Source organism: Mytilus galloprovincialis, chromosome 3, assembly GCF_965363235.1.
Source record: "Mytilus galloprovincialis chromosome 3, xbMytGall1.hap1.1, whole genome shotgun sequence".
NCBI classification, from domain to species: Eukaryota; Metazoa; Mollusca; class Bivalvia; order Mytilida; family Mytilidae; genus Mytilus; species Mytilus galloprovincialis.
In genome coordinates this window covers 69,988,751-70,093,248 of record NC_134840.1, presented here as the reverse complement: position 1 = coordinate 70,093,248, position 104,498 = coordinate 69,988,751, and the positions used below count along the sequence as shown (strand labels likewise).

At 31.7% G+C, this 104,498-nt stretch overlaps 5 protein-coding genes across 7 annotated transcripts; 1 reads left to right on the top strand and 4 right to left on the bottom strand.

Annotated features, from left to right (window-relative positions):
- Positions 1 to 13,733: 13,733 nt before the first annotated feature.
- Positions 13,734 to 20,156, bottom strand: LOC143068786 (uncharacterized). The gene is made up of 4 exons (XM_076243085.1): positions 19,179 to 20,156; positions 18,707 to 18,782; positions 16,951 to 17,033; positions 13,734 to 14,319 (listed from the first exon to the last, which is right to left on the bottom strand). The coding sequence occupies exons 1-2, from the start codon at positions 20,038 to 20,040 to the stop codon at positions 18,739 to 18,741; spliced, it is 906 nt and encodes a 301-aa protein (XP_076099200.1). The 5' UTR covers positions 20,041 to 20,156; the 3' UTR covers positions 13,734 to 14,319; positions 16,951 to 17,033; positions 18,707 to 18,738.
- A 4,541-nt stretch (positions 20,157 to 24,697) lies between these two features.
- On the bottom strand, positions 24,698 to 38,257 carry LOC143066546 (uncharacterized). Its single transcript, XM_076239441.1, has 12 exons — positions 38,140 to 38,257; positions 36,620 to 36,749; positions 35,977 to 36,167; positions 34,954 to 35,047; positions 33,602 to 33,824; positions 31,960 to 32,141; positions 31,346 to 31,498; positions 30,734 to 30,882; positions 28,783 to 28,925; positions 27,694 to 27,791; positions 26,964 to 27,144; positions 24,698 to 25,315 (listed from the first exon to the last, which is right to left on the bottom strand). Exons 1-12 carry the CDS (start codon positions 38,253 to 38,255, stop codon positions 25,230 to 25,232), a joined length of 1,746 nt encoding a protein of 581 aa, XP_076095556.1. The 5' UTR covers positions 38,256 to 38,257; the 3' UTR covers positions 24,698 to 25,229.
- A 771-nt stretch (positions 38,258 to 39,028) lies between these two features.
- LOC143066781 (uncharacterized) lies at positions 39,029 to 42,521 on the bottom strand. Its single transcript, XM_076239592.1, has 4 exons — positions 42,483 to 42,521; positions 41,231 to 41,413; positions 40,633 to 40,776; positions 39,029 to 39,235 (listed from the first exon to the last, which is right to left on the bottom strand). The coding sequence occupies exons 2-4, from the start codon at positions 41,390 to 41,392 to the stop codon at positions 39,029 to 39,031; spliced, it is 513 nt and encodes a 170-aa protein (XP_076095707.1). The 5' UTR covers positions 41,393 to 41,413; positions 42,483 to 42,521.
- Positions 42,522 to 60,984: 18,463 nt separating this feature from the next.
- On the bottom strand, positions 60,985 to 77,804 carry LOC143068785 (ESF1 homolog). The gene is made up of 15 exons (XM_076243084.1): positions 77,749 to 77,804; positions 74,110 to 74,485; positions 73,307 to 73,387; positions 72,615 to 72,710; positions 71,756 to 71,928; positions 70,899 to 71,025; positions 70,096 to 70,255; positions 69,557 to 69,668; positions 68,662 to 68,818; positions 67,920 to 68,081; positions 67,077 to 67,240; positions 66,182 to 66,299; positions 65,470 to 65,531; positions 64,656 to 64,814; positions 60,985 to 61,285 (listed from the first exon to the last, which is right to left on the bottom strand). The coding sequence occupies exons 2-15, from the start codon at positions 74,471 to 74,473 to the stop codon at positions 60,995 to 60,997; spliced, it is 2,226 nt and encodes a 741-aa protein (XP_076099199.1). The 5' UTR covers positions 74,474 to 74,485; positions 77,749 to 77,804; the 3' UTR covers positions 60,985 to 60,994.
- Positions 77,805 to 77,861: 57 nt separating this feature from the next.
- LOC143068783 (GRIP and coiled-coil domain-containing protein 1-like) lies at positions 77,862 to 99,066 on the top strand. 3 transcript variants are annotated; one of them, XM_076243082.1, is made up of 11 exons: positions 77,862 to 77,881; positions 84,262 to 84,378; positions 84,962 to 85,101; positions 87,181 to 87,213; positions 89,163 to 89,303; positions 90,497 to 90,586; positions 91,306 to 91,434; positions 92,236 to 92,430; positions 93,644 to 94,013; positions 95,537 to 95,679; positions 96,291 to 99,066. In XM_076243082.1, exons 2-11 carry the CDS (start codon positions 84,294 to 84,296, stop codon positions 97,101 to 97,103), a joined length of 2,139 nt encoding a protein of 712 aa, XP_076099197.1. In that variant the 5' UTR covers positions 77,862 to 77,881; positions 84,262 to 84,293; the 3' UTR covers positions 97,104 to 99,066. The 3 variants fall into 3 exon arrangements, with proteins under 3 accessions (XP_076099197.1, XP_076099196.1, XP_076099198.1); XM_076243081.1 differs by lacking the exon at positions 77,862 to 77,881 and adding an exon at positions 77,964 to 78,064; XM_076243083.1 differs by lacking the exons at positions 77,862 to 77,881; positions 87,181 to 87,213 and adding an exon at positions 77,964 to 78,064.
- Positions 99,067 to 104,498: the final 5,432 nt, after the last annotated feature.

The following is a 104,498-nucleotide window of genomic DNA, read 5'->3' as shown; positions in this document are numbered from 1 at the left end:
TGAATGACTTAACATGAAAAGGGGGATCCTTGTTCAATTATCAATCAAAAGATTGTAATTGTGTGATTCCTTTTTGTTCTTACGCCTGATGAATACTACGTACTCAACTCATAGTATGTCGATTGCTTCGTACTTCTTTCGGTGTATATGCAACAGTGCAAATTGGAATTCGTGAGGATACACGATCCTCATACGAAGTCCAATACGTACTAGTAAAACTTAAAAATTCAAAAAATAAATTACTTAATAAAGTCCAGTTAATATTTATCAGTGAAACTTAGTATATCCAATTTTTTACTTACTGAGGGAATCATGGATTGGATTGGACAAGGTTCACTTATGACACAATATGGCCTAAAATATCAACTTTATCATAAAACCCCAAAAAGGTCACAATTTGATTCGTAAATGGGTCTATTTCAAAACACCTAATGCTAAATAAACCAGTTCTTTTCATAAAAGTACATAATATTCTCCCAAGTAGGCCCAGTTTGGGACATTTTGTCAAAATATGGTAAATTTGTTCAATTTTTAGATCTAAAAGCTTTAGGAAAACATTGGCCGCCACCTACGATCCAAAATGTTTTGAAGCCAAAAAAATCGAATTTTGATATAGAATTCATAAAGACTTTTTGGATCGTGGATGGAGGCCAAGGTTAATTATTCCAAAAACAATTAAAATTGTGAAAAAATTTGACCAAAATTGACCAAAAATACAAATAATGTATATTTCAAGGGTCATAGCTTCATAAATTTTAAAGGAAGGTGCCAATAAAATATATTTTTATATTGATAGTATTGTCACAAGTATTTCTATGCAAAATTTGTAATTAATTGGCCCGATTTTAAAAACGTCAAAAATTTAGGGCCAATTTTAACCCTTCGTGAACCTTCTCCATAAAAGGATATATAAAATATTTCTTAAAGCTATAGTTATTATGATTATCAGTAAATTATATTGAGTTTCTTTATTATTATTACTGATATGATAAGTTGGAAAAACAAAATGAATTAAATAGTAATAAAATATAAATATCAATCCATTATAACGTACAAAATCTAGTAAAAAACAAAAACATGTTTTGATTAATTTAGGTATTATTGAGAAGCTAAGATTCCGCAGAGTATTTATTTTTGAAAATTAGCTGAAGCACTTCAACTCGTATTTTACAAGGATGGTCGGACCACAGAAGCTTTTTTGAATTGAACCCAATTTTCATGTTTTTTTCGATTTTTTACAGATGATTTATTTTGAAAACAGAGGGGAGGCATTATTTTGGTTTTAACTGTTAAAAACAATATGTCCATCAAGCAGTTATACGGGTGGAGATGAAGAAAAATACCTTTAAAATTTGGCTACAAATAATGTCTTTTTGAAGTCTCCTAAAATCCATTCAGTTTGACAATGTAAATGATGTCTTTAACACTTTAACTTTAGGTTGTATCTAAATGTTAATTTCAAAAACAAATTAAAACAAACTGAAACTGACTTAAACTCTCAAAATTTTTCTGTGATTACTGTTATTTGACCATCAATAAATAATTTCTCATAAAAGAAACTAGTGCTTTAATCACGGTTAACATGATATTTTCAACCTCATATCCAAAATGAAGGGTCCAGAGAGAAAAGAGAAGCTAGCAAGTGATGAGAGAAAATAAAGCGGGGCGGTTCTGAGATTAAAAACGTGTCAAAAGTAGAGGGTGCTGGCAAGTACGTTATATTTGTCTATACAATGACATGTGAAAGCTTTTGATTTTAATAACATTATTTTGTAAGTTACTGTTTTATTGTTGTTGAACCGAAACATTCCTTTATGCAGGATAAACAAAAAGAAAGCAAACAAACAAATTTCGACCCAATTTGATCAAAACCCGATATCGATATAGTTCATGTCAGATTGAACGCACGTAAAAGTTGGATGCTGCCTGCGTAAATCATGAGTCATATCAAATCTCTGCTCGAAAGTACAACTGATATAAACTGTTATCAATATGACATAATTTTACATGATACATTGCATCTTCTATCTTATCAATAACTCATATTATTAAACAATAAATCAACACATATCATAAAATGGGACTTTTTTTAAAATGGCATTAGGTTTGGTTATGTATGAAGATTATTTGTACCAAGTTTAAGAAAAATGTCAACAATTAATTCTTTTTTAATTTGATAAATATACCGCAAAAAAATATGGTATTGTTTTCCTAAAATCGTGAAATTTGTTGAAAATTAACTATTTCCAAAGAATTGTTCTACATATTAAGAGCATATTTATGTAAAGGAAATTTTCATAAAAAAATCTTGTGTTAATCTATTGAAATAAAAAAAAGTTTGGTGTGTCGATCTATCCAAAAGATACAATAATTGTAAAATTAAAAAACCGAAATTTTTAGTAAATGTCTAAAATTTCGATCCCTTTTATCTCTTAAAGGACCACATGCATGTATATTTTTTATAACATATTTGAATTGCTTAGGTAAAAAATAGCATGTGTGCAAATTGTCGTAAAAAAAATCATTGTGGGATCGAAATTGCATGATGCCCTTAACCATGTTAACGTAGTGTGTAGTTAAAGCTATTTTTAAAAATAAATATGCATAACAAAAAAAATGTTATTGTTCGTCTTTAAATTCAGTAGTTCACGTCGCCGCAAGACACGTACGTACAACCTGTAAAAAGATTTTAAATGAAATAACACAACAAAATGCTTTTAAAATCAATGATTCTTAAAAGGGGGAATATTTGCAGGCAAACATTGCATAAAAGTCCAAACTGACATGCATTTAATGTAAACTGATGCTTAAATAGCACATTAGTTTTATGGATATTTGACGGCGATAAATGATATGAACTTAAATTTTGTGGGAGCATTCATACAAATTGTAGTATAGTCATGATATCAAAGTTCAAGCATTTTTCAACTTGACATATTTTTTTACTTTTTTCGTTTTTCAATTACCAGTACATTTCACCAGTATCGTGTTTGTGTGAAGTCCACATTCGGAAGTACATCATCTGATTATTATATCTCAGTATGATATTGTACAGAGCAGTATCCTTGATCATAATTTAATAAAATAATAATTTGCTGTAAATTAATCTATATTTAAATAGTACATTTCCGTAGGTTTGGCAGATCGAAAACGGTCCACAGTTCAAGTGACATAATTTACTATCAGTTGAGTTGTTGTTTCATTAGACATTATAGTACTTTAATATTTACCCTATCTTCTTAATTTTATAATTAAAACTTGATCACTACCAACAAATATTTATTATGTTTCCTTCAAACAAACTCACACTGTGTGCTAGTATTGTGTTTTAGTGGCGGATATAGGGGGTGTAAAGGACATACGAACACCCTCCCCCCTTTTTTGGTCACCAATATTAATTTTATCATTTTGTTCACGATTTATATGATTTTTAAGCGGTTTATATACTGGTCAACAAAAGAAACGATACACTAGTTTGAACTCAAATTTATCATAAGATATAATAAATTGGAAAAACTTCAATTATCAAATGAAAAACATTCATTTGCAAAGCGAAGGTTGTATATGATCAAGGAGGTTATCAAATATAACCTCCTTGATATGATTAAAAGAATTTGACCAAATTGGAAAGTTAATAAATATCGTGTTATTGCACACAGGGGTCAAATTTATTTGCGGAAAAAGATGAAAAAGTCAGCACTGAATTTCCCAGGTGAGAATTACGTCAAATGTCTGTGAAGGCATTCAAAATTTTAAGCAGACCATGTTAAGATTTTCAGTTTTGAGTCCATTCCCCTCCCCCAAAAATAGACTTGTAATTAACTTAAACCAAATGTTTTGAACAGAAAATAACACTCTGTAAATAATAGACTGATTGGGAATCGGGTCATTATTTACCTTGGTACAGTGTATTCAATATCATTACATATGGAAAATACAAATGCCTTCTATCGTTTCTTTTGTTGACTAGTATGTTATCCGCAGTGGCGGTTTCAGAAATTTTCATAAGTGGGGGGGCCCACTGACTGCCTAAGAGGGGGCCCGATCCGGTCAAGCTACAGCGATTCCCTATATAATCAACCAAGTTTTTCAACGAAAAGGGGTGCCCGGGTACTCTGACCTCCCCCCCCCCTTTAATCCGTCTCCGGTCCGTTTTATGAAATTACGCCCAATCAATATTTCCGTTTCAATCTGTAACCATTTAAATTAATCTACTTAAAAAGCAACAACAAACATTTTAAAACTAACATGGAGTTAGAACCCCCCCCCCCCCCCCCCTTGTTTGACGATTAATGCTTTTATTCTTAGGGGACATATGGTATGGAACCCTCCACCCTTAAAAAAAAGGCAGGATCCGCCCCTGATAACACGTGAAACTTCTACATGTAACACAAATACCTCCCGTTTATCCAACAAAATAATATCAGTATAAATATATCAAGTAAACCTGGATTTAAAACTAGAGGCTCCAAGGGCTTTCTCCCTGTATTACAGCGTTAAACTGTGATACCGATATAAAGCAACAAAAGATGTTTTTGCTGAACAAACTTTTTGTCTATCCACAAGTTTTTTCATGATAGTAAGTGAAAATGGAATTCGATAGTGATTTAGGGACAACAGTTCCTACGAGCCAGTCGATCTACGAGTATGTTAATTTAAATAACCTTCTGGTGCTAATTTTTTTTTGTTAATTGTTTTAACATTTCAGTCAGACGTCAATTCCGCCTATAGCTTTGGAACAATTACATGAAGGAAATACATTGGTTGGGAAATCATCATTTAAGGGTAACTCCTATAAGACAATAACAATCAAAACCAAGGAGTAAATCAAGACTCAACCAGATGCTCCGCAGGGCGCAGCTTTATACGACCGCAGAGGTTGAACCCTGAACGGTTGGGGCAAGTATGGACACAACAATCAAGCTGGATTCAGCTCTAAATTTGGATTGTGATTAAATAGTTGACACAGCATAGGTTTCTGACACAGAATGAATGTGGTCTAATGAACTTAAAATACTTTTTTTTCCTTTGAGCAATTCACTATGCTGTTGAATATTAATCCTCTCAAAAAAATGTTTGAAGAAATTTTCTTTTTATTTATGAAATCTGAAATGAGAAAAATTTAACCCCCCCCCCATTTTTTTTTCACATCCCCCTTTCCCTTTTTCCAAAACTGATCTCAATTCAAATTTCTAATGGAGTTTGCAACAATAACTACTCATTTAAATACATCATAAAATATTAAAATATAACAAAAGGTGCTTGTTATCACTGAATGGTAAAGATTGTTTTAATTTATCAGTTGGTAGTAAAAGTGAATATACAGATTGTATATTGTATAAAACAATGATTTAAGTTGATTCAACTACTATTCTGGACAAAGAAAGATAACTCCAATCAATTGAAAATTTCTTGCTATTGCACAATATTGTGCAATTAGATATTTCTTGCTATTGCGCAATACTGTGCAATTGAAAATATTTGCTATTGCACAATACTGTGCAATTGAAGATTTCTTGCTATTGCACAATACTGTGCAATTGAAAATTTCTTGCTATTGCATAATACTGTGTAATTGAAGATTTCTTGCTATTGCTGAATACTGTGCAATTGAAATTTCTTGCTATTGCACAATACTTAATATAATAATTTTGGATCCTGATTTGAACCAACTTGAAAACTGGGCCCATAATCAAAAATCTAAGTACATGTTTAGAATTCAAATTTCTAATGGAGTTTGCAACAATAACTACTCATTTAAATACATCATAAAATATTAAAATGTAACAAAAGGTGCTTGTTATCACTGAATGGTAAAGATTGTTTTAATTTATCAGTTGGTAGTAAAAGTGAATATACAGATTGTATATTGTATAAAACAATGATTTAAGTTGATTCAACTACTATTCTGGACAAAGAAAGATAACTCCAATCAATTGAAAATTTCTTGCTATTGCACAATATTGTGCAATTAGATATTTCTTGCTATTGCGCAATACTGTGCAATTGAAAATATTTGCTATTGCACAATACTGTGCAATTGAAGATTTCTTGCTATTGCACAATACTGTGCAATTGAAAATTTCTTGCTATTGCATAATACTGTGTAATTGAAGATTTCTTGCTATTGCTGAATACTGTGCAATTGAAATTTCTTGCTATTGCACAATACTTAATATAATAATTTTGGATCCTGATTTGAACCAACTTGAAAACTGGGCCCATAATCAAAAATCTAAGTACATGTTTAGATTCAGCATATCAAAAAATCTCAAGAATTCAATTTTTGTTAAAATCAAACTTAGTTTAATTTTGGACCCTTTGGACTTTAATGTAGACCAATTTGAAAACGGGACTAAAAATTAAGAATCTACATACACAGTAAGATTTGGCATATCAAAGAACCCCAATTATTCAATTTTTGATGAAATCAAACAAAGTTTAATTTGGACCCGATTTGAACCAACTTGAAAACTGGGCCAATAATCAAAAATCTAAGTACATTTTTAGATTCAGCATATCAAAGAACCCCAAGGATTCAATTTTTGTCAAAATCAAACTAAGTTTAATTTTGGACCCTTTGGACCTTAATGTAGACCAATTTGAAAACGGGACCAAAAATTAAGAATCTACATACACAGTTAGATTCGGCATATCAAAGAACCCCAATTATTCAATTTTTGATGAAATCAAACTAAGTTCAATTTTGGACCCTTTGGGCCCCTTATTCCTAAACTGTTGGGACCAAAACTCCCAAAATCAAACCCAACCTTCCTTTAGTAGTCATAAACCTTGTGTTTAAATTTCATAGATTTCTATTTACTTAAACTAAAGTTATGGTGCGAAAGCCAAGAATAATGCTTACTTGGGCCCCTTTTTGGCCCCTAATTCCCAAACTGTTAGAACCAAAACTCCCAAAATTGCGGAATACTGTGCAATTGAAAATTTCTTGCTATTGCACAATACTTAATATAATAATTTTGGACCCCGATTTGGACCAACTTGAATACTGGGCCCATAATCAAAAATCTAAGTACATGTTTAGATTCAGCATATTAAAGAACCCCAAGAATTCAATTTTTGTTAAAATCAAGATAAGTTTAATTTTGGACCCTTTGGACCTTAATGTAGATCAATTTGAAAACAGAACCAAAAATTAAGAATCTGAATACACGGTTAGATTTGGCATATCAAAGAACCCCAATTATTGATTTTTGAAGAAATCAAACAAAGTTTAATTTTGGACCCTTTGGGCCCCTTATTCCTAAACTGTTGGGACCAAAACTTCCAAAATCAATCCCAACCTTCCTTTTATGGTCATAAACCTTGTGTTTAAATTTCATAGATTTCTATTTACTTATACTAAAGTTATGGTGCGAAAACCAAGAAAAATGCTTATTTGGGCCCCTTTTTGGCCCCTAATTCCTAAACTGTTTGGACCTCAACTCCGAAAATCAATCCCAACCTTCCTTTTGTGGTCATAAACCTTGTGTTAAAATTTCATAGATTTCTATTCACTTTTACTAAAGTTAGAGTGCGAAAACTAAAAGTATTCGGACGACGACGACGACGACGCAGACGACGACGTGATCGCAATATACGACGAAAAATTAAAATTTTTGCGGTCGTATAAAAAACCAAAGGACATTTACTTCAACAGTTATAAATAATAAATAAGAAACAACACGAACTCCACTAAAAACCGGGAGTGAAATCAGGTGCTCCGGAAGGGTGAGCATTTCCTGCACCGTATATAATTTTGCTGATCATTTTAGCTTAATTTTTTTTTTTTTAAACCCGAACGAAATAATTACTCCCGTAAAGAGGTAACTATTAAAAGATTTAGACTATTTTAACCTTTAAGGAGATATATGTTGGGGTGATCTATATCTACTATAGTATCTGTAAAAACTAAAAACGGTAAGAAATGGGCAACTTTAAAAGGCGGAAGCGGATTTAGAGGAGGGCCAGCCTCCTCCCACACTCTTTTTGGTAAAAATTTGGTTGATTATATAGGGAATCACTGAAGCATGAACAGAGCGGTTCTTCTGTTTGGCAGTCAGTGGGCCCCCACTTATGAACAATTTTGGATCCGTCATTGAAAGGAGTGGAATGGCAATTTCAAGGATGTTCGACTAATTTTATTTTGCTGATAAGCCTGTCGATACTCCCCTAAAGATGACTGGCATGGGTTAACTTTAATTTCTCAATGATATCGAAATCATTATCACAATAAAATGGATCGCCCTTATGCAAACCTCAATTTCCTTGCTCCGTCTTTGGTTATACTTTTTGGAATTACCAGCATTTCTACGTAAATATTAGGTATCGAATTTAAAAATATTTTAAAATTAACCCTCATTTTTTAGTGGTAGCCTTAATTTCCTACAATTCCTCCTGGTCGAACCCACTATTACAGGACCTAGCTATCGTAATTATTGCTAATTTGTCGTCGTCCTGAACATGCATCAACTTTTTCTCAGTGGACGTCAAATCAAAAATGTTCAACTCGATCATCACTGAAGAGACAGTTGTCAAAACATGCACCTAGTATCGGAATTGATAATGAACCACTAGGGAATGAAACATACGCACGTTATTGATAAACTTATGCTGCAGTATATCTTGATGGTTTCTGGGATTATTTCAAATGCAGACGCACATATCTATCTGGGAGAGTACGTCCTCTATTAGGACCCTTAAGTGCATTAAGGTGAATTTGAAATTACACAACGCAAGAAAATGTCTGGAAGATGACTGTAATACATGATATTACCTCAATATCATCAATGATCTATGTGACTGCAGTTACTGTCAAATGACCTTTTTTAGACGGACACGTTCACTATCTTATCATTCAATACACCAAGTAAATTTCAGTTGTTGCTTATGGTATTTATACAAACTTGTTTTACATTGTCTTATCGGGGCCTTTTATAGCCGACTATGGGCTTTGCTCATTGTTGAAGGCCGTACGGTGACCTATAGTTGTTAATGTCTGTATCATTTTGGTCTTTTGTGGATAGTTGTCTCATTGGCAATCATACCACATCTTCTTTTTTATATTGAACATTAAAACATGACAATGACCAATGAACCATTAAGTCAATTTCAGGTGAACCCTGTCAGACGGTAATATACAATGTACAACAAACAACCTTCCTTTTACAAAATATGTTTAATCTCATTGCATTAAACAACCAGATGCTCCACAGGGCGCAGCTTTATACGACCGCAGAGGTCGAACTGTGAACAGTTGGGGCAAGTAATAGTTGACACAACATAGGTTTCTGACACAGAATGAATGTGATGTAAGAACTTTAAACTTAAAAATTTTAAAGTGAACATTTACCTATTATGGTCCAATACCCAAAATCTAAATACATGGTTAGATCCAGCATATCATAGAACCCCTAGAATTCAATTTTTGATGAAATCAAATAATGTTCAATTTTAGACCCTTAAGACCTCAATGTAGACCAATTTGATAACCGGGCCCAAATATTAACAAGAGCTGTCAAAATGACAGTAAACCGGATTCTTTAACATTTATTTGTGTTCTGGCATTTATCAATATTACAAGGACCAAAACTAATAGGAAATTTTTAAAGGTTTGGTTGAACGGTTCATGAATAAATGCACGGACACGACATTTTTTAAACTTTCCAGAACCGTAACTCCTGAACGGTAAAAGTCAAAATCGTCATTATTGAACTTGACCTCCATTTTGTTGTCAATAACAACATATTAAAATTTTAAAAGGTTTGGTTGACTGGTTCATGAGTAAATGCACGGACACGACATTTTTTAAACTTTCAAGAACCATAACTCCTGAACGGTAAAAGTAAAAATCGTCATTGTTGAACTTGACCTCCGTTATGTTGTCAGTAACAACATATTAAAATTTTAAAAGGTTTGGTTGAATGGTTCATGAGTAAATGCACGGACACAACATTTTTAAACTTTCAAGAACCGTAACTCCTGAACGGTAAAAGTCAAAATCGTCATTATTGAACTTGACCTCCATTTTGTTGTCAGTAACAACATATTAAAATTTTAAAAGGTTTGGTTGAACGCTTCATGAGTAAATGCACGGACAACATTTGGTTGCCGCCCGCCCGCCGTACATCCCCAAATTAATAACCGACATTTTTGACACAAAAATCCGGTTAAAAATCTAAATACATGGTAAGATTCAGCATATTGAAGAACCCCATATATTCATTTTTTGTTGAAATCAAACAAATTTTAATTTTTGACCCTTTGGACCTTAATGTAGACCAATTTGAAAACGGGACAATACTGTGCAATTGAATATTTCTTGCTATTGCGCAAAACTGTGCAATTGAAAATTTCTTGCTATAGTGCAATTAGATATTTCTTGCTATTGTGCAATACTGTGCAATTGAAGATTTCTTGCTATTGCACAACACTGTGCAATTGAAGATTTCTTGCTATTGCGGAATACTGTGCAATTGAAAATTTCTTGCTATTGCACAATACTTAATATAATAATTTTGGACCCCGATTTGGACCAACTTGAATACTGGGCCCATAATCAAAAATCTAAGTACATGTTTAGATTCAGCATATCAAAGAACCCCAAGAATTCAATTTTTGTTAAAATCAAGCTAAGTTTAATTTTGGACCCTTTGGACCTTAATGTAGATCAATTTGAAAACAGAACCAAAAATTAAGAATCTGAATACACGGTTAGATTTGGCATATCAAAGAACCCCAATTATTGATTTTTGAAGAAATCAAACAAAGTTTAATTTTGGACCCTTTGGGCCCCTTATTCCTAAACTGTTGGGACCAAAACTTCCAAAATCAATCCCAACCTTCCTTTTATGGTCATAAACCTTGTGTTTAAATTTCATAGATTTCTATTTACTTATACTAAAGTTATGGTGCGAAAACCAAGAAAAATGCTTATTTGGGCCCCTTTTTGGCCCCTAATTCCTAAACTGTTTGGACCTCAACTCCCAAAATCAATCCCAACCTTCCTTTTGTGGTCATAAACCTTGTATTTAAAATTCATTGATTTCTATTAACTTATACTAAAGTTATTGTGCGAAAACCAAGAATAATGCTTATTTGGGCCCTTTTTTGGCCCCTAATTCCTTAACTGTAGAAACCAAAACTCCCAAAATCAATCCTAACCTTCCTTTAGTGGTCATAAACCTTGTGTCAAAATTTCATAGATTTCTATTTACTTAAACTAAAGTTATAGTGCGAAAACCAAGAAAATGCTTATTTGGGCCCTTTTTGGCCCCTAATTCCTAAAATGTTGGGACCAAAACTTCCAAAATCAATCACAACCTTCCTTTTGTGGTAATAAACCTTGTGTTAAAATTTCATAGATTTCTATTCACATTTACTAAAGTTAGAGAGCGAAAACTACAAGTATTCGGAGGACGACGACGACGACGATGATGACGCAGACGACGACGCCAACATCATACCAATATACGACCAAAAAATTTTCAATTTTTGCAGACCTGTTTTTGGCCCCTAATTCCTAAACTGTTGGGACTAAAACTCCAAAATCAATCCCAACCTTCCTTTTGTGGTCATTGACCTTTTTTTAAATTTTGTAGATTTCTGTTTACTTATACTGTAGTTATTGTGCGAAAACCAAGAAAAATGCTTATTTGGGCCCTTTTTGGCCCCTAATTCCTAACATATTGGGACCAAAACACCCTAAATCAATCCCAACCTTCCTTTTATGGTCATAAACCTTGTGTTTAAATTTCATAGATTTCTATTTACTTTTACTGAAGATAGAGTGCGAAAACCAAATGTCTTCGGAAGAAGACGACACCAACGTGATACCAATATACGACCAAAAAATTCTCAATTTTTGCGGTCGTATAAAAAGATCAGACAACATAGAACTAAAGATTAACCATGAAAATTTGATCAGGGCAAGGATAAACCAGTCTGACAGACATATATCAGTGTGGCGGATCCATAATTTTTTATAAGGGGGTCGCCCTGACTCCCATAAGAGTGGTCCACAACAGTCATGCTTCATTGATTCCCTATATAATCAACAAACATTTTTTCACAAAAAGGCCAAGGCACCCCAGGATGTGCATGTAGACTTTCCAACAGTGATATTCATAGTTTGTTCTATGTTGTGCGGTTACAAAACTTTCCAGATTAGCGTAGGTTTAGGTGTCTAACAGGGTTTACCCCGCCAAATTATGTTAATACATGTCCTAAGTTAAGAGCTTGAAATTCAGAGGTTGATGTTTGTTGCTGTATATCATATTTTTTTTATTAACTTGCACATAAATTAAGCCGTTAGTTTTTCTTGTTTGAATTGTTTTAAATTTGTCATTTTGGGCCTTTTGTAGCTTGCTATGCTGTATGGGTTTCGTTCATTTTTGAAGGCTGTACAGTGAAATAAAGATATTAACTAAGATGTCAATTGGTCTTTGGTAGAAAATTGTCTCATTGGACAGATAATAGCCAATGCAGTAGGTAGATCACAACATTCTAAATATTTCTGCTCCGTCAGATTTTATTAACTTTCTAACGCAGTTTTTAAGATAATAGACAAATCTTGCATTTTATCCCTACTTTTTCTATTAGCTCTGCAATGATGGTTTGCAGATGCGGTCACTCAGCCAGGGGTACTACTTGTACAAGGTCTTTTTATTTACTTGAAGAAGCAAATAATAATATACATGTACATACCGGTATATAAGTAAATTTGTTATATACATATTTACTTTATAAAATTTGAATAATCTGCCCTCAATTTTCTAAAAAAAATTGATAGTACAAGTTTAATTTGTTGATAAGGTTTTGGGAAGTAAAAACATGCCTTAAACAATTTCTTTCTGGTAAGCTCATAATTATTTATTATAGTTCAACCTTTCATCTCGATTTTTTTGTCCTTAAATTACACTTGAATGATTAGTAAATACACCTGCAAAGGACAGTTAATTAAAAATTCTATTAAAGCAAACAAGTCCTGAGAAATTCAAGAAAAGATTGTATGACTTTTTTTTACTTGTATTTAAGTTAAAAAAACAATCTGGTTGTCTAAGGGACATAACTAAGCCATTAAAATTATTTATCTATACAAGTAAATAAAATGCACTTTTAAAAGTATATTACAAATACTTATATATGTACATGTATATTAATATTTACTTCAAGTAAATAAAAAGAACTTGTACAAGTAGTACCCCTGACTGAGTGACCATATCTGCAAACCATCATTGCACACGTGTTGAAGACCGTACTTTGAAGTAAAATGGTCTACTTTTATAAATTGTGACTTGAAAGGAGAGTTGTCTCATTGGCACTTATACCTCATCATTTATGGCTAAAATAGTTCCCTTGACGGTCACTAGATTTTTTTTAACTAGATTCCTCAATAATGATTGATAACGGAAACAAAAAATTCAGCATTTTTTCCATTTGTAAAGGGGCATAACTCTAGAACTGTTAAAGTGACACCCCCAAAATTAAAACTTGGGTTGTATTTGGTGTCAAAAAGCATTGTGTATAAGTTTCACATTTGGTTGAGGGAAACTAAAGTTAGAGAATGAAAAATGAATTCAGCAATTTTTCAATTTGTAAAGGGCCATAACTCTAGAAGAGACACCACCAAAATTCAAACTTGATCTGTAAAAACAGAAACCAACATTGGTATTTACGTAGAGACGAACAAGGGTAAAACACCCAAAAGACAGGACTATAATACAATTTAGTCATTTGTCATTCACACAGCTTTTTAATGATTTGATTCAAAATTTTGTTTGTGTGCTGTTTCTTAAAATTCATTTGTTCTGTTTTTTTTCCACTTGCAAATCCTATACTTAAATATAAACACTCAATCCCATATTAATTCACAATAAGTTTTCAATCTTATTATCTACAAAGGTAGAACATTTACTCTATTGTTTTTGTGTTAAATATATTTTCAAATGAACTTCAAATTTCAAATACATTCTGTTAAACAGCTAGTTTCTTTCTCCAGACAGTAGTTCTGAAGGCCTCTGTCACTGTTTGACCTCCAGGCGGGTGTTATGGAGGTCTCTGCCACTGTTTGACCTCCAAGCGGGTGTTATGGAGGTCTCTGCCACTGTTTGACCTCCAGGCAGGTGTTATGGAGGTCTCTGCCACTGTTTGACCTCCAGGCGGGTGTTATGGAGGTCTCTGCCACTGTTTGACCCCCAGGCAGGTGTTATGGAGGTCTCTGCCACTGTTTGACCTCCAGGCAGGTGTTATGGAGGTCTCTGCCACTGTTAATACTCCAGGAAGATGGCAAGATTAATGCTTTTGCCACTACTCCCCAAACTATGAAAAAAATACAAACTAACAACTATTAAAAGTTCAAATTCAGATAGACTTCCTATTGTAATGTTCACAAAAAAATCATATATACATTTAGATGCTCAACAATAACTGAATAAGTCTCTTTTGGGCTTCAATTTATTTCTTTAATTACAATTCATGAGAAAAATTTACCATACATTGAAAAAACAACATGAAAATAAATACATGTAATGGTAAAGTTACATTTCAGACCAATTACAATTGTACAATTGGTGTCCTTCACAATACATTATGTCATAAAATACTAAAAATTACAGGATTATTTCACTATTTGATAAATTGTTTCATTCTATATTGAAAACTGTAAATGCAGAAATTATTGCAATATTTTTATTATTGCGAAAAAATGTGAAATGGTTATACAATGTAATCACAATAACTTAAACTCGCATTAGAAATTTTTCATATGAGTTGAACAGGATTTTTCTCAATATTGCAAAAATCAATATTGCATGAAAGTCTAACATGATCATGATGATCAAAATTGCAATAAGAAATGCACGCAATATTTTCTGAATTTACAGTAATATCTGTCCACACCAATTTCATCTACTGCTACAGTGTTTCACCTAGAACTTTTTTGAAGGACATGGCCTGTTCTTTAAATTTAAAGCATTATACCGGTAGTACAATTGCTTTAACATACAAGATAATTAATTTTTAAAAGATGTGTTCAAAATATTAATGCATGTTTCATCAACTAGGCATTGCTCCTTTAAATGGGAAACACTGTTGCATAAAATAATCATGATACAATCTCATTTTCACTATTAAAATAATAAATTTTTAATATTAAGAAAAATTTTAAGCCTAGGCCCTTTACTGTTTATCAAAAAAATCATTAAATCCTAAATTCTATCTATAAACATGTCTCACTTTTTGGCAAATATTCTGAAAAGGACAAACAAGGCCTTTGAGTACCTAAGAAATTTTCATCTTGGCATTCGTAAGGCTTCATCCAGTGGTGGATCCAGGGGGAGGGTTCCAGGAATTAAAAACCCCATTTTTTTGGGGGGGGGGGGGGGACAATCAATGCATTTTTGAATGGGGACATATGGTTGGAACACCCCACTTTATCCTTGGTTTGAAACTCCCCTTTTGTAAATGGCAGGGTCTGCCGCTGTCATTCAACATAAGGTATAATTTTTAATATTTATCTGCATTATATTTATATAACTAAACAGTTAATTACAAACGTTTTTGTTAAATAGATTTTTCGTATCATGTTCTCTTACAAGTAGAATGTCTAGTCATTTGTTTGCAATTTAGTTTCATTCAAAAATATAATACTGACCAAAAGCTATAATAAAGCTGTTCCAATGGTCATGATCATATTAAACATTCTCATTCAAAAATATCTAAAAAGAAAATTTATTCACTGGCCCTTTAAACCGCTATTAGAAATTTGAATTGAAAGAATTGCTATTACATGTACATGTAGACTGTATCTATACTATTAAACGAGAAGACCTCATATTGTGTGTCGCTTCTCTTCTTTCCACAATAAATTAATCAATACGCCTCTGTGTCCTATAGGTACAGTGCATAGTCGCATTTGTCATCCATTCATATGATTATTCAGATTGAGTTATTTTAGGAGAAAAATGAGAAAAAAGGCATCCGGATATTGTTCCGTCATTGGACGAAATTTTAAGTCAGATTAGACTTCCGGTTTGTGTTTTTCTGTATACTTTGAACATACATATACTACGAATAGAGTGTATTTTCAGAATTTTATCTGCTCTCATTTTCAAGTTTACTATCCACGGCGGTCACAGAGTTTATTAAATAGAGAGGGTCTGTAAACTATATCAATTATCACCATGGATCGATTAGTAACTTGACATAGAATTGAAAGTAAATACATGTATGCTTTATTAATATAGTAATGAATGCTCATAATATACAGATAAGCGCCAAAATTATTCATGTGAACTTTTGATACCTTTTCTGAAATTCTCCAGTCGTTAAATCTTTTACAAAATTCATTGATTACATATAAAGAAGATGTGGTATGATTGCCATGTTGAGACAACTCTCCAGAAGAGACCAAAATGACCCAGAAATTAACAACTATAGGTCACCGTACGGCCTTCAACAAAGAACAAAGCCCATACCGCATAGTCAGCTATTAAAGGCCCAGATATGACAATGTATAACAATGCAAGCGAGAAAACTAGCGGCCTTATTTATGTACAAAAAATGAACGAAAAACAAATATGTAACACATAAACAAACGACAACCACTGAATTACAGGTTCCTTACTTAAATGTTGTATGTTCATATTGAAGTTGATAGAAAACCAAAAATTAAGATCTTTGGAAATAAAGGTATCTTATGATACTTTTGCTGAAATTCTCCAGTCATTCTGTATTTTACAAAACAACACTTTACATACTTTAAACTACGCTCTGAATGCCCGCGATTTCGCGGGTGTTTTCTAGTAAACATAAATTTTAAATCAAGGTTTTAACAGTAAATCAGTGAATATCCCAACATTTTAATGATCGATGAAAACTACCCCCAGTATACACACTATGGACATATACATAAATGTATATGAAGAATTGTCACTATATACTGAAACCTACCATTTGTATCAATCTTATATATAATGTAATCGCTTCTCTATTTGAGATATCGCTTCTCAAATCACCTGAGTTATGGTCATCAACTGAAATAAAAACAAGAAAAATCATATTAATTTTCAGTCTAAAAATTTGTAAATATTCTGATTGCAGGATTTTTATATTTGGCATTTTATGCCTTTTCATTTTGCCCCTAACATAACATGGGCTTGCACATTGCACATTATTACTGAGAGAATAAAGTGATTATTTCTTTGTTTTTAAATGCTGTCTGTATTTAAGGTTTGGCAGTGCCATATTTTTATGTATAATCATTGTAAATATCAGATATGATGTATAAAGTTCAAACTTAGAACTTCCAACGTACTTCAGAATTATGTGTTTTCATTTTGGTCATATTTCAATCTTTATTTCATCATGTTTTGAAAATTTTCCACCTGAGATTTTTTATAGCCGACTATGCGGTATGGGCTTTGCTCATTGTTGAAGGCCGTACAGTGACCTTTAGTTGTTTTAAAATGTCTGTGTCATTTTAGTATCTTGTGGACAGTTGTCTCATTGGCAATCATACCACATCTTCTTTTTTATATAGACTCTAGATACTGCAACATTCTTTCATGGTAGTTGTACAACTGACTTTCATTGATCTGGTCTTATCTTGGTCTGGTTAATGTTGTTATTTTCTATTGTTGGAATGCTTTTATTTTAATGTTTATGTCAAATTTTTCTTGCAGTTTGAAGAAGGTTTTTTTTATCAATGCCAGTTCTGACTGAAATTTTTTTTTGGAAGGAGAGTTAAATTGTACAATGTGCAACCCCTTTTATTTGCTTCTCAGCACTGTCGGAAGTGTCCTTTCTCAAATCATGCAATTAATTTTTTTACTTTCCTTATTCATATATGTAAAAAAACATTTGAAATTATAAGCATGATAAGAGTAAACGATTAAAACTGTGAGGTCATTACAAAAATATATCCTGCAATCAGAGTTCATAATTATAATCTATTATAAAGGGCTATGCTGAGCACAGCAAAATATAACTTCTGTCACCCCCATTCGTGGACTTAGGAATAGTTTGTTAGGGTATAAGACATGTAAGAAAAGTAACTAGCTAGTATGTAGATATAGGAAGATATGGTATGAGTGCCAATGAGACAACTTGTAAAATATTTTTCCAAATAAAAGTATTTTAAAACCTATATCTACATGTACCTAACCTCTTTTTTCTGAAAGGAGGCAAGAAACAGAAAGATAATATAAATATATAATATTCTCATAATATTTTTTTTTATAGACTTTGCTACAATGTGTACAGGGAGTTTAAGTTAAACAGTTGAAACCACTATTCCTAGATTATCTCTGACATGTATATCTGTTATTTTATACAGGTCAGCATAGGAATATTTAAGGGACAATAGTCGATACATCAGAAAAAAAAGATATCTACAATATCTACAACGCTGGATGGCATTTTGTATCAAGTTCAAATTAGTTTTTGGTAAGAAAGGAGAACAGAAACCCAGACACCATTTTTTTTCAGATTAGATGTCAAAAAGAAAAAAAATTGTTTACAGAAGGATTAGACACACTTGAATATCAGTCAATAAAATTTTCAATTGCAAAATGGTCTTCCCAATTATGATATACCAGTAAACAATATCTATTATGTCTATACATTGTAAATAGTATATATACCCTGTTTTTAAAAAATAAAAGCATAAAATCTAAAAACACTGAAAATAAAATTAAATGACACAGACCATTTGATTAATACTCCACCGTTTTGAGAAATTCATTTCTTTCTTTTCCGAACTTTTTCTCTCAGTACATGTGAAGCTGTAAATGCAAAACAAATTGTTTAACTTAAATTCTTAAAGGTGCAACATGTACAATGTATGTCATCTATCAAAGACATGTACATGTACATGTATGTACAACAAAATATACATGTTACATTTCTTATCTACATAAAATGGACTGATCCATATCATTCAAAAATCAATATGTTAACTTATTTACATGTAAATGTTCATTTTCACAAGAGAAATTACATACACTGCCAACATTAAAGTACATTTTATGTTAATATAACATAATTTGTGCATAAAGATCGTAATAATATTCCAGCACTGAAGTCAAAAAAGTAATGAAATAAAAAACAGAAACAGAAACTGAAACAGACCAAATTGCTGCATTAATTGGGATCAGTTATTCTACCATAAGTGTGATCACCTGACACATTTGCTGCTTTCTTTGTGTTTGTAGCCATTTTTGAACAGGTCGCACAGAACTCTAATGACACTGCATCTCCCGCAACATGAAGGCAAATTCCATTCATCAGATTTTCAGAGTTGATAATTGTCTTATTTTCCTGATTTTCAGTGTTTTCTTTTGATGTTTTTTCCTGCGTTTCAGAATTGCCAACACTATTACTACAACTTATATTTCTTGTTGATCTTCGTACAACTTTCTTCACAGTAGGAGATTCTACGTTTTCCTGATTTTCACGGGACCCATCAAAAACTGAACTTTTACGTTTTCTTAGATTTGTATTGTCATTTTCATCCTTGCTTACATTTGTGGGACAATTATTGTTAACATTAAATGAGGAATAAAACCGAACACCAGGGGTGGAACAAACTGATCCAATTAGTTTTGAAAGAGTGCTCTGATTAGCAATTACACCTTTGAGATATTCAACCTCAGCCACTAAATCTGACATTTCTGATTCCATTGTTCCCATCTTTGACATCAAGTTAGAATTTTGGACATGCAATTTTTCAACACTTGCTTCCAAATTTGTGACATATTCCTTCTTCTTTTGTCGATTTTCTCGTGCAAGAATTGCATTTTTTGACATACATGTAGTTTCTGATTTTAAGTATTGTACAGAATGTTTCGTTGTGTTCGGTTCTGAGTGGTGTAATGAGCCTGTCAAATGTGTAATTAATTGTTCGTCTGATGTACTTTCACGTGTTCCGTCGTTCACAAGGGTGAAATCGCCTAAAATGCCGTCAAATAAATCATCACTTGAGCAAGATTTGGAATCAGTTGTGATATTGTCATTGATACCAAAAGAATCTATATATGACATGATTGAGGCAAACCAGGGAGCTTAACAATTTACTGCAGTTAAGGTTAATTTAAAACCCTTTGTTTCTTTCCCGTGTCTGCATGAAAATGGCGTACCTCGTGGATGTGCTCGATTCACTGATTTGTATAAACTGGAATATGTTCTGGACGCACCAGCATCAAGAGTTTTTAAAAGAGCCATAAATTAATGGCATTTATAGATTGGAAATAGTTCTCCTCAATAGGCTCAACTATCCAAATTGCTTTATTAAATTTTTTCATCTAAACTGTAACCTTAATAAAAACCGTGGTGTTTAATCAACATTTTTTTACACATTTAGGAAAACATGTACAGAATACTTCAAAAATAGCAAACAAACACAACTTTTATTATAACTATCACTAATGACCAGCTGCGAACGTCTTGGTAGGGCGCACAGTGTAAAAAAAACTCTTTAGTTTTCAACTTTACGTTCGACGTTTGTCCAATACTTGATAATTTGACTAAACTTCATTAAAGATTAGCGGTCCTCAAGGAATAGCATGTTGACACTTACATGTAATTCACTTGTTTCAGATACTTGTATGATTTTGTATTTCATGTATATATATATATATATCTAGTGAATATTATGAATTTATTTTTCTCTTGTTCTACAGACAATTTATAGTTAGCATGAATATTGCATCAACATATGTTAAAAATTGTAAGCTTTGTAATATTTGTACTGTTTGTTCTGAATAAAGGCCTCAAGGTAGATCAGCGAAAGCTTATTGAGTCACCCTCTTTAAATAAAGTCATTACTTATACTTACTTACTTACTTATATGATATTAAATACATTGTAAAAACTTGGGTTCAATTTGGTTTTAAGATATAAATTAATCAAATCGTTTGTAAAACATATTCATTTTTTATAATAATTGTTTTTTTCATATGATACATGTTTGGTTATTTAAAATATAACCAGAACATGTTACGTAATCATTTTTACTCGTGTATAGAATTTTAATATATTTATTTTGAATAGTTTCTCAATCTTTTACTGAAAGTCAAAGGGTTTCCCAGCCCAGGATAAAATGGGATTGGGGTCCAACTATATGTTCCTATTCAAATGCATAGGTCGTTAACATGAGGGTCCAATCTCCGGAACCCCCCTTTTAGGTCAGCCACACTGTGGTTACTATTATCACAGATGTAGAATATTTAGATTTCTTAAAAATTCTTACGTGACAAATAGAGATTGATTAAGTACCTTTGTCGGGGACTATTATGCTAATAGAATCCCAGGTTTTTGTTAATACTTTATCAAAATGTAAAAGATATTCCTTTTTACAATAATTTCATGATTTTGTTAACTAAAAATGGTAAATGACAGGTAAAAATCAAGATTAAAGTAACATGAGTAATCAAGAGGACCCTCTAATTCTCAATAAAGCGGTCTTTTTCACCAATATGGCATTTCATTTGCAACCTTGACTACCATCGGATTGCTGGTCTCTCACATTCGGTAAATAGTGAGTTTACATTTTATTGGCCAAATTATAGAGGAAAATGTAAAATCATGTGCAAAAATACTGAACTCCGAGGGAAATTCAAAACGAACTTGAAGTCCATAATCAAATCATGGAAAAATCAAAAGCTTAAACACATCAAACGAATGGATAACAACTGTTATATTCCTGACTTGGTACAGACATTTTCTTATGTAGAAAATGGTGGATTAAACCTGCATGGTTTTATAGCTCTCTAAACCACTCACTTGTATGACAGTCGTATCTGTATTACAATATTTTACAATAATTATATTTCATTATATTTTGCAACCATAAGTGTCGTTTTCGGTTATATCTATCACCACATACCGTAATCAGTGTACTATAAAGGGAATTCTTACATCGAAAATACAATTATTGCGCTCTCTTTTTGTGGTTGAAATATATTTCTTAGAATATATATTTATAACGAAAGCATAAAATATGTAAGTAATTTTCTGGTGTACGTATATATAGGAGCTAGCGGATCAATGAATTTTTTTTTAAAGTGAAAGGGGGGTATTTGTTGCATATTGTGCAGTAGGTCGTATGTTCGAACCCCGACGAGGTCAAATCAAATCAAAGATTTTAAGGATGTTCTTAGGTCAGGTGATCTCATGTTTAGGATTTTTTTTGGTCAAACGTTCAGATTTCTTGTGATTTTTCCTACGATACAAGGTAAAATATTCCCCCAATAAGACCCGTTTTTTTCTTTCATATAAGACTTCACAGCTCCTTGAAGGTTACTTATCAAAATAAAAGTTGATTATAGATTTCTTTTCTTTCGATTTGAGACCCAAATAATGTCCATGCAAATCACAGGTATTTGGGGCATGCCCTTTTGTGGGCTCCACTGTAAAAAAAAAGTCTTTTTGTTTCAATACTTTAAATGTTCTACAATACATATAGAAATTTAAAAAGTCTCAACAACCCATTACTAGCCGATTACAATACCCTTTTAACTATCCACACGAGCCTGCTTTTTTTTTCACTTGATAACATAGTAATGGATTGTTGAGACTTGTTATACATCTTTACATTGTAGAAAGTAGTAAATATGAACAAAAATAAGACCTTTTTTACGGCCCAAAAAAGAGGACTCCATGCCCAAATAACTGTGATGTAAATATGACTTATGGTAAAAGTCCGAGTCAGCCTATTCCCGCCATCAGCAAAAAAAATAATATTTTAACTTATTTTGTTCCTTTACTAATGCTAATACCACTTATATAATTTTTATTTCTAAATTCTAGTTTTTTTAATTGCACCGAAGTAGTCATCCTGTAATTTGGTGGGTTTTCTTTTTGGCTTCTCTGCTAAGCACTTGGTCTACTGCGTAATTAAGAGCAAAGACTGGTCGGCTCGGAAATGTCTTCCAGTGGACTGTTTACTAGCGAACTTGCATGTTCTAGTACAAAACAGGGTAAATATTCATATTATTAAACTGTTAAAATGTTCTCGCCTTGAATATGCATATTATTTGCCACTGGACGTTAAACAGCCATCCATGATCATCACCTTTATTTTAATTTGTACGATACCATTTCATTTGTTTCAAGTTACTCTTAACTAGTTGTTTACTATAGTTCAGGGGGATTTTAAAATCGATAAACCACTGTAATTACTGTTCATTTTATTTTCACTTAAATACTTTTTTCAAACAAATGCAATTTTTAGAAATAATAGATTATTATCTATAAAAATTTATCATCGGATGAATTCTAGATTTGCAGACCACAACTATATGTATTATTTGTCTTATTTCTTTTGTCATTTATGATCGCATACATTTTGTGGTTTGAAAATTTCTGTTAAACACGGCTAAACCCTGTCTGTTTCAGTATTTATATGACCTTCATAATATACCAATCTTATGAAGAAGAAATCATTCCAGGTCTGCTAAACTTGTTTGTATAAGAGTTGAACGGTAAGATGGAAATCCTTCATACATTTATAATGTTTCGAATACATAATGACCCCCTATAAAAATGGAAAAAAAAACTGAAATATTTTATGACCGTTGACCCTGTGTTGCATTCACACGAATCCTCTTTCATTTGTAATAAGCTGATGAACAGTTTGCCTCATCTAGTTATTATAGTCTAGATAAAAACAATGTTTGTGTCATTAGAACTAGAACTACAGAAGGTGTGTTGATGAATAATTATAAAAAAAAAAAAACATTATTGCAATGCAAACGTTTAATACTCAACAATAAACTAACTATAACTATAAATCAAACAAATCTGCAGTAGAAATTTTCATAGACGACTTTTCATTCATTCACAAATTCAAACCATAATCTCTTCTCTTCATGCATTCAAGTCTCTTTTTCTCTTCGTCTGCTTTCCCCCATTGTCACATATTATTTCTGCTTTTTTTTAGTCTCTTTTATTCTCCCATTGTCACATATTATTTCTGCTTTTTTTTAGTCTCTTTTATTCTCCCGATCCCTATTTACCATGTCAAATCATCTCAAGTTACATAATAAAATATGCATATAAAAATCATTCTATTGAAGTGTATGTCAAGTATTAGATAGTGTTGTCGTCATTTGATCTATCAGACAGCACACATCTTCATATCTAGAACACAATCAATGGACTATATATATTATAACATCGAATTTTTAAGATCATCACAAGTTGGCTTCACAATACAGTAAGCATTTAAATTTGTGAGTATGAAAAAGAGAAAAGCACATTTATCTTACAGTAAATGCATTTGATATATATATTTTTTTTTTTTTTTAAATTTCATGCAGTAATTAAAAAATCATGAAACGCACGTGAATATCCTTTGCAAAATTAGTTTTTTTTTAAACTTTATATTTTGCAAAACGATCATAGTTTCCATCTACCCTGGAAGGATTTAAAAAAAAAAACACAGCTGAAAACAAAATTAATTCATGACAACCTTATTGTGAAGTAAATTAAAAAAAAAATTAAAGCAAATATTTTACAATTTAACATTTGAATTATTTATATACACAAAAAAATGCACATTTTGTTGACAAAGAGAAAAATACTGACTGAAAACCAAGTTATATTTGGAGAATGGAGGACAATTTATTACATGTTATACTATTTGTCAATTTAAAAAAAAAAGATATCCATTTTGCAAACTTTGAAAAAAAATGCTTGGTACTCAACTCACAATAATACAATTAATAAAAAAAAGCAACATTTGTACAAATTAATAAAAACAACTTCTTAAACATCTCAGAAAGCAGAAATCAATTCACTATTTGACTACCAAAGTAACCCAAAGATCTAACCTAAGCAGTCATACTGATGTGTCCAACTAGTCAGGAATTGAACGACCTTTAAAAAGGTTTCACAAGCCTAAATACGTAGAAGGTTATCTACAGTCAGGAATTGAACGACCTTTAACAATGTTTCACAAGTCTAAATACGTAGAAGGTTATCTACAGTGGATGATACGTAGTATTTATTTTTCAGATGCATTCCTAACTTGAAAACATGACCACAGAAGATTTCAAAATATCGGTAAGTCAATTATTTGTTCATTACGCGACAGTCTTTTAATAAGTCAAATATTTTTATTTCTTAATTTTCTGAAATGTTGAAGACAAAAATTCATAACCATAGTCCGTTTCCATATCATAGGTCGGTTTTCATTCAACATCAGAAAAATGTTTCGTTACTGCTTCCATCTAATAATAAAGTAGGATCCCAGAACAAACCAATATCACTGTACCTATCCAACTTGATGACAGTCTTTCCGAATAGTTACCTTTGCCTTGCATAAACAAAAATTAAAAAAATTAATAAAACTATGCATTTACAATATTCACATATGTTATTATATAGTGTACATCCATACATTAACTATTCACATTAATTATCTTCATCATGTTTTGTAGTTCTGTTCATCATAAAGATTAATACTGAGTAATTATGCAGGTTTCAACAAATAATTTGGCAAATTGCAAATTAAGTTAAATCTTACTTAAAACTGGTTTAGCGTTTTCAAGTACTGAAAGTAATACTGCTCTAATAAAATTCTTCAAAGATTCAGACATAAACGTATTGAATTCTTGTATTAAACCATGCTGTGTTTACAGCAGCTCCTTGTAAAGTTAAAAAAAACCTCACCAGTTGCAACACGTAAGTACATTATTCGCAACAATCGCTGTAGTACTTATAATAAATTTGATAGTATTACATGGCAGTTATTTGTAACCCTTGAAAGTTTGTTAAATGAAGGGATTATTTTACAGAGAAACAAGAGTGTGTCCAACGTATAGTGCCTAACTCGCACAATCGGGTTCAAATTCGAATAAAAACTCCAATTTAGCAAGCAATTAGAAAGATCATATCATAAGGAATATGTGTACTAAGTTTCAAGTTGAATCAACTTCATCAAAAACTACCTTGATCAAAAACTTTAACCTGAAACGGAACAGACGGACTGCCGAACGGACGCACAGACCGAAAAACATAATGCCCCTAGCTGGGGCATATACAAATATATAACACATATTGCTTCGCCAATGAGAATTACCTCAGCTAAACAAAATCAATAGCTACAAATAAGTTTATTTGTCATTGAGTATTGATTGATTGCTTTGGAAGGAATATGATAATTGAAAAAAGGACAAAAATTGACGTATACTGAAAGACGTACACCATCCTCTGCAGTACTGGCATTTCTTAAGATTTACAATAGTAGAACTTTTTCCTGGATATGTGCTATGCTCGTGGTAAATAAATCGGTTGAGCAGGTGAAAAAACTTTTTCTGAGTACACAAAGTAAATTCTTATTTTTCTTTTAGTTGTAGTATGTCAACTTTTAGCTACTGTTTTGTTTTGTTATATTGAACGACCATACAAGACCCTAATGGGCAGCCAAGTTCGTTAAAACCACTTTCATCGTTCGATTAATTAATCAAATTTGCTTTTTCAGTTGTCCTTGTTGTATATCCTTGACAAAATACTATGTTTAAAGATTATTACATGATAAATCTCAAATAGATTGGGGTGATCTTTTAAATTTGAACAATTATATAAATGTATAAATATTTAAGGGAGTAACCTTTTAACGTCAAGGGACGGGTTTTTATTCAGAATTCTTTTTTCGTGCAAAACGCTAAGGTGAACAATTATTACAAACTTTTTTGACGTTATCAATCAAATATTTGTTTTTACAAAATTTAACACTGTAAGGTGCATGTATGGAAGAAATCTGAATTCAGAATATTATATTTTTCCATCTACTTGACTGCATTATTATTCCATCAATTTGAAATAGGAGTTCAGAATATTTTTAAAGAAAAAAACATAACCCCATAATCCCCTGTTAAGTTAATTTCCTAACAAGTATACTTGTAATATTGAAAAAAATGTGTAATTATAATAGACAAGATACATTAAATTTCACAACTTACCGAAACTGCCGGCATAATTGCTTCCACCTTGATTCTGAGATGCTTGAATGCCAGCATCAACTGTTGATGCGATACGAACTAGAACAGATAATTGTTCTGGGTTTAAAGCTTCTAACTGAGATGTTGTTGTAGACTGGGCTTGGCTTGAAGAGAAAAAGCCTAGTTGTTCTTTAGAAAATTTCTGTAAGATATGTAGATAATACATTATCATGATATGTATCTATACTCATGCAAGTAGTACACTTTTTTGGGGTTCGTGTTGTTTATTCTTTAGTTTTCTATGTTGTGTCATGTGTGCTGTTGTTTGTTTGTCTTTCATTTTTAGCCATGGCGTTGTCAGTTTGTTTTAGATTTATGAATTTGACTATCCCTTTGGTATCTTTCGTCCCTCTTTTATGGGTAATTGTATTTTTGAAAGAAAATTGGCATTTAATTCTTCGGGAATTGAAGAGTTTTTAGTGATATTTGCACCCTCTCTGTTTAACTTTAAGTTTACTGTCCTACTTTGTTTGTCGTCTATGAATTTGATTTTACCACAAAATATGAAAAATTTGACACAGCGTAGAAAGATAATGTAAAATATTTAAACAGCTGCTGTGATTTCAGGCTCATTATTTTCTGAGCTCATGGTATCTTTTTTAACGAACAAACGCTTATGCATTGTATCTTTTTTATTTATTATCGAAACATTCACTGTCTGTTGTTTGGGGAATTATGTTTAATTACAAACCTCAAATGTAGACGTTGGAATATATGTGATGTGATCTGGATTGATGCTATCAATGTGATCCTCAGAAAGCTTTTGAATATCCTCTTCTTTAAGGCCGCCTGTAAAAAGCCAATATCTTCTTTTTTATTTATATATAAAGGCAACTCCATGATGATGATTTGTAGTTCTCTTGATTACCTCACATCATAAACCCGAATTCGGGAAGTCAAATATAAAAAAAAAAAACAACATTTGTTAAATTTTAAATCGAAACCAGAACAGTAAAAATTGTCATTTGGGTCAACTTTGCGAGAAGGAGTTAAATACATTCAAAAATATGAATTGATAAATAATGTTGATACAAATGAATAGAGGATGTTGATACAAATAAATTTCGAGATCACTTGTGCCTGAATCGTGTGCATTACAAAAGTGACCAATTTTGTTGTCGTATCTTCTTATTTCTAATCAAGTTCACTTAACAAATGTACGCAGAAATTAAAGAACCTATATATTTCACTTTCAAAGTTGAGAACTAGTTGTTTTTTAAACTGTTTGTAACTGTTCAGATGAACAGAGAGAAAAACCAGTAAGGCCTATTTGACATTTGACGGTTACATACAATAAAATAATCAAATAACAATGTAATGACATAAAGGAACACGATTGACGTCTTGTGGTATGAATAACATCAAAAGTATTAATCTGTTATTACTGGTTGCATAGTTATTTTGATTCATGGTCGGAGGACACAGAAGAGGATACATTAACAATCATGAGATCAAGAATGTGTCCCTAATACACGGATGCCCAATCCGCATTACCATTTTCTATGTTCAGTGAACCTTGAAAATGGCGTTAAAACTCTAATTTAGCATTAAAATTATACAGATCATATCATAGGTAACATGTGTACTAAGTTTCAAGTTGATTGGACTTCATCAAAAACTACCTCGACCAAAAACTTTTACCTGAAGCGGGAAAGACGGGCGAACGAACGAACGGACGGACGAACACACATACCAGAAAACATAATGCCCATAAATAAGGCATATAAATCTTATAGATTCGTTCATTATCATTTCATAAAGGAGTAAATGTAAAATATACCAATGACTGTGCCAACTCTCTGAATGGTAGACGTATCCCAGGTCGATACATCATCACCAAATGCTAGTTTGGCAAGTTTAGCCCACTCAATAAATTGTAGTTCATTACAGCTTGTCACTTGTCCAATAGCTTCTGACGCATTTCTGAAAATATAATCGACCGAATAAACATATGATTAAACTGTGTGATACTTGTTCTAAAGTAAGAGCAGTATTTGTATGAAACAGCATACCGGTATACTCGTGTTTTTTTTTTCTCAAGTATATTTGGAGTACTTTTGTTTCTCACTTTCGTTATTATAAAGGTATTGTAAAAAAATACATAGACGCATACGAAACACTGCCAAATTTCAAGGTGAACTTTGTCTGTAAGAGAGAATTTAAACTTTTAGTCATGTTATATATATATATATATATATATATATATATATATATATATATATATATATATATATATATATATATATATATATATATATATATATATAAATCATTTCTTAGGTCAGAATAAGTCATCAGTTCACATTGGAAAATTGATAATAATATGAAGGATAGATGGTATTCGAAATATCGATTGCTTTGTATATTTATTATTTAATATTTATTTTAAACTTATTTATTGTATACTTATTACACGTATTCTTATCTATGAAAATACATGTTTATCCAATGAATTATGTCAAGACCAAAACAAAATCTATTCGGAACCTGTCGTAATATTATCATATCATATTCATTTGAATGCAAGAGATTAAAATGAAATTCAAAACGAAAAAAATAGTAACGTTGAGCCTTTTTGATTTCATCATAGCCAAACATGGCCGTATTTACACCAAAAATTTCACCCTGAGTATAGACAAAGCTGTGTACACGTACATGGAAATCTGCGGAATGTGTAAAAAAAACAAGTTAGTAAAGAGGTTAGAGATGCTCCACTCATATAATAAATGTTGTTAAAAAAGAGGAACCAAAGATAGCAGACGGACATTTAAAATCATAGATAAAAAAAAAACTGACAACGCCATGGCTTAAAAAGAAAAATAAAGACAAACAGACAAGTAATAGTACACAAGACACAACATATAAGACTAAAGACTAAGCAACACGAACGCCTACCAAAACCTGGGGGTGATCTGAGATGCCCCGGAAGGGTAAACAGATCCTGCTCCACATTTTGATCATGTTATAACAAACCCAGTAAATACTCTAATTAGGTAGGTCACATTCGTGAAAATGGAATGGGATTGTAGTAGTTATGACATAAGGAACATATCCGATATCTTCTGTGAAACGGATATTCCATAACGGTCAACCAACTCGTGATGGCGTCCGTAAAATTTAAGAAGAGGTGATATCAACTTTACCATTTGTAAGTTGTATTGATTTAATTGGGCAATAGATGGATAAAAGACATCTCAAAACAATAGGTGATTTAAACTGTGCAACTGAGTGGATCATATCAAATGAAACTCAGTTGTTAGTTTATTTTGCTTAGTTTATTTTGCTATCTTCTACAGACTGGAAAAATGCACATCAGAATCCATACAAGTTTTTAATTTTCTGAAGCATAAACTTCGTATAACTTTTATTTACTATTATCCGAGTCCAGTCACGCCTTAAAAAACTTACATAAACGCATCGGTTTGTCTATACCCAGAGTAGATTTTGTGATATAAACCTGGGTATTGTTTACTTAAGATGAAACTTAGCAACTGTATGCGTCCCACTGATTATTAAAGATAGCCGTACGGTGACCTATTATAAGTTGTCTACACCATTGCCTCTTGGTCACTTGTAGTTACTAAGTAGTTGTCTTATTTGCAATCATGCCGCATATTCTTACTTTTATATTCAAAGTTAAACATCCACACGATTATATTAATGAACTATAGTGTATGGCAGAAATAAAAAAAATACATGACAAAACATGAATCATATCTATAATTATTTACAAATAGGTGGTGTGATGGATCGTCGCTATCTGATCCGTTGTCATTCCACATGTGAAGTGGCCCAAAATGCTGATTTCTGCTGCACTCAAAGCGTTTACATGCTGACCATTTTTGTAATAATCCAAGAATCGCTGGAATGCTTCTTTTTTCTGCAGAATAAACAGAGATTTAGGTGATACTGCAACAAGTGGTACGATATATCTCCTACAGACAATTAACAGGCGAGCTTTTAAAATGATTTACGTTTACTATTGAGAGTTGAAAAATATAGTGATACACGAGTTTGTGTGATATAATCTGTTTCTCTAATGATTTTGATCCTTCCTGTTTAAAATTTGAACAAAAGTTGTGTTATTTGTATGTGACGTCATCAGGCATGGTCGCATGATTTTAACTTTTAACTAGAAGTATAGAAATAAGTTATAGATGGTCTTTGTAAAAATAAATGCTGATATTTTGAAAAGCACATTTGCGCGAACCCATTAGAAAGTATATTTGAATTATTATATTATATTAAGTGCATATGTACTAAGTGCAATTTATACATTTATGATCGAAACGACAGAGGATAAAAGATATAACGATAACTATATTATTGAAGTTTCAGTATACCTGAGCTTCCGTCCAACCATCCTGCTCTCCTAATACTTCCATTGCATCAACATCAAGTTGCAATGATTTTATTTCATCGATGGTCATTCCTTGAATGATAGCACCAGCAGAAGATAATGTGTCTGAGGTCCATGTTCCAGGCTGTCCGAATACCTGAAGTAAAAACGGTGAAAACGAAATTCATTCTGAGACTCATATTTTCATCAAAGTCGATCACTTATATTCTCGTTTCATTTTTACAAATCTACTTCATGATATAATACATAGAGAAGACTAAAGAAACATTAATTAATTTACCTGTATTCTTACAATAGAACACAATCTATTTTCACAGTTTTGATACATTTTTGCCATTTGAAGAGGGATTTTCCGTTTAGAACTTTCTTTGACGTTTGTTATCTTATTTTTTCTCCGTTTAGTAACATCATATTCTTAAATTTGTCATTGTGAAAAAAGTATTTTGTTGGTGTGAAATCCAATTAGTTTTAAATTCTTTAGGGATGTGAAATAAGGCTTTAAATGAGGATCATATACTTAGTATTGCATACTAATATACCTAATTCAAATGCTGTTTTGTGTTTTATCGTTTACTTTTCAACTAAATAACTTATTACCGTTTGCTTTTGAAGTAAAGTTAAAATAGCTCTCTTCTGTTCAATACTCCATGTTGAAACGCCTCCAAGAATTTCAAGGCAATTTGTGATTTCATCGTCTGGAATTGAACCTATATCTTCAACAGTTAAAGCTATCACTCCATCTCCAAGTTCCGCTAGCGCATCACAAGTCAAGGTAAAGCCTGTACGGATTGGAAAAGATACTATCAGCAAACAACACAAAACCTTCCTTTACTTTTACTTTAAATGGATCAGGTATGTTTATATGTGTATTAAAATATATGTTTTGTTAAGACAAACTCCAAAACTATTTGATTTTAATAACAAGAGTGGAACACAATAGCAGTGTATGGTTGTAAGATTATAAGATTCAAGAAATGTAATTTAGCAGTTTAAAGAGTTGCTGAATCGAAATGGTCTCGTCAGATGAACCTCAAAATATAAGTACATGTAAATCGTTTAAATTGTAAACTTCAATACATTGCAACAAGAGGTTCACTACATGTATACGGATATGATATGGATACCTCCCAAATAATGCGTTAGAAAAGGCCATGCTTTGGAAAGGAAACCCCAAAATCATCTGGTTCCAAAAAACAAGTGTACAATAGCATAATGATAAAGATAAAGATTGCGCGAAAGTAAAGCTGAACTGAATAGGGAATTTGAAAAATTGCTGATTCAAAGAGGGTACTCCTCTACAAATAAATCAATGGCAATTAAGTTATCTTTAGTAAAACGTACCCAAAATGTTTTCAGATCCACCATTCAAAGCTATGTAGGAGGTTCACAATAAACCAAGCTCAATTATTATTTTTAAAGATTAAATAGGTTGCCTCGGTGTCAATCGGCGTAACAACATCATCGAATGATCGGTTCCTTCTTTGACGAAATAACATAACCATTGTGACATATGAAGTTTACTTGTATATGCACGACTTGGAAAGTCGTCTAGGGTATAATGTCATAAAGAATTCCTAAACGTTAGAATGGAATCCATTTACTGAATTAAGAGGTGCGGATGGGAGAATTTAACACAGTATAATAAGCTTTTGAATGGAAATCTCAGAAATCAATTCGATTCGAGTTGTAAACATGAGATATTCATTTCTTATGATATGAATGGGTCAAATCTCAGTTTATAAATGGAAACCACAGAAATGTTTATGAACAAAACGTAACATAGTTGATGTAGAATGGCATTATGTGAAAGTAAATCTAATAACAATTAGTTCTCCGAACTTGCTACGATTTTTCAGTTGGCCATATAGATCTTGATTGAAATCCATTCTCCGGTTTTGGAGGAGTTGTAAAATGTTTACCACAACCCTCTACATTACTATGAATAGGCAATTTGCATGTTTTACCCGATTCTTATAAATCCCCTTTCACGAAGGTTGATGCCCCAACCGCCAGATGATCAACCCGAGCTTCACGGGCGTATTATCAATTTTTTTTAAAATTTAAACTACTGTTGGAATAATGTTTACAAATAACTTTACCGTACGCGTCAGTAATTTAGATTTCTACTTTCTTCCAATTTATCATTGCAACATATTCTTTTCTAATTTTTCAATGTGACTATGTACAATGACTTTCTTCAACTGGATCATAAACTCCTAGTCAAAGTCAGTTACCTTACCTACAGATCTTTTCTTCCTACTAGTACCATACAGTGAATCTTGAAGCATCTGATCTACTGATTTTAACAGTACACCGCTATAGTCGACTTCTGCCTCTTTCTCCATGGTCTTCTCCTCGTCCGAAAGATCTTTCTTAATTCCACGCGTCATACGCTGTTGCATATTCGATTTCTTCTTTTCACTACTCTCTGTGATACATTCATTTGAGGTATACAGCATTTCCTGATTAAAAAGAGGATGTTTTGTTCAGAATTTTATTTCGTTAAGTTATATAGCGCCTCGTTTATTTAGGTACTTTTACATCCATAGTTTTCATTTGAAAAAAAAATGTTCAAGATGAAGGGAAATCCAGAAAAAAAGCTTATAGGGAACACCAAATTTCTAAAGTTGTTTTATCTCACATGTTATACATTGCATAACTGATATCAAAATTTTGTAACTTAATTTAATCTGTCACATATTGACCTCAACATTCACCTTCTATGCCCCGTCCCTACTTTCTATCACATATTAAATGTAAAAGCTGTATAAAGTCACACAAGTGAAAGTCAAGGATTAATCTCGAACAATGAATTGCACATTTCAATGCCACCGCGCATTTTTTTGTTGTTATAATAAGGAACATTGAAAATGTAAAATTCGAATTTAAAGCTATTTTTTGTTGGTATTTAGCAGTGCTTTGAAGGTTGATTAACATTGGGTGTGCATTTTCAAAAAGAAGATAAAAACATGACTTCCAGCAAGGTTTCCAAGACAAAGGTCTGTCACACGTTAAGAATTAAATGACGAACTTTTGTGGTGTTTTTCAATAATTGAAACCGTTAAATACTAATGACATTTTGACCTGTTACTAAAGAGGAGATTTTAAAAAATGGATAAATAATAATCATCGCATATTGTCCGTGCATCTATTTACCGAACGAACCCTAATGAAATTAATTTTTTTGTTGTAGATAAAAAAAATAATAAAAATAATTTTTTTGTTGTAGATAAAAAAATAATAAAAATAATTACACTTTATAATTTCATGTGTCTAAAGCGCTTTCTGGATTATAAACATGTTTTATGTGTCATGTTAATCATATCTTCACTGTCATTTTTATTCGGTAAATTGAAATTAATATATTTGTAATTGAAATAAAAAATCTTTAAAATGTAGAATTCTGCTATTAAAGACCACAAAAAAATCTAGATATTAAATCGTTCACTTTCGTTTTCTTATAATATATATCATTTTACATGTATTTTAACAAATGATTCTGCTTTAACATGTGTGTTTATTAATGCAATTTACATTTCCATAAGAAGTTCATAAGATGTACCATAAGGTATTGCCATGCAATGTACTTACCAGTGGAATAGACTCCAGCAGCTCTTTTGACAAAGACTTGGTGCATGTACCTAAAGTACAAATATCTACTTCTGTGAAACTCGGCATAGATGAACTGAAACATATTCAAAGGGATCATACCATTAAAAATTGTGGTTGTATATAAAGATACAGTCCTACATCCTGCTCAAGAAAAGTGAAAATTTCATATCTTCTCTCAATTAGAAGGGCTATAAATCTGTCATTTCATGGTGATAAGTCGACCGATAATATTACTTAACAAACAGATGTTTGTAAATAAAAATTGTTAAACTTTAAAAGTTTTAGGAAAATGCACAGGCACATGTGAGCCAGAGGTTTTTATTCAACATCATTTGAATGCAAATTCTTGGGTTTGGATGTAAGACTGTATACAGATGTTAATATAAATATATCAATTGTATCAGAACTATAATATTAGAGTGATTAAAATTTTGGACAAGGTAATTGGCATGAATGGGATACACTTACTTTTCAATTTTTAACGATAATTACATATTTTTTAGACTAATACTAAATGGCAACATAGAATTGTTATTTGACTGGTACATGTATTTTGAAAATATATAAGTGTATCCGTAGTTTGTCATTAAAATCCGAAGTAAAAAGTGTGAAATAAAATCTGCTTGACCAAGACTCATAACATGACCCAACGTTAATTAGTCTGACTTGACCTTATCAAAAAACCCTAATGATTTCCATTATTCCTATAATGTATAATACCAGCCTACATAGGGTAACCCTGAAAAAAAATTTCACAGGCTCAATGTACAGAAACTCTAAAAATCGGTATTAGATGGTTTCATTTGCTTATATACAGCTATTTGAGACAAAAAAAAACTGTTTCTATGATCTAAATTATTCATACTTTAATATAGAAATATTGATTGTTTTCAGATTTCCAGATGAAATTCTTATTTAGCAAACTTGAAAAGAACAAATAAATTATTGCTTTAAAATGTTCTTTCAGATACATATTATGCACAATTGCGATAGTAAACTTACTTAATTGCTTCTGATTGCATGCCTGCTCTGATTAGGACGTTTTTATGTTCATTGTTCCATGGACATTTTTCACACAGATCTTTTGCATGCGTCTTAAAAGCATCTGCATCAATATTCATAATTTGGCTCCTTGACAACCCACACATTAAAGTACCACATTTTTCGAATATTTCATTGGTTATAACGCTTGGCTGAAATTTTTTAAATCATTAATGGAAAAACTATAAAACACAAAACATTTTTTTCAAACTATATCTGCTTTTGTTTTCCATTTTTTTTTAAATTATTTGCAAAAACTCGTAGGGAATACGTGAATTTCAGATCAACACCAACCAGGTTTAATCCACCATATTTTCTCTCGAAAAAAATCCTGTATGACAGAAAGGAATATGACAGTTAAGGTGGTACCTAATACTATAGGGAGATAACTCTGTAAAGTCAGCTAAACGTTTTAATTGCGTTGTGTTGTAAAAGGAATATTAAGCTTCTCAATGATCAAAATTGGTGTTGTTCAAGTTGCTAATTAATATCTAGATTCAGAAAGAACACTTTCTTTAACCAGAAATAGGATTCTTGTAGTTTATATTTCCCGATTTCTGGATGAGAATATTTCCCTGTCCTCACAATTACTAAATAGACATACCGTACACCATGGGCAAATCTGTATTATCTCACGTATATCTTGTATTGAAACTCGAGAAATGTCAACTGCACCCAATTCTACACAGATCTGTTCCCGAGTTTCCTCGTTATACTTTCTCAAGTCGGCCATTCTAGAAGAATAAGAGTATGTAGTATGCATGGTTGTAATCAAGGTCATTTTTAAATCAACAGTGTTTTAAAATACGTCATTTTGAACAGATTTTCTTCATTCTGTCGTTTTTCACAGTTTCAAGTGAAAGATTGAGGAAAACCCAATTCACATTATTGACATTATAAAATAAACTTAATCGTCTTAAATTTGTATATGCAATACATATATTTCTTAATAGTTTTATCATGTAATATGAGTTTTAACGTATTGATACTGTAGAAGAAGAAAAAATAAGAAGAAAATTAAACAATACGGAATAATCGATTTATGAATTTCAAACAGCGGTATACTACTGTTGCCTTTATTTGACAAAGATGACATGTTTTTATTGACTCCCCCTTTGTTTTCCTCACTTTTTACAATTTCATCCTTCTTTTCTCATTCTTGACAAATCTTCGAATACGACCTATATGCGACTTTTCAAATGTCATGTGCAACAGTATTGACGCCATGAGCGAAGACAGATCTGCTATTTTTCCGATTCACTGATTCCTGTTTAGTACCAGTATTATTGGGATTCGTGTTTGTTTGTCTTTAAAGTAACGTTTAGGCTTTGCTCATGGTAGTTCACCATGAAATTGTGTTTACCACAATTTTCACAACATGTTCATCATGACGAAAACTTCTACATGATATGTTATATGACGGCTATGAACCCCATTTCACTGTTTTTTAGAACTGTTTTTTTACTGAATTTTAGAACGTGATCGTGTATTTTATAATTAAAATCTTTTTATTAACATTGATTAATATTTACATGAAGAAGTTGCTATATCCACCTAATCATTTTATGACCATTTTACAATTAGTGGTGCCAACTTTACTCCACCAAATTCGTTTTTTGTGTGCAATTTTTCATGAGAGGTATATCTCTCCCAAATATGAAGAGATTAAAAACCAAAATTGTCTTGCTGAAATTATCACTTTATATATCTGATTAATGCTACAATCGAGTTGAAACAATCCAATGTAATTTCAATTATTACAAGTGAAAAAGTCGTTCAAAGTCATGTTAGACAATTGAGAAATACATAAATAGACTAACATTGTGCATTGAAATATACAAATGGGTCGGGATTTCTGCAAAACTTCAATTTATGAAAAGGGGTCTAATTTTACATTAGACACCAAATAACGACATTTAAGAGCAACTTTGTGTACGCATGTATAAATCCTCAGAAGGTCTGAACTAAGATGGAATACACGAACAAATCCTCCGATGTAGAATTAGGGGGAAAAAACATTATTTAGCAGCTTAAACATTATAAAAGTTAGGATGTTTTTCGAATCCCTAACCTTTCGATTATAGCAGCTGGGAATATAAAATGTAGCGTTAGAATTATTCTTACGATGCATTATAAAACCACTGTAGTCCCTTAGTTGGATTAACTTCTGTTTCATAGTCTATCAATGTATTACTGGTGAAAGAGTCTTCCTCCCTCACAATTCTTGATCTTCTAAACATGAGTTCAATCTGTAAATAATTGTAACTTAATATAGCAGCAAGTCAATTAAGGAACTGTTTTGCATGGGCCATTATCAGTTCTATAGTTCCAAACGGTTTTATTTGAATAACATAAAGACTACATAAAACAACACGTTATAAATTTCATACGTCTGAATCGCTTTTCTGTTCTGACCTTCATCAGGAGAGATAAAAGATTTTTTTCAATACTTTTGCAACTGAGATTAACACTTTCTCGTGCAATCCACCATTTTCTACATAAGAAAATGCCTGTACCAAGTCAGGAATATGACATTTGTTATATATTTGTTTGATGTGTTTGAGCTTTTGATTTTGCCATTTGATTAGGAATTTTCCGTTTTGAATTTTCCTCGGAGTTCAGTATTTTTGTTAATTTTTTTTTGCATACATATTTAAATAAATATTTCATTGAAAGTGGCATATGTCTATTCCCGTAAAAGTATTCCCGGATAAATCAGTTTTCTAAAGAAACAATCAAACAACATAATGCTTTTTCATTCACTGTTAATATATATAATAGTGTGATTTGTAAAATATATCAATCCGCTCAAAAATTACAGGAACGCTGCTTTTTGCAATTATTTTCAAAGAAATTATTTTTTATTTTGATATTGAAATTAATTTCGTAGTTGATTTAATTTTGCCAAAATCACTTGGAATACCAATGCAAATACAACAATTCATAACATATTTGCAAACAAATAATACATCATTATCGTCTAAATATTTCCCTTTAATTGACTTTAAAATAACTAAATCACCTGTTTAAAAGAGCTGCAGTTTGCAGACATCAAGTCTTCAGGAGGAAATGAATATAGAATGCTGTCAGGAATACTTCCGATAGTCGCTAAGTCCATTCCATACCATATCGTAGAACCAACAAGTTTTGTAATATATGTAGGGTCCCATTCTGACAAAGGTCCTAATGTCTCTGTTAATTCATTCCAACATATCTTTGCCTGTTACGTAGTTAACATTGATTTCAATTTAAAGGTGATTAAAATGGCATACGTTTGCATTTAACAGTACTCTTGGATCTAGTGGCACAAGCTCTTATGTACCTACCATGACGTTAAATCAATGTAATCTTATGTTATCTCACTTTCATTTGAGTTTATGTTTTTTATTCAATAGTCCTCTGTGTTGTGTTTTGTGTACTTTTGTTAGTCTGATATTTCTTTTTCTTTTTTAACCATGGCGTTTTAAATTAATTTTAATATCCCTTTTAGTATCGTTCGCCTCTCTTTTTCTGTTTATTCTTTATTTGCCACGATTATTTCTTCTCTGTTTCTTTTGTTTTTTACCTTATCAAAGAAACACTTCCATACGTGATATCGATTTACATACAACCTTACGGGTGCCATATGTCGAGCAGGATCTGCTTACCCTTCCGGAGCACTTGAGATCACCCCCATTTTTTTTGGTGGGGTTCGTGTTGCTACATCTTTGGTTTTCTATGTTGTGTCATGTGTACTATTATTTGTCTGTTTGTCTTTTTCATTTTTAGCCATGGCGTTGTTAGTTTATTTTCGATCTATGAGTTTGACTGTCCCTGTGGTATCTTTCGCACCTCTTTTATGGTTGTGATGATGTTGAAAAGATAAACTAGAATATTCTATGAAGCTGTCTCTGGTGTTATACTATTCATTTTAATTGAGAATTCATAAACGTTTTCTACATTTATACCTTTTTACGGGAATAACGGTTTCAACAAGGCATACATTCTTAATTGTCTTTTTCATATTCTATTTTGTGAAGCAGGTAGAACCATGTGTATTTATTTGAAAATTCATAAACGTTTACCAAATTTGTACATTCTTACAGGAATAATGCTTCTAACCAGGCAGACACGCTTTGTCGTCTTTTTCAGATTCTAATTTCAGAAGCAGGTAGAACCATGTGTTTTTTGTTCTACGCTATGAATTATATTTAGGTCAATGTTGGTCTTCAACTGCTTTGGTTTTTATACATTTTTGAGTTTTAAATATACGGATTTTTCTTCAGGTATAGAAAACTTCATAATTCTTAATCTCGAATTAAAAAGTCAGGATAACAATCAATGATGTTGGATCTTTTCATCATCTGATTATTCAAAATAAACTATCGGATGAGACTCTATTTTTAGTAAATAGCTATTTGTTGTTAAAGTCTATGAATGCTTTCTAGTTATAACAATAGTCTATACATATCATTATGTGATTTATGTATTGCCATATCAAGCATTAACTATATCATTTCTTCGAACTGAGTATTCCAATTAAATGGTATGCATGTATATCAACTCTCTTTCTTCTAAAATACTTTACTCACTGTAAGTTATTTTCGAAGATAAGAAATGCAAAGTTTTATATACTACCTCTTCACAGGTACATTCCATAATTGTTTCCATTCCATTATGAAGTTGTCTAGCAATAATATAACCTTTTCCTACTCCTTCTGGTAAGAATGAACCCAGATATGTCGCAGCCAATTTATCCATAGCACCTTCTCTTTGTGTTGCCTGATAAATATCATGGATCCTATCTATAAGTTTTTGTTGGCCAAATATTTTTTAAACATTTTTACTTATGATATAATTTGCAGAACCTTTATGGTTTTGTTTTTTTTAAATTCACAACCGTATTGACATTTCCCTAAGTTCCATGCCATAAGAAATAAATCCGGAGGCTTAACTACGTTTGCTATCTTAAATTTTAAATGAAACAATCTTATTTGGTCTAATTATAGGATGCTTATATCTAAAATTCACGAATAGTATGTGGTTTAATGAATGGGGAGATAAGACAAAGTATATTTGTATTAAGTAGAAGACAGCAGAAAGGGCAAACTGATAAAATTGTTGGATTTTGGTAGATAAATCATTCGAGGAGGATGATAGAATTGTATATCTAAATTTTAGTTTTAGTCCATAATTATATATTTTTTTTTAATTTCTGATATAACTGCATACATACAAGATCTAAGATGGCTATCATCACATTTCTCCGTGGTTTTATGTTCCTCATTTCGTATCCAGTTGCTAGGTGTTCAATGACTTCATCAGTAAACTCCTCTGGTTTGATATCTTTCCAGTGTTTGGCTTTAAAACATCTCAGCATTATTCCAAAGTTCATCATCTCTTCTGCTTTTAATTCCCCCTATCAAAATTTTCTTTGAAAATATATCAATATATAAAAAAAATAATTACAGTCTATCGTTATATATTTTGATGCGACCGTCATACAAGTGAGAGGTTTAGCCACGTATAAAACTAGGATCAAACCACCATTTTCTACATGAGAAAATGCCTGCACCAAGTCAGGAATATGACAGTTGTTATACATTCGTTTGATGTATTTGATTTTGCCATATAATTAGGGACTTTCCGTTTTGAATTTTCATCGGAGCTCAGGTTTTTCGTGATTTTACTTTTTTTATAAAGAAATTTGTTTCTTTGTTTCTATCAAGTGAAGTGTATGTCAACCACTTTTTTTTAAAGGAAAAGACCAACATTCTATTTTCTTACCTTAGAAAAGATTCAACAGACAAAGAAATTGATAATGAAAGGTTGAAATAAGTTCATAAAACATTATTAAAGCTAACAAGTTGTTATTGTTGGCATAACGGGGTTACTTCCCTTTCAAGACAAAAAAAAAGAAATCTGAAAGGAATCAACAAACAAAGCAATGGATACATGTAATGAACGATTGAAATAAATTCATTTTACAAATTTAAAGCTAAAAAGTTGCTATTGTTGGCATTTGTTTTCTGTATAGACAAATGGATGTAGGATATCTTAATACTAAGTATTGAAGACTTGATCACTTTGATAGGCCGCTAGTCAAATTATCACATGTGAAGATAGTCAGTAAAATAATTTCGTTACACGGTGTGCTAGTGACCTAATACGATATATATGGGGTCAGTAAATTCCATATGGGGTGACCCAATATATATCGAATTAGGTCACTTACACACCATGTAACTAATAATATAAATTCAGACAAGGCATGTTTCTTGGTTTAATTCTATAACTCAACGTTTGAGGTTTTCATGTTCGTTTTTTTTCTTACTTGGACGCCTGCCACCAACAGCATTAAAATTTCTAGAATAGATTCTGCAATTAACCGCAATTTAAACATAACCAATTGACTATACAATCAAAGCACATAACCAGCAAGTTTGGAATAGTCACACACCTTTATTCAAAAGGAATGTAATACTTACGTGGGGACTTTCCTGAATCTTGAATTTGTATAAAATTACTCGTGCCTAAAATGAGAAAAAAAATATTTCGTCAATAAAACTTAAAATTTCTTTGGAATATGAATAAATTCTTCGTTTTTCCTTATCAAAATCTTTTCTTTCAAAGTCTAATAACTGAATGAATGAAAAAAAAAAACAATTATAACGAATTATCCAAGATGTACGTTTCATCAACAACATTTTTTTAAATTAAGATGGATGTAAATTTAAACACATGGTAAACATGAATGCAATGTATGATCATATGTAGATCCGTATAAAGACATTTCTGTTTGTTTATTTGCTGTGATTATATATGCGTGCTTTTGAAATTTTATCTGAATGATCGTATTAAGAATTGTCTGTTTGGCACAAACAAAAACCTTTCAAAGAAATAAGTCCTATCACTTAATATCCAAGATAGATAAAGGCAGATGTGGTGTGAGTGCCAATGAGACTAAACATGTGAAAGCTCTCTCACAGGCAAACAACCAATAACTGAAATATATAAGGGCACGTTTAATCTACAGCAAAAATCAAAGTGCTTGTAAGGAATCAAGGGTAAAGATGGTTTAATTTATCAGTAGAAGTTAAATCAGATATTGCATTGGATTAAACATTGGTTTTATTTGGTTCATATACAGTTCTAGGGAAATAATGATAACTCCAATTTTTAAAGATGACTTTAACAATGACATCATTGATATTTCTAGAACAGATATTAGGTTCCTGCACCTTGCAAAAGTTATGTATTTTTCTTGACGAGTAAAACATCACGTTGTAATTCTATATCTGAGCATCTTTTTAAGTGATACATTTCTAGAATGTTTATGAATAGGATTTATAGAATGTTACGATCAACGCACAATGAGTTTGTGTAACTCAAAAGTAATGATAAACCTTAGAAGATTTAATTGCATTTCATGCAATTTTTACCCAAAAATATTTGGAGTTTAAATCAAAACAATTTATATTCACTTATGAAAATGACGGAAAATCGACAAACAAAAAGTGAACAGCGATCAAAGACGGATAAAACCAATATCCCCGGTCAGATTGTATCAGTCCTTTTTAAATTGATTGTACCACAACCTCCAAGGTTTCTGCCAACAGCTCTTATGAATATTTACGTAATGAAAATTACGGATTGTTATAATTAATGTTCTTTTCTGTCGTTAGACATATAGCTCTTTCATGTCACTCTGAGACAGTATTGTAAGAGCTCTGGTCCTAATGTAACCTTTAATGTGTAAAAGAAGTTATAATAATTGCTCTTTTCTGTCGTTAGAAAACTTACAGGAAAACATCTGAATCTGACATCTTTTAAAATGCCATCATTGATAGAGGCTGCCATAACATTATCTGGAATTCTGCCTATTTGATGACGATTATAACCTGCCAGTAAATGTTGTAGGCATCGGGCTTTTGATATATCATAAGAATTAATTGTCCTATACTCTGGAATGTTCGCCATCATAACTTGTTTGAATTTGATAACCTGATAGTGTAAAAAAAAGATAGATTACCTGTTTGTATATCTATATAGAGAAATTATACAAACACGTCAAAAGCTGTATGATGAAGAACTATTATTGCTAAAGAAGGTTACGTACATATTTTTAAAATAAAAAAACGTACAAAAATAGTTGATGATGAGGATGAGGATAAAGATGAGGAGGAGGAGGAAGAGGATACCAACGAGGCGATTTTCTCCAATTGATTTGTATTGTAGTCTTGTCATGTAATTTTGTCATTTTAATGTTATAATCAACATTGCCATTAAAATGTCCTGTACCAAGTCAGGAAAATGGCTATTGTTATATTATAGTTCGCTTCTGTGTGTGAAACATTTTAATGTTGTGTATTTGTTGTGTCATAGTTCACTTATATTTACTTTTCCCTCAGTTTTAGTTTGTATCCCGGATTTGTTTTTTTTCTCTAACGATTTATGAATTTCGAACAGCGGTATGCTACTGTTGCCTTTATTTACAGAAGTAGACTTATTTTTTCAACTTTGTACTTGTTTGGCTTTATAAATATTTTGATCTGACCGTCACTGATGGGTCTTATGTAGACGAAACGCGCGTCTAGTGTATCTAATTATAAGCCTGGTACCTATTATAACTATATACCTATGTTTTCATGTTTGATGTTGTTGTCGCATTGCTTCATACTTATACATTACGAGTTTATCATTTATATTTAAGAGATGACTGTTCATGTTGTTATAACTTGTGTCTTCTTGTTTGTTATTATATTTTGTACATAACAGCAAAAAATCCGTTGAATTGAAGAAACAACACATAATTACAAAAGGAGAAGTATACTTTGGGAAACTTTAAAGACGAAGGTCAATTTTGTTATTAACATACATTAATAAAATACCGTACTAAAAGGTTAATTCAAAAAGGGGACGTCAATAAAACCTGAAAAAAGTAGTCCGTTGGACCACCCCGTGAAAACTGTGGATAAAACATTGTATGGCCAGATAAACCTCCAACTTGTATTAGTTGTATGAGTTGTTTAAAGCTCCTGTGTATTGGCAAAACGCTTAAGGATACTATACACTGCAACCAGTCTGTTTGTATGTTTGTTTTGTTCATAGTACATCGTTGTCAATATAATAGAATTGTATACGACTGTCATGCAAGTAAGAGGTTCGGCTAGTTGTTAACCCATTTTTATTCCACCATTATTTTACATAAGAAAATGCCGGTACCAAGTCAGAAATATGACAGTTGTTATCCATCCTTTTGATGTGTTCGATTTTTTGAATTTGCCATTTGCTTAGGGACTTTCCATTTAGAATTTTCCTCGGAGTTCAGTATTTTGGTTATTTTGCTTTTTCCTTTCGCGTATTTGGCTGGTCTTTTTTACAGTGATAACTCTATAGCTCCCTTCATCTAAATTCAATGGCAAAAAAGAAGTTATCAAAGGTACCATGATTATATTTTAGTACGCCAGACAAAATACAATAATTCATTTTACCCAAGATTTATATATAATGCATAAGAGTTTCGCAAACATATTTTCGGATAAAAAAAAAAAGAAATACAGCGAGTTATTGCTAAATGGTCATATTCAACTGAATAACTCTAAATTGTAGATAAAGAAGAATATTTGACTAACATTGAATCTAGGTATCATTTATTAAGAATCTATCACTTATATATGCTGTTGAGTAAAAAGCATCAGGAAATAGTTGGTCACAGTCAGATGTTCCTTAGTAGCTGGGCAAACATTGTTATTGCTAAGCTTATAATATATGAAACAAATACAGGAGCTTTGACCATGAGCACTTTTTTGTTTGTTAATAATCTGTATTTTTGTATAAACTTACAGACTTTAGTTTCAAATCTTTCATTTTGCCGATCTCGCATATAGCCAATTTTAGGTTATCTGGGTTCAGCTGCTTTAGAAAATGTCTGTTTGACATCAGAAGTTCTATATACCTTTAACAAAATATGACAATATAAAAGCTTTGACATTCAACGCGCAAATGGATGTTATCGATGTGCCCAAATAATGGATTCATCATTAAACACACAAAATGAAAGTCTTTCTGTTATTCTTTAAGGGACAGTACTAAGGAGCAATTTCAAATTGCAATTATAAAACCAGATTATTCGATTCATTCACTTTTAAATTATGATGCATTATGTTTTTCCTTGTGGAGGCTTTGATCACCAAAAATTGTACTTACTGAATAATTTCCGCTGTGGTCAACTCGGAAGGGTTTTTATCTAAAACTTTTGGAACATTTCTAGCCATTTCAGCTCGCTTCCGAGAAGACATACTTTTACTGTCGCCTGGCTTGAAATCGTTTACTTCCTAAATCAATTGTCAAATAACATATTTATGTTACTAGTATGTAGGTAACAAGTGTTAAAAAATAAGTAACATGTACAATTGTAGTTGATCTAAATCAAATATAATTGCTATGGAGGGTTTATTAATGACAAAAAAAAAAATCGAATTAATATGTTTAACAAAATCTAAATCCGCTTTTCTTTATCTCAAAATCGCATTGATGGTTTCAACATCGGGGGAAACTTACAACTCACTGCAAGTTCAAAACGGCCCCTACCAACGGTAAGGTATCGTAATGCGTGTATGTATTGAAACACCTAGCTGAGTAGTGATTCAGAGAAAGTGAGTACAGAAATACTAATAAAAAGATATAAATATATCAAGTTATTGTAAATACAACAATTATTCTATCAACGAAATAGATTACCTTCTCTGTATTTGGAAAACCTTAGGACTTAGGGCTCCGTGCACTATAATTTCGAACTTTATCTTGCTTAATTTTTAACTGTTTTGATACGCATCACTTATGTCTTGACTTTGAACACGAAACGTGCGTCTGGCGTACACAATTTTAACCCTTGTATCCATGATGGGTTTACATACACCGATAATCGTCCCCAATTTTTAACTCAGGATATTAGATCATATGATATCAGTAGTGAACACAAAAGTGAATAAATAAGCCAATTCCATAACAAGGGAAAATTTCAATAGCAATTCGAGAAATGTGTGTAAGTGTTTACAATAAACGCAACAATGGCGAAACCGAGTGAATATTGTTCACACCAGAATTCATCGAGGTTAACCGTCTTCTCATTCCATGGTACAAACGTTTGATATGTTGTTGTTGTAGTCTTTATAGTTTCTTGTACAAAGCTTGAGCATATCTGAGGCATAATTGGTCGTCGTGTACAGGAACCGTCATCTTTATCTATCTCGAACTTTGCATCAAGATTGGCGTCAGAAACGAGATCAGAACAAGACACACCAGGTTTGCTCCAATTCGATCCTCAATGATCACAGTTACATTAGAAAAGTTAAATTGGGTGTTTGCGTAAATTAAAGTGAAAATAATTTTTCAGTGTATTGTGTTCGCTAATTTTTCATTTGATCCCTTTTTATTCTTACAGCTTTGACTTAATTAAACACGTGTCTTATATGACACTAAAATGAAGAAAACACCACAAAAGAGATCATTAGCATGACAGAGATAATAATAGCTTTACTCCGTTAAACATACCTCCTCTTTTGTTGCAAATTCTGAAGCATCTCCTCCACACTTTTTGATAAAACGAAATACAGGTGTTTTGTATTCAACCTTCATATTTTCAGTAAGCTTCCCAAAAGCTCTCTTTATTTTTTTAAACAGAACCTTTTTCGATGATTTTGGTATGTCTCCACATCTTATTGATATCGGTTGCCACCTGAGCATATATAACTTATATTCAGTCAGAGCTTTAAAACTACTGCTTGTTACGTTATAATTTAATTAAAATACTTAGAATTGGTTTTTTTTGTTTATGAAAAGCATTTTTAATTCATGACGTATCCCTTCACTTTAACTTTTCTAGATGGATAGACTTTTAAAATAAAACGATGCAAAAAGATATTCTAATATGATGGTAATTCTTTGTCGATAGAACAAATAAATGTGCTCAAATAAAACGTTGAACTCCGCCACATTCGATGTGTGCCTATCCGACGTCATGCGCATCTAATTCTGTGGTTGTTGTTGGTTGAATGCAGTCAGATTTGGCTATAATTGTTTATTGAACTGTACATGTATCAGGCCTTAAAGTCATTAAACTTTCGAGTCAGTTGTTTGTTCTCATACTCCAAAATCAACCAATCAAAATGCTGGTTTTCATGTTTCGAGCATGAATTTTGTGCTCCGAGCACTGAGCAAAGTTTTATGACTTCAACCCTTAGACGTTTGTTTTCGCTTTTGAATTATTTCACGTTTGTCATTGTCTGGGACTTAAACCCCTGACTATACAGTAAGGATTTGCTTGTAATTAAAAAGCAGTACGGTGACCCATAGCTGTGAATATCATTTGGGCTCTGATGGATGGTCTTTTCATTTGCAAAGATACCACATATAATTATTTATACAAAACAAGAAGTAGTAGATTTGTTTCTCATGCTGTTTTTATTAGAGCATAAACTTACATTTTCAGGACTTCATTGTCTGAAACCTGGTAGTGCAGTATGGGGAATTCAACAAATACGTCCATGTATGTATGTATAATCTCATTCCAATTATCGTCTTGCCAATCTTTTGGTGATTTGTTCCATTTAACTTTCAGTGAAACAAACTTTATTTTGTTCGGAACATTCTGGATAAGTAAAGTGAGAACTGTTTTGAATAACTAGGGAAAAGCTACTTCCTATATAAACTGAGACCGTTTCAAAATGCAATGAGTTTTTCTGATGAAGAATTATTTACACAGGAGTTGCAGTTAATGGAATTTGATACGACTGTCTAACAATTTTTTGCGTCGTGATTTTTTCATGAACTTCTAAATAGACCAATTTTATATTTGGACAACAGCTGACCAGTGATGAGTGGAAACATATGGGAACCTTTTTGGATCTATAAAACACCTACTTTCTGCCTGCTCAAACTTTAAATTTAACAATATGCTGAATGCAGATATTGTTAGGAACTGCAGAACTGCATTTACTTCATATTTGGTCAGCCGCTTGCCACTAATGATTTGTAATTTGTGAGCAATTTTCAAACATGTCGCACACTTTTTTCCTGTTAGCCGATAAAAATGTACCATGAATTTTTAATAGTATGTTAAATGATAGCATTTTACTTTGCTCGCGAATTCATATTTAGTCAGTCGCTTGACCAATAGAAATAGGTGAGCGCTTTCCGAAATCTGTTATACATCCAGTTTTTCTATTCTTTGAATCGCGATCGTTTTTGGGTGTATGCTTAGAACGAATACACATGCAATTGTTTATTTAAAAAAAAACATTAAAACATAACTTTCGATTTAATTGATACATATAGGGGTGGTTTATTATATAGGGAATAACTGAGGTATGACTGGATCGGGTTCACTCTTAGGCAGTCAGTGTGCCACCCTTACGGAAATTTCTAGATCCACCACTAGCTGAAGCTTTCTTGAGATAGATAACACGTGGCAGGAAAATGTTTACCATCTGTTGTGGTGTGGTTTTTAAGACAAGAGTACTTACATCAAACTGTAAGCAAGAAGCACTCTTACTTTTCATTGCTTCTAGTGCAGCAAACATTGTAAGACATGGGAACTTGATTAAATGATCTGTACACAGTAATTTTAGCATCTGGTCATTCATCCGATTTACAGTGCCATTCATTGGCTCTTCCTGTAAGAATGAAATTATTACACATTTTTTGGAAAAATCGATTCGAATTATAAAACTAATCCATTAGACAGAACTTAGGAGATATAAGGAGTCACATGATGTTAGGAAACGATTATAAAGCATATTTCAAGACTTGCATGCTTTGATTTTGTTAGTTAAATGTTTATGTTTCAATCATTAGTTTCCAAGCAATGGTGAAGTGGAATAAGAACAAACTAGAGGCTCTCAAGAGCCTGTATCGCTCACCTGATTCTACTTGGATTTTGAAATCATATAAAAATATAAAATTTGGCTACAAAGTAACAACACTTGGTCAGCACCTCATTAAGAAAGGAGCATTTATGCTATGTTTGCTTCATTCAATTCAGTGGTTCTATGGTAAACCAAGTCCCCTGCTGGAAGCCATCTTGGATGATGGATTGGCTACAAAGTAACAACACTTGGTCAGCATGTAATAAGGAACATGCATGCTATGTTTCACTTCATTCCATTCAGTGGTTCTCTAAAAGAAGATATTTGTATGCATTTCCCATTGGGTCCTATGTTAAACTAAGTCCCCCGCTGGCAGCTATCTTGGATGATGGATAGGCTACAAAGTAACAACAATTGGTCAGCACCTCATAAATTAGGAACATTCATACTATGTTTGACTTCAATCCATTCAGTGGTTCTCTAAAAGAAGTCATTTGTATGCATTTCCCATAGGGTCCCATGTTAAAGTAAGAACCCCGCTGGCGACCATCTTGGATGATGGATCAGCTACAAAGTAACAACACTTGGTCAGCACCTGATAAGGAACATTCATGCCATGTTTAGTTTCATTGCATTCAGTGGTTCTCTAAAAGAAGTCATTTGTATGCATTTCCCATAGGGTCCTATGTTAAACTAAGTCCCCCGCTGGCGGCCATTTTGGATGATGGATCGGCTACAAAGTAACAACACTTGGTCAGTACCTCATAAGGAACATTCGTGTCATGTTTGGTTTCATTCCATTCAGTGGTTCTCTAAAAGAAGTCATTTGTATACATTTCCCATAGCTAGGTCCTATGTTAAACTAAGTCCCCCGCTGGCGGCCATTTTGGATGATGGATCGGCTACAAAGTAACAACACTTGGTCAGTACCTCATAAGAAACATTCATGTCATGTTTGGTTTCATTCCATTCAGTGGTTCTCTAAAAGAAGTCATTTGTATGCATTTCCCATAGGGTTCTATGTTAAACTAAGTCCCCCGCTGGCGGCCATCTTGGATGATGCATCGGCTACAAAGTAACAACACTTGGTCAACACCTCATAACGAACATTCATGTCATGTTTGGTTTCATTCCATTCAGTGGTTCTCTAAACGAAGTCATTTGTATGCATTTCCCATAGGGTTCTATGTTAAACTAAGTTCCCCGCTGGCGGCCATCTTGGATGATGCATCGGCTACAAAGTAACAACACTTGGTCAGTACCTCATAAGAAACATTCATGCCATGTTTGGTTTTATTCCATTCAGTGGTTCTCTAGAAGAAATTCAAAATTTAAAATGTTAACGACGACGACGACGACGACGACGCAGGACGACGGACGCAAAGTGATGAGAAAAGCTCACTTGGCCCTTCGGGCCAGGTGAGCTAAAAAAGCATGACATGTATTCCGTTTTATTGTATTATCCAAGCATGAATCAGGAATCAAAACCCACATTTTTTCACAACAGATTTATCTACAAATGTAAGAAGAAAGGAAAACTTGTTCTATGTAGAGATAGTTGTTGTCCATCTCAGTTAATTATATTGGTTAGCAAGTTCATATTTTTACACAAAACATTTTTACGAAAAACAATACAAAATTCGATAGTTTAAAATTTCCGATTTTTTAATTATAACATGCACGTCTACTTTTCCTGATTCCAGATATATATATATATATATATATATATTCTATAGTGTCTCCCATTTGGGGAAGATCTTTCTGTATTACACTGAAGATAATCAATGAAGTCCTGTGCTCTTTTGATTATAAGATAATGTTTGTAATAATTATTTTCTGATAGATGGATCAAAACTACAATTAGAAAAATAAAGAAAATGAAATTAAATGCTGAATGCAATTAATTTTTTCACTACAGGGTTGAAACGTTATAGGAGTCAAGTGCGAATCTACAGTGTTTGTAACCAAGGCCATATACATGTCCAAAAACGCCGCAAGACCCTATGTATTAATTGTTGAAAAAGATGGGACTACATTTTTACTTTAATGAATGATAAATGAAACGTTTGATTTATAAAGGTAAATCGGGTATAAATTTAATTCAAGACATAGAACAAAGGTATGCTACTGTTGCCTTTATAGATTTGCATTAGAGTCAATGGGAGATTGTGTTACTGAATTTACCCCTATGATATGCTGCATATATCTCATATTTCAAATAATTTGACAAAACAGAACTTTCATTAGTGTATACTCACGTCAAGTGCTCTTATGACACTGATAAAATCGTTAAACTCTTTTGCTGTAAAATCCTCGGTTGAACCAACTCGAAACAAAGACTTTATTCTTAATAATAACCCTCGGTCAGCTAAGTTTAAGGACCTAAACAGCTGCCGGATAGCCATCTTGGTGGATAAAGGATGAAGCGATTTCAAAACTATAAAATACACATAGTAAAATATATAATGTGTCAAATATGAAATGTTGGGTGAACTTCATAGGGTTGAAAACATTATGTGTTAATTTAATTTTTACCCTGCTACATGTTATTTTGAATGGTAGTTATGGTTCACATTGGCTATGACTAAACAATCTTAGTCTTCTTTATGTATGGTAATAGTATCTGTATTTGTACTTTTTCGCATTTTTAAATGGGCGTCACTGATAAGTCTTTGAAATCGAAAGGCTCGTCTGGCGTACAAATGTTTAATCCTGGTATCTAAGATAAATGTATTTAGTTTTTTCAGTCTTTGATAGATTTCAAATCTAGCATTACATATGTACCGTGCTTTAGTTGGTGTAAACTTCAATAAAACGTTTATGCTGTAGAGATGAATTGTGTTTGGAGCATGGTAAAAGGTGTATTTTTCTACCAAGGTGGGTTATATTCCGCGTGTTTTCTGTAAAGAGGAACTGTTTTGGATCCTCAATGCTCTTCGATTTTGTACTTGTTTGGCTTTATTAATATTTTGAGATGAACGTAACAAATGAGTCTTATGTAGACGAAAAGCGGGTATGGCGTACTAAATTATAATCCTGGTACCTTTGATAACTATTGGAGCAATGGTTAAAGAGGTTTTTTTTTCTATACAGTAGGGAGGTATAGCGTAATGGAGTAAAGTGTTAGAGAATGATACATATGCTTCCGCAAATTTACAGATCTAACATTGTTGGGCTGTTATTATGACGAATTAAATATATAATATAATATCATTCTTTATTAGTTTACACCTTCATTGTAAAATCTTTTTCATACAAATATTGAAATGCGTAATAGAATGCTTTCCTTTTTGAAAAATAGCATTATAGGTAAATTGTGTTTGATTCAGTTAGTAAAGCGGATTAATGACAATGAGGTATCGTAAGATTGATAATTCGTTGCTTATCGTTCAGTTGAAAAGTATCGTAAGAGCATAAGTGCAAGTAAGATGATCACATTGAGCAAATATTGTATAGAAAATGGTATTATTTAGAAGAGATTGTGAGTGATTGTGTATGTACTGATTTTGCAATGATTGACAATGTCACATATACCTTAAAAGAGGGACGAAAGATACCAAAGGGACAGTCAATTTCCCTTTCATTCGTAAACCATAAAACAACAGACTACATTTATAGAAATTTATCAGCCTTTGTGAAGGAATCGGAAGTAGGTTGTCCTTCAGTTCAGTTACACAGGCTTCGTTTTCATATCTATAGTCAACACATTAAATCAAGATTGGGTTTTTGGATTTTTTAAAGAAAATGTTTTATCATATACTCTCTTTAATTCATAACATAACATGGACTAGAGGGCACTTAACATTTATGCGCATATGGGGATTAAATTGTGTTACGTTTGCGTGCAGTTTATGATAACATTTGCGCGCAATTTTTTTTTGCAGGTAACACATACAGGTGAATAAAGATAACTCCTAATTATAAGTATGACTAATAGTTAATAGTAATTTTGAATACACTTGTAAATTTATAGTATTTTTCATATTGAATTCTACCCTCTTACGGACGGACGTACAGGCGGACAGGGGCGACGCTTAGTGACGCGGCGGGTGCGTAATAAAATTTGTCTCATGTTGAAGTGAAAGAACATGGTCTAGAAAAAACAAAACGAAATATACCAGTAATGGTTCTGCATCAATAGCCCTTTCGAATGAGTTTTAAAGGAAGTTAGATATTGAAATTAATTTATTACTTACATTCCTCTAACATTGTCGTTAGAGCCTGAAGTTTCATTAATATCTCTTTGTCATTGTTTGATCGACGCATCATGGCCTTAAACGGTTCTGAAAATGTTTTCCTTCCAGATTGCTCGTCTAAACTAAAAGCTCTCATGTGAGGTGATGGTATCATTTCACAGTGGAAACTCTCTGTTTGTCCATTTGGTGGTCCATTGTCGTCGCCAGTCTCATCACTAGACCTGCTTCCTGCTTGTATATTTTGGTCGTTTTTGACGGGCTCGTCATTTTTGACAGGGTCATTTGATTTTTCATCTCCATCAGGTGGATCTTTTACAGAAGCAGATTCTTGATTATCTTTAATATTAGACTTATCTGTAACTGTATCGGTTTTGGTGGGTAGGTCCTTTGTACCTTCAGTTTTATTGTATGGACTTCTTTGGTCTGTAGCTGATGCATAGGATATAATTACCAGAACCAAACCGAAAGCTGAAATTACGTAAAATTTATCAATTGACGAGGTTTATATTTAAAAACAAGTTTCTTTCTAGTATATGTAAACTAATCAATTGATCAATATTTCAATTTTGTTATGTAGTAAAACTATTTAGGCATTAAAAAATTCGTCGCAAGATACTGGTGTTACTTTCAGAAAAACGTGTGCTACCTATATTCTAAAACATGTCTCGATAGTATTGTAAACAATGTACTGCTTACATGCGTTATATCAAAAGAAAACGTTTTGAATATAACAAGCATTATGCAGTGCGATGTTAATGTTATGAGAAATAAAAGTCCAAAGCTCGTAAATACTATGCATTATGGTTGAACATTAAAATTATCAAAATTTGAACAACACCTTTCTTCATATTATATATTTCTTCTCTAATGAATTTTCGTTTTATTTTGAACAAAATGCAATTCAAATTTAACTGATCGAGTACGAAAGAATGTAAGTTAAATTGAGTTCGTATTTGTGCGTGTTTCGTTTCCACTGTATTTTTTCTGATCATGATGGACAAGAATATTTTTTTAAATTAGTCAAACTCAAACAGCTGTGTATGTGCTTGTCCAAAGTTAGAAGCGTCTCCAAATATTATCTTTACTTATATCTAAACTAGCTCCTTTTGGTGAATAATGTGGTGATGAAAGATATTCAGAAGTCCATATTTAATCATTGTTTTCTTCTTCTGAATTCGGATGCGATTTAGAAGTTCCACAACGTTATTTGATAAAAAAAAAAAAAAAAAAGACTTGGCTGTAGCAAGACTGGCATCAATTGCCATCGATTGAATGATAGTTTTATTTATTTCAGTTGTTGTTTAAAATAAAAGTGTCAGTAAAAAAACATTTACTTTTCTTACTTCACGAAAAGGAAATAGTAAATATATCTGTAACATCATTTCTAAAATAAGAATTAGCGAATATGTATATAAGTTGCGGATATCAAATGAGTACTCCGAAATAAAGCAATAAAGGTCAATTTTTCGCTTTGGCAAATCCCCAAAATATAATTTGTATAGCACCGAGATACAAAGTTGCACTAAAGTGTGTGGATATGACAAATTCCATGTCGGTCAAAAACTAAACCAAAATAATAATTAAAAAAAATAGCAAGCGACCAAGAAGCAGTAGAGGAATGCTTAAAAAAGCGAGTAATATAAATGTCTGAAATGTATATTAAACTTGAAAAAGCGACACTAAAGTCGAGTGTAAGAAAAATTCAAAAAATCTGATAAAAAAAAATCGCCAATCAAAAAAACGAAGATAAATACGTATATCACAATTCAGGGCGTCAATACAATACAATACAATACAATGAATTGTCTTACCTATCCACTTCGATAGCATTTTCGTAGTTCCCTGGTTTAGCATTGAGGCTTCATTTTATACTGGTCCGAGACTTTAACGGAATATGATCGATAGACCCGTTATTTTATAATGAATTATTAAAGGTTGAAATCACATTAAAAATTAGAGACAACACTTGATATGTTTTCGTTCAATTTAAAATATAGCTGACACATTGAATTTAATAACACAAGTAGTACATAATGCAAGCTGTTTTAAATGCTTTAAAATTAACAGGCATAATGGCATAAAGATACAATAAGTTAATCAAAAATTAGTTGACCACTTATTTATTTTCTGTTAAGGAAATTGTAGAGATAAAATAGAAGGTAACAAAAAGCAATTTCATGCGCTGATATAAACATGAGTGGGGATACTACAAGAATATGTAAGATAAACAATATGCAACAAAGGAAATAACTGGGTTCATTTTGCTCTTTTGATGCATATATTTGTTTATAGATAAGGTTCAAAATCACATCTGCTAAAGTCTTGTGAGAACAATACAGGATAAGATCAAAATCGGGTCTGGACCCATGTCACAGTATGTGGTCTGAAGCATAACTGGTGAATATGATTTCCTAAACCATGTTCAATTGAATTAACTCTACTTTCATACTTAAAAAAAATGTTATCAAAGCTAATGCAACTTTTGCCTATTCGTCAAGTTAATAGTATCTAGTGTACTTTCTGTATACATACTTCTATTTCTAGAATGTATTTTATTATGTTAGATATATGCCGAGTCTTAAACAGAAAGGGATGATTGAAGAAAATTACAACAACTGTCAATTAGTTTATACTGATATTTTTAATAACTATCTGAGTTTTCATTAGCTCTCTGCATAATAACCATTACCAATAAATAATTAATTATTGACACAAAGAATTTTCTCACCTGCATGCAATTTGATAGTAAAATACAAATTTTGAAATTAAAATAACAATAATTTAACATAAAAAATATGCAAAATATTTAATGTCAAAAAATCATGACTGAAGATACTGGTCCAAATAATTTTTTTGAAAATGATATATGCCGATTGCAGTGATAATACAACTGCTTACCAAACATCTTCATTAAATTGTAATTGCTCCCTCAAAACGGACCTAACCACATCCACATTTACATGTAAACTCTACAAAAGTTTCAAGGTCAATAGACCATGACTGAGGAAACATAAAATTGAGAATGGAATCGGGGAATGTGTCAAAGAGACAACAAGCCGACCAAAGAGCAGACAACAATTTATCTCCATGAAATGTACCAATTTTATAAAACAGCATACCAAACATCAATAACTTATCTAAACTGACCTAATCACAAACCTTTATCATATTAAATTCTGTAAAAACAACTTATTTTCGCGGATACTTGATCACGTTTAGCCCTTTCTAACATCACTGTGACTTAATTTTGCAATTCGAAAATTTATTGATGAAAATAATTAAGAAAAAATCCAATTTTTACATGATATAACTGTTCTACTCACAAAAGTTGCAAAAATCGAATGGCCTACGAAAATTTGTTGGTTTACAGTATGCAAATATTTCAATAGACCATGACCAAGGGACAGCGGCTTAAAAATCTCAAAGCGGAAAAGATGTGACTGTGCTCATGCATCTGCTTACCAAACATCATTTACAAATCTACATTTGAAAATGCCTGTACCAAGTCAAGAATATGACAGTTCTTGTCCATTCGTTTTTGATGTGTTTTGTGGGATTTTGCCATGTGATTAAGGACTTTCCGATTCGATTTTCCTCTAAGTTCAGTATTTTTGTGATTTTACTTTTTATGTACCATTAGTTGTTTTCTAGATAACTGACCTAATCACAATCTTTAAATTTGAACTAAGCAAATGTCTTTCTAAGGTTAATAGACCATGACTGAGGGGATAAGACCAAAGAACCTCCTTGTAAATGAGATGTGGCAATACCTAACCAACTGAAGGCCAAATATCGTGATTTATTATTAATGGTTTCCCTTAAACTGACCTAATCAGAAACAAGCTGTTGATGCCGTCTGATAAAGCATGCTTTTTGTCTCTGTCAAATCAATACCAAAACTATAACAAGTGCCTTTCTCCTACTGAATCTTTTTAAAAATTGCTAGAAAATTTAAAAACAAAAACATAATTATAATTTTACATTTGAAGGATCATCTGTACATTAACCCCTGGTTTTTATGGTCATTACACAGTTAAACATTTCAATAGATATAAGAGATTTTGTAAGCCATCTTTCACACATTATACTTAAAACTTGGTCCAGATTTTTTATCTGTCAAGTTAATACGGATTTTTTGTGTTATTAAAATTTGCTGTTACAAAATGATGGAAATTATTATAAATTAAGGAATGTATCTCCCTCATGCAAAGCTCTGATTCCTTTCACGGATTTGGCTATACTTTTTGGACATTTTGGATTAAAGCTCTTCATCTTTTATATAAGCTTTGGATTTCAAATATTTTGGCCACGAGCATCACTGAAGAGACATGTATTGTCGAAATGCGCATCTGGTGCAACAAAATTGGTACCGTTAATTTTATTACTACCACTGGGTCGATGCCTCTGCTGGTGGACTATTAGTCCCCGAGGGTATCACCAGCCCAGTAGCCAGTACCGAATACTTCGGTACTGGCATGAAAATACGGATTTTTTTGTGTTATTAAAATTTGCTGTTACAAAATGATGGAAATTATTATAAATTAAGGAATGTATCTCCCTCATGCAAAGCTCTGATTCCTTTCACGGATTTGGCTATACTTTTTGGACATTTTGGATTAAAGCTCTTCATCTTTTATATAAGCTTTGGATTTCAAATATTTTGGCCACGAGCATCACTGAAGAGACATGTATTGTCGAAATGCGCATCTGGTGCAACAAAATTGGTACCGTTAATTTTATTAATATTTTTGTCAAATCTATACCACAAAAATAAACTAAAATGGATGTGGTTTGAATTTTATAATGTTATATAATTAATTGAAGAACCTTTGTGAGCATGCTCATATACCTCATGCCCCCAAATTGTCACTTTGCAAACAAAATCTCATCAGATGTCTAAATTTAAAGACTCAAAACTCCAGAAAAAGTCAACTAATAGCACTTTCTTGTGATATGCACATCTATATTAAATTCACAGGGCATGAGCTTAGAAAACAAATTGAATCAAAATTTCCTGTCAGTATGCACATCTACATAGAATTTCATTCTTATCTACAAAGTTTTATGCAATACTGTTGTGTGGTTTCAGAGAAGTTGAAATGACAAACTGTTGCAGTAGTATGTTTCTGGAATAAAGGGCACAACTCCCTAGTGAAATTGAAACATAATTTGCACATCTACATAGTATGTCATTAACTTTATATACCTATATAAAGTTGTTTTTTTCAGAACAATAGGTCATTCTTTCGAAGAATCAACCCGGACGATACCATTTTTCAATGAAATATTCTCCAAGGCATAAAATAATGACCTATGTGAGGTCATTATTTTCCTTGATATTAAAAATGCAAACTATAATTTACTTTAAAATTATATTCGTCTGATTGTTTTTTGTTGCAGATTTGGGAATCTTTTTTTAAAAGTTTTTAAAGGTGTAAAAAAAAATCGTCACTGCCCAAATTTAGATTTTAGGTGAGTAATGATTTAATATTTTTTCCGTCTATGAAGAAATATCCACAAAAATGTGGTGCACACTGAATAACCGGAGTAGCTGGTTATTTTAAAGTCTGCACCACATTTTTTTATGTTATTTCAAATAGACAGATAAAATATTAGTCATTTCTTATAATTTAATTCAAAATTCCATTTAAACCGGAGTAAACCATGAAAAAATGTTGATGACGCCACGGTCACATGACAAATTTATGTCTATGAGCTGATAAACAAAACTACGTCAGCGAATCAGAAGACGTGTTACATCTAAAATTAAATTATAAACAAATAATGTGAAGTTTTGTTAATTTATCACTACAATACAGACATTATCATATATGTGAGATGAATTTTAATGTAAATCTTTCATAACACTTTTTTTTTTAAATCCAGACTTAAACATATTTGTGTGTAAGATTTTGAAAATCTTATTGATTTACACAGAATAGGAAATCATACTGTGACCTACATGTATTGATATTCACTTTCCTGTTACATGAACATGTCACGATTTCACGCTGCCTTAGTGTCAGTTTTAACTTTTTTACATGTATATCTTTTACTCTATCAAATGATCAACTAATAAAATATTCTTATATTCTTTTGAATAACATCCACGTACCTCACAATGGGCTATGGTGGGGAGGGGGAAGGTATAGAATTATATCCTGATTATCTGTTAAAAATGTATTGCTATTCAAAAGAAAATCATTCTGAATATTTCATTCGATTCAAGTAAAATTGATGAAAAAATAACCACTTTTCTGCGATAGAAATGTCATTACAAAAAGGTTTATATCTAAATTAATTGGTGAGTTTTATTTCACATTCTTAATTAGCCGTAAGGGGTATTAAAACCTGAACACATTATAAAGGAATATCCCACTTTAGTGTGGTCTGTAAAATCAGATACTAAATTTTGCAAATCTTTATAAAAGAACTATATTTTTTTATGGTATATTAGTCAGATCATGCATATTTTAAGATTTTTCTTGTCGTAGAACACACCTCGGGGTGTCAGGATTACCCAAAGAGAGACCTCCTTAAGGTTGGTCTTTCATTTAATCAATCCTGACATCCCTCAGTGAGTTCTACGACAAGAAAAATCTTAAAATATGCATTATCTTTAACATAAAGTTTCATGAAATTCTAAAAAATTTCATGTTTCAGAGGAGTTGAGATGAAAAGAACAGGACTGATGAACTGACAGTCAGACGGATGGACAAAAACATTATACCCATGACAAATTTGTTGTGTGGAGTATATAAATAATGTAAATAGATCAGAGCCCTAGAAAGGCAAGATTTTAAGTCACTTATCTTTATGAACTGGTATTTGTAATGTAATATTTATAAAATTATTCTGTATGCAGCAAAATTGATTTACCTTCTTTTCTAGAGAAAATAAAAAAAAATTATAAAATGATAAAATAGTTGTTTATAATTATTTTTTATTTTTAAAATCCTTTGTTTTCATTTTCACAGATTCTACCAGTTTCTGTAAAGAAGTGTCTTTTGTCTGGGTTGTATCATCATTCACTTTAACAGTTTTGTTTTTGATCACATTTTCATCTACTTGTGAAGATTTTCTTTTATTATCTGTCTTTCTAAATATCTGTTTGGCATCAATGATATCTTTCATTCCTTTTGTTTTTTTATACTCTGGTGCAGATGGGTCAACATTATACATATGTGAAGTATATAGAGCTTCAAATCTTGGATCTTTTGTATCAATCTGAAAATATAAATAAAAATACTATTAAGACATTTCCAATGAGAATATACTATTTGATGGTATAAATATTTGTATAATGTTAATTGAGATAATAATACCTGAATTATCAAAGTCTCTATACAAGGTTAAAGAAAATTTATTTTGTCTTGAACATTGCAACTTGTGGTTCAGGTGTACCCACTAAAAATCAACAAAAATTGTTATCTCAAGAAGAATAACGATCCTCAGTAATCTTAGTAAATTTATTCAAAACTTTTTTACTAGATTCTGGGCAATTTAGAGCTTGCATATATATGGCATGGACAGTAACATTTGTCCATTGGTTGCATAGTATATTTGAACCATTCAATGTCTTCCCTGATTTTATGTATATTCCATATCACATTTCGATAATAGAAAATAGAAAATAGAAATTTAAAGTACCATATCCAAAGCTAAAATTTAATGATTTTTTCTTCTTGCAATTATTTTCTTAGATAATTGAATCAATCAATAATTTTAGAAATAAGAGTAAGACATTTCTAATAAATATTTATATTAATATCTTATGCAAAATGTTTATTAAATATATCCATGATATCTGTTTCATCTGATGTCAAAAAGTAAGAACTTGGTGCTAGATATATCAAATTTTAGGTTATTGCTCAGCAACAACTAAACAAAACTTTCCTAAAATTTCCAATAAGTTTCTTAAATTACATCAATATTCATTTTCTTAAATCATAAATTTATAATTTCTTCTTGGGCTTTCATTGACAGATATTAGTTTGAAATTCATTTTTTAAATATGAGGTTAAAAAGAAAACAAATAATTCTGTTAACATTGATAAATTTCAAATGCAATTATATTTCAAATTCTGATTTTTCAGTGCAAAATATCTAATCAGTTCAAGTGAGGGAAGCTTTTAAAATCAAAACTTTTATCCTGATTCATCTTGTAGACTAAATCTTTTGTATGATAAACTCCAAGTAAAAAGATAAGTGTAAGTCATGCTATATATTTGACCGGGAAACAACATCAAATTGAATGGCATATTGCAATAATTATTAAAAGGCTCAAAATTTCCTTAAGGCGGTACCCAACACTTTCACTAAAATTAATTTGGCTTGTTTAATTTTCATAAAATTTCAAAAAAAGTATTAACTTTGACCATTTGACAAAAATATAAAAGTTTTAAAAAATTTGAACCAACCAATTTATCAGAAAAATTACACTGGTTATATAGCAGTTTGACAAACACTATTTTTGATCATTGAGAAGTTTAATATTCCCATAACAACACAATGTAATTAAAACTTTAGCTGATTTTACAGAGTTATCTCCCTGTAGTGTTAGGTACCACCTTAAAAAGTTTAACTTTTAAAGTTTAAACACTATACAATTACAATTGATTAAGTCATTACTATAAGGTTTAAGCTTGGTGTAATAGGTGTGTTGAAATAAAAAAAAATTGCAGCAAACAAAATTTCAATTATCTGATTATGGTGAAATTTTTACCTCTTATTTGACCCAAATTCTTATACATATATTTGATTGACAGCATCTTAAAAAGTCCAAAAGATACAATTAAAATGTATAAATTTTATAATGTATCTGCATTTTGTATGTATTTTATACTAGACACCATTATTTACCCACCAGACCTGACCTAAAATGACTGACTGTCATTTATCAATTATGGACTTTTGAGGAGGTCAATACGTTATATATGGACCTTTTTAGATTATATTGACTGAGGACAAAGTCTGAGTGTCAATATAACCTAACAGGTCCATATATAACGTATTGACTGAGTGAAAGTCCTTAATTTCTATATTACATATGTAAATAATGTATTAGGAAAATGACGTTCAATGTTCTTTCTGTGTATTTTTTTAAATGTAATCATTTTTTTTTTAAACTTCATAGTTTGTTGAATTAGCATTCTTATATTCTTATCGTCTTCATTTAACAAGGGTTGAGATCTCACAAAATAAGTTTAACCCTGCTGCATTTATATGTATGTTCCACTTCAGGAACCTCTAGCCTTTGTTTGTCTTATGTGTTTTTTTTAATTATGTTTTTCATAGTTAGTGTGACATTCATTTTGCTAAACTAGTATACATTATGGTTAAGGGGCCAGATAAAGCCTGCCTCTGGGTGTGGGATTTTTTCTCTGTTTTGAACACCCATTGGTGGCCTTGGGGTGTTTTATGCTCTTTATTTGGGGTTGTCATCTCATTGAAATATTCCCTTTTTCATTCTCAACTCTTATTTACTTGGCAAAAATGAATAATTTGCAGTGCAGTATGTTAGACCACTAAAAATCTTCAGAAAAATATCATAATGATCTCAGATTTAACATTCTGTTTGCTGAATTTGTATCCAAATTTTTATATATTGTAATAGAAACTATGAAAATTTATTTTTGAACTTAAGGTGGTACCTAACACTACAGGGAGATAACTCTGTAAAATCAGCTTAACGTTTGAATTATGTAGTGTTGTTAAGGGAATATTAAGCTCATCAATGATAAAAATTAGTGTTTGTCAAACTGCTATATAACCAGTGTATATTTTCTGATAAATTGGTTGGTTCAAATTTTTTGAAATTTTTATATTTTTGTCAAAGGATCAAAGAAAATACTTAGTTAAAATTTTATGAAAATTAAACGAGCAAAATTAATTTTAGTTAAGGTGTTGGGTACCACCTTAAACAGGTGTTGGGTACCACCTTAAACAACTTATAACCTAAAACACATGCAATATTATGAACCAATAATATACCTCTTTACACACAATCTGACCTTACATTTGAATTACTGTTGATTCATTTTTTTCGTGGATATTCGATTTCAAAAGTTTTGTTTTTTGTGTACTTTTTAATATGTAGTTTCCCAAGATATCAATGAAAATTGGTACCCAACGAATAGTTATGAATCTGCAGAAATTGAAAATGAAGAATTTGTATTGGAAAACTGAAGGGGAGATAATTCAGATTACTTGGTTATATAGTCTCATGGGTTTTCGTGCTATTAAGAAAGCATTGTGACATCACAATTTCCATTAAAAAAACATGCATAATACGAAAACATATGATATGACCATACTTAAATTTATCTATTTGGTTATGTAGAAATAAGTTTATACAGTGACACATTATTATCAATTTTTCTGACAGCAATTTATCAAAGTTATCTGCTTACGTTTATATGTAAACATTCTAGTATCAATTTCCTTTCTATCCACATTAAATTTTTCTCCATGTATAATTCATTGAATATAAAAAAAATTGCACAGCATATTGATTGGAAACAAGCTTGTTGACTTCTAATTTTTCATATTTCTTAATAAAATCAATATATACTACCTGAAATCTTAAATTATCTACCTTAAACTCATCTTCATCGTCTTTCTTGCTTTCAAGCTTTCCCTTTTGCAACTTCTTCTTCTTTTTCTTTGAATCATTTTGTACAAGCTTTTTCAGACTGAAATGTTTTTTGTCATCTTCATCATTATCTTCATCCATCATCAAGAGAGATAACTCTGCCTGAAACATAAATTTTCAACAATATCATACATTTCTTTACCTTAAAACTTGTACTTCTACACTATGTATGTGTATCTCCAGATTTTTTACAGAACCGAAGTTTATAACAACATTTTTTGTCGAAATTTGACAAAAAAAGAATAGGACCTTCCTGATTAGGTATTAAAACTGCAATTTATTTTTGCAAATCGTTAAAGCAATTTTGATTGATTTTAAAACAAAGAAACACTGACAGAGTGATTACAATAAGACACTTTTTTGTAGTCAACTAAAGCATAAAAGATCAAATCTAAATAAAAATTTTGATACTGTCTTATTTTCAAAAGTTTATGTACATGTTGGAGTTTAGTATGGCGTTCATTATCACTGAACTAGTATATATATTTGTTTAGGGGCCAGCTGAAGGACGCCTCCGGGTGCGGGAATTTCTCACTGCATTGAAGACCTGTTGATGACCTTCTGCTGTTGTCTCTTCTATGGTCGGGTTGTTGTCTCTTTGACACGTTTCCCATTTCCATTCTAAATTTTATGTAAATACATACGTTATAATGATTTCCAACATTCAAAATTATTGAAAATTATGAGATTATTTTTATCATGACCTAACGGTAAGCAGAATTTTCATCTCAATACAAACAAAACATTAATATCTCACCTTTTGTTTTTCCTTCAACTCTTTTTCCTCCTGAGATTCTTTTCCTTTGAATTTCTTTTTTCCTAGATTGTATAAACAACTAAGAGTATGAGATGAAATATCAATGTCACATGTAACTCAGAAAATGTAATGTACAGCTTTTATTTTAGTGGAGCCAATTAGAAAAAGAGAACTTTGTTATTGACTTCATTCTTCACATATTTCTTACATCACAGTGTTTCCCTTAGATTTTTGCTATTGTCTTAATTCTTGTTTCAACTTTTTCAGGGATTATAGCCCATTTTAAGCATCTTAACTGAGAATGTTTTTTCTCAGTCCAATAGATTAAGAAAGTAATCATGTCATAAGCCAAGGTTATTATATCAGGGCTTTATACAGCTAAATACATGGGGTGGATTTTTCTAAAAAAAAAAAAAAGAATTTTAAATTGCAGTACCAAAACTTGTAATTTTTTGGCATATTTGTCCTTATGTATAATTGTCTCATGTATTAATGTAAGGTATCTCTCTCAGATATCAATTCTCACAAAATTATGATATTAAATCAAAATAATAAGTATATCACAATTAAAAGCATATCTCCTGTTAAATTGTTAAATGCAATCTCTGAAACAAAATGATGAAGCAATAATCCAGTTATACTTCTTGAAACATTGACGAAAATTGGAAACAAGGAAAAATTCTTTTGTTACAATTAAAGATCAGAATTTTACCTTTGCTTTTCTTTTTCAGTTTAGGATTATCTTCATCATCACTGTGTTGAAAGAATGGATCTGATTTAAGATCTTCTGGTACATCATCATCACTGAAAGCCTCTCCACCAGACTGAGACTGGAATAAGGGAGATAAATCAACAATATATTTCATTATGTTGTACTCATTTTTTTCAATTTTCCTCAATATTTGGCAATACCCTCTGTCTATTAAACGTTTTGACCAGTTACCAATATGTATCTCAATATTTTGAGAAAAAAAATATATCTTACACTTCTGAATTTATTTTCCAAATTAACGTTATTTGCATATTTTTACAATTACCTTTGTATTTCCACATGTATTATAATGATAAAACATACATCATTTACTTTCATTCTTAAACTCATTTAAGCTATTTATTATTTGACCCCTGGAGAAATAAACTCATTATAGATACCAGGATTAAAATTTAGTATCTGCGCCAGACTCACTTTCATCTACAAAAGACTCATCAAAGTTTAAATGGCCATCTAAAGTACAAAGTTGAAGAGCATTGAGGACCATGTCACATTAGAAATTTAGCTCAAAAGAAAATTTCTAAATTTGAAAGATAAAAAATTGACAGCTATGGCCTATAACTATTACATAGTGCCTTTCTGTAATCAGGATGTCTGAACATTTGTACTTGTCCATTTTGTAATAACTTTTAAAGACAGAGTGCCAGAGTTTCATATTAAACTTTGAAGATAATGGAGTGTTAGCCTTTGATAAATGTTAAGGTCCTCACTGTGAATCTAAGAGAAATAACAATAATGCTGCACTGTTTGTTCTTTTACACTTGGTTTGACAAGTGCACGTTGTGATTTTGAATCATGAATCCATAAACAGTATCTTCTCCTGTTTTTCACATACCTCAGAATCCTCTTCTTCTACAACTTTTGATTTGTCTTGTTTCTTTCTATCATCTCTCTTTGTTTGTTTCTTTTCTTTTTTCTTTTCCAAGTATTTATCCCATACAGTCATGCCTTTTTCTTTTTCCTTCTTTTTTATCATTTTCTCTGCAGATTCTTTTAATCCTATAATCAACATTTTCCATAAAAATCAGTTGAGCCCTTATTATTTTTATATGCATGTAATGTTATACCCAGTTGCTGTGAAATATCAGCAAATCTCTATAAAGGTTGCTAGAATCAGATAATGTGGATTCATTAATTTTGGTTGGATACCAATTTCGTGGATTCATTATTTTTCGTTTGATACCAATTTCGTGGATTCATTATTTTTGGTTGGATACCAATTTCGTGGATTCATTATTTTTCGTTTGATACCAATTTTGTGGATTTCCTGAGTACAAGTGAATCACAAAATTAAAGGTTCAACGAATGACATATTTCTCATATATATATATATATATATATGATAGTACAGGGACCTCAGTAAAACCACAAAATTAAATATCCACGCACATGTTAGTTTTCCTTAATCAATGAAAATTGGTACCCACGAAAACAAACAAATCTACAGTATGTCATAAAATTATTTTGCACTAATTGAATATAAACCAATGATACTATAATTTGTTTGAATTCTTGACACACTTTTCTGGTTAGACAGCCAAACATATAAATAATGTCTGAAAAGATCAAAACAAAAAAGGCCTAAAGAGAACTGTCAAAACAGTTTAACTATGCTAGAGGGAGTTGACACTTTGTTACAGAATATTTGCAAAATAAACCTTGTAGTTATTCTTGTTACCTGGTTCCCAAGTTATCTCCATTTCTACATCTCTTTTTTTCTTCTTTTCCTCTGATTCCTTTATACTCTGTACTAAACTTTTATATTTGTTGATCTGTTGTTCTTCATCATCTGAATCACTCTCTTCATCTCCAAAATCTAGGTTTCCTAAAGGTCCAGCAGCTGTCAATTAATAAAACATTGAATAGAAAAACTATGAATGCATATCAATACCTGTCCTATCATATCAATACCTCCCCTATCATATCAATACCTCCCCTATCATATCAATACCTCCTATCAATACCTCCCCTATCATATCAATACCTCCCCTATCAATCATCTGAATTAATCAAGAGATGGGCTGGTTACATGTACTACATCTTATATGGTGTTACCTTTATCAAATATAGGTTTGAACACAGTATGATAAGTCATTGAGGACATATCCTGATTTAATTATCAGCAAAAAAAATTAGAATGAATAAAACAATAGTCAGAGACATTTATTTTTCATATATGCATGGTATTATATCTTTCTCATGAAGATTCTTACATTTATTGAAATATGAATAACTTTCTGCTCACTTCTTTTAGCTGGTATTGAATGTGTGTGTACTAGCTAGCAGGTGAAAGCATTTCTTCACATTGGTATAAAAGACACATAACCCCTAAGAACTGTTGCACATTCATTTTTGAATATTAATTGAAATTTTTACATCTTTACATTTTACATTTCTAGATTATCCCCTAAGCTAATTACCTTTGTCATCATCTTCATCTTCAGAACTAGATGCTAAATAAGCTTTAAAATCTTCTTCCTTCACTTCACCTTTTCCTTTCTTTGTTCTCTTTCCTATGCTAGGATTCATTGTGACCTTCAATCGGTCCTGGTCTGTCTCATCCCATGTTAAATCAACCTTTAAATATGGAAATAATTTTAACACTACATAAATTTTGTAAATACTAGCAACAACTGATGGCATCCAAACCTGATATTGTCTATTCATTCTCATTAACTTTCATAGCAAGTATGTCAACTGCATATCTAAATGTGTTGATTTTCTATAGGTTTGTGAGAAAACTTTGTCAAAACTACAAAATTATATATCCATAAAAATTGAAACCAATGAAAATAATTGAATCGACATTCAACAGTATAATCCAAATATGGGTGATACATATAGGCCGAGTTCACTTGAAACTCTCTAGTCCACTTCAGAGTTTCAAAGAGTATCACGTTAACGCACTCCAGTTGCTATTCGGAACAACTCTAAGTAACTCTAGGGTAAGGCCCTGACTAAGCATAAACAAAAAAAAAAATCTGATTAGTTTAACGTCATTCAAGGGTTTCTCGAGTTTAACCCTGGCTCAGTGAGAGTTGGAACTGGGGTAAGAGGGGTTAACTCGATAGGTACGAGTAAACTTGGATTGTAAAACTGACAATCCTTGTCAATGAATATTGGAGTTTTGTGCAACCGCATGAGCGGGGTTCGAGCTCACAACCTCAGTGTTGACTGGCTAGTTACTACAGTAGTAACTACCTAGACCACTTGGCCATCAAGGCCCCCCTTATTATAGTGAACAATGGCAAAAAGCTTGGCAAATTTTAGATATAACCTAATTCTTACAAGACTGATAATTAACTCTATACATACCTTAGACTGGCATAAAGCTGTTGTAAAGTATAATGAAGGTGTATACGAGGTCGGTGGTTCTGTACACACTGTTTTAGGTTCATGGTCAAAGGTCATATCCTCTGGAATAAACCTGTCAATGACAAGTAAGTCGATCAAGTTGCAGTGGTTTTTCAGATGTCCAAACTTAACTTTATTTTCATTTTTGAAATTAAAATAAAGTTATCTTCTTAAGTAAACATTATTTAAAACACCCACCATATTTATTCTTTTACTCAATCGCCACAAATTTAAACCTAAAAAGCATTTTCTCCAAAAACTTGTGATACACAAATTGAGAAAAAGTAGAAGTAAAAAGTATGATTTTTTTTTATAAATTATCATGATTATGGAGACATAAAAAGTTGATTAAGATTAAGAAACAGCACATTTTTTTTTAATGTCTATGGCTTGGAAGTTGATAATAAGATGAAATAAAGACCTTGATGCAAGATTAAAACTGTCCCCTATCAGAAAAATTCCTAATAGAAAATTAGTAAATTAACAAAATGTTGGTTTACCTTAAATCTAGTTTATTTGAACTACTTTCATATTCCATATTATCACATTCTTCATAGATCTTATTGGCTGTTTCTTGTGAATCACATTCTACTACAGCGTAATAGTACTTCAGTCTGTTTAACTGGTATCTCCTTAGCTTCTCTGTATGAAAACCTCCACCTTAAAACATTATTAAAAAAACTTTTCACAATTGAACGATTTCAAAGGTATAAATCATATCCACATCGTACAGGTATTGTCAGTTCACATACCTTTTCGCATTTTATTGTGTCATACTAATTATCATCTCACAACAGCAATTTCTGATTTATCAATCAACTAGAGAATTGATATTTTATAAAATAATTGGAAGATAATTTTTTACACTATTGAATATGTAGTTCTATTTGTAGGTGATTTTTTAGAACATTAAATATCTATGCGAGGGATTTGTCATACTTTTGCTAGCAACAGAATTTAATCATGTCAGTCAAATGAAACAGGTTTTAGACTACAGCAATTTTAAGTATACTGTCTAGACATCCATGTATTGTTAAAGACTGCATATTTTTTTTTGTTGATCTGTATTGTTGGGATTGTTTCTGATGGTATTATACCATACATTATCCTTATTCATTGTTGTAGGTTTGTATACTTTTATATGGTAGGCTAGTTCTTAAAATTAGTAATTCAATATGTCCATCATGTCCATTTGCATTGTTTTTTAAGGTACAACACTTGTAGATTTTTTCTTTTTTTTTTTGTTGAATTTGTCTTTCCTAAGCATTGAATTCTACCACTAATTCATATTCATTTCACCTACCCTCTTCGTCATCTTGATCATCTTGATCATTACTGTCTTGATTTGCAAGAGGTGTCTCCGTTAATTCCATTGGTCCTTTTAATGCCTCCATTTCCATACGCTTTATTCCAAACTCTGAAGGGTACACCTATAATCATGAAACAAATGCATTTTCAAAAATATCTAACCTTAAAATGAAATTTGTAAATGAATTTAGGACAGATTTACAGTTGTGTAATTTTTTTATCATAATTATCCTTGTGAAAAATATTTAAATTTGATAAATAAATCATAGTTTATATTTGTGTCCATATTGGTTGAATGTCTCCAAAAAATCAGATCAATTTATATGAGACCATTTAAAATATAAAGTTAATATATAGAAGTTTAAATCAATGAATGGTAATTAGTTAATATTTGTTCTCAAACTCTTATTAAGAAAATCTAAACAATTGTAAACTGAGACCTCAATTTATTTGATATATAAACATCTATTGCCTGTCTTGTTCATCATTTTTATTGATTTCCTATTTTGGTGTAACAAACGAAAAGAAAAACAAAACATGTCTGGTTGTATTTTTACAAATTACTATAGTAAATAGGGAATTTACAGTTTCTTGAATGTCATTTTAAATCATTAATTTAATAAAATGCTTCATTCTTTTTTAATCACAGCCATATATATTCAACTCTATATTGTGTCAAACCTGATTACTCAACACAATATCAGAAATTGTAAATTGGTCATATGCATTAACAGGCTTTGAATTGGGGAACAGTTTAGGTTGGTGAAGCTTGCGCAGAGGGCAGAGGCTTTCATGTCTTTTCAAAATTAATATACTACAACCCTTCAATTCCATCTATCATAAAGTATATACCTTTACATATTTTATAAGACCTCCTGTAGGTTTAAATGACTGCAACAATACAAATAAATCTTGTGCTTTGACTCTATCCCAGTCTAAGTTACAGACAGCTAATCTATTGGTTATCTCTGGTGCTTCTACTGCATCTTTGTCTAAGTCTGCTATATTTATTACTAAGTTGTCGTCTGCAAATAAAAAAGTTGTTCCTTCAAAAGCCTGTTGCCAAGAAAAATTTATACCTAATAACAAGTCATCCATACATACCCTATAATCATGATAATAAGAATTATTGGTTTAAAAGTAAAACATTGGGTCATTGTCCTAAAGCCAGAATTTGAGTGTGTTATATTCTGGTTATATTTTTATATATTGTACAGACGCCCAGTATTCCCATGTACCCCGCAACGAGTTACTTGGTAGAAAAAAATTATGCTATATGGCACAAATTATTCAGCAAATTCTTGTAATTGATAACCAGCACTGCTGTCATTAGGGAATTGTGATTAAGTAACTAGGGAACAGAACATTAATTCTAGTAGATCATACATAATCATGATAATGACAACAATGAAGATGCTTGGTGAACTTTAATAGTGCAGGGATACAGGAGGTCCCCTCTATCTGTTAAATGACGTCATAAAGGAGTGCATAATTGATAAACTTTTCAGGTGACAGACATAAAGGAGTGCATAATTGATAAACTTTTCAGGTGACAGACACAACTGGAATATGGTCTATTGTTAGGTAACATTTCATTCATGGTTTATATTGGGTGTTAATGATTTTCTGTAACTGTTGCCTAGCAGGAAAGAGGTGCACTGCCAGTGGCAGTTATTGATCATTCTAAATATATTGAGAGTTGTAGACAAACCATTATCAAACTCTTCCTCATCACTCTCTTCTTCTTCTTCTGAGGAAGTTTCTACATTTCCTTCTCCTCTAGCTAAGTCAGGACCACTTCCCAATCCTGGAAAAAAAAGTCATATAAAAAAATTATCTATCAGTATCAAAGATGGCTTACCACTTATTAGTGCGTAAATTGATACAATTTTAAAGTGTTATTAAATTCTTCACAGTGAGATGATTTAATATTGTTTCTTAGTCAATAGAAAACTGTATCACTTCATCACATTTTCATTTATCTGTTTATATATTAAATATAAATTTGAATGTTTTGATTTAAATACAGCATTGTACAAGGCTGCCTATTTAACATGGAAATGAAATATAATAACTTGAGAAAAATTGTATCCCATATATGATAACAAATTGAGGAATCTTTGTATTTGTAATTAGATTTTAAAATTAAAATAAGACAAATCATAACATTTTATAGTTCATCAAACATGAAAACCTTTTTTGTAATGTCACAATTGTAAAATCATAGGAAAGCTTTATAATTATATGTCAATATGAAATCTTTAATGAATAATGACTAATAAAAAACAATGATTGAGAATATCATTAAGATAAATCAGCTGAAAATTAGAAAAAGGAATTTATAGTCATGCACTACTAAATGTTTTGGTTCAATGAAACTTTTCTGAAATCCACATTATGTACCTGATTCATCTGACTCTGATTCCTCTTCCTTGTCTTCATCTTCTTCATCTTCTGGGGATTCTTCTGGTTCATCATGGACATCTGAAAATGCAAATATTTTCAAATTAGCAATAGTACATCTATTTTTCATTGAAAAGTATATAAATACATCTCTAGCAATATAGTACATGTACCGTACTATAGAAAAGTACCAAATGCAAATATAACAGTACAACCAAATGCAGGAAATCAATATCGGCATTACTCCTGCTATATTGGTCATTTCCTCAGTAAAAGCTTGTAACTATGTGTGATTCTTTCTGAAATACCTCTTTGTTATTGTACTTGTGACGCACACAGTTTTCTAAACTAGAGTGTGATAACTTTTAATAACCTATAAGTATCTAGTGTATTGTGAATCACTCAATATCTTATCTGATTAAAATCTGATTTTTCACTCTGCTTCATTTGATTTTTCTTGCTGAAAAAGTGGAAGTATGATTTTAATCAGATTGTCATTACAAACAAATTAGTTTCATGGACAGAAAAAGTACTGTTATATTTATTATACATATTATATAGCTTTTGAGCTCTGCAATATTTACCAAAAAAGTAGCAAAGATATAAACACAAATAAAATTTGTAAAGCACATAACACATAACAACATATGTTAAATTACATATGTCTTGTATAGCATGTATAGTTTCAGAGGAGTTCATCATAAAAATCCGACTTTAATGTAATTGTAAAGAGCAGCAGACCTCATTTTAATACATCATGTACATTGTATGTTTATTTTTTAGTCACACTGTGCATTATTAACCTGAAGATTGTTGTAATGTGTTTTTTAACTTCTGCTTTTGTGATGACTTCTTAGGTATTTCATTTGATTCATCACCATTAACTACTTCATCATCCTCATCCTCCTCCTCTTTTCCCTCTTCATCATCATCATCATCCTCATCACTGTCTGATATGTCATAATACTTCTTGAAGTTTTCATCTGTTGTTGTCTGGACAGGTCGTCCACGTTTATCAACAGAGTATTTCAACTTGAATTTTTTATCACTAAACATGTCTTTAAATCTTTTATCGATTTTGACTTTCTTTTCCTTTCTTGGCATTCTTCTGAATTTTGGATCATTTTTTATCTGTGAAAATCTGCTATCTTTATTTATTTCATCCATCTTGTTTTAATTCTGAAAGAAAAGAGTAAAGAGTCTTAAATACCAAATAACAAAGTTGTGTCCAAGGCTATCTAAAGCTCAAGTGACTTCATTATTTTCTTAAACTTTTATCATTATTTATAGACTCAAGACTTGCATGACTATTTAGAGCTTCATACATGAGAGAGCTCATAAATGTTAGAAAGGTCCATTTGGGTCTTTACCACTAAGGTTACACTGTATGTCAATATGACCATGATGACTGAAGATAAAACTTTGCTAGTATTTGTATCTATTAATGATTACTTGTGAATTGTAAAACCTTATAAGAGAGCATAAGATTTCACGCCAAAATTAGGTCTCAAAGATTCCAAAAAATCCAGACAGAAAAAATGGCTGCAGCATTATGACTCTTAGGAAGGTGTTGCAGAAAAGTATACAATAGCCTTTCTAGACATAGTAACTATTTGGACTAGGTTTCTACTACATGTACATGTATTATCTGACAATGAATTTGCATTGTTTTACCTAGTTGGAGATTACTCTGACGTCAAACACCTGTTTTGCCAGACAATCTGGGGTTGTGTGCCGTCAGAGCTTGTCCCAGATCAAGAAGTGGATATTTGCCCATCCAAAATGGATGTCCAGCTTCGATGTTTCTGAAGCCTACTATCAGTATTAATACCTTTCAGGCCTCAATGTGTTCATTTTTAGTTTATGTCTTCATTTATTCATTCCATCTACCTACCAACCTTTATTTTGTAATATTTGGACATATTTCACAGTGATCCATTGTTTGAGGCTGCAAAGTCTTTCTTAAGGGCATACAATACAGTTTTTAACCCATATTGAATTATTTTTGACAATTTGCATATAGGCTATTTTTTGCCTTTAAAATACCGGCAAGTTCATTATTCTTCCATGAACAGGTCTCCCACAAGGATCAGTTATAGCTCCACTTCTTTTTAATATCTTTATCAAAGACATTTTTGCTAACCTATCATGTAAAAAGTGTAAATTTGCTGATGATGGTACTGTATGGATAAATGGAAAGAACTTGAATGACATGGAGAAACAGGTACAAAAGGATCTTAACATAATCCAGGATTGGACCAAAAAATGGAGAATTAATTTGAGTATTGAGAAAACAGAATATTGTATCTTTTCAAGGAATGGTCCAATAAAGAAAATGAATTTACAACTAGAAGGTAAATTGTTAAAATATAACTGTAATCCAAAAATATTAGGAGTCACGTTAGATGAAAAACTATCATTTCTCAAACACATCGAAAATGTGGAACAAAAGGCATATAAAGCAATTAGCCTACTTAGAATGATCAAAGGAGTTGCAAAAGTTTCTACAAAAATTCTACTTCAAATTTACCAAAGTATTGTCCTTTCCACCTTAGAATATGCAAGTAGTGTTTGGCAGACCTGTGAAACCAATATAACAGACAAACTGAACAAAATTCAACGAAAGGGATTAGCTATATGCCTTAATGTTACCCCAACATCAAGTGTAGAGACTTTGGAAGTAGTTTCTGGAATCCTACCAATACATCTGCGTAGAGAAGAAATTGCAACTCGTACACTTGCAAAAATTAATTCATATGATATCTCCATTCCAATAAAACAAATCCTGGATGATTGGAAAACAATTGACATCCCTGAAAAATATGTATCTCCAGTGGGAAAAATGATTCTTCAGGCAGAAGACATGAAGGTATGTACAGGTGTTGATGTAAATGGTATAGAAGCAGAATTTCAGTTTAATGGGATACAAAGATATAAATCTCCTCCAGATTATTGGAAAAACCTTGGAAATTCCAAATCAAGATCAACAGACCAAAAAAATGTTGGAAAACTCATAATAATGGAAAAACTAAGTCATCTTCCAGCAAATTCATGTATAGCATTTACTGATGGGTCCTGTCTTGGTAGTCCTGGCCCTGTAGGAGCAGGTGCTGTCATCTTTCCATCAAATAATCAACCACAAATTGAAATTAGTAAAGCTGTATCCAAGAAAGGATCAATACTACTCGGAGAACTGATCGCCATTAAACTTGTTGTTGACCACTTTTTAATATCAGAAAACAGACAAAACACAGACTCAATTACACTTTTTTCAGATAGTCAGACCTCAATTGGAATTTTAACTTTAAACTGGAAATCAGAGAATTACATCAAAGTCATAAGAGAAATTAAGAAAAACATGAAAGTATTAAAGATGAATGGAATTCCATTAAATTTCGAATGGACACCTGGTCATGCTGATATCCAAGGAAATGACATTGCTGATTCACTGGCCAAAAAAGGAGCTAAAGAAGCTGAAAAAATAGAAGAACCATCAGAAGTAACCAGGCAGGATATAAAACGTGCAGCAAGAGAAAGTGTTTTAAGAAAATGGCAGAACCAATGGGAATCAAGTCAACGTGGCAGAAATTATTACAACTATCATCAAAAAGTCTGTCAGAAAATACCAAAAGATTTACCATCCAAATGGTCGTTTTCAATTATTACTAGTTTGAGAACAGGTTATTGTGATCTAAATGATTATAAATCCAAAATTATACCATCATCAGACAAAAACTGTTCCTGTGGAGAGCCAGAAACTGTAGAACACTACCTTTTACATTGTTCTAACTATGAGGAGGCTAGAGAGAGGATGAGAACATCTATTTACTTTATTACAGGAAATATACACTTGGATTTAGACATCTTATTAGGAATCGATGAAGAAGACATTAATAGAGACAATCGAAATGAGATATTGTGCCATCTGGAAAATTATTTAACGGAGTCTGGTAGATTCAAAAACACTATAAAGCAAAAAACACTATAAATCTATATCAAAATTAAGTCAAAATTTTTTAAGCAGCAGCCACAATTTCAATTAAGTACATAAGTGAACATTACATATGTGAAGAAACTACAAAAGAGGAAACGTACACAAGTGTTTACAGTGTCATTTGGGACACTTACTAAAGACTAAAGACTGGCTGTGTAAAATGTCCAATAAGTGACCCATTAGTACATGGGTTCACTTGACACCTTTGGTGTCAAACACTTTCCTAATTAACACCAATTACCTTAGCTTTAGGTCATAAATAGTTTGTGAGTCTTAGTCTATCTCAAAAATGTTTGAAAAAAACAAATGAGTTACTTCCTATGAATAGTTATGAATGCAAGTGTTTACTCAGAAGTGCGGTAGAGATTATGTTTGTCTGAAGCCTCAGTTTTATCTTTTGTCAGACCATGAATAAACACTGTATATATACAGATACAAGAAGACATACAATAAATATTTTACAGTTTCTTCTTTCACGTGGTATGTGTTAATTTAAACCGGAAGTAATGTTCGGAATTTATTTGTTTACTTCCGGTTTTGTAGGAAACAGCTGTTTATTGAATATTTACATCCTTTTAAAAGTATTGTTTTGAATATCTTGCTCACTTTTGTAAGAACTAGGTTTCATATCAAATGTAACTGTCACAATACCTTTTAAGTTGAAGTAAAAATAATGCCAACACACTTCCGGTAACGTTCGGACAGTTTTAGGAGTTTTCCTCTAAACTTTAAAATTAAAATCTGTCACCAGAAAACAAGCAACGGTAACCAAATATTGATACTTGAGTATAGCAGGGTCAAACACAGGGGCGGAAATATATGACAGTCAACTACCATTAGCCATTATACGCATACCAGTCGATATATTTCATATGTTTCCACCCCATAACAGTTTATGATACTTGCCCCTTTAGCTTTTAGCAGTTTGGAAACAAACCCCCTGTATGGTGATAACACCTGTATAGAGGGATAATCCTTCTTTAGAGGGATAAAATTGTCACTCTATAGAGGGGTATTTTTGTTTACACTGGATTTAAAGCAAATTAGGGCAGAATGGCATTTTCTAGTTCTGTTGACTATAATTTAGTATAAGGCAATCTCTAGCATTATGCGGGTGTTGCTAAACGGCGGAAACGGAAAAAGGAATGGAAACGGAAAGAAATATTTATGTGGACGGAATATAAGGGGAAATGCAAAGAACTACGAAAATAAATAATGACTGAAGTATAAATGAAATCGCACAACAATTATGTTGACAATAGAGTAGGAGCTAGATATCAAAGAAAATAGCAAACAGTTTTGGAAATACATAACATTGATAGCTAAAAAAATAAGATCATGCTAGAAAGAGCACGTGTCATTCATCTAGGTCTATGTGCATCTTAAACAATAGGAACATTATAGACTTGAGTATTTCATGATAAAAATTTCTCTGTCTTCTTCCTGCAGTTTTTACCCAAAACACAAAAGAAGATGAAAGTCGTCCATCATTTAAGGTCGATCATTACTTTAAAAGGCTACTTACTATAACGGAAATGTTAACTTGTTTGTAGATCTTGTCTTGCTGATTATTTTTGTTTCAATAGTTTCTAGGATTGGTTATAGTTTTCCATATATTTGGCAACAACACTAAAAATTGGTCAAATCAGCGAAGACTAGATAATAACAAGTTGCGACTAACGATTTCAACGGACATTTTGACCTCCTTGTAAATCTTGTGATGCTGGTAACTTTTGCAATTGATAGTTTTTATCTATTTTTAAATTTTTCTATACTATAGGCAAACATGGAAAGTCATGGGGGAAATGTGTCATATAAGGGCGATAATTCCTATTAGAAATCATTTGACCGTTTTTACGTGAATGAACATTAGGTAGAGCTCAACCTTTCTAAACATGTTTTTCGCATCAGGTTTTCGCTATTCATAGAGGTTTTCAATAGGCAACACTTGCATTTCATTCCTATGTTTTAATTTCAGCCATGTCGGTTATCTTGACTGGTAAGCAGGGTAATCCAGCCCACTTTTTAAACTAGATACACTAGTGATAATTGTTGCCAAGTTTAACTAAAACTGTCAGACGACTTCCTTTAAGACATGTGCTTGGTAACATTATGCCCTGTAGTTTCAGAGAAGATTTTTGGAAAAGTTAACAAAGCCGAAAACGGACGACGCCGGGACGTCACGTGACGTGAAAAGCTCGCTTGGTAGGACCAGGTCAGATTAAAAAAAGACTCTCAAAGTATACCACCACTAATGACTAAAACCAGCAGAAAACGAACATGACCGAGCAGAAACACTGAATGAGCAATTCAATTTATATAATTACATTAACTAAGAAGACATCTGTTATGTATCTGTATGGTCATATGTGTTTTGTAGTTAAGACGTGAGAGTTGTGTCCCTTTGTATGATGATGATGCATATTTGTCATGTGATGTTATCTGTCTCTTTGAAATAAACATGCTATGGAAATAGATGTGTTTTGTTGCTCTTAAGGAAATATAACTTAAGCGGCATGGGGAGGCAAGTACAATGTTTATGTCCCCCCATGTACGCAATACATCAACTAAATATGTACCACTAAATAAACAGTTAAATCCAAAAGGAATAGACATAATAAATTAAGTAGGATGAGAAAAAAAAAATAGAATATGGACTCAATACATCAAAAGTATGAAGGCCAAGAGAAATAAGCCATAGAATGTCTAAAAAATATACAATGAACAGTCAGAGCTCAGAGCAGACTTGTTTAGGTCTGTTTATGTTGATGAAAAAATTAATTTCACTTGGTGGCCAAACTACACAACCTATGACAGCAAAAACCTGTCTCAGAGTTCACAAGGACTTGAGCTATCTATATGTAATTGTCTTATTGAACATCCTTACTAAACACAGATGTTTTTCCTCATTAAGTGTAGTTCCAGGTGGTTTCATTGTAAGGTTAATTAACATTATCTCCAATTTTTTAGACTCATTCATATTTTTCTTTAGAAGACAAAGCATTGTCTTTCAATGTTGTCATTATTTTATTTAGATGCATGACCTCCTTATAAATATGCATGGGTCTTGAAGTTAACCAATTTTGATCACTTATCGACTTGTAGGAGTCTATATTTGCAACTTTTTGATTCTGGTCAATTATTTCTTGCTTAACAGTATTTGACTTATTTAAGTCGTATTTTGTCTTGCATTAAAGGGAGACTAATCCTAAAACTTACAAATTTAGACCTCTATGAGTCAAAAGCAGATTCAGACTTATTTATGTCTGAGCTCTGACTGATGAATTAGCAGCTTAACATTTTATCAATATTCGCTAATTTTACAACAATCATCAATACCAGCTGAATACCTGATGAACGGACAACATGCGTTTGTACATTTGCGCTACTCATTGTCTCTAAAATGTTTAACATATACATTTGTATATAGTATTCTCCAACATAATGCGTAACCGGCTGTATTATTATAATATAATCAATGCTTTTCGTAAATATCGCAGTTGCAACTTTGTGCTGTCATCACCTTTAGTTTATATGTTTTGTTTTGTGTACTATTGTTTGTCTTTTTGTCCAGGGTTCTCGCTAAGAATTTTTGAAGGCGAGTCCAGGGACTCATCATTTTTAGGTTTGATGAGTCCAACAGCAAGAAGAAAATATTTTATTGCAGTATAAAGTAATATTTTAGTCTCCATTTCCTAACAGAGCAATGAAATGAAATCAAATTCAGATCACTTTTAAACTTTTGCTATAAAATGATGATATTTAGTGTTTAACTGTGTTCAGTCTATACAAAATATTTCAATCTTGATTCATCTGTGGACTCACCAGTTTTGAAAATGGTGAGTCCAGACAGATTTTGATGAGTCCAGGACTCATGGACTCGCCTTAGTGAGAACCCTGTTGTCTATTTGTTTTTTAGTCTTTTCGGTCTTTTTTGTGTTTTTAGTCATGACGTTGTCAGTTTATTTTCGACTTGTGAGTTTGAACGTCCCTGTGGTAACTTTCGCCTATCTTTTAATATTTTAAATAATAGTAAAACATTATACTGAATGAGTGAGACTATTTTCCATTGTAAAAATGCAAAAAAAGTCACGGCTACTTGAGATGGACTAATTTTTCAGAGAAGAATTAAGCGGTATGATATTTAAAGCAGACTGAGTGTGACATTTTGAATTTGAAAGGCCTGGGACATGACTTTGACTATATTGGTAAGGAAACTGTGCAAATCGTATATCCATGTAGGCTACTAATTTTCCGCCACTTGTTTCACATCAATTCGTATTTATTAGTTTTAAATTCTAGGAGATGCATATCTGCTTTTTCAACGTTAATACCAAACAGCGTACTTCAATATTGTAATCGGGTGAGAAAGGTTTGTATAGTGAGTGATTTTGTCAATTTAATTATTTTCTACAGAAAAATAAAGATTATATTCTACAATGTTCTAGTTAATGGGTTTCTTTATTGGTTGTTGTCCATAAATCATTGCCGATTAGGTTCTTTTTAGTTTTCTTTCCGTTATAAACGAAAAGTTACAACAACAAGAATGTGTCCATAGTACAAGGATGCCCCACTCCCACTATCATTTTCTATGTTCAGTGGACCTTGAAATTGGGGTCAAAACTTTAATTTGGAATTAAAATTAGAAAGATCATATCATAGGGAACATGTGTACTAAGTTTCAAGTTGATGTAACTTTAACTTCATCAAAAACTAACCTTGACCAAAAACTTTAACCTGAACTTTGCACTATCATTTTCTATGTTCAGTGGACCATGAAATTGGGGTCAAAACTATAATTTGGCATTAAAATTAGAAAGATCATATCATGGGGAACATGTGTATTAAGTTTCAAGTTGATTGGACTTCAGTTTCATCAAAAACTACCTCGACCAAAAACTTTAACCGGACGGACGAACGGAGGCACAGACGGACGGACGGACGAACGGAGGCACAGACCAGAAAACATAATGCCCCTCTACTATCGTAGGTGGGGCATAAAAATCACTAATGCATAACAACGCAACAAGATACACCACATCAAAATTCAAGACAATTAAAAATGAAACAAAAGAAAAAATCGATGAAAAACATTTCCCCCAAAATGTATTACTTTATAGCCGATCTATAGAATCGAGGCCAATGTCCATCTTTTTAGGCCATATGTTGATTTATTTTTGTGCTGTTGGGTTACTATCTTATTGACATTAATTCAACTTTTTTAAATAAAAAAAGTCGAACCGATTACTGAATCAAATAAACAACGTATGCATGATCTAGCCTGGGATCTTGTATTCTAAAATCATAGTCTCATCATGATATGTCCTGCCAATTATATTACTTTATGCTATATATCTTTTATTTTTAATTTCAAGATTCCTCTGTTTTTCTCTCTTGTAAACATGTGTTAAACTTTATAAAACAAGCCTAGTATGTGAATGAGATAACCAAAAAGAAAAGATGTCATTTCTTTCCGTTTCCCTTATGTTTTCCGTTTCCGCCGTTTAGCAACACCCGCATTATACATGTTATATGCATCAACATATGCACTTTACTAAAAATTGGAATGACCAGTTTTCTGATAAAGTGACACAACTACCAATCTATTGTATACCTATCCACTACCTGAACACCTGATCAACAACAAAAGGAATAGTTGACCTTTAAATTTCATGTTAAATCTAACAATAGAAATTCTGTTCAGTGAGGCATAAGTGAGTGGAATTTACCTGATCATGACAGCTTTCAATCATGGTGAACAATAGGTTGTATATTTAGTCAGATAAGCAGCAAACTGGGCATGTGCATATTAAATTAAGTACATCAATTGGTGCATCAACTGTTGCAGGTTACTGCCATAATAAGTAGAAAATGCCATTCTGCACTATTTTGATTTTAATCCATTCTAAACAAAAATACCCCTCTATAGAGGGTTAATTTTATCCCTCTATAGAAGGATTATCCCTCTATACAGGTATAATCACCATATAGAGGGTTAGTTCCCAACCTGTTTGGGAAAGAGAAAGGCATGACAAATTGACTTCCCCCATCCTACTTACACAGTTCTGCAAACTTTAAATGAAGCAATGTGTGATATTTGGCCAAAATTGAAAAGACCAAAGAGAAAAGCAATAGATCAAAGGAAAATGCTGCCAAAAAAGCATGAACATGTGTGTTAGACTTGGCAACCCTGCTTACCAGCTTACAATATAATAAAAAGGCAGTGGCTATTTTGCAGGCACAGCTAAAAAGCAAATTTGCTATTTTGTTGGCACTGAGTAATTAAAATATTGTAGTGATTTGAGTTTGACTGTATAATTTATTATTATATAAGATGTCTGTCTTTTATATACATTAGGGTTAAATTACATTTCTATTTATATATATTTTTATTTATTTGAACAGTATCTATATCATTTAAATTCACCCGGTACCCCATTTATGAAACCATCGGGGTACCGTCCGGAACCCCATCTTTGAAAACTGTCAGGGTACCGCCCGGTAGCCCATCTTTAGAACCGTTGAAGTACCGCCCGGTATCTTTAGAACCGCCTGGTACCCCATCTAGAATATATAGAATTGAGATTGTTAGTTAGAAGACTTGAGAGTGATATTGTGTTAGTGAATAGGATTATTGTTCAGCTGTTTTATGATGTTAAACTGATGTTGTATATTTAACAGATTACATATTGATTTGAATTAAAATTTTGTGTTGTGGTTTGTTTTCTTTGTGCCATTTGAACATGGATTTTACGTAATTTACACTACCTAAAAATAACACATCGACAAACACGAATCCATACAAAAACGACAACGCTACAATATCTTAATTCAAGCTGGCAAAATAGCCTATTTGTATAGAACTGGCTATTTGTCCGGCACCAGCATATGCTATTTTACCAGCTCTGATTAAAAAAGAATGTTGTGTTTATGAAATAAAGATGTGTTTTTTTCTTAAAAGGTACATGTAAAATGGGATGATCATTCAGGAAAATGGATAGAGCAACACGATCTGAACTAGTGAAAACAGTTGAGGCACAAAAGGAAAAGTTACAAAAGTATGAAGCAAAGCTAAGAGGTAAATTTCATAATTGCATGATAGCTACAAGTTTTGAATAAGGATAGGACTAGGAAATTAAACTGTTGGTTGATGATAAATATCTTTATGGATTGGACCCTTAAAATGGCTGATAGGTCTTGAATACAAGTTGTGGAAACAATCCAAATCTTCCCGGGTAAACAATATAAATGGATGTCAAAAATACCAATAAAAATGTCAAATGAAAGTATCTTATAACATGTATAACCATACACTTATGATAACATATACATTTTTTGTACTAGTATGGATATGAAATTCAATGTAAATTTAATCTCTTTTTGAACAAGAAAAACAAGATTTGGTTTTATTTGATAGTACTAGGGTTAACTCATTCTGTGTTAGCACAGACGAACACCCTGTGTGTTATTTACATCTTTGAACTGTCTATTCTCTGTAGTGACCTGGTAAAATATTTCATCAAAATGAGAATGTTGAGCAAAACCAAATGTTATTGGGGTTTAAAAATAAATAACAATTAATTTGTGGGCTTATAAATTTTGCACATGATATAAATGGCCTTAAAGAAACAGTGTTCATTAAATGTAATAAACTTTTGTAGATGTTATCCAGGCTTATAAAGGAGTTATTAAAGAAAAAGATGCCTTGGAAGCTAGCATCAAGGCATTAACCAGTTCTAGACAAAAAGATAAAGATGAAAACCAACAATCAATACAAGACCCTCTTAATGTCAGCCAAGAAGTATGTACAGAATTTAATAAAATTAAAATTATTAATCTTATTTCCACATTATTTTTCAGAGAAGTCTCTCTTGTCTAAAATTGATCAGAAGTTATGCTTACTACATGTACAATGTACTAGTTGATGACTTATCAATTTTTATTTCAAGATTTTATCTGAATTGAGTGAAATATTTATTTTACTGTATAAAAAAATATCAAATACTTTTAAATAAACCACTGGTATTTCCAGAGAACATTGTATTCAAATTTCAAAGGCAAGGTATAGGTGATTGGGCTGATTTTTCCCCCAGATTTTTTTGTATGCAGTTAGAACTGTCAGAGTGAATTTCACCTGAATGTTGAAAAATTATGAATTTAGCATTTAAATGAAAAAATTAATCATGTTAATAATTGTTACATATATATCTTTATTGTAGATATTAAACATGATTAATTGTTTATTTTAAATGCTAAATTTATAATTTTTCAATGTTCAGATGTAATTCACCTTGATCTAAAAGATATATGTAGTACTAGATGTATAGAGTGTAAGAAAGAAAAAACAGTGAAAAATCCTGTATTCAATTTTTTTTTAGATTCAGAAAGCAGTTCTAAAAGTTCTACATTTGATTAAAGTCTGAATTACTTCTCTGATGTATACTTTGCCTTGAATAGCAATGAATAGGGTACCAAAAAGTCCAAATTGAAATTTCTTAAAATAAGTATGCATTTACAATCGTCAATTCATGTACTTAATTTCTATATGTAACACATGATATACTGTTAGATCTTAAAGTCATATGAAACCTCAAATTAAAAAAAATGAAGAATATGTTTTTTATAACAAAATGGATAATTGTTATTATTAAACTTATGTACATATTAAATTGAGAATGGAAATGAGGAATGTATCAAAGAAACAACAACCTGACCACAGAACAGACAACAACAGAAAACAACTCCAAATTATACACAAGAAATTAAAAGTAAAATAAAACAAGAATAACAAAGGCCAGAGGCTCCTGTCTTGAGACAGGCACAAAAATGTGGCGGGGTTAAACATGTTTATGAGATCTCAACCCTCCCCCTATACCTGTAGCCAATTTAGAAAAGTAAATGCATAACAATACGCACATTAAAAGTCAGTTCAAGAGAAGTCTGAGTCCGATGTCAGAAGATGTAACAAAAGAAAATAAACAAAATGACACTAATACATAAATAACAACAGACTACTTGCAGTTAACTGACCTGCCAGCTCCAGACCTCAATTAAATTGATTGAAAGATTATGTCTTCATCATAAACTTTTTTCTGAAGAAAAGTCTTTAATTTTTCCACATTTACATGATTTTGAAGAAGTTTACTTTTTTTTAATTACTTGCTTCCCGGAAGCAATTCGCAGACATATATTTTTCGGTATTCAAAGTGAACTTAGCGTGACCCTTCTCATCACTGAAATAAACTATTATCTGATTGTACATAATATACACGTGCTCAAATGTTGATTGTTTACTCTAAGGTGACCATCAGTAAACTACAGCTTCATTACACGAAAATTAATGAGCTGCCATATTTTCACTTTAAAACAGAGAGAGAAAAAAAAATGACAATTAAACTATATTTTTGCATAAGAATGATAAAATTATGCACAGAAGACTAAGTTTATAATATATTCATGCATTGGTTCAAGAATTGGATAAACCTTGTTTTTCACCAGTCACTCGTTTCATATGACTTTAATTATATGATAAGTATTTTATCCAAAAGATTTTTGTGGTGAGCTGGATTAACTTGCAATTGTCATGACCTTCTTTTAACTGATATGACGGTGGTTTTCCCATCCATAAATCCTGCAATAATACAGGCATGACTTTTACCTCTTAATGTTTCAATTGTTGAATTTAATTTTTGATGGAATCACTTTAGAGTTTCTCAAAGCAGCTAGAGAACTTTATCTTTTGATGACTTTTGAGCAGGTCAATACAGATATTGTGGACAGGGCCCACTGTTTTCCTAGTTTTCCATTTTTATGAGTATGATTTTATGACATTTATTTAAGTTTTAAGGTGTTGTATGCTTTGTAACATTTTGCATTTTAGCAACCTCTATTAGCTCTATTATTTGACTCAGAGGTGAGTTTCATGGACACAAATATTATTTTATCTTAAAACAAAAAAACAGTGGCATTATTCCTGAAAGCTTTCCAAACATATTTATTTCACACTTCCTTTTGCATACAAGCTAAAAAGAACAAGGGTTTAATTGCATGATGCATGTTTTGGAATCATAGGGTTCCTGCTTTTCCTTTGGTTAAAGTAATCATGTTAGCAAATTTATTTGTATTGTGTGCTATGAATAAGAATGCCTTTGTGAATCCTGTGTTATAAATTCTACCTGTTGTCAAAACTTTTGGCAAATATCAAGGTATTAAATTCCTCAAATAGAATCAGATAGTGTCAAATTAAAAAAAAAAAAAATAATAACATTTTATCTTACATATTTTGTATGGGATGTAATATTCGGATATTTTTCAGCTTTATATATATGAGCCTAAAAGATTGTGTAATAATACCGATAAATAGATGGAAAACAAAACACTAAAAAGTGTTGAATATTATCGCACAAAGATGTAAAAACTGAACAGATGATATAAATATACAATAATTGCAAATATTTCGGCACAACAAATGGCCTTCGTCAGTGGTAAAAGTTTTAACAATACTGATATATAATGTATAAGGTGTAAGCATAGACCAGTAATAATACAGGTAAGTTTTGGTCGATTGATTTTAATCCAAAATCCTGAATATAATAATATAAACATTAGATTGTATATATATATATATATATAAGTACGTCTGAGTCAGTGACAACTCTACAACAGATGTATCCATCGGATCGCCATCAATGATTTCATTTGCGAAAGCAAATTTACAGATCTAACATTGTTGGGTTGATGTTTAGACGAGTTGTATATACATTATGTACACAGCCATGTATCACCATCATTGATGGCGATCCGATGGATACATCTGTTGTAGAGTTGTCACTGACTCAGACGTACTTATAAATATAATTATTTTCTGTGACTGTATATTACATTAATTTGTAGGATCCTTTACTATAGATAATTTAGCTGATCTGTAACAATAACATCTTCATGCCTTATATATCATGTACTGTAGTACGCCGCTAGATTAAAACTGACGAGGAAAGGTAACACACGGCCAGCGAAAGCTCTTTAATTTGAGAGCCCAGGTGGTCGTGTGGTCTAGCGGGACGGCTGCAGTGCAGGCGATTTGGTGTCACGATATCACAGTAGCATGGGTTCGAATCCCGGCGAGGGAAGAACCTAAAATTTGCGAAAGCAAATTTACAGATCTAACATTGTTGGGTTGATGTTTAGACGAGTTGTATATATATATATATATATAGATGTTGTAAATTTCTAAATTTTACATTTTGAGTTTCCATGATTGGTCTATGTGCATTAAAGGTCGGGAGATGTGGGGTACGCATCAATGAGATAACACACGAAACATTTAAGTTTCCTTTATTTATTGGTACATATGCATTAAAGGTCAGGAGATGTGGGGTAACTATCAATGAGATAACAAACAAACAAGTTAAAAAAACAGTTTTATGAAGCAAAAGATTATTAATCACTTAACATATTGCTGACAATTGACATTCACACAGTTTTTTCTACTTGAAAAAGTTATTAAAATAAATTGCTCCCTAAGGCAGCAATCATTTGATTTTCTGGGGGGGGGCTATGGTTTTTTTTTCTGGACAAATTTTTTTCGTGACAAGTCGAAAACAATTTTTTTCTTTCAATTTTAGCATTACATATAGTGGCAGCTGAGGGTGAAACAAACAATTTTTTTTTCTCAGAATCAAAAACAAATTATTTTTTTCTCCAAAAACTGGAAACAAACTTTTTTTCCAAAAAAAACCATAGCCCCCCCCCCCCCAGAAAATCAAATGGTTGCTGCCTAAATAAGTTGGTTTACAGTATCAAAAATGCAATGCACATTTCCTTTTCCACATCATTGTTAATTTGATAAAATATCTATTTTAGGACAAGTCTGCCAATGAAGATTCCAGTGATGATAAACCTAGAGAGGACCAGATACAGACTCTGTCATCATCACTGTTTACACTCACACAGGAGAAATCAAAAGTAGAAGCTAGTTATGTTGCCGATAAGAAAAGGCTTCTGGTAATTCTAACTTATAACTCTAGATTTGGAGTATGGTAAACATAGATATTTCATTTGATGTATAAAAAAAGAAGATGTGGTATGATTGCCAATGAAACAACTCTCAACAAGAGACCAAATGACACAGAAATTAACAACTATAGGTCATCGTAAGGTCTCCAACAATGAGCAAAGCCCATACCGCGTAGTCAGCTATGGAAGGCCCCGAAACCACAATGTAAAACACTCAAACAAACATACGGCATAATTTATGTATCAAAAATTAACGAAAAAACAAATATGTAACAAATAAACAAAGACAACCACTGAATTAAAGTATCCTGACTTGGGACAGGCACATACATACAGAATGTGGCAGGGTTAAACATAGCTATCTCATTTGATGGTTTATTTTTTCATTGTTTCATATTAGAAAATGAAAATAACATTCCAAAATATACCTTCATCAGGAACTCTAATAGAATTTGGTGAAATAGCACAAAAACCAAAAGACATCAAGAGATTAACATTCAGACAATGTAAATGTCATTGTTTCTAACATTGACAAATCCTTAATTAATTTTAGATGGGTCTTAGATATGGTAGTTATTATGAATGAATAGAGATGTGATGAAACATCAATGAGACAGCAATCCAACAAAAGAAATTTGAAGAAAAACAGACTTCTGAATTTCATGATCACCATGTTTATTTTGGTTTATTAAAGAGAGGTGAAAGATACCAGAGGGACATTCAAACTTATAAGTTGAAAATAAACTGGCAAAGCCCATGGCTAGAAAGGAAAAAAGACGAACAGACTAATTACAATAGTACACAAAATATTACATAGAAAACTAAATACTGAGCAACATGAACCAATTAAAAGCTGGGGTGATCTCAGGTGCTCCAGAGAGAGGAATTTGTATAAGTGACTTGTCACTTGTTTTCCAATCCATGTATTGTATTGATGTACATATTTATTTATCTGTTTCTAAATAAAATATTGTTAACAGTAGGTGCTCCAGAAGGGTAAGCAGATCCTGCTCCGCATGTGGCAACCTTTGTGTTGCAAATGTTAGTAAATATGCATAAATTGTAAGTAAATATGCATAAATTGTAAGTAAATATGCATAAATTGTAAGTAAATATGCATAAATTGTTAGTAAATATGCATAAATTGTTAGTAAATATGTATAAATTGAAAACAATTTCAGACAGAAAATGAAGAATTAACTAAAAGAATCAGTGAAGAACAAGAGCAGTCCAAACAAAAGTGTCAACAGCTGGAAGAACAAGTACAAGAGGTATGCAAAATTTTAGCCTTGAGCAACACTGAAGAGACATCAATTGTGAAATGCAATCTGGTCCAGTAAAATTGGGAGTGTTAATGTTATTATCAGTGATTATACATTTGATATAACATGTTTGTTATTTCTGCAAAAACTAGATGCATCCTGATGACATAATTTTTCCCGCCTGCCTATGATAAAAGGACTTGATTATTCTGTGAAATGAACTTGATCGTTCATTCACCATTATACAACAATAAAGCAAACATCTGCTCAATACACAGGTGTACAGTTATAACTGAAAAGAGTTCTTGGACAGTTTAATTTTTATGAAATTTTCTTTGTCCAATTGTTATCATTCTGTGAAATAACATTTATCTTTACCATGTTTAACATGTTTAACAAACACAAACTTGCCTATTTATACTTAAATACCAAAATTCCAATCAATACCTATATGAAATCAAAATTTCCACTCAATACCTACATGAAATTACTGATAGAATGACAAATGAACTAAAATAGGTCATTTTTATGCTGTGTCTATGGAGTGGTGAGTATTTATAAAAAAATAGCATGTAATACTTAAGAAACTTCTTTAAAATTTTGAAAATCTAATTGAACATAGGAGTAAAATAAACACAAACTACCCGATGATTTTATTGCTGATGATAATATAGATCAAATGTTAAACTTAGAATTACGATTCTAAAAGAATTGTCTGTTAATTCTAGCTGAAGTCAAAGATAATCAGTCAGCAGAAAGATAGAGAAAAGGAACAGACAGATCATGCTGTTATGTTGAGAGAATTACAAAAACTACTGTCTGCTGAGAGAATTATAAAGGAACAGTTTGAGAGTCAGGTATTCATCCCTTTAGATGAAGAATTGATTTTGAGGTCAAGGTCATATTTACTAGAATTAGGTTGATTTTTGTGCAGGAAAGTGGTTGTTGATGTTAAATCAGATATATTTATATAGGACATCATTTCCAGGCCTTTTATAGCTGAATATGCCTTTGGGTTTTGCTGATAGATAGTGAGTGTCTAATTTCTATGTTACTTGGTCCCTGGTGGAGAGTTGTCTTTTTGGCAATTATACCACATCTTCTTATTTTTATTACATGGATACCAAGTCGCACAGAATGAGAAAAAGATCTGTGTTGCTTTTTATGTCACCATGTCTAAGGTTATGGTCTAAGTTATAGAAAAAAATACAGAACTTTTCAGCAGGAAATTGGTTTCCAGATGCTAAATCATATAAAGAATAGAAATAAGAAGATGAGGTTTAATGGACAATGAGACAACTCTGAATATACTTTATATTAGATTACTTTGATATCAGGCCATATTTGATTTAGACGAAGACCCTTATTGATTTAAAGTAACTTTTTCCAAGATAGGGTCGTAGTTACTAAATATAAACCAAACATTTAGAGGTAAGTGATACCCTGGTGCTTAATCATATATTTTTTTTATGGAATTGCAACTTTGAACTGTGGAAAAACATGATAAGAGAAAGACCCATTAAGGTTTTGAGGTCACTAGGTGTAATACACTATGACTGTCTGAAATCAGAAATAAAAAGAAACATCCCCCTTTTCAGGTTGGGGGGAGGGTTTGTGAGCTGGCTCATTAAAGAAACTTCAAATTCTATATTTTTTAGCTGGAGGATGCAACAGCAGCTTTGAAAGAAAAAGAAAAACTAGTTCCTAATTTATCAGAGGTGTATGAGAAAAGACTGAAAGATTTGTCAGCTGAGCTTCAGAATGTTAAAGAAAAACTGAGGGAATCTGAACGTAAGGCAAAACAACCGAGTCCTGAGTTCTTAGAGCTTGAGAAACAAATGGAACGTCTCAAGGTAGAGTAAAGTCAAATTTTGTGGGGCTTCTTTGATGATCCAGGTTTATGCAGTGTCAAATTCTTAAAAAAATTCACTCTTATGAAGTTAAAACCATGAAAACTGAACATCAAAAAAGCAATATATTGTCACTGTGAAACAATTAGAAGTTAGAATCTTCACCTTATTGTAACACATTTTCCAGATTGAAAACCAACTAGTCTATGCTTTTACTTCTAATTGTTTAATAGAAACAGAACAATATAACAATTCGTAATTTATTTGAACCTCAACATTACTCATTCAAAGCATTCACAGATCTTTCTATTTTTTAGCCATGGCGTTGTCAGTTTATTTTCGATTAATGAGTTTGATTGCCCTCTGGTATCTTTCGCCCTTCTTTGATAAGTTTGTATTGAATTCTCTATGTGAACATTTTTTACTGTCTAATCCACAATTGACATGCCTTTGGACCATCATTTTGAATTGCTGGAATCCACCAATGTACCATTAATATAATGTATTCGAAATGAAATATAATCTGCTTACAAAAAATGTTTTAATGAGATTTTATCCAAAATTTGAATTGTAATCTTTGATTTGGGCTTTTTCATTTTAATGATGTTATGTTTAGCCAAGACATTATAAATGTGTTAAAATCATTTTTGAAGTTTTGCAGAATTTAGCTATATCTTAAATCTTACACTTTTACAAGCTCTAATGTCATGAATGTACAATTTCGTTTTGGTGTGCATTGGAATACGAATATCAGTACTGTAGTATAAGAGTTGCTGTTGTCAATTCTGATTTGACAGTTGCAAATATCTATTTTACTATCTCTGCTATGCCTCGCCAATAAAACTGTATTTGCGACTGTCAATCACCAATTAAAGGCTGCAACTCTTGAACTTATAGATAAATAATTTTAATTGTTCAAGAAAAAAAAATACTGGGATGGACTATGTAGCTTCAAATCAGATCTGCCTGATTGTTAAAATATAATACCATGCGAATAATAACCTGATATTATCTATTTTTACCTTAATATATAATTAAACTATGGCAGAAAAACTAAAATTATTACATGGAATTAATTATGGTCAGTAACTGCTAAGATAAGCAATTTTCTTAAATCACTCATTCAGATTTAAAAAAAATTAAACTGCAAAAAAGCATTTGGAATTCAAGGAAATATAGAAAGGAATTTCCAATAAAGAAACTCTATTTACTTTAGGTTGAAAACCAAAAACATATAAACCAAGAACAAAGGAATTTGGACGAATCTGAGAAGATACTTCAGCAGCAATCTATACATAGCGAAGAAAGGGTAGCCATGTTGGAAACCAAACTCTCAGAAATATCAAAGGTCGTTGGAGAATATGAGAGACTTAAATGCCAGGACCAAATAACTATACAGAAATTAAAAGAAAGAGTTTCTCAGTTAGATTTAGAGAACACGGCACTGAGTCAGTCTCAGTCGTCAGGGACTTATGGCCAAGATGATGATACAGCTGATCCACAGGTCTTTGCCGAAAAAATATTAAACCTCAAAGACTTGTTAAAATCTGCCAACAAACATTCAGAAAACCCTGTCAAGCTAAAGGGTAAGTTCCTCAGTTTATACTCAGTTTATCTAAACTTCCTTTTCTATACATTTATACAATTCTATCATCAGTTTAACAAATGTATCTGTAAGATTTTATTTTAATAGCTTTTAATTGATAAAATTGCTGTTTGAAATGGTCAATGTTTTAATAATTAATATCTTAACTTTGTTGGAACAATAAACTGAAAGTTCCATATTTGATAAAATTGAGAAAGGAAATGGGGAATGTGTCAAATCGACAACAACCCGACCATAGAGCAGACAACAGCCGAAGGTTACCAACAGGTCTTCAATGTAGCAAGAATTCCCGCACCCATAGGTGTCCTTCAGCTGGCCCCATAAAAAATAAACTGTTTGTATCTCAGACATGTCCGAAGAAAACAAAAGTTTACACAGTTATTTTCTTCTTAATTTTTGTCGAGCCTGCAGCTTTTGTTGCAGAAAGCTCGACATAGGGATAGTGATCCGGCGGCGGCGTTAGCTAACTTTTTAAAAGCTTTATATTTTAGAAGGTGGAAGACATGGATGCTTCATACTTTGTATATAGATGCCTCATGTTACGAAGTTTCCATCAGTCACATGTCAAATGTCCTTGACCTCATTTTCATAGTTCATTGACCATTTGAAAAAAAAGTTCAGATTTTTTGTAATGTTGAATTCTCTCTTATTATAAGTAATAGGATAATTATATTTGGTATGTGCGTACCTTGCAAGGTCCTCATGCCCGTCAGACAGTTTTCACTTGACCTCGACCTCATTTCATGGATCAGTGAACAAGGTTAAGTTTTGGTGGTCAAGTCCATATCTCAGATACTATAAGCAATAGGGCTAGTATATTCGGTGTATGGAAGGACTGTAAGGTGTACATGTCCAACTGGCAGGTGTCATCTGACCTTGACTTCATTTTCATGGTTCAGTGGTTATAGTTAAGTTTTTGTGTTTTGGTCTGTTTTTCTCATACTTTTTGCAATAGATCTACTATATTTGTTGTATGGAATGATTGTAAGGTGTACATGTCTAGGGAGCAGATGTCATCTGACCTTGACCTCATTTTCATGGTTGAGTGGTCAAAGTTAAGTTTTTTAGTTTTGGTCTTTTTATCTAATACTATATGCCATAGGTCAACTATATTTGGTGTATGGAAATATTTTATGATCTATATGTCAACCGCGCAGGTTTTATTTGACCTCGACCTCATTTTCACGGTTCATTGCTCAGTGTTAAGTTTTTGTGTTTTGGTCTATTTTTCTTAAACTATAAGTAATAAGTCAACTATATTTGTTGTATGGAAGCATTGTTAGCTGTACATATCTGCCTGGCATGGTTCATCTGACCTTGGCCTCATTTTCATGGTTCATTGGTCTTTGTTTAGTTATCTTGGTTAATGTTAAGTTTATGTGACAGTTTTTAATAAAGCTTTATACTTTAATAGGACTATCATCATAATATAAATGATTAGTAAATAAGGCGAGACATTTCAGCGTGTGCACTCTTGTTTATAAATTTTTGTCATGTTTGTAGATTTATTTACTGATGAGGAAGATGCAACTTTAAATGACTGTCCATTCTGTGATAAAGCTAAGGATGATTATGAACAAGTAAAGGAAGAGTTTGAAAGATATAAACTACGAGCTCAGTCTGTTTTGAAAAATAAAAACACAAAGGTTTGTCAAAAATATTTGGATTGAAAAAGTGTGTTAACAAAAGCAATTGCATTTGTTTTCAGTGTTTAAATTATATAATATTTCCTTGATGATTTCATTTATTGATTTAATAATAAAAAGAAATTTGTTCTGCATTATCCTGGTTTAACAAAAGGATGAATTGATAATTTTCTTATGTGCATTTTTTCTTAGAAAACACAATATTTCTAAGTGTACAATGTACTGTAGACAACCTTGTATAGTTGGCACTGGTACATTGTCAGCACTCCCTTCTCACCAAGAATTTAGTTAAACAAACATTTTGTAACTGTTAGAAAATGTCTAATGAAACTTCCTTAATTTCAAAACATGTGTGATCTTTTGCGGTATTTTAATTGATATACCTGTTTTCCATAATCAAATAGAGGTTGAAAATAAAATCTTTGTAAATGGTTCTAGAACAACACCTGATTGATAAAATAAGTCAAAATCACACTAAAAAAACTTATGTATGTTTAAATCAGAAGTGTGAATAACATGTGCAAATGAAAATTAGTACAGTGAAAGTATTTGGAAAATCAGTATAGATCTCTAAAGAAAAATATTGAAACTACAAACTTTTTTTGTTTTAGGATACTGGACCATCAAAAGAAGTAGAGGCCCTTAGATCACAAATAACAGATCTAAGAGAGAAAGTCAAATCACATCATCTACAACATGAAGACGAATGTGAAAAATTAAAACAGAAAGCAGAAAACTCCCATAAAGCCACAATAAATCTAACAGAAAAACATAAACATGATGTGGCACTAACAGAAGCAGAGCATCGTCATAAAATGTCTGAACTTGAAATGGAAATAAAGAAACAAAGGGACAGAACTGTGTCATTACTAGCAGAAAAAGATAGGGAATTGGACTTTTTCAGACATCAGAATTTTGAAGCCAATCCATATTATCCACATTTAAGAAATCCTCCAGATTCTGGTGCATCCGCCGAACTTCCACAAGATTTGAATCGCCAAAAGACGGAAGAAGAGGAAGCAGTTTCACGTCTTCTTAATTTACGGAGTTTAGGACAGAATGATTCCAATATGTTGTTCTTTTCTCAAGAGATTGCAAGGAAAGATGTGGAGATCAACTCACTGAGGAAACAAAAACATCAGTTAGAAACATCGCTTAGGGAATTACAAGTCACTGCTAGTACAAGAGAAGAAGAGCTTCATGATAAAATAGAAGGAATGAAAGAAGAAATCAGAAAATGTGAGCGAGACAAATCAAGAGAAGGGGCTAACTTGGAATATTTGAAAAACGTGGCGTATAAGTTTCTGATAACAACTGATCCTCAGTCAAAACAACAAATGTTGAATGCTATAACAACTATTTTACAATTTAGTCCTCAAGAAAAAACTGTGGTTCATACTCAGTTTAGGGGATGGTGGAAATAATATTCATATTTTTTGGGGATCTTCTATCTTTAATGGGATTTTTTTTAATGGATACATTCCTTTGAAGGCTGTGAACTATCTATTTTTATATGACCATGATATTTTGTGATGATATGGTATGTTGCTGCTGATAATCTGTAAACACACAATATTTTTTTTTATGACATCTTTTGTTATTGTCCTTCAAAAAAACAAAAGCTGGTATTGATATAATAGGATCATATTGAAATCTTTTTGTAAAAGAATGACCAGAAAGACCAAAATCAGATGTTCTCGTGTGGTTGTGGACTAAATGATGTGTGATATGAATAAGTGAATTGATACATGTATTTGTTTGAGTGGCCTATCCTGGCATGTGTTACAAAAATTTTGATAATTATTGTTAATGATAATAATCTGACTTGTTTAAAGCTTTATTATTGTATTGCAATTTGTTATCAACCTACATGTATATTCAATTCTGACTAGCTATTACAGTATATAAACAAAGGTGTTGATTTACTAACTAAAAATTTGGGCTCTAAAAATCTGAAAAATTTTCACTGTGATATTGTAATAGAAATTTGATTAAAACATATGTTAAAATGTCTTATTGTGTCAGTTAAAACATATTCTTCATGCAATAGTGACGTCTAAATGAATAAAATTCTGTAAAGACGGATTTTTTTTTTTGCAGAATTCTGCAATATTTATGACGGTTTTCTGAAAATTAACCTTTACCCACAAATATTTTTGCTGAAATAGTCTTTATATACCATATTCTTTATTTTTCAATACAGATTTCAATGGGCGAGGGGTGGCGCCACATACATAATCATATAAATAGGTGGGAAAATTTCTAGAAAAATAAACAAAATGAAATCTATTCCTATTTCAGGCTAAAATATTCATAAATATGAAGTAGATACACAATTTTTGTTTTATACTTTTAAATATCCCTTTAGCTGGTTAGCAATGCATACCACTAGATTTCATTTTATATTTGAAGTTTAAAAAAAAAACTTAAAAGGGCTATTTATTGGAGTTCCTTCCTCTACTCCTTTGATGATGTATTTTTAGTTTCTGAGATATAAGAGGCTTTATAGAGGTCATACATTCTATCTTTATTTTGGCTTTGAAAAGTTTATAATATTTTGAGTTAGTTTATCTATGAATTCCATATAAATTTTATTCTTTTTAAGATACACTTACTGTGCATATCTAAGCTATGTGGGGTGTGGGACTTGTAAAAGTCTATGCATTACCAAGTGTAGCTCCTTGAAGGTTGGAAGGACAGGGTTAAATCTGCCTGTGATTTGTACATTTGTTAAGAACTTCCATGTAGTCATCATTCGGCATGCATTTGATCATGCTTTACCTGTCTAACCAATTTATACATTAAAGTTAGAATTCATAGCAAGGTCATTTATATATAAATTTAGGTTGTTAAGATTTCTGAACTTATAGTTCAATTGGTTTGTTTATTATACTTTGCCAAAACTTTAGTTAGTATCTATATCATGCTTTGTAAAAAAGAATAAGAATTCTGTAACAAGTTCAATTGGTTTGTTTATTATACTTTGCCAAAACTTTAGTAAGTATCTATATCATGATTAGTAATAAATGTATAATGAAAAGTATTTCAGCGAGTTTTTTTAAAGCTACATGGTGTCAAAATCCATATTAGAAATTAGTTTTCTGTGTATTTTTCTTCTGACACAGCCAAACATGCACTACAGGAAAAGTAAAAAATACTTTCATACATCATTTTAATGTGATGCTATGATTAGTTCAATTTTTTTTTATACATAATGCTCAGCAAACAGTTAAGTGCAAATTTGAGGGTAGTACAATACTCTATGTCATTCAAAATGTGGAATTGTTATTAACATTTTGTAGGAGAATATTTGAATAGTTGATGCTTATTTGCACCACTGTTAAATAGCTAGAAAGTTGTACAAATAAAATCAATAAACAAAAAAAAGCATTTTTTATTAGTTTGGCCAAATAAAAATATATGTGTGGTTCCAGTAATCCTACTGTCCCTACTTTTTCGGCTTAAAAATAGCCTACCCTAAAGATTTTATTGTCATTTTTCATTAAGCACTGTTAAAGTCAGAATGTTGCTCCCATAGACTCAATGTAAAAAAAAAACCTAAATAAAAAAAAATCCCTACCTACCTACCCTAACTTTTTTTCAGATGTAACTGGAACCACACATACTTTTTTATTTGGCCTTTTCATCATGTTTTCGCTAGTTTCATATATTGACATATTACTCTCTCTGTGCAAGTTGTTATTGAGAGCGTTTATGTCAAATCAAGTTGTTTGTCTATTTTGCCTTAACCTCATGAGCGTTGGACTTCAGAGACGATATTTATTAAAAGGATCAATAGTACAGTTTTTACCAAAATCTGAACGATTTTATATAGCATAAAAGTGAAAACTTTTTGTTCATTTATTTAGAATATCGTGAATTCTACCAACTTGACAATGAAAAGTTGAGATTCTCATGCTTTTCTTACATTCTAGTGTTGTAGTTGCCCATCTGTGTCAATATTGAAAAAGAGATTAGATATAAGCAGGCCTTCTTGTTTATGTAGTATGCTTAATCTCAAAATGAAATGAGGGAAAAATGGTTTGATTGCCAATAAGACTTTCCCCAAGAGACCAAATGACATTGAATTAAATAAACATCTATTAGTCACTGTATAGCATTTTAGCAAAATCCATACAGCATATATGCATATTAAACTAAAAAAAGGCCATGACATGAAAAATATTAAACAATTTAAACAAGAAAACTAACAACATTGTTATGGTACAAAACAATTAACATTTATTGATAAACAGCAACAAATGACAACCACTGTATTACAGGTTGTCAACTTGGGAAAGAAAAAAAACCAATGTTATGGGCACCTAACCCACTATTTACCTGGGACAATGATGTGACAGCACAACATAAGAACAAACTATAACAATCAGTTGAATAGTTTTGTACCACATCTTATTTTCATATTGGCAAGCTGTAACTCCCTGCAGCAACATTGATATCAGTTGGATATGAATATTATTTTTGGTCTTTTTAATGGTAATTTTTCATTTCTTATACATAGGCTTTCAATATTTGGCTTTGTTCCTGACAAAGGTAAATCCAGAAAAGTGTTTAGATGCATGTAATTCATAGTGTTGTTTTCTTTATTCACTTGGCCGAGATATGATATGCAAGCATTTCCTGATAAGTCTTTTATTGAAGACAGGAACTCATTGCTAAATCTAAAAAAGAATAACAAATCAAGGATTTGTACTGTAAGTACACGACTCTCCATTGATGACCAAGGCAAACATATATAAAATGAAATGCCTAATACAAATGTTAAAGAGCTCATTAACAAAACAAGGGTTACGGCATAAGGGGGATACATTCCTAGATTTAAAATGATTATTTAACTCTTATGAAATTAAATGTGAATAAAACGATATCTGTCAGCTGTATTTTTATGATGATACCATTAGGACTAACAGTACATATAATGACACAGTGATAGCTGTATTATTAACGGTACCAATTTTACTGCACAAGATGCGCATTTTCAATTAATGTCAGTTTCTTGAATTATCGATGCACAATCGTTGTAAGCCTTTTGAAAGGAATTCCAAAATCAATGACATGTCCAGACTGGGTCAGTCAGAAAAAGAAAAAAATGTATGGACCGAGTCCATGCCGAGTACACATTTCGCTAAAGAAATTCTTTCGTGTCAACCGACCGTGCGAGGTCTGTATAGCCATTCAAGGTCGTTAAAAACTTCCATCATCAATTCGTGCCAGCAGAGATACATAATACTATGTCTCTGATGTTGGATAAATATTTCTAGCTTATTTTTAACGTACGAAATGTATATTCCTTTTTATACGACCGCAAAATTTGAAAAATTTTTCGTCGTATATTGCTATCACGTTGGTGTCGTCGTCGTCGTCCGAATACTTTTAGTTTTCGCACTCTAACTTTAGTAAAAGTGAATGGAAATCTATGAAATTTTAACACAAGGTTTATGACCACAAAAGGAAGGTTGGTATTGATTTTGGGAGTTTTGGTCCCAACATTTTAGGAATTAGGGGCCAAAAAGGGCCCAAATAAGCATTTTCTTGGTTTTGGCACTATAACTTTAGTTTAAGTTAATAGAAATCTATGAAATTTTGACACAAGGTTTATGACCACAAAAGAACGGTTGGGATTGATTTTGGGAGTTTTGGTTTCAACAGTTTAGGAATTAGGGGCCAAAAAAGGGCCCAAATAAGCATTATTCTTGGTTTTCGCACAATAACTTTAGTTTAAGTAAATAGAAATCAATGAAATTTAAACACAATGTTAATGACTACAAAAGGAAGGTTGGTATTGATTTTGGGAGTTTAGGTCCCAACAGTTTAGGAATTAGGGGCCAAAAAGGGACCCAAATAAGCATTTTTCTTGGTTTTCGCACCATAACGTTAGTATAAGTAAATAGAAATCTATGAAATTTAAACACAAGGTTTATGACCATAAAAGGAAGGTTGGTATTGATTTTGGGAGTTTTGGTCCCAACAGAATAAGGGGCCCAAAGGGTCCAAAATTAAACTTTGTTTGATTTCATCAAAATTAAATAATTGGGGTTCTTTGATATGCCGAATCTAACTGTCATGACTGTGTATGTAGATTCTTAACTTTTGGTCCCGTTTTCAAATTGGTCTACATTAAGGTCCAAAGGGTCCAAAATTAAACTTAGTTTGATTTTGACAAAAAATGAATCAGTTAGGTTCTTTGATATGCTGAATCTAAAAATGTACTTAGATTCTTGATTATTGGCCCAGTTTTCAAGTTAGTCCAAATCGGGGTCCAAAATTAAACTTTGTTTGATTTCATCAAAAATTGAATAAATGGGGTTCTTTGATATACCAAATCTAACTGTGTATGTAGATTCTTCATTTTTGGTCCTGTTTTCAAATTGGTCAACACTAAAATCCAAAGGGTCCAAAATTAAACTTAGTCTGATTTTAACAAAAATTGAAATCTTGGGGTTCTTTGATATGCTGAATCCAAAAATGTACTTAGATTTTTTATTATGGGCCCAGTTTTCAAGTTGGTCCAAATCAGGATCTAAAATTATTATATTAAGTATTGTGCAATAGCAAGTCTTTTCAATTGCACAGTATTGCGCAATGGCAAGAAATATCTAATTGCACAATATTGTGAAATAGCAAATTTTTTTTTAATTAGAGTTATCTTTCTTTGTCCAGAATAGTAAGCAAGAAATATCTAATTGCAAAATATTGTGCAATAGCAAGATTTTTTTTTAATTGGAGTTATCTTTCTTTGTCCAGAATCAACTTAAATCTTTGTTATATACAATATACAATGTATATTCACTTTTTACTACCAACTGATAAATTAAAATAATCTTTACCATTCAGTGATAACAAGCAGTTTTTTTACATCTTAATATTTTATGATGTATTTAAATGAGTAGTTATTGTTGCAAACTCCATTAGAAATTTTAATTGAGATTAGTTTTGGAATAAGGGAAAGGGGGATGTGATTAAAAAAATTGGGTTCAATTTTTCTCATTTGAAATTTCATAAATAAAAAAGAAAATTTCTTCAAACATTTTTTTGAGAGGATTAATATTCAACAGCATAGTGAATTGCTCTAAGAGAAAACAAAAATTTTAAGTTCATTAGAACACATTCATTCTGTGTCAGAAACCTATGCTGTGTCAACTATTTAATCACAATCCAAATTTAGAGCTGAATCCAGCTTGAATGTTGTGTCCATACTTGCCCCAACCGTTCAGGGTTCAACCTCTGCGGTCGTATAAAGCTACGCCCTGCGGAGCATCTGGTTTATATTTAATGCAAATATTGATGAAGTCTGATGTAGATTTAACAAAGGAGAAAAGTTTTTTGCTTTTTGTCGATATAATGAGTGTATTAGGTTTTGGACTGCAAATTTTGACCTCGAGTATCACTTGAGGATGTACTTAGGTGAGGTTAGGTGAAAATTAATAAATCAAGAAATTAAAAGTGATGCTATAACCTTGTAGAGAATTCTTTAAGGATAAAAATAAGCTAAAAATTTTGATAGGTCATGGAACTCCTTTTCGAGATATTTGAGATTTAAAATATGGCGAATGTACAATTTTTATGAATATAAACAAATGTATATGTACTTTATTTTATACATCACAAATCTCTGTAGTACACAGTTACATGCAACTCATATTTTTATGACTTATATTTACTGGTTTTAGTGTATGCTTATTTTATTGATCATTGTAAGCACACATGATTTATACAAAAAAAAACTTGAAAATTTCAACATGGAATATCAATGGTTATATTAGTAAGGGATTTAACAAATTTGAAGATGATATTTTTGTTGACAATCTTTTACAGCAAGACATTTTTTGCTTGCAAGAAACCCACTGTGATCTGGATAATTGTTTAGAACTTCCAAATTTTCAAAGACCGGTTCATCTTATAAGTTATAAGACCTAGAACCAAACCTAGTGGGAAAAGACATGGTGGCTTGTCAGTATATATACTTAATACAATAAGACCGGGTGTTAAATTTTTAGAACATGCCACAAATGATTTTATATGGTTAAAGTTAGACAGAACATTCTTCGGGTTTCAGGAAGATTTATACATTTGTTTTGTATACAATCCACCTGAAAATTCTTCCTACTATAGAAAATTGAATTATAATATTCTTGAAATGATTGAAAATGATATAGTAAAATATTCCCAATCAGGAAAAATCATGATAGCAGGAGATTTAAATGCAAGAACTGCTTGTGAAATTGATCATATCCAAATGGATTCAGACAAACATATTCCATTATTTGACAATTACAAATGTGATTCTAGTCTAATTCAAAGAAAAAGTAAAGATAGTTCTATTAACACTAGGGGCAGACAACTCCTATCTCTATGTATATCTTCATCATTGCGTATCCTTAATGGCAGAACAATGGGTGATTTAATGGGTGCACACACTTGCTTCCAACCTTTAGGAAGTAGTGTTGTCGATTATTTTTTAGCATCTGAGGAACTCTTACCAAATTTCACATATTTTCACACTCATAATTTTTTACCTGATTTCTCAGATCATTGTCAGATCTCATGCATGTTAAAATGCAACACAAAAATTTATGAAAGAAACTTAAATCTAGCTTTAATGCCAGATAAATATATATGGGATGATAACTCAGTCTCAGCATTTCAAGATGCCATAAATTCAAATGAAATCAAAAATTTTATTAGACAGTATAAAGATAAAATTTATGACCAAGATTCAATTAATAATGCCGCAGAAGATTTAAATAAGATTTTTCTAAAAGCCGCAGATTTATCACTAAAGAAAATTATTAGAAAAC

Coding starts and splice junctions, on each gene's coding strand:
- LOC143068786 (XM_076243085.1), bottom strand. CDS start 20,040: ATGTCATATATAGATTCTTTTGGTATCAATGACAATATCACAACTGAT. Junction 18,783..19,178: donor GAAAGCAGCAAATGTGTCAG/GTGATCACACTT, acceptor TTGCATTTACAG/CTTCACATGTACTGAGAGAA.
- LOC143066546 (XM_076239441.1), bottom strand. CDS start 38,255: ATGTTTAGAAGATCAAGAATTGTGAGGGAGGAAGACTCTTTCACCAGT. Junction 30,883..31,345: donor ATGGTTGGACGGAAGCTCAG/GTATACTGAAAC, acceptor TTTATTCTGCAG/AAAAAAGAAGCATTCCAGCG. Junction 25,316..26,963: donor CAATTATGCCGGCAGTTTCG/GTAAGTTGTGAA, acceptor TGTTTATGCAAG/GCAAAGGTAACTATTCGGAA.
- LOC143066781 (XM_076239592.1), bottom strand. CDS start 41,392: ATGATGAACTTTGGAATAATGCTGAGATGTTTTAAAGCCAAACACTGG. Junction 40,777..41,230: donor TGATAGCCATCTTAGATCTT/GTATGTATGCAG, acceptor GATATTTATCAG/GCAACACAAAGAGAAGGTGC. Junction 39,236..40,632: donor TGGAATGTACCTGTGAAGAG/GTAGTATATAAA, acceptor ACTACGTAACAG/GCAAAGATATGTTGGAATGA.
- LOC143068785 (XM_076243084.1), bottom strand. CDS start 74,473: ATGGATGAAATAAATAAAGATAGCAGATTTTCACAGATAAAAAATGAT. Junction 70,256..70,898: donor TGATCAAGATGACGAAGAGG/GTAGGTGAAATG, acceptor TAATGTTTTAAG/GTGGAGGTTTTCATACAGAG. Junction 65,532..66,181: donor ACTGAAAAAGAAAAGCAAAG/GTAAAATTCTGA, acceptor TATACAATCTAG/GAAAAAAGAAATTCAAAGGA.
- LOC143068783 (XM_076243082.1), top strand. CDS start 84,294: ATGGATAGAGCAACACGATCTGAACTAGTGAAAACAGTTGAGGCACAA. Junction 87,214..89,162: donor CTCTATTATTTGACTCAGAG/GTGAGTTTCATG, acceptor TATCTATTTTAG/GACAAGTCTGCCAATGAAGA. Junction 91,435..92,235: donor AGGAACAGTTTGAGAGTCAG/GTATTCATCCCT, acceptor TATATTTTTTAG/CTGGAGGATGCAACAGCAGC.